The following is a 121,896-nucleotide window of genomic DNA, read 5'->3' as shown; positions in this document are numbered from 1 at the left end:
TGGGCCAGATATCCCTTTCTGTATTTACACCCATGTAACAGAGATCAACATCTGGCTACATGGCCCTTGCCTCCCTCCTTAAGAAAACCCCAAACCAACCAACCTCTGTGTATGATTATAAATACAGGGATGTGAGCAACTTCTGGTTTGTATAAAAAAAATTAGGCTTTAGAAAACAAAAAGGGGAGAAAACAAACAAACGAACCACACAGGGTCTCCCATTGTTGGGAATGTGTTTATACTAATTGGAAGGTGAGAGCATTCAGCAACTGTTTCACTGCCAAACTTAGGAGGCTTCCCTAAGTGCCCTGATAAACACCACCCTGCAGGAGGCATTAGGCTATATAGAATTTATTTCATTAACTTTAGCTGAATTAAGACTCCATCCCTTTTTGAAGACTGACAAAAGACAGAGGCTTGGTAATGTATAAAATATTTATTTATAATGCAAAATATATTTGTAAAGTTTATTCATAATAAAAAACATGTTGGTGCAAAAGGCCAGGCACCTTACACCTTTTTATACCAACAAAAGGGTACATATTCAACAGGTGGCGTTTTTCAACTGCTGCATGGCAGCAAATAATAGTCACTTCTCTAGAGTCCCTTGCATCTGCAGTCAGTGTCAATTCCCTTCTCCCTGGAGTCCGCACCTGGCGATCAGACAGGCCAGCAGTCTCTTGTGCACACCTATCACTGACTGGGCAGTCTGTTTTAGGATGCACGCTGCCTGATCACCAAGTTCCTCTGCATTACATCCTGCTCTTTGCTCTTCTCCACGATCAAATCCCCCCGTTTCTGGGGGGCTGTATGCTCTTTGGCCAGGGGAGGTCTCTTCTTCTCCTCCTCCTCCTCCTCTTGTAGCTGCTCTTCAGAGGTGAAAGGGCTGCAGACTGTCTCCACCAGGCTAATAACCACCCCGAAGAAAGCCAGCACGCTGCCCAGCATATAGATCTTGACCATCTTGCTGCTGGGCTTCTGGCTGAGCATTTCTTTGGCAAAGGGAATCAGCTCCTGCATGGTCTCCATCTGGGGCAGCAGACCTGGAAGGTCACAAAACCTGGAGAGCAAGAGAGGGAAAAAAAGAGAGATACCCATCAGCTGCTATCTAGTGCTGTTTCCTTCTGCATGCAGCAGGGCTGGTTCCAAGAGAAAGCGGAGTCTGCCTAGCGTGCACAGGCACAGGGCACACGCAGGAACGCTGCATTAACACTGTCATTGCCCAGTGTCTGTTTCAGGAAAATGCGGACACTCCGCTAGGGCGGTGATGGGCAGTACAAAAACCTCACCGCACCGTGATCCCTTCAGCCATTCTCCAGCCACAGCCACACGTTGCAAAGCGGAGTTAGAAGAACTCCCAGACATGGCTCAATGGTCATAGGGTGACCAGATGGGTGAAAAATCGGGACAGGGGGTGGGGGTAATAGGAGCCCATACAAAAAAGAAAAGAAAAAGCCCCAAATATCGGGACTGTCCCATCTGGTCACCCTAGCAGCCGCCGGTGCTTGGGTCTGAAATCCCGGGGCTCCCACTGAACTCCCCTTTCTCGGCGGGCCTGGGACCGCACCGCGCTCCCGCTGGACTTACCGCAGGGCGCGCTCTGCTCCGCAGCGAGGGATCCCGGCTCAGTTCTCCGCTGTAGCTCGGAGCTGCTTCCCCCAGCCACCCCGAGCCTTATATCGCCCCGGTGGCGGCGGCTCCTCCCCTCCCGGGGCCGGCTCCGCCTCCGCCTCGCTCAGGCCGGCGCGGGGCCAGCAGGGCTGTGCACGCCCCGGGAGCGTGCACCCAGCGGGGTTTCTATTGGGTGACCGCCCGCCCCCCTGCCCCGAGGCTGGCTGCGGGGGCTGGGGTCGCCGGCTGCAGAGCAGAGGCACCAGGGAGAGGAGAGGGGAGGGCGGGGGATCACGCCTGGATCACGCCGGCATCACTCCGCCTAACCCATCCTCGGGGCACAAGGAGCGGGAGGGGGCTTCTGGGCAGGCTGGGAGCCTGGGAGTCACGTAGCAAACGTCTCTGCCCTCTCCAGTTTCGGGCGGTCGGCCGGGGAGGAGTGGGCTGGTTGGTGCGTTTGCTTTATGGTGGGCTGCAGAATCACAAACCCCCTTCGGGGGAAGGATGTATGAAATGCACGAGATTTGGAACCTGCCCAGGTCTCTCCTAAACTGCTGCAAAAAGCGTTGTAATGTCCCTCCCGGCTCTCGGGGAAAGTCAGCAGCAGTGTGGCTTTAAAGGGGGAATTTTGCCCTTGGAAGGAAATTGATCAAGTTCAGGGAGAGACCTAGTGTTTCAGAAAAGTGTAATTTACAGCAGTGGTTCTCAAACTTTTGTATTGGTGACCCCTTTCACACAGCAAGCCTCTGAGTGTGACCCGCCTTATACATTAAAAACACTTTTTAAAATATATTTAGCACCATTATAAATGCTGGAAGCAAAGTGGGGTTTGGGGTGGAGGCTGACAGTTCACAGCCCCCCATGTAAGAACCTTGGGACCCCCGAAGCGGTCCCAGCCCCCAGTTTGAGAACCCCTGATTTACAGTATATGTAGGAGCTTGGGGAATGCATTGATCTCTCTCTTTTTGGTACCTTAGAGTTGAAATTGCACAGCCCAGGGATACAGCAAAACATGGGCAGGAAAAGAGGCAGCAAAAACTAGCAGCTGAATACTGAGCTTGTTGAATGATTACATGGATTGTCTCAGTTACAGCATGGACTAAATGCTGCGTATAACAAAATCTTCCCTCAACCTAGCTACCCTTTCTCAGAGTGGATTAACCACACAATCCCAATGGAAAAAACCTTTCTGCCCGAGTGGAAGCATCTCCACTACAGCCACTGTAGTCGGTATAGTGTAGACCAGGGGTAGGCAACCTATGGCACACGTGCCGCCTTCGGCATGTGAGCTGATTTTCAGTGGCACTCACATTGCCCAGGTCCTGGCCACTAGTCCGGGGGGCTCTGCATTTTAATTTAATTTAAAATGAAGCTTCTTAAACATTTTAAAAACCTTATTTACTTTACATACAACAATAGTTTAGTTATATATTATAGACTTATAGAAAGAGACCTTCTAAAAACGTTAAAATGTATTACTGGCACGCAAAATCTTAAATTAGAGTGAATAAATGAAGACTCAGCACACCACTTCTGAAAGGTTGCGGACCCCTGGTGTAGACATACCCTCCCTCTCTCTGCTGCATCCCACCCACCCCACTTGCTGAATGTGATTTCTTGCCTTCAGTTCCCCGATCCTGAAACCAGAAGAAAGCCAGCTGCATGCAATCTTTTCTATTGAAATGAGTGTGAAAGTAAAGTACAGTACGTTATGTTCATGGGAAGCATGACACTGTCTGTAGCACTTTGACATTTCCTCTGCTGCCTGCTCCGTAAGAGCATTGCATCATCAGCATAAAGCAGATTACATCACCCACTGGGCCAGTGAATGCTGAGCAATGTACAGAACGATTCCTTGTCTGAAAGAGCCTTACGCAGCTCGATGGACTGATGGTCTGAATACCTGCTAAAGCGGAGAGCAGGCAGCGGGAGCTATGCCTTCTGATCCCTCAGAGCTGCTTGGGAAATTTGGGCAGAATTCTCCTCTTATATCCAGAGTGTAGTGTTGAATGTGGATACAGGTAGTCTGTTCTCGCTCCTCGTGTGTAGATCTGCCAGGGAGAACAGCATATCAGAGTCAAGATCGACTGTGTGGCGCTAAGAGGGAAATTTTGTCCGGTTGATTATAGTGGAAAGAGAAGTGAAGTTCCATTGAGAAAATAGTGTAATGTACAGCTGGGTCAAAGAGATTGTTCTAGCAGAGCCACTGGGTGGGGACGTGGGTGTGGATCCCACTTTGTAAACTGTGACTCTGTGTGTGCCCAAACGCAACGGTACTGTAAAGTTGTTCTGAGCTACACTGGTTGTACGAAGCAGCCAAGAAGGCAGTGTTAGCCAGTTGGGGGCTCCTCCTCCACTCCTCAGACCTTTCGGTGTAGGGCTGGAGGGAGCATGGTCTTGGGGCTGCAGGCAGCCAGTGCAACTTGGAGTAGCCGTGAGGATCCTTGGGACAACACTGTGGGACAAGTATCAGAGGGGTAGCCGTGTTAGTCTGGTTCCACAGGATTCTTTGCTGCTTCTACTGTGGGACAAAGAGTGATTGGGGGGGAAGGGCATAAAGGTGGCTTGTCCCCCTACCTACACCCCTGACCTGCATGAGGCACTAAATAGCCAGTCTCAAGGGTCTGGGTCATGGTGTAAATATACAGCGGTTAACATGTGCAGATACTTGTTACTGAAATCTGGGACCTTATTCTGGCCCAGAGTTTCATACAGTATGTGAGTGAGGGCTAGTCAGTGAGTCACTCACATGCTTTCTCCGCACATCCTGCACGTAGCAGAAGCACTATAGTTTCTTCACCATTGTAACACTCTCCTCCCCTTTCCAAGGGCTGCTGGTGCTGCTTGCTGGGAACAGGCTACGGTCAGTCAGGGAAAGGACCCTTGAACGATTATGATATTGAAACTGCTCTGTTATTTTATGCACAGATTCCCCAAGTGCATTTGAAACTGAATTGCTGGATTTTTTGCAAAGGTTGCTAAAGAACCAGCTGGTTCTCTTTGGTCTCTGTGGTTGCTCTTTTTACATTCTTTACCTTTTCCTCCAACTTGGCAACAAATTTTACAGCTGGTCACTATATTTAAGGCATTTTTTTTCTCCTTCAATACATTGAAAAGTGAGCATTACAGAGAAAAATGCCGAGGAGACAGCAAATAGAGAAAGTTCAGGGGCATTGTAATTATTACCAGATTGTTTGTTAACTGCTGTACAGCCACTGTCTGACAGGACAGGACTGTACTGGCTCCTTAAGGAACAAAGTCTGAACTGAAAGGGAGACTGGTCATAGCTTTTTGTGTTAGCGCCTTGAGGAAGTGCCTGTGCCTTTTGGGGTTTGTACAGAGCCTAGCACATTGTAGGTGCAACAAGAAACTAATCAACTGTATTGGCAATCCCAAGAGTTCAAAAACTGAGAGTCAGGCTCCTCGAAACCATGAGATTTAAAAAAAAAAAAGTTTTTCCCCTTGCCTTCTGATTTTTGAGCATTTAGGGTTTGTTCCTCAGCTTTTCTCTGTAGCCACTTTAGTTTTTAAAAAGAAAGCTGAGAATGAGATTTTCACATAAAGCTTCAGCCCCTGGAGTCACAGAGTTAAGAAAAACAAATTAATATCATGAGATTCGTGATCCAATCCTGTGAGTTGGCAACAATCCCACAGTGCATCACACCCAGAAATTGCATCTATTTAACAAAATAGTTTTTTACATCACATTAGTTAAGTCAATGCAACCTCACTGTGTGGATACGTTTAAATTGGATTAAGAGTGGCTACTGTTAATTATCTTAAGGCAAAATAAGAGCAACCAAACAGGGGTTTGCAAACTGATTCAAGTTGAACTGGCGCAACTTTCCTGTGCTGAGAAGGCCTCAGTTAAACCTGTATAAATGCCTTTGGTTGGACACTCAAATAAAATTAAGAGCGGCTAAAATTAGTTTAATTTAACTTTAAGTGGGTTATTTTTCTTTAAATGAAACCTGTTGCCAATCAGCTTAAACTGGTGCAAACCTCTGTGTGGACACTCTTATTTCAGTTTAAGAGCAGCTTCTTTTGGTTTATTTTAACCGTATTTGGTTTAAATTCACACCTTAGGTGATGCCAGTACCACTTTCCTGAATGGAGAAGCCCTAAATCAGATCAGGGCATCGCTACACTACAGCTACAACAGTACTCTGGTAGTGTAGCTGTACTGTTGTAATGCTGTAGTGTAGGCTTCCTACATCAATGGAAGGTGTTTTTCCATAGCTGTAGTTCTTGAGTTAATCCACCTCTCCGAGAGGCAGTAGCTAGGTCAATGGAAGAATTCTTACGTCAGCATAGCCACCAAGGGTTAGGTCAACCTAGCTACAGTGCTCAAGATGCAACATTTTTCTCAGCCCTGAGCAATGTATCTTAGGCCAATCTAATTTCTAAGTGTAGACCAGACCTTTAGAAACCAGTTAGTTAAATTGGTGCAGTTTTGGTGTTCAGACTGGGAAGGAGACACTTGAGAAGGAGTGTCATGCAGAGGGTTAATGTCTATGATTAATGTTAATGCCTGAAGATTAAAGCTGCTGTGGGCATGAAATTTAACAGGGTGTTAATTAGGTGGCAGGGAGAACATCAAAAGGAGTGAACAGCAAGGGGAATTGGGAAGATGATTATTCTGGACATAAAGTAATAATTGGGGATATACCAATCTCCTAGAACTGGAAAGGACCTTGAAAGGTCATCAAGTCCAGCCCCCTGCCTTCACTAGCAGGACCAATTTTTGCCCCAGATCCCTAAGTGGCCCCCTCAAGGATTGAGCTCATAACCCTGGGTTTAGCAGGCCAATGCTCAAACCACTGAGCTATCCCTGCCTCCCCCTCTGAGGAGTACTTGTGGCACCTTAGAGTCTAACAAATTTCTTTGAGCATAAGCTTTCGTGGGCTACAGCCCACTTCATCAGATGCATAGGATGGAACATATAGTATCATATGCATCTGATGAAGTGGGCTGTAGCCCACAAAAGCATATGCTCAAAGAAATTGGTTAGTCTCTAAGGTGCCACAAGTACTCCTGTTCTTTTTGTGGATACAGACTAACACGGCTGCTACTCTGAAACCTGTCATTATGGACATAGGAGCAGGGTGAATTCTGAGCTCTGTAACATAGGAGGGTGACTGATCTCCCCTCTTCTGTAAAGATTTGGGAATTGCTGAGCAGCCAGTCTGAAGGGAAAGATTTGTCAAACCAAGTCTGTAGAACTGCGGAGTTCAAGGTGAGAGAAAATAAGTATAATGGAAAAGGGGGGGGGGGGGGAAATCCCAGTGCTAAGAAACCAAGCTATGAAACCAAGCTGCAAAACATAACAAGCAAAGAACAACACAGTTAACTTTCTTAACTGGGTGCCTTATTACCCTGCTGCAAATGGAGTTAAATAAATAGGAATCATGCTTTTTAATTAAATTATTTTAGAGCTAGCAATATCTGGGGGCCAGACACACTGACATCACTGTTACAGAGAATATGGATAAATCCATTTTAACTAAAGCGCAAGATGCATAATCAAAGCTAAAGGGTTTTCAAGGAAAATAAGGCTGAGAGATTGCGATAGTTCCCTAGGAAAAAGAATCCATGTACATTGGCCCCGGGAAAACAATTAATCTGAAACTAAATAAATGCAACCTGGGCCAGACTGTCTAATCCTGTTAGCAACGGGCAAGGAATGTGGGGGGTTGGAAGTTAGCTAAAATGTTGAGGATTTGTCTTAGTGGGATTGCACGTAGCAAATGTGATGACAAGCAAGTGGTGTTTTTCCATTAGACATGATCAGGTCTAGAGCAGCAACAACAACAACAAAATACTGCTGTGCTTCAGGCACAACAAAATCCAGCCTTGTGTCCCAGAGCTGCGTAGACTCTACAGTGCCAGCAGGGAAACACACGTCTTGGTCAGAAGAGTGAGCAGCTGCATCTCAAAGTTGTGCTGAATAAGAAGGGAAATGGTTTACAATTTCTGACTACCCACTCTTTTTAAAAAGGTCACACCTTTATTGTCCACAGGACAGGACAGCGCATAGTTCTGTGCAAATAAGACTGTTTTCTTATTTGGTCAGGTGTGCATAAACGCTGTGATTTGTGTACAGGATGGGAGTGCATAACAGCTAATCAGCTGGTGGCATTAGTCATTTGCTATTAAGATTTCAGTTTTCATTTCAGTCAAATAAATATTGCAATTACGAGGCCGTAGTAAGTGACAGGAAAGGATTTGTCACGTGCAGGTATTGTAGATTAACGTAGCTTGAGAGCAGAGCCAAGGAAGCTAGCAAATCTCATCATTTCCTTTCCCTTTATCTAAGTCTTGATAAAGAACACAGGCACCATAGCATCAATATCTAGGCATTTGTGCATCTGTGTACAGCACGCTCCATCGGAACATCTCAAAACCTTCCCAAACAGTAATGAATGAAAGCTCACCACCCCGATTATCCCCATTTTACAAATGTGGAAACCAAGGCTCAGAGAGGTGAAGTGACTTACCCAATGAGGGGTAACAGAAGCAGAGAGGTGAAGTGACTTGACTAAAGCTACACACCAAGTAAGTGGCAAAGCGAGGAACAGAAGCTTCAAGGTATGGCTGCACTGTGAGAAAAGATCCAGGGTACAGCTGTGATTGGCCTGGATCAGCTGACTTGGGCTTACGGGGCTCAGGCTGCTTGGCTACAAAATTGTAATGCAGATGTTCAGACTCAGGGTTCTGAAACCCCAGAGGGGGAGCGTCTCAGAGCCTGGGCTCCAGTCTGAGCCTGAACATGTGCGCTGATATTGTATAGCCCCCGCAACCCGAGCCCATGTCAGCTGCCCCAGGTGCAGATTCAGTGCTGCAGGATTTTTTTAATCACTGTGTTAGCAGAATCCCATCTCTACCTCTGCATCCTCCTTATGAGTGCACGCCTCAACCCTTCAGACCTGCTTGGATCATCTAAGCGTGCAATTTGCGCTCTCCCTACTCTTGCCAAAGCTGGACCTATCACCCTGTCACTCCGTCCCAGAGAGGAAAATGCTGGAGCCCTTATCGGGGACCTTTGCGATCAAAGACCTGTGTGGCGAGGAAAGTGTCCTTGTGTAATCTTTATTGCTGCAGTAAAGCCCACAGGTGCATTGTGTCGCTCATGCCTGCAGACACATCAGCAGGGATGGAGGTCAGGAACGTAGGTCTGGCTGCTGATCTGTTGTTTCATTAATGATCCTGAGTTGTAAAGTTATATTGACCATCAGGGCTTGTGCTGAGCTCCTTGCGTTGATCTTTAATGACCCTTTATGTTTGTAAACATTCCACAGCTTGTAGTATAGCCCTAGTGGTGTTGCTTTGGTATCATTAGCGTTCCAGCCGTCAGCGCTGTTAAAGGCACATCAATAAGTACATAGGATGTCATGTGCTTGTCTACGCCTGCAGTCACACCATATTGCCCTGTGATCCTGTCAGGGCGCTCAGGCTAGCACGGTGTCAGGCCTTGGATGGGAAACTCTCAGGGTGCTGCAGGATGTGAAGGGCAGTAGCAAATGTTGGAGTGAACTGTCAGACGGACACACCCTCAGTTTCTGCTCTGTTTAAGCACTGGCTTAATTCAAACTGTGACATTGCATCCATTTAGTTAAACAGGTGCAACTTTGCGCTGAAGGCTCTTACATCCGTGAAAGCTAACCCAACGCAAGCCAGGTTTAAACTCATGTAAGCTTGTCCGCATACAAAGATGCACCTTTTAACTAAATCGATACAGCCTGCCACCTTTAGTTAAACTGGTACAGCTTTATCAACAAGACCAGAAAGAGGCAAATCAGGCTGTCGTGTGTGTTGGAAATCCGGCCCTGCTTATTTAACAGTTGGAGGGAAATTCTCAGATACGATTCGATTAAATGCTGGTTTTGCTCAAGTATCTTGCATTTCATTTCCAAGAGAAGCCCAGCCCAGTCAGACATAGGGAAATGCCCACTTTCTGCCAGATAGCGAAATTTCCCCAAATGTTGCACAGCACTGTTTTCATCCTTGTATTGCTAAAGCAGAAGGGCCCATTGCCACATCTCCCAGTTCCACATGTCCCATATACGGGCAAGGGTCAGATGCGTTTGGACTTTGTCTCTAATAAACACGTGTTCAGGTAGGTAAATGATTTGATGGCTCCCCGCTTGGAGTAGAAGTTACATAATAAAGGCAATAGTGTCTGGAAAATGTAGTTGCTGGGACTGGTAGGGAAGCCGGGTAGCAGACTAAGGCATGTGGTCTGTGGTTCTGAGAGTGGCAATGGTTGCAAAAAGAATGAAGCAAATCACCTTTTGCATAGATGGGATCAGAAGCGTTCCACAGACAAGGCCCAGATTTCCAAAGCGGCTGCCTGACTTGCACGTGTAAAGCCCACATTTGTGTGTACAAATCAGCATTTAGAAGTGGAAAATGGGTAATTGTCAACCATACTGTTGCTCGCAATTGCAATTTCAGTTGGGCTCCTGGGCTGTTTGGCAGGAAGAACTCATCTCTGGATCTCCTCATTTGTTCTCTGTAACCCTTCCATGAAATGCTGTGTTGGGCCAGCCGTTCCTTGTGGATGGGGAAAATCCGGATGTGGTTCTCAAGTGATGTTCATTAATGCCACTCCTGAGTTATTCAGTAGTGGAACTTCTGCCTCTTGCCTTCCTCAAAGACTGATCCTCAAACTGCGGTGGATCAAAAAATACCACTTTAGTTTTCTCAGAAAACTTAGGAAAAATCAACAAACAAACCTAAAACAAACAGAAATTCAGAGAAGCTTTAAAAGAATTACATATGTACAATAAAAAAAGTAAACAAGCAAAACTAAAAATGTTAAGTTTTTGAGAAAACCTGAAAATGTTTATCAGCAATTTTAACTGAAGAATCAATCAAGAAACTGATTTTGTCAAGTATCAGAGGGGTAGCCGCGTTAGTCTGGATCTGTAAAATCAGCAAAGAATCCTGTGGCACCTTATAGACTAACAAAGACGTTTTGCAGCATGAGCTTTCGTGGGTGAATACCCACTTCGTCGGATGGAAGTAGTGGAAATTTCCAGGGGCAGGTATATATATGCAAGCAAGAAGCAAGCTAGAGAATCAGGGAGGATGAGGCCCTGTTCTAGCAGTTGAGGTGTGAAAACCAAGGGAGGAGAAACTGGTTCTGTATATTGCCATTATACAATATATACAAAATATATAAATATACAAAATATATAAATATACAAAAACCTGTAGGAGAACACTTCAACCTCCCTGGCCACACCATAGCAGATCTTAAGGTGGCCATCCTGCTGCAAAAAAACTTCAGGACCAGACTTCAAAGAGAAACTGCTGAGCTCCAGTTCATCTGCAAATTTGACACCATCAGCTCAGGACTAAACAAAGACTGTGAATGGCTTGCCAGCTACAGAACCAGTTTCTCCTCCCTTGGTTTTCACACCTCAACTGCTAGAACAGGGCCTCATCCTCCCTGATTGAACTAACCTCGTTATCTCTAGCTTGCTTCTTGCTTGCATATATATACCTGTCCCTGGAAATTTCCACTACTTGCATCCGACGAAGTGGGTATTCACCCACGAAAGCCCCTGCTGCAAAACGTCTTTGTTAGTCTATATGGTGCCACAGAATTCTTTGCTGATTTTGTCAAGAAATTGAAAAATTTCAAAGTGAAAATTTTCATTTTGGTCAAACAGCCATTTTTTGTCAAAGACAAAAATATTTCAACAGAAGAATTGCAACCAGCTCTACTCCATGCCCTTATCCATCAAATCTGACTGGCGGTATATATGTTATGCTGCTACAGGACTGCGACAAAACATTTTGAACGTAGATTATAAACTATTGACTATATACACCAGCTGTTTGGGAAAGAGGGAGAAAACTCACCTTTTTTCCTACAAAAAGTCTTTTCCCGTTTTTTGTTTTAAATTTAAAAATTTGAAAAAATCCACCCAGCTTTATTATACACACTGCAAACTAACTTGAATTTTTATTGAAAGTGACACATATTCCAGACACATTTTAATTTGTTCCTTTAGCTACATGCTAGACAAAGTGTAGTGAATAGTATTTTGCTGACTGCCTAGTTAATTTAAAATTGTTTATTAATGTTAGAGAAGGTATCAGGAACTTGGAAGGGTATGAAAATGGAAAAAAATGGGTCAAAAAAGTTACCTAAACATTTGAAATTGCTTTTAGGGGAAGGTTTGGGTGTGGACTGATCCAGAACTGGTTTAATCTGTCCCCCAAATTGAGCAGGTTAAAAAGGATATTTCACGAAAAATTTAAAAAGAAATGGAAATGTTTCATTTTGTTTAATTCTTTTTAAAAAGTTGAAAAATCTTAGTTTTTTTAAAATTGTAAAAAGTGGTTTTTATTTTAGATTTAACTAAAAATTATTTTGATTTTAGAACTTAAACTTCAATGGAAATTTTTCCAGTAGCTCTAATCCCAAGCTTGTTGTTTTCTCTCTAGGGAGGTCTAGCTGTTATAACTTACCTGCATTGCAAAAGAGTCCATTCCCAGCCATTTAGGCAATTCAGTTGCACGGATCAGTTGACTAATATCTAGTAATATGTTTTCCCATTGATCAGTTAATCAAACGGTGGTTTCTTCTGAGCCATTGCTAACTGGGAGGGGTGGATCATTTCAGAGCTTGTCTGCCCAAAGCAATAAATAAACAGGCCTGATATGCTTCCTGTTTGAGGCTATTTATCAATATCTGACTCACACTGCATTCAAATCCTAAGCAAAGGCATTGGCCTACATAACCAGGTGTGGCACAGCCCTCTGGAATGAACTCCTGGATAACGGAAAAGAGACTAAAATTAGAGCAGGTCAAACATTTTCTACCGAATCTTTTCTTTCAACGAAAAATCGATTTTATTTGACAATGTGGATATTTTAACAGAAACCATCCATTTTTGTTGAGATTTATTGGGCTTTCATTAGAAAACCAGGATCATCTGGCACTGAAAACCCAAGTAATGCCAAAGAAAATTTGACAAAAAAATGAAAATTTTGGTTTTCATAAAAATTTTTTGCAGGGGAAAAAAATATAGTTTCCTGACCAGCTCTATTTAAAATGAGAAGAGAAACAGAGGGAAGTTGGTTGGACGGGGAGGGAACATTTTTCATTTTAGTACCTCAGCTTTGATACAGTATCTGAAACTGCCGTGTCACAGCATCAAACAGGTGATATGATGATTGGGGGATTGTGTTTTACATCTGCCTAGTGCTTCAAGGAGCAGGCTGGGAGTCAAGACAGCTGGGTTCTAGTCACAGTTCTGGGAAGGAAGTGGTCTCTAGTAGTTAGAGCAGGGTAGACTGGGAATCTGGACTACTGGAATCCAGTCCCAGTTGTGTCAATGAATTGTTTTGAGGCCTTGAGAAAATCACTTAACCTCTCTGCCTCATTTTTCCAATGTGTAAAATGGTTGTAATGATGGTTGCCTATGTGGCAGGAGTTTTGTGAAGATCAATAAGCATTTGTAAATAGAGTGACCAGATGTCCTGATATTCAGGACTTTGTCTTATATAGGTGCCTATTATCCCTCACCCCCTGTCCAGATTTTCACACTTGCTATCTGGTCACCCCATTTGTAATGCACTTGGAGTTCCTCTGATGGATGATATCAAACTACAGCTTTGTTTCTTTTTGAAATGGTTTAATATAAATTCTACGTATTCATCATCCTTTCTACAGTAACAGGTTTTAGATTTTTTCAAGAGAGGCTTAAGTAGTTCCACATGCTGTTCTCCAGCTCTGTCGCCGTTTCATCTCTTGTCATTCAACTGAGTTTATCTCCCACCTGGAGCTGTGGAGAGAAACTAGACAAAAAATAATGGAAAACAATCATTCAAGACTTCCCATATTAACTTAACATCTGATCTGTATCAAAAGCTATGGACTCAGATAGTATTTCCTTACATAACTAGAGTTCTTGTCTATTCCTTTTGGGGTTATTTTATATGACTTGAAACTGCTAGTCTCTAATAATAATTTTAAGCTGAATCAGAAAGAATAAATAAATTAATTAAAACAAAGCCATTCATGGAGTAGCTTCATGCTCATGAATTTTGGCTCCCACTGACTTTAAAAAAAAAAGTCATTGCCAAGTTCATCCTTTGGGTACCATCATTGAAGTTGGTGAATTTGTACCTGGGTTTATGCTGGCTCCAGCTGTGGAGTGTGTGCGCAGAGCAGTGGTGCTGGAACAATTTGTACAGTGGGGATGCTGGGAGCCATTGAACCAAACTGTAAACCCTGTAAATGATGGAAACCACTTCAAGCCAGGGGGTCCTGCTGCACCCCCAGCACCCCTAGTTCCAGCACCTGTGGCGCAGGGCATTGGTACTCAATTGGTTTGGGAGGTAAAGATCTGGGCTTTTCCAGCTCTGCTGCCAGGGATTCTAACTTTGCCAGTAAACATCCAGGTCTATTTTTAATCACGAAATTTGGACTTGTGGCAACTACATCTGTTTCCTTTCACCTGGGCTGGGCAGGACGCAGTGATATCGTGTGGCCAGTGCGCAATGTACTGCAGAGAGTGTTAATTGGAGAAGAGCGTTGTGTGTGTCTCTTAGAAGTGTGAGTGATCCTTCCACCCCTCGCTCCATCAGTTGTCTCTGTTGGGAGGTTAGTTCCTAGGGAACGGGCTGTGGAGCATTTATGTTCAAGCCATTTTGGCCCTTTCCACATTGCGGTTGAACCCAAACTAGCAGCGTCTTTATTGGTTGTTGCTAGTGCAGGATGGATGGAGTCTTTTAAAATCTATGTCCCATTGGCAGCAACGTGAACATGGATGCTCTGTTTGTACCCAGCTGCTGCTCAGCGGGCAGCCTCTCAAGACGGAGAGCTCTTCCAGTTCCGAAGGGCTGCCTCTGCGGTGGAATATGGAAGCTGTCTGGCTTCTCGCAGCAACACTAACCCGCAGATTAGGGCAGGAAGTGGAGACTCTCCGATCCAAATGAAACTTCACTGGGAGTTTAGGGAGGCAAAACTGAAGTCCTAGGTCAGTCCAGCCAGGACAACGAGCTTAGGGGAAAAGTGCCATAAGATCGTTAGTGGCCATGAGTACTCGGTGCCTTGGGGGTTGCACCCCACAGAGGGCGCTGTCAGGAGCCTAGCACCACCCTGGGGCACCGTCTCTGTGCTGATTCAGAGGCTAGTGCACTAGCTGTCGAATCACCACAACCACTTCCTGACATGACTCATTTTTTTATTGAAGGTCAGTTACCTGGGGGTTGACTGGGCCCAATTCGGCTTAGCTTGCAGGAGCTGAAGGGACCTCAGCATGCAGGAGTGCGGCTGTAGATGTTAAAAAAAAGACACATTTAAATCTTGTCTGGTGTTGTGTCCCTCTGTGCTGCAATTCCCCAGTCTTTAATATATTTTATTAAATATATTTTATTCCCTGCTATTTAATACTATTAATACTATTTGCAGTGTTGTGGGAGGAGGGTTGGCCCCTGGATATGAGAAAGACAAGGCAGGTGAGATAGTATCTTTATATAGGACCAACTCTATTGGTGAGAGAGCCAAGATTTCGAGCTACAATGCTTGTCTCTTTCACCAACAGTGGCTAGTCCAAAAACGGGTATCACCTCACCCACCTTATCTCGCTAGTATTTAACAGGCAGGCCTGTTATTCCTCTTTTACAGATGAGGGCACAGAGAGTAAGCGACTTCTTCTACATCACACACGTCTGCAGTAGAGCGGGGAGTTGAACTCCGTTCTCCTGACTCCCAGGTTGGATCTCTCATCCCCGGACCATCCTACACCAGAGGCCTTAGTTCTCTTACTGGGGCTGTTGTTATTCTTCCTTCCTGAAATCAGGCTATTCCTCACTTTTGCTCCTGCTTCAGCCAGCAGAGCCTGACTAACCAGGTGCTTGTTTACTTCCTGTCTGTGTTCTCCTAGGGCAGAAGGTGGAGAGTGGAATAAAACATTTTGGATAGACTTTGAGCTGCTTTGTGGGTCTGTCTATGTTTCTCTGCTCCACCCCGTCTGTGCCACAGAATTGCAACACTCTGCCTTTTATGGTAGGCTGGGATTTCGCATCCCCTTATCAGGCTGTGAATCACCATGGTATGTGGCATCTAATGCTCAGGCTCCCCGGATGTAATGAGGAGAGCACGCAGGACACTTGGACCCTTTTTGAGCAGCGCTGTCCAAGCTGTCTAGTGTCCTGCTACTGAGGTGACCAATTTGGCTTTGGAAGGGGCAGTTAGAGGAAACCTCTAGAAAAAAGAGTACAAGACTTGGGGCAGGGACTGTCTTTTTGTTCTGTGTTTGTACAGTGCTTAGCACAATGGGATTCGGGTGCTATGATAACAAAAATAATAACTTCTGTCATAATTCACATGGGGTATTAAGGCCCGGATCCAGTTCCCACCAAAACAGATCAGAACAGGCCCTAAGTACTTCGCATCAGTGGTGCTCAGACATATGTGGTTCCCTGGCGTCTCAAATGTTAATGAATTTATTTTCACCTCTCTGTGGTAGACTATTAGCCCCATTCCACAGATGGAAAACTGAGGCAAAAGAAGATTCGGTGACTTGCCCCAGGTCACACAGGCAGTGTGTGGCAGAGGTAGGAGTTGAACCTACCTCTCTCAAGTACAGTGCTTTGACCACAAGAGCACCCTTTGATATATGGGCTAGGCATTCAGAATGGGGGGCATTGCAATTTTGTCACAGGCACGGGCAGCCTGATGGTCTCTTGCCTGCAGCAGGACTGGCTCCATCATGTGGTTGTCTGGGGCAGCGACAGATTTTGGGGTCAGATCAGATCCAGACTTCCTCAAGGTTTGCAGCGTTCAGCTCTAGGGTTTGGACCCATCTCTGATTTCTAAGCCTCTCTTTGGTCCGTTAGTCAGTGTTGGTCCCGAAGGATATGGTACAGCTTTTAGTTAGGTACCAATGCTCTGAAGTCCCATCTTAGCTTGGTTGTGGGGGCATTTATCACCAGGAGATACAGGGACCCAGTTGGTACTTTGCGTTGTCAGGTCATTGTTAGCTGAGGCCTGCTGAAAAGTGTTATATGAGTGCAAAGTGTTGTTATTACCATGGGTGGATTTGCTTGGGAGGGTTTAGATCTGGAGTTTGGGGGTTGCTCCCACAGCTAGGCTGCTCCACATGCAGTGTTCCACAAAGCCACCAGTGTTCAGATGCTGAGTTTACATCTGTCAGGGGACTTTTTAGTCGCTTGGTTTTGACATGCTGTGAGCTGCTGGCTCTGGGGTGAGGCTTTGCAGGATTAAGATTCCAGAGTGGAAAATGTGGTATTACACCATTATTAATCAGCCTATGAACAGCCTGTCCAATGCAGGCACGCCCAGGGCTGCTGCCTGCCCACACAGCATACTTGGCACACCTAAACCTCTGAGCTAAGGTTTCAGATGTTGTAGCCTTAGGGGACAGATTATTTTAGAACCTTCATTGTTCTCTCTACATTAAGGCCCAGATCCTCAGCCTGAGCAAATTGGCATATCCCCAGCAAAGCCAATGGAGCTACGCCAGCATACACCAGCTGAGGATCTAAAAGTCAAATTTTTTTAGCAGCCAGTTTTGTGGTGCAACAACTTTAACAGCTGGAGACCAGATATTTATTGGGGTGGCTGTTTCAGTGGGTTAAGGGCCTCATCTGGGTGCCATCAATATTCATGGGGCTTGGATCTCACCCTAAAAGGAGGGAGTGAGAACAGAGAATTGCATGGCTTTGGGGGATTGGCAAACGAACACACAGCTTTCTGCCTCTCTGCGTCTGCTTCAATGCAGTACACAGAGGCAGTGCCTGAAAGCTACTACTCTCCAAGCAGCAGACTAGCTTCTTGTGTGCAATGAGTTGGTGGGTCTCAATCCAACTCTGAGTGAATTAGTATTCGCGTAACTCTGGGCAGTTTTATCAGAGCAGCTTGGAACTAAATGAGGCCTTTGGTGCTATCATGTAAATGAGATCAGAATTGGATCCAAAACAGGGAAGGATGTGGTTGAGGGACTAGACTGGGTTTTGGGAGATCTGGGTTCTAATCCTGGCGCATTAGATACTGAGCTCCTTTGGAAATCTGGCCACTTATTTAGGTGGCTAGATGGGAACTGAGCTCCTTTGAAAACATGGCCCTTAATTTCTGTGTGCCTCAACTCCTCATCTGTAAAGCAGGGCTGATAATGAGGATAATCCCCAAACTCTTGTCAGGATATGTGCCCTCCAGGTAAACATCTGAGCTGCTCAGAATCAGTCTGGATTATAATGATCTAGATGAACATTAGCTGTGAAACTGTCTCACTGTTCTCAGATATTCCTAAAGCTGAAGTGTATATTCATAGATCCGAGTCCACTTGCTGGCTAATTGTAGGGTATTTCATGTGCATTACAGTGCAGAAGGACTTCTGTCTCAGACTGTGCATGCTGTCTGGGGAGTGTGTAATGAGTTACACAGTAAATGGGTGTGTACGTCTGAAGATTCCTGAATCACCTCCCTTTATCATTGCTGCACCCACACCACAGGAACTTCCTTCCTCAGGTGAGGCTGCATTTAAAAGCAGAGAGTGAAAGGAGACAGCCCGTCAGGACTCAGGTGAGAATTCATATCAGCGGCTCAATAACGGGGGAAGAGGAAAGAAAAGTCTAGCCCCTGAGCCAGGTATGTACAGCACTGCACAGGAGACAGGGACAAGCAGTGAGCCCTGCCAGTGCTGCATGTTACACAGGGAAAATGGCAGCCCAGGGAGGGAATTTCTTGTCGAGATTGGAGGGCTGGCAGGCGTTTCCTGCAGGCACCGAGAACATTTATGTGATTAAGTTACACAAATGGAAAGTGTTTGTATAGTGCATGTACTTTGCTGCACTTTTTAAACTTTGCAAAACCTGTAAAAGACTTTGAACCTCCAGAAGCGGGGCAAATTTTGAGCTGGAATAAAGCCTGAAAAGGAAGGGACAAAAGGTGGGACTGCAAACATAACTACACTGTAGGCAGGTGAAGAAGTGGCCTGGCTGGAGTATATTCATTTGTTAAAATGTGTCTACTTGCTGTGTATTTGGGACATGATTTTCAGAGGTGCTGTGCACAAACAACTCTCATTATAGTCCGTGAGACTGTGGGCTCTTGGCACCTCTGAAAAAGCAGGCTGTTAGGCATGAAAGCAGAATCCTAGCAGAGTAAATTATGCTGTTTATACCTATTGGTCACTTTAGAGAATAAAATAAAGATGCAAAGATACAGCCAGTTACTTCATTGAAGAGCTTTTTATCATTCATGAGCAGGTATTTAAACTAAAAGGTTAAAAACAAAAGTGGGGGCTTGTCCATTTGTTTTAAATGTGAAATATACACTCTGGACAATCCAAAGAGCTGATTCTCCTCTCTCACTTGCGCTTGTTGAACTCTGTTGAAGTCAAGGAAATTATCTTGTCGTAAAACGGGAAGGGAGGGTGATAAAAGGACGGTGATTCATGCTTTAGCTTGTTGTTTTCTGTACTGTTTCATTCATGTTGCAAATTCTGTCTCAGGTGAGTCCTCAGAGGCATGGAATCTCCCCCCCAGCCCATTGTATGGACATGCTTCATTCTCCTGGGTAAGCGTTACCATCCTCTCTGTGCCTCTAAAGGGGCCTCGAGGAGACCCCGCTTAATATCTGTCCTTCTTTAGTAGTGGTTTTGCTGTGCTTTACTGAAAGTGGCCAGGATATTTGGGTGGGGGATGAGCCACGTTGCCCTTAGCGCCTGTAAAAACTGTTGTTCAGTCCAGTTGGTTGTAAATGCTGCCTACATTTCCCGCAGAGGTAATTAGATAAAGAGTGATCCATGGGGTCCTCTGTGAGAAATGATTTTAGTCTTTCACGCGCAGCTAGAACTTGAGTGTGCTTGCCTCTGAGATTCATGAGCTGCTGCTAGGCTATGAACTATGTATTTGCTGTTATTATTTGCATTGCCGTAGCGCCTAGGAGCTCTGGTCATGGCCCAAGAATCCCAGAGTACAAAGTGTTGTACAAACACAGAACGAAAAGACGGTCTTGTCCCAAAGAGTTAGTGATAACAGGTGGATACAGCTAGAGCACAAGGAAACAGCAAGACTCCATTAGTCAGCATGGCAGGCAGTGGTCTCGGCACACCAGCTGCCTAACCGACATTAAGTTTTTTGGAGACATCTTGGCAGAGGAGAGCTCTCAGGAGGGATTGTTACTAAGGACCAATTATTTAAAACCCATTTTCCTTATGTGCAACTCAGGAAGAAAACGAATTTACTTTTCACCACTCGTTCTGAGTGTTTTCATCTTGCCTTTACACTCAGCTTGGGCTCATGTAGTTCACCCATTCTTTCCTCTCCCTTATCTCGGAGGATGCCAGTTAGCCAGACTAGTTACCGCCACCAGCCATGGTGATTTTGTGGTGTAGCATAGAACATTATTAAAGGCTTGTTCTCGTGTTGTTTTAGCATTGCCACTGCTCCTGGATGCACAGGGCTCCTGTTCCCATGGTGCCTGCTACCCACCTGCGGGAGACCTGCTAGTAGGAAGAATCCATCACTTAAAAGCCTCGTCGACATGTGGCCTTGTGAAGCCCGAGACCTACTGCACATCATATGAGGAAGTACGTTCAACTCAGATATCTCTGCCTTCACAGACATCACCTAGGGAAGCTAACTATACTCCTATTTTCCCCCCTCTGAGTACTGCTGTGTTCTGTCTGGCTTAGGTACTTACATGGTGCCTGAGCATCTCAGAATCTTTTAACGTATTTATCCTCCCAGGCAGGGAGTGCTAATATCCCTGTTTTACAGCTGGGGAGCTGAGGCACAGGGAGACTGTGAGTTGCCCAAAGTCACACAGGGAGTCTGGCAGAACTGAAAGTTGAGCACAGGTCTCCCAAGTCCAAGGCCACTGTTCTAATTCTGTCTCTAGGTGATTGCAATTGGAAAGCAGCTGACAGGAGCCGGGAAAGAGGGCCTGTCAGAGTCTACCCTCACTTGAAACTGGGCGGTTTCAAAGTGAGGACCCGCATGTATTCCCCCACCCTAAAATCCTAGGGTAGGTCTCCTTGTCGCTGCCACCACTCAATCATGAAATGTGGATTGAGACACAGTCCTTCCCCAAAATCCTAGGGGATTCCAAGAGCCCCCAAATCCATGGAGTTCTTACACCCAGGAGAAACAAACCATTCCCCCTGCTTCCTCCCCCCCCCTCCCTTTTCCTAGGAGAGATACCGGGATCCAACTACAGAGGGATACCTCCCCCTCCCCTTTCCCTGAGAATCCACCCAAGGAAAGACCAACAAGTCCTTAATAGAAAAGAATTTATTAAGAGAACAAAAAGAAAGTACAGAATCTCTATGAGCCCAAGCTGGACACTCATAGGGTATAACCTTATCAATCTCTGGAGAGAATCCCCTCTCCCCCTTTTCTCAGTAAAAGCAATATCAGCAAACAGGAATAAAGCATTTCCTTTAGCAAACACACAATTGCAAATATAGAAATCAAATCATAAGACTAATTCGCCTTTCTAATTAATACTCACTATTAATTAGTAGAAACTACTCCAGGAGAACTTGGAGACATGACTGTCCTCTGCTAGAACCAAAAACAGTTCTCACTCAGACAAAGGCTTCCCTCCACAGAGATTTGAAAAAATCTTATCTCTGATTGGTCCTCTGGTCAGGTGGTCACCAGGTACTGCATGTTAACCCTTTACAGGTAAAACAGACTTTAACCCTTAACTATCTGTTTATGACAGGGCCTTTCATAACAGGGTGAAGCACAGTGCAGCTGGCACCAAGAGGCGTCCTGAACTAGACAGTATTTTATTTCATGGGCACATTAAAAATGGTACAGAGAGGCCAGTTCCCCAGAACCCAGAACAACTCTAGCTGCTAACACTAGCTGACAGCACAGGATGTGACATTTCCCCACTATAAGCCAGAGCTGAGTCAGACCTTTCAACCATTTAAGTCTCGTCTACACACAGTCCCTGTACTGGTATAACCATTTCAGTTTGGAGTGTGATGTTTTTACTTATATGTTCTGTACACCCCCTATGATGGATGCAGCTATCCCGGTGAAAGGGTGTCTTATATGTGTATATCTTACTCCCCTTCCTGTATGGGAACTATACCAGGATAAGTACTTTTATATGGGTATAACTGTGCCCAAAATAGGGGTGTTGTGCCGAGTTGGCTATGCAGTATATTTACAGAGGTGTGTGTAGACAGGGCCTGGTACAGTGGGTTGGATTCATATAAGGTACATTTGAACTTCTGGATTTGTTAGAACCCAAAAGCTCAAAGTGAAATTCAAGATAGAAATTGTCCTAAGAAGCAACATTTTCAGCTTGAAACTATGGAAAACCATTGAGTTTCCTTGGGGTTTCACATGGAACTGAATCAGCTCAGACTTACTCAAAGATTGTCAGCTCTCTGTCCTAGGTCATCTCAAAGATATCTCCCTAGGCTCAGCTGAAACTCAACCATGATGGGCCAAGGAACTTCACTAACCTAGCCTAAGTTTTTTTTTTTTTTTTTAACAATCTCCCAAACCAAGTGAGTTATTGGTTTCTTTGTGGGGTTAATTTCCTTAGCATGTCCATTTCCTAGATCCTTGTAGTGATTTCTAATCTCAATAACTGCCACCGATGGAAGCGCAGATAGGAGTGGGTTTAGTGCCGGAGTGGAAATTAGGGTCCGTGAAAGAAGGTGTGGGTCATAAAGGAGGGATGCTTGGGAGGTAATGATGGACCTTTATTGGCCAGTATTTTGCACAGTAATTTTATGGCTCCACTGAATCAGATTTATACTAGTGTTATTTCTGGAAAATGACAGCAAATGCATGGGTGTTACTTGTTAGCAACCATGTTTGTGTGTGCAAAGATCTACACACTTCTATAAGTGTTTGAAATTATCCAACTACTTGCCATAGTTTGGACATTATAGAACCTGGATCTGAATGCCTCTTGTCTATAATCTAGCCTAATCTCTGACCTGAACACTTGTATCCAGTGCAGTATCAAAAACTTTAGACATATCTTTTTGCTGGGCTGATGGGTTTTTTGTGTGTGTCCCAGTACCTTTGCACCAAATTGCTTTGCTGCTGTGAATGAAGCAGACTTCTTTACTTAAAAAAGTAGGTTCCCTCTACTGGCTGTCACCTTGACTCTTGGACAATACAAATAGTGCATTTTTTTTTCTGGTTTTGTCCTAGACAGGGTTTATTTTTCCCAATTCCCATTAATATACAGTGGCTGCATTGTGCACCAGTCCGGGTTATTTACTATAAATGTCATGTTCTCAGCTGTGCCATTGCTGACTGCAGGCTGGTTCCACAATATTAGGGTGAAGCCCCATACAAGCCTCCTACCCCTGTGCTCTTCTCATGGCATTTGGGGGCCCAGAGGGAACAGGAAGTATCTAAAATCTTATGTGAGATCTGACAGACCCGGAAAGTCCAGAATGAGCATCTAAGCTATGGATGCTCATCTGACCAAACCCAACTTCCATTTGACAGATGCAGGTGGGTGTCTGAGGGCAGGTCTACACTGGGGCGGGGGTCGATCTAAGATACGCAACTTCAGCTACGTGAATAGCGTAGCTGAAGTCGAAGTACCTTAGATCGAATTACTTACCGTCCTCACGGCGCGGGATCGACGTCCGCGGCTCCCCATGTCGACTCCGCTACCGCCATTCGCGTTGGTGGAGTTCCGGAGTCGACAGGAGCACGTTCGGGGATCGATATAGCGCGTCTAGATGAGATGCGATATATCGAACTCCGAGAAATCGATTGCTACCCGCCGATCCGGCGGGTAGTGAAGATGTACCCTAAGGCTCATCCTGAGTGGAGGCTTCTGAAAGCTAAGCTAATTGGGCCCAAATTGGTGATCTGCATATGGTAGATATAATGGCCTTAATCTCTCACTTAAACCAGTGTAACAACATTGATTTACCTAGGGACGTGGTACATTTTCCATTGCCTGCAGTTTTTAAGCCTTTTTGAAAGATATGCTGTAGTTCAAACAGAAGTTATGGGCTTGATGCAGAGATTATTGAGTGAGATTCTTTTCAGACTAGATAATCCTAGTGGCCATCTATGAATCTATTATTTGAATCCCTACGTTCCCTCATCCCACCTGGTTTAAAAGAGAGCAGAATCAGGCCTGCTGTACAATAATAATAATAATCCAAACAATACAGTTCTCTGCTGTCTGTAACTACAGCCCAAACTGAGCCAGCCCTAGCGCCCTATTCTGTGAAGCCCTGATTGGCCTCAGCTCCTGTGAAAATGTAGAGATGCCCAGGACGCACCCAGCCCCATGCAGAATCAAGCCCTTGGTTTGGGATAACTGAGATGGAGTTACAGTTTAGAGGAGAGTCTATCTGTTTTGTGTCTGATTCTGTTTTCCTGGCATTTGCACGTGCTTGATCCTTTCCCTTACTGAACAGATAGGCTCATTGTCACCTAAAATACACTCCTGCTCCTTTTTGCCAACTGCAGTGACCAATGAGTGTTATGAATTATTCAGGTTTTGCTAGAAGGACCACTCGCCATGCACTCCTCGTTCCCTAATCTTTCCCCTCTTGAAATGCTTCTAGAGTCAGAGCATCCTGAGCTAAGATGAATCTATGCAGTGAATTCCCCCCCCAGTGCAAAAGCTTGTTTTATTTATTCCCATTTTATTCCCTTGCACGCTCTTGAGGCAACTGTGCTACGTGACTTGTTCCATGCCAAATAGCGGCAGATTTAGAGTCCATTTTGCAACCTCAGCAGTGGTCATGTAATGAAGGGTTACTCTCATTCTGTCTCCCGTGTTGCTCCCTCCCCTACGCCAGCCTTCTGGCCGGTGTGTACTGTCTGATTTTGGTGCCAGGGTGAATTGTCCCAAAGTGCGCTCTTTTGCAATCCCAGTTGGTCTCTTGATGCTGGCGTCATCGGTCCACAGTCTGCTTCCAGTGCTCTGAGTGCGATTCCCTCTAACCTTTATACTTCATACCCACTGGCTGCTAGTCAGGGCCTGAAACTCAGGCATAGAGCAAAGCCAAGGAGGGATGATGCCATATCTAGCAAAGAAGGGTGAGAGAGGAGGGAAATCTGACAAAACAAAGAGTTCGTTGGAAATACACTTAGAATTTGGGAGAGTTTAGTCAGCAGAGGAAGTAAAAGCGAGAGAGAGAAGGAATTAAAACAAATCATTGTTAAGGGAAGGTTGGTGCTGGTGAAAGGAGACCAGGGCATGATGCAGTAGCCATTGATGTCAGTGGGAAGAATCCTATTGACTTCCTTGGGATTTGGATTAGGCCCCTATATGGTTTATTTATTTAAATATCCAGCACAATATTTCACAGGGGGAAAGGGTGTGTTCTTGACTCGGGTCAGCTAACATGTGGTAACTAACATGAGGCAAAGTCCTGGTGAAGACAGCAGTTCGTATTTTAACTTGTGTCAGCAAATCGTGGTAAGGACTAAGGGAGAGCCAAGGGTTTGCCTTCAGCTGCCAACATGTCCAAACTACAAGTTGCCTTGTCTTCACTAGGAAAAAAGGTGTGGTGTTACCGTATGTCCACTAAAACAAAGTAAAATCCTAGTGGAGATAAGAGGACTCCCTCTAACACCCTCTCCCCCTTCCCAACCCCACTTAGATGTCTCCCCCCCTCACCTGGGACACCACTTCTATGAGTGATGCAGGGAGGGGAGTCTCCATGGTGCATTCATTCCTTGGCCTGTGTGCACAGAGCCAGTTCAGATTCAAACACCTGGTGGAAATGGTGGCCCTATTGAAATCCATGGGAGTTTTGTCATCAATTTCAATAGGGCCCGGATTTCACCCCTGTTGATGAGGGCCCTCATCCAGCCGTGTGGCTAAGCACATGAATAGTCCCATTGACCTCAACAGGCTTAAGAACATAAGAACATCCATACTGGGTCAGACCAAAGGGCCATCTAGCCTAGTATCCTGTCTGCCGACAGTGGCCAATGCCAGGTGCCCCAGAGGGAATGAACAGAACAGGGAATCATCAAGTGATCCATCCATCCCCTGTCACCCATTCCCAGCTTCTGGCAAACAGAGGCTAGGGATGCCATCCTTGCCCATCTTGGCTAATAGCCATTGATGGACCTGTCCTCCTTGAACTTACCTAGTTCTTTTTTTGAACCCTGTTATAGTCTTGGCCTTTACAACATCCTCTGGCAAAGAGTTCCACAGATTGACTCGGCGTTGTCACGGGGTAGTCCCCTGAGGGGCCTTTCCAGGTGTGGCAACTCACCACAACAAAGCCAAGTCTCCTTCCCCACCACTGTATTTTATTGTAGTCTTACTACAGGTGTCTCTGCTTTCAGCACCTCCTTCCTGTTTGCTTATATAGTACTAGCTGCTGGGGATGCTTCCACACAATTAGCCCCGAGTGGTATCTGCACTCAGCTAATTGGCCTTCTGCCAACTGCCTGTTGTTCAGTCAGCACCTGGTTCATGTAATCTGGGGGAAGGGGGGCGGGGATTTGAGTGACAGGGGGCTCAGTTAGCTGCTTAGTCGGCACACCCTGTTACAAGGCTTTAGATCCTTTCCCAGAGTCACGTAGTCCTGTGAAGATTGGCTGAGCAAAAATGGCTAGCTTGGCTCAACAGCATGGGTTGATGATATATTTACCCTATGTCTGCTGTGTCTTCAGTTCTCTCCTTTTCTGGCCACAGAACCTACATACCGTATTAAGTCCAAAATCTCAATCCCCCCCTGCCCCCAAAACAAAAACCAAAAACCCACCATAATATATTTGTTATTTGTATTTGGTGGCAGCAAGAGGCCTCAGTCAAATCAGGGCCCCATAGTGAGAGACAGTCCTTGCGCCAAAGAGCTTGCTGTCTAAATAAGCAGGACAGGCAAAGCGTCACATAAAGGAAGTAGTACCTGAGGCACAGAGAGATTGTGATGTGTCTCAGGTCTGTGGTCACTCAGTGAGTCAATGGCAGAGGTAGACGTTGAACTCAGATTTTTCTGACGTCCTTCCTGAGTTATAACACAAATAGCAGGTAGATACCTAATTCCCAGTGATTTTGAATGGGAGTTAGGTGCCTAGTTAGGTTTTTTTTTTTTGTCTTTGAAAATCTCCCCCTTAATCATGAGATCACCCATTCTTGAGAGTCTGGGGCAGTGCGGTGGGCACCTTGCTGCTTCCTTTGATATGAAAGCAGAGGCAAAGATGGTGGGGCACTGGGCTAGCAGTGCTCCACTTGGAATCTTTGGAACTTTCCTGCATGACTACGGAGTATGTTAGGCATAAAAGCATAGCCTGGATTTAGAAATAGCTGAGAGTTTGCTGCTCGTTCTTTGTTGCTTGGTTACTGAAGCACCCCAAGTTCCTTGCACATCTTTGCAAAAATCTTTTGAAATGCACACAAAGTCTGATAGAAACAAATTACACTTCCACATCTGTGAGGTGCTGCTCGGGGTCTCAGCTTTGCATGGTGAGGCAGTTAATCTGTGAGGATTACAGGTGACCCTGCCACCCTAACTTTCTCAAGAGGTTTATTGTATGAAAGACCTTGAATATGAAAACCTTGTTTGCATAAGGTCAAGGATAGTTCCTTCATTATCTCGCTGGGCAGTCAATGCGTAACAGCCACAAAGAGTGAGAAGACATCTTTATCGTACTGAGATACAGAGTGATAACAGGACTGTGTAATGTGGGCACGGCAGGTGAGGAGGTGTGAAGTGATAGATACCTCTAATCCCCAAAATGCAGGGCGAGGAGACTGTAATACAGGGGAGAATCCTTGAATGATAAATGAGAGCTATACACTGGCAATCTGGTGATGTGCTTCTGCACCTCGTCCATCAGTCTTTGGTTTATTCATAGAACCCATCATGTTAGTATCTAAGCACTGGAACATTTTGGCTACTGCCAAATAGACAGAAGAATATCAGTAAAAGGGAATGTACCAATGATCCCCATGCTGGTCATCTTGTTGTTACCATCTGATGGCTGCTAAAGTATGCAGGCTATCTTAATTGAGTGTAGATCTCAGTTCAATTTTGTATCACAGAAACTCCAGTTGGCCCAGGACTGAATGAATATAAAAAGTACACTCCTCTGTCTCACCCCACCAGCTCACTTCCCAGAGGCCACCAATCAGCCATCTGATGGCACTACAGTCCTTGGACAAATTAGAACCAGTAACCTCGTGGGGAAAGACTCTGCATCCCTTTCCCAGTCCCATGAGTCACCAGGCTTCTTTTCATTTGTGACCCAAGGCAGGATTAAACTCAGCTCTTCTCTGGGGAAAGGTTAGTTCTAAGGCATTGCTTTGTAACGCCTTGGACATAGAAGTGTCTATATCCATAACTGCATTCTTATTTCTGTCCTTCTGACGGTAAAAGCCTAGCCTTGTCGGATTGGTTTGCCAGAAAACGTTGATGTGGGAATTGCAGTGACTAACCTTTTCTTATTCTTCCACTGATTCACACTGTGTTTGTTTCAGTCCTACAAAGGATATATCTCAACCTGTATGGGTCACACAATGGGAAAACCCATTCCTATTGGTTTTCCCTGTTCTCTGTTTATGCTAACTTTAGCTGTGCTGAGCTGCAGAAACGCTAGCCTTTACATATGCTTCTAGACAGCACAACACCCTGCTTTATGAACAAATTACAGCAGAGTACCATACATCAGCTTAACACCCTAATAACAGACTTTTTGGTGTGTGGATAAACAGCACCGTATGGTTCCTCCAGATTGTTGTGCTAGCAGATTTTAAATCATGTCTTGCTGAGGGGACTGAACTGACTCTAAGTAAGCAAAACAGGTGCCTGCATGTTTGCTTTTCAGAAAGGCTAATGAACTGAGTGTCGCCTAATGAGACCCAGGCACTTCTATGAGATACCTACCTATGAGATACCTGTCCAGCAGGTGCCCCTGGCAGCTTGCAGGGTATTTTACCTTTGATTCCAGTCATGCAATGTCTACCTGCTGACCTCCAACAGAGAGCAGGAAAGGGGTCAGAAGTTCATTAGCAGACCTTTGGCATTGTTTAGTCAAGGATTGTCAATAGTCGCCCCACGGCAGTGAGGCAGGAAAATCAGCGGCATTTACAGATTATAGTAGAAATGAAAATTTATTGCAGTAAGAGAAGAGTAAAGAGCACCTTACTAGGGGCCTTTTTGGAGAGGTAGCATGGCCCTGTGGTTAGGGCACTAGCCTCGGACCTGAGTTCAGGTCCCTGCTCTACCACAGACTTCCTGTGAGACCTTGGGCACAACACTTAGCCTCTCTGTGCCTTTCTTCCCAGCCCTGGCCTACCTCCCAGTGGTATTGCTCAGATACTACAGGGGTGGGCCCATGTAAATGCCTAAGGTGGATAGACAGGGGCCTCTCCCTTCAATATCTGAAACTTACCGGAAAGTATGTGAGTGTTACACACCCAGATCGTGGGGTGAATATATCCTGCTACTTTAGTGTTTTGCACATGCCTTTTCAATTATATCTAGCTACTCTTTATAACCAAAGATGTGAGCCTCTAATGTTTATCCTAGTTAGTGTAACTATAGGAGCTAATCTCATTCTGATGAATAGTTACCTGTTTGTTGAAACTTTTGCCTTGTTAGCATGCAGGGGCAGAGTATTCCACAGGTTAACGTTTCATGAACAGATATCTCCTTCTGCCTGTTTTAAATGTGCTTCCCCTTTAAATGGAAATGATGCCCTGGCTTAGTTTTGATGCCTTCTTGAAGGGAAACCTCATGTGTGTTCTTACTTGATTTTCATTTATTTAATCCACTCCCCTTTCATCCTTGAAACCAATGGAAGGAATTATTTCTGGGGTAAAGTGTTATTTCCCAGGAAGAAGGGTATCAGATCTGGCCTGAGGTGGTTAGAAATGTATGCACCACATGTCTGTTCTTGCTGCGAACAGGCTTCATGCTGTCCCCAGATACCCTATGGGTGTTTGCCATTAGGCATGTTTCTTGATTAGAAATGGTTATGATAAACCTCCACTATGGAGTTGTGTGTTTACTGTGAGAAAGCAGGAAGGAAGTCATGCTAAAATATATAGAGATGATTAAGCTCCCAGGAGGAATATATAACCCATTTCCTGAAATGATTGTGCTCTTGTCCTTGAATGACATCTGGTTAAACTGACAAACTCTCAATATGACAATGAATCAGACCCCAAATGAAATAGGCTCAGAGCAGCGTAACACTCTTGTCACAGCAGCGGGAGCCACAGTCTCATTGAAATATTTATTAGGGGAAGGGCACAGTGTAATACCTTTAGACAACCCCAAGACAAGGGTGGGTCCACTGGGAACAAGCAAAGCCGATTCCTTGATTTACCTGGTACCTTGTATTGAATTACTGTCCAGCAGTGGAATCAGCTTATCCACAAACTATATGGAGCACAAGAAGCAATAGTGCACGTTTTCTGCACTATTCCAGAGAGCATGCCTCAGCTGTGAGGCTGATGGAGCAAGACTAGGAATCAGAGGGGAGTTTAGTGTCTACAGCTCATTCGGTCCCTGCCTCTGCTTTGATTGCCAACAAAGAAGAAGAGCTCTGTAAGCTCGAAAGCTTGTCTCTCTCACCAACCGAATTTGGTTCCATAAAAGATAAATTACCGGTCCCACCTTGCCAACAAAGAATCAGTCACAAGCCACCTAATGGACTTCACAGGTTACTAGACAGCAATGATTTTTGGCCAGTACTAGCTTCAGAAGACAAATTACTTAGCTCAACTCAGTAGCTCCGTATGCAATAACAAAACTGTTTTCTCTTGTTCAGGTTACTAGGGAAATTCCGTAAGTAGTGAGAGTGAGTGTTGCTTGGTTTTGGGTGTCATTACAGACACCAGAGTTCGTCAGGTTTGCTGGAAAGCTTGCCAAAACCTCAGTAAATGTAAGCCTAATTTGTAATGAGCCTGGGCAGAATTATGGCTTCAGATGGAATCATGGGGCAGGTTGGTGTTTTTGCAAGGGATTGACTAAAAGGGCAGCCTGCTATCCAATTGCCCCAAACTTTGGGGTTTGGATAAAACAGGTCCCAGATCTGATTCTTCCTTGGTTTTTGATGTCAGAGATAGGGAAAAGCTGAAATCCTTTATACATTCATAGAATCATAGAAGATTAGGGTTGGAAGAGACCTCAGGAGGTCATCTATAATCCAACCCCCTGCTCAAAGCAGGACCAACACCAACTAAATCATCCCATCCAGGGCTTTGTCAAGCCGGGCCTTAGAAACCTCTAAGGATGGAGATTCCACCACCTCCCTAGGTAACACATTCCAGTGCTTCACCACCCTCCCAGTGAACTAGTGTTTCCTAATATCCAACGTAGACCTCCCCCACTACAACTTGAGACCATTGCTCCTTGTTCTGTCATCTGTGTTCTCCATTCTGTTTGGAACCCCCTTCAGGTAGTTGAAAGCAGCTATCAAATCCCCCCTCGCTTTTCTCTTCTGCAGATTAAACAGCCTCTCCTCATAAGTCATGTCCCCCAGTCCCCTAATCATTTTTGTTGTCCTCCACTGTACTCTCTGCAATTTGTCAACATCCTTTCTGTAGTTGGGGGCCCAAACCTGGACGCAGTACTCCAGATATGACCTCACCAGTGCTGAATAGAGGGGGAATAATCACTTCCCTCAATCTGCTGACAATGCTCCTACTAATGCAGCCCAATATGCCGTTAGCCTTCTTGGCAACAAGGGCACACTGCTGACTCATATCCAGCTTCTTGTCCACTGTAATCCCCAGGTCTTTTCTGCAGAACTGCTGCTTAGCCAGTCGGTCCCCAGCCTGTAGCAGTGCCAAACCAACCTGATCTCCTTCTTTGAGAAAGTAACAGATTTTTTAGACAAGGGAAATGCAGTGGATCTAATATATCTGGATTTCAGTAAGGCGTTTGATACGGTACCGCATGAGGAATTACTGGTTAAATTGGAAAAGATGGGGATTGAAATGAAAATCCAGAGGTGGATAAGGAGCTGGTTAAAGGGGAGACTGCAGAGGGTAGTATTGAAGGGGGAACTGTCGGGTTGGAGGGGGGTTACCAGTGCAGTTCCTCAAGGTTTGGTTTTGGGTCCGATTATATTCAATCTATTTATTGCTGACCTGGGAACCAAGAGTAGGAGTGGGCTGATAAAGTTTGCGGACGACACCAAGTTGGGAGGTATTGCCAATTCGGAAAAGGATCGGGATATCCTCCAGGGAGATTTGGATGACCTTGTAAACTGGAGTATTAGTAACAGGATGAAATTCAATAGTGAGAAGTGTAAGGTTATGCATTTAGGGATGACTAACAAGAATTTTAGTTATAAGCTAGGGACGCACCAGTTGCAAGTAACGGAGGAGGAGAAGGACCTAGGAGTCCTGGTTGATCGTAGGATGACTATGAGCAGGCAATGTGATGTGGCCGTTAAAAAAGCTAATGCGGTCTTGGGATGCATTAGGCGAGGTATTTCTAGTAGGGATAAGGAGGTGCTAGTCCCGTTATATAAGGCGTTGGTGAGACCTCATCTGGAGTATTGTGTGCAGTTTTGGTCTCCCATGTTTAAGAAGGATGAATTCAAACTGGAACAGGTACAAAGAAGGGCCACTAGAATGATCCGAGGAATGGAAGGCCTGTCGTATGAAAGGAGACTTGAGGAGCTCGGTTTGTTTTCCCTAACCAAAAGAAGGATAAGAGGAGATATGATTGCACTCTTTAAATATATCAGAGGGATAAATACCAGGGAAGGAGAGGAATTATTTCAGCTCAGTGCTAATGTGGACACGAGGACAAACGGATATAAATCACTACGCACTGAGCCCGATGATCTAGCCAGCTTTCTATCCACCTTATAGTCCATTCACCCAATCCATACTTTTTTAACTTGCTGGCAAGAATACTGTGGGAAACCGTACCAAAAGCTTTGCTAAAGTCAAGATATATCACGTCCACTGCTTTCCCCAAATCCACTGAGCCAGTTATCTCGTCATAGAAGGCGATCAGGTTGGTCAGGCATTCTTCTCCCTGAATCCCTTTTCAGACCTTGGGGGCTAGATAAAATCAAACTGGGGTCTAAATCACCCATGGTTTTGCCAAACCTGACCCTCTCCTCCTTGCCTTACCTCTGGTTCTGACTTAAAATGATGTGAAATGTAACGATTTGGGTTGCGTTTCACGTTCAGCTGCCTACTTGAATCCTTGGAGCTGGAACACGGACAGCAGATCGGCCAATATTTCTTCAGTGCTTTTTGTTGAAAAGCTTAGGGTGTCTATGGTTTGATGGGGTGCTTTACGGGTGTAATGAGACTATCCAGCCTGGCATAACTTATCCGTATATTTGTTGTTAATGGGGAATTAAAATACATTAACATAATATACAGGGCCGGCTCCAGACCCCAGCGCGACAAGCACACGCGTGGGGCGGCAGTTGTCGTCAGGGGCAGCAGATTGGGCCGGCGGACCTGCCGCAGTCATGCCTGCGGGAGGTCCATCGGAGCCCCGGGACGACCGGACCTGCCGCAGGCATGACTGCGGACGGTTCGCTGGTCGCGCGGCTCGGCTGGACCTCCCGCAGGCATGACTGCGGCAGCTCAACCGGAGCCGCCGGACTAGCCAACCGTCTGCAGCTGCGGGAGGTCCAGCCGAGCCGCGCGACTAGCGGACCCTCACCAGTCAAGCCAGCGGGAGGTCCGCTGCTCCCGGGGCTCCGGGGCGTCTCCCGCGCATGACTGCTTGGGGCGGCCGAATATGTAGAGCCAGCCCTGATAATATATTACGTAACCCAGCTTTACTGGCGGCCCTTGTCCTGACATGACTTATTCTGGCTACTGCTATTGTTCCTGACAGGCCTATATGTTTAAAAAAAAAATCCCTGCGTCTCTCAGCTTCTCCCCAGATAAAGTGCAGACCAGCAATAACTGTTCCCATAATAGGCCTCATGCAAGGCCCCAAGAGGGGAAGCCGGATTTTGGCAGCCAAACTGACATTGATGCCTCTAGAAGCTGAGTCAAAAACGTGACCATAAAGTCAAGAGGAATCATGGGGTTCCATACTATGGCCAGAGGGGGCTGGCGGGGGAGGAAGTTTTCCCTTTTTGCTGAGAGATCAGTAATTCTAGCTTAGATTGGTTTCTGCACCAGGAAGTTCTATTTTTAGGGGCTGTAAGCCAGTATTACATTGGCAGCTAGAGCTATTTAAAATATTTCTGGTCGGTCTGTCAGCTTAAAATTCTCTAAGTGGTCTGATAACCTCTCCCCACCCCTCCCCCGCAGCTTGAGGATAAGCAGCAGCTGGTTTACAAGGTCACCGGAGAAGGAGACCAAAGTGGAGGTGAGCGAGGATTGCAACAGCTTAGTTTTGCCCCTGTATGAAGGAGTTACTGCTTTGAACACTCTCACAAAGCACAAAAGCATGTAAATACTTACACTCACTTAGAACATGCGCAAACCAGCCACACACACACAATCTCTGATACCCCACACAAACTCTATGTCCTCACTTGAGTGCATCCAATCTATCTACAGGTATCTAATCTCTCATCTAATGTCAGGGGCAAATTTTCCCTTGGTCTCCTTTTGTGAGCATAACTTGTGCCTACATCTGTATGCTCCCAATTCAGTTGCTGTCGTGAATCTGAGAAGCTGCCCAATTTTAGGTTAGAGGCGCAACTTCTCAAGTTCAAACCCTCGATTCAACTTGTGCCTGCATCCACAAGCCTGGTTATGTCCCAACACCACATTGTGCTTAAGGTTCCATCTGTGAAATGTGATATTATTATTCGCCTATCTGAAATTGCTTTTTGGGGAGGTTAAATTAATTAATGTTTGTAAAGGGGTTTGCATTTCTGTAGCACTCTTTAGCCCAGGATCGCGAAGGATTATTACTGTTATATAATCTAGAACCTAATTGTTATATTACAGTAGCACATGGTGGTTGTAACTAAGATTGGGGAGCCCAGTGTTAGAGACTACATGCACAAAGCAGAAGACAGTTTCTGTCACAAAGAGCTTGTGATCTGAGTAGACAGAACAGAAAGTTAGGAAGGTGAAGTGACTTGTCCAAGATCACATGGCAGGTCACTGGCAGAGCTTGGAACAGAATCATTATCTCCTTCTTCCAGTCTAATTCCCTATCCACTAGACCACATAACGTGGGAAATGCACCCTAAATGAATCTATATTGAAAGCCATGACAGTGCAGTGAAAGAGAAGTAGACAGAAAAAGAAGGATTTTTCTGGATAAACCTCCTTTTAATTAACAGTTCTATTGTGATATCTGGTAATTCCCTCTGTCCTGGGGAACTTTGAGACACATAGTTTCTGCTTTCAGCCCAAGTCTCTCTAATGGCAAAATGCTCTTGTGCAATGCAAAAGTTACCCAATTTGTCCCGAGCCAGCGAAATGTGGTTTCGCTTCCAAAGTTAATTTTAGCTTTCCAAAAAAAGTTTTTTTTAAAAAAAAAAAATGCGAGTGAGATTTCAACACTCCAGGCTGCTGCTTCATGTAACGATTATTTCAGTCTCCAAGTGCGGACGTGTTCAGTCTGGCTGAGAGGCATGGGGCACTCAGCCAAAGTGGCTTGACGTTGCTTTTGGCCAATGCCAGCCTCTGCTGGGATTGCAGCAGGCAGACCTTTCACACAGTAACAGAGCTATGTTGAGCAAAAACAGGTGTTATTTAAAGAACTTCGGGTCACTGAAGCACCAAGGGAAGGGGGGAGCCTTTGCCAGTAAATTGAAACAGAAGCTTTGCTTAGGAAACAGCTTCTCAGTGATTCCTAAGCTGAGCTTCAATGGTTTCACTCTGACCCAGACATTTTTACCATGGCTTTATGTGGAGCTGTGTTTTAAAAAACAATTAAAGCTTGATTGCCAAAACCTGGCATTGTGTTTTAGCTGCTAGGAGCTACTTGTGCCGAAGTCTGTGTGACACGGTCTTAACAAAGCTGAGTGCATAATTCCTAATGAATAATTTATCTGATGAATTTACCCTTCCTTTCCCCTCAGACTCCCTGTGGTCGCATCAGAAATTTTCTCACGTTGAATCTTGATTGGAAATTGTTCACTAATTTTTGCAGATAATCCCTGGTCTGTAGCGTCTTGGTGAGAAGTACATTATGAATAATCAGAATCTGAATTCTTTTATTGGACACATGGTATTTCTCTGTTCCCTGACTGGGTGAGCGTAACTCTTACTAACAGGGAACTCTCATGATTATGCATTTTAAGGTTGCTTTTTTCTTATTAATCATGTTGATTAGGGTAGTGCCTGAGGACCAACCAAGACTGTCCTGTACAAAAACAGAGTAGTACAGTCCCTGCTCCAAAGAGCATCTAATCCACATAGACCAGACAGAACTTCATGTGTTTCCTGATAAACCCAGGGTAAGGATTTTCCTTTGAGTTTTGGGCTTTGTTTATTCCCAAAACTGAGGGATAAGACACATCCCTCTATGGGATAGGGAGGAGAGGAAGGAAGATCCAGTAGTTATGACACTAGCCTGGAACTTGCTCTGCCACAGACCCCATCACTTAGTCTCTCTGGGCCTCATTCCCCACCGGTAAAATTGAGATAATAGCATTGACCTACCACGCGAGGATCTATATGCAAAGATTCCAGGATTGTCAGTCGGTCTGTGTGTCACTCTGAAGCCTAGGATGTTTATTGAGTCAGTGTGAAGCAATGGACCTGCTACAAGCATGGCTGAGAGCTCTCTAATGGAAGAGTCTCATTTTGCCTGCTCCCTATCAGCTGTAATACTTGCCAGCCATCGTCCCCTCCCCGCCGCCAGGCCTGTCCATGATGCCCTTTCTACACCAGTCCTCGTACCTCCGTTAATCAAGGCATTTATACCATGCGTATTACCACAGTATCTGAGCCCCATTCTGTCAACCATGTTAACATTCATCTCAGCTGGGATATCCGCCTAAAACTGTATTGCCTCCTCTGTAAAGGTTTCAGAGTAGCAGCCGTGTTAGTCTATATCCGCAAAAAGAACAGGAGTACTTGTGGCACCTTAGAGACTAACACATTTATTTCAGCATGAGCTTTCGTGAGCTACAGCTCACTTCTTCGGATGCATAGAATGGAACACACAGACAGGAGATATTTATACATACAGAGAACATGAAAAGGTGGAAGTATGCATACCAACAGGAAGAGTCTAATCAATTGAGATGAGCTATCATCAGCAGGAGAAAAAAAACTTTTGCAGTGATAATTAAGATGACCCATAGAAGGTGTGAGGAGAACGTAACATAGGGAAATAGATTCAATTAGTGTAATGACCCAACCATTCCCAGTCTCTGTTTAAGCCTGAGTTAATTGTATCTAATTTGCATATTAATTCGAGTTCAGCAGCCTGTCTTTGGAGTCTGTTTTTGAAGTTTTTTTGTTGCAAAATTGCCACCTTCAAGTCTGTCACTGAGTGGTTAGAGAGGTTGAAGTGTTCTCCCACTGGTTTTTGAATATTATGATTCCTGATGTCAGATTTGTGTCCATTTACTCCATCTATTCTCCTCTGTAAAGTATTTCCTCCTGTGCAAACCAATTTCCCCCATCAGCCCTGCTGCTGCTCTTTCAAACCTTGTTATCCTATTTCCTGGCCCCGTCGCTCCCCTCCATCAAATTCTACTGCATGGATTTCCATATACATACAGCCAAGCATAAGGGTGCTTCACCCAAAAGGCTGTCCAAAAGTAACGGCGTTAGCTTTGCCCGATCGCTCTTACCCTGGATATTTGTGGTGCCCCTTAAATCCCTGTTTCTCCCCATCTCTAGAAACCAGCCTGTAATGGATCCTTCGTACATACCCCACATTGCCTGACTGCTGTGTCACTTTGCTTCTTGAATTACACTCTCAAGGGATGAACTTTGGTCCGCTTGACTTTCCACCCAGTAACCTTTCACCCACTAAGCTGTTTGCACTCTGCTCCGCTGACAGGGAGAGGGAGCAGAAGAGGCTGGGCTAAGATGTAGCATTTTAGATAAAGGCCTTTCTGTTCGCCCTAATAAACAGCCTCACTGGATTGTGTGGAAAAGGCTCATTGACACTGAAAACTTGTGTCTAGAGCTGGTGGAATTTCTTCAACAACAAGTTTTGTAGTCAAAAAATGAGGTTTTGTTGCAAACAAGTTTTTTTGCACTAAAAAAAAGGTTTTGGCTAAAATATTTGGGATGTTTTCAAACCCCCAAAACTGGTTTTCAGTTACCAAAAAATCCCCACATTTTGTATGGGGGAAAAATACATAGTTTCCTGACAAGCTTGAGTGATATATATTCATCTAAACACCCTCTAGGCAGACACTCAGGCTAAGATTTGTGTTTGCATTTGCCACACACCAGAACCCAGAGGCATTGAGTCTTAAATGTACCGTCTCCTGGGTATAAAATGTCAAAATAAACACACTGCACGCCCCCCTTCCCCACATGCTTCAAATCTGTCAAAACAAATACAAATCATGCCAGTTACAAGGGGGGCCCAGTGGTGCTGTGTAGGCAACACGGCACCATGCAGAATAGGATTCTGGCGTTTGTATGTGCCAAGGCTCCAGAGAGGGTTGCCAGTTTTGGTTGGATGTATTCCTGGAGATTTCATCACATGACATAATCTTTAATTAGAGATTAATCTTTAATTCCTGGAGACTTCAGGACAATCCTGGAGGGTTGGCAACACTCACTCCAGAGCTTGCAGGAGCAAATAGATCCGCTACATCTGCTCACCCGCCGCTTGCTTCGTTTCAGCGATCCGTTCTGCAACATCCCCTCCACCACCCAGGCGGGTTGGTGGTTCATGTAACATGGGAAGCAGAAAGCAGGAGTATGATTAGTTGCTTTAGAGTGACCAGATGTCCCAATTTTATAGGGACAGTCTTGATATTTGGGGCCTTGTCTTATATAGGCACCTATTATACTTGCTCTGTGGTCACCCTGAGTTCCTTACTGAGAATTCTGCTTGACACACTGCATGTCCCTCAGACCATCCAGTGCGGCTGCCAGCTATGGGCATGGCCCAAAGGCGTCTATCACTGTGGAAGATCACAGACCGGCTTTGCAATCTTTTCTCTGCGCTGAGGAGCTCATTGCTAAACAGGGCTTCATTTCCTGGTGTGGTGCCGCTGCATTGCTTGGGTAGCTGGGCCCTAAATCCAGCTGAACCCCTCCAGGGAAGACTGCCTCTGTCTAAGTGGTGATTCTCTGGTGACACAGAGCGGCTGTAGGGATTTCCTATGCTACTCTCCCACCAGGTTGCAGGTGCGGCTGGAGGAAAGGAGTGGCTGGGACAGCCCAGTGCCATGCTCATGATTGGTGGCATTTTGTGTAAGTCAGAGCAGCCTTTAGGCTCAGTGCAGGGGGAGCAGCCCCCAAGGTCAGGGGAAAGGTATGTGAGCTTTAACCAACAGCCTCTCCGGGTACAAATTCCATAAAAAAGCTGGCAGGCCATGAGGCAGGCTTAGCTAAGTGTAACTCGGGCTACTCAGGTTATATACTCTTTGGGGCAGGGATTGTCGTGTGTGTCTCTGTCGGTCTGTGTGTGTGTGTCTGTCTGTATAGTGGCCAGAACTATGGTCCCTGAGTGGGGGTCTCCAGGCCCAATCACCATACAAATAAATAACTGGAAAAATTGAGTCCCTTCCCTCCTCCTGACCTCGTGGGATTTACAGTCTCATTTCTGGCTGAATTCTTGGATGCATTGCCAGAGCAAACCTCCAACACCTTTTGAAGACAGCTGACAACTGCCAGCCTTTACGGAAGCCATTGCAGTAACATGCTGCACAGTTGCTCCGAAAATCAGGCCCAAGATGCACTCCGAACAACAACAAACACACCCCAAATTAGCAGCTGCTTTTGAAAACTTTGGCCCAAATCTCACAGGTTGTTTATTAAGTGTGCGGAGAGCTGCCTTTTTGAATGTGGCCATTTATCTGAATCTTATGCACCAGTTTTCAATCTTGGGTGGTTTGTTTGAGTCTCAATGCAATAGTCTCATGGTGCAATGCTGGAAAACCCTGTGTTTTCCCTTAGTGGTTTGGTGATGGCCAGCAATCTAAGCAAAGAAATGGTGCTTATTCACTTATGTTCTCTTAGTCCCGATGTAATAGAACATATGGGTTTATCTCATGTCCTCCTGCCAGTGAGGTTATAGAAATAGCCCAGAGTGCTGCAAAATCCAGAGATTTTGCAACAGAATTTCATTTCCACTTGCTACAGAGTCTTCAGGGCCTTGCCCGTAGTCAGGATCTGATGTTTGCCACCTTTTTCCTTTCAGTGGAGGATGAAATGCTGCCGATGCGACTCCCGAGTGCCTCATACTCACAACAGTCACCGAGTGGAGAACATACTTTCCTCCAAAGGACACATGCGCTGGTGGCAGTCCCAGAATGGTAGGTACTGGATTCTCTTCCAAACTGCTAGGATCCATCCCAGAAGCTGCAGCTGCCTTTCATGGACACCTTATGGGTGTGATCACTGATATCCTGGGGAGATATAGCTAGCATTGCTTGCTTGATAAATTACAGGCAGCTTATTAGCATAATTACAAGTCTCCATTACGGATACCTTAAAAGATTTCAGGGGAGAAACCCTGGCACATGGTGTGCTGGGACCATATCTATAGCTCTCTACACAACTGGTAGGAAAGTGGGTTGGAAAACCAGCTTCAAGTCCCTGCTCCCTGCACTGGGCTATTGTCTGTTCTGGTGGGTCTCTGTGGCTCCCCACTCCTCTGAAATTCCGTCCTGCACCTGAGAAATCTTCCCAACAAAATGTTAATCCAAGCTGATACATTTCTACAAAAAGTTTCTGTTCTGACAAATTGGCATCTTCTGATTAAAAAAAAAAATCAGAAAATCCCGACCAGCTCTAATCACAACAGTGAAACTCCTCACACTCACCTTTGGTATAAAGAATCCCACTGAAATCCATGGATTTTTGTTGATTTACACCAGCTGAGGATCTGTCTGCATGAAGTTCAGCTCTGGTTGTGCATTTGGATCTGGACCTGAACATTCCCAAAGTGGTGGTTTGGCTCTGGGCTCTAGTAGGAACCCATCGCTGATACAAACAGGACAAGAGACATTTAGAAAGCACCAGCTTTTCACCAGAAGGATGCCAGTGGATTTCCAAGAGGCCCCAGTGGCTAATAATGATGGAAACAGAAGGGTGAGGGTTGTGGATTCAGCAAACAGGGTTTTGGTTTGTGCAGGTTACAAGCAAAGAGGAAAATGAATGACCTGGCTCTGATGGGTAAAGGTTTTGTTTTTCTAACCTCCCTGAGGTCTGCAGCTCTCAAAACTGCCCTTTTGTGTCTCCTCAGATGTGAACCGGGTCTCCTTGCAGCTGGATCTTGACAAAAAGTTCCAGCTCAGCAGCATCATGCTGGACTTCAGGGTACGTGAGCAGCTTGCACTTTAGTTAGTGGGTTATAAACTGTGCTGGGAGGGGCCCATGAGCCCTTGCAAGCAGAGGAGAATGTAAACCCACAGCCCCCACCAGGCTCCAGATGAGACAAACAGGCAAACAAATGTCTCCACCTGGGCACAAAGGCACCAATATATATTCTGCTCCTTCCAGAGCTCGGTTTATTATTGCTTTAAAAAGTGTGTTTGGAAATGGAGTGTGAAAACACACAGATGTGCGCACACGCGCCCCCCTCCTTCCTTCCACTGTATTTGTAAGATTGGTTTCTTGATTCATCCAGAAATAACTGGCTGTTTTCTAGAGATGACTCAGTGATCTGCAGCCTGTGCATCTCTATTGATTCCTGACCAGGTCAGCCAGCCAGCCAGGAGGGAGGCCATGAGCCCAGGGAGAGGGCTTGAGTTGGAGCAGGCTTCAGGGGAGGCTCTGGCTAGTGGCAGAGGATAGAGAGGGAGCTGTCCCAAGTGGAGAAGGCTTTGCAGAAGGAAGTAGGGCTGTGAGGGGGTGAGTTCTGTTGTGGGGAGGGAAGGGGAGATGCATGGGGAATCGGGACACCTCATGTGGGAGAGGGGTCTGAGGAATTAAAAATGGGTTTCTTGCTCTGTGTGTGCTCAGCACTTCTGCAATCTCATCCCCATCCTCCCTCCTCCAGGCACCTCTGCCTGCAGGGATGCTGATTGAGCGCTCCATCGACTTTGGCGAGACCTGGACCATCTATCAGTACCTGGCCTCTGACTGCGCCGCCGTGTTTCCATGGATCCCCGTAGGCTCCCCCCAGAGCTGGCAGGACGTGCGCTGTCAGGAACTGCGGATCCACCAGGGGCACCCTCTGCACGGGGGGAAGGTACAATGTCTGTGATACTCATTGCCTTAGGTCCACATGGAGGGCCAGGTTAGCAACCTGCCAGGACCCAGAAGGCCATAAAATAGAACAGACTGCAGCCACGCTCATCCTGAATACGAAGGAGCTTCCCATGAAGACTAGTGCTCCCAGCATGTGATGCTCTGTCTTGGTCCAAGCAACAAGCCTTTGGGAGCACCACTTACTGGGAAGTGTAGATTCTCTGGGCTGCACCTTCATATTCAACATAAGTACAGCATGGACTGATTATGGAAACCTCTGGTTGCTTATGGCCCATGGACTGGAGTTGGCTATCCCAGCACTTCATAGATCCACAGGTCAGAACGAAAGGGCCAACATGATCAGCTCGTCAGAGTGCCAGAATAGCACCGGCCATGGAATTTCACCCAGTAATTCCTGCAGTGCAGGGAATTGTTCTTCCCCGTTGGGTTAAGTGGAAAGCTGGGAGATCTGAAAAGGACAGGAGAAGCTAGGGAGGGACACAATGCCCACTGCAGGCTGTTGAACAAAGTGCAGCTCTGTGATTAACGAACCAAAATGCTCACCTCCACTCTCTATATCTTCTTCAGACATTAATAAAAAACGGAAATGTTGTTGCCCTATTTACATGCTCTGGGGAGTCTAGCCAAGTGGCCAAATATTGTTCCAACACCTAGCTTCCCCATTTTTACCTTCTCAACTCCCCAATAGCCCCCGCTCCTTCCCGGTAGCATTCTCTGCCCACACAGTCTATAGTTTGACACTGGCATCATCCAGATGCAGCGAGAAGAGAACCTTCTGCTGATGTTCTGCAGGGTGGTGAGACTGGCTAGTGAGCGTAGGGAGTGTCCCGTGGGAAGATTCATGCTCCTTCAAGCATAAAGGCACCTACTGACTTGTGGGCAGCTGGGCATTTTGGTGGAATTGTTGCTGATTCCTCAGCAATGTTAACCTGCCCTTCAGCATGGTACTCAGCAACTGCTACTCTCCAGAAGAGGCAGCTCCAGAGCAGGCATTTCATTGTTTAGATGGTTGGGAGGCGAAAAGAAAGACCCATCTTTCCCCCCCCCCTCCCCTTTAACCATCTTAATTGTTGCTTCCATGTTCTTCTCCTCAGGTCAAATTCAACCCCCTTGACCTGGCATCGGGCATCACCACATCTCGCAGCCAAAGCATCAGTAGTATGCACATTTCCTCATTTATACCTGGGGGACGGGGGGTTTCCCAGGGTTGCTTGTGCATCTTCCAGCTACAGATTTGCAAAGGAGAAGACTGTAGGCATTCAGCACCAGGTGGAGGATGCTGGACCCCGGAGATGAGTCAGCCTTTGCAAAGCTGTGCATGACGTGGCACTGCGAGGTGCTTTGTTTCCGAAGCAGCTTTTAATGCTAGTAGTAGGTGCTGTGCTGGCATCTCTAAACAATGACTCCACAGAGCAGGGACAGCCCACGCAGCAGCGGTCTCACTTCCCCTCCCTCCCCCGCAATGTCCCACAGATATGATGCAGACCTGCCATAGAGAGAGACGTACATCCCATGGGTAGGAGAATACTGCAGTCTTCTCTGCTCCTTGATCTCTGTCCTGCTGCTGCCAACAGAGGGGCCCAGCTAATGCCAATTGTGCCATGACTGGTTCTCTCTGCCTCATGCGCTTCCCCGCCGGCCTGTGACTTCATCGCTACTTCCTCCTCATTTGTCCTCTTCTCCCATACAGACCTGGGAGAATTCACCAACCTGAGAGTTAACTTCACCCAGCTACCTCGCCTCCCGCAGCAGGGCTACCGCTCACCCAGCGCCTTCTACGCTGTGACCGAAATGCAAGTGGAGGGAAGCTGCTTCTGCCATGGACACGCAGACAGCTGTACGCCCTCCAGGGCCCCGTCCAGAGACCCCAATGCCATGATGCAGGTGAGAGCACAAAGGAAAACCAGGAGACAAGTGCTTTGGTGTGTCAGTTCTCAGTACCATCCCTGAGTTCTAGATTTAACACCAGGATCCTGTCCCAGTCCTGCCCTCCACTGGGACTAGGGACTGTCAGTGCTGCTTCAGCAGCACGATCAGCCCTTAGGAGGGAGGGAGCGCTGCGCATTGCTTAACACAGGCCCCATGCCAGTTGAGGGACAATGCTGATCCATTTTGCCTGAGCTAGGAGGCTGGGGGGAATGATACAGGATCCCAGGAAAACAGAGCTCTTTTGCTTGCTCAGGGCAAAGCACACCTTGCGTAATGTTTTAATGCACAAAGAGGAAGGCAGAAATGTCTACGAAGTGGTGCTTGTTGAGTGCACGGATTCTTACTCGGGGCAAGTCTATGCTACAAAATTAAGTGGACCTAAGTTATGTTGACTTACAGCCACCACACTAATTAAACTGCTTTTGCATGTCTACACTACGCTCCTTGCATCAGCGATGCATGTCCTCACCAGGAGCACTCGCACCGATTTCACTGGCATTGTGAGATGGCTTCTGAAAGGCAAGTTGATGTAAACAACTCAGTGTCTACATTGATACTGCATTGACCTAAGCGCTCTGCCTCTCACGGAGGTGGAGATAAGTCGGGGTAGTGGGTGAGTTACATCAGCAGGGAGCAACATTTTAGTGTAGACACTTACAGAATGAGGTTGACATAAGCGCCTTACATCGACCTACCTCTGTAATGTAGACCAGGGCTCAGGCTGCACATCACAGTGGTGAAGTGAGGGTGTAACTGCACCTTTCGCCACTGCAAGTCTTCACTTTCCCTGGCTCCAGGAGACCCAGAAGCTCCTAGCTGACTCTATTTCATACCTAAATTACATTCACCAATACAGGCTTCTGCCTGCTGGTGTATGTACTAGTCTCCTGCCATTAGATACCTTGTGTAGAATCAGAGACTATCAGGGTTGGAAGGGACCTCAGGAGGTCATCTAGTCCAACCCCCTGCTCAAAGCAGGACCAATCCCCAAACAGATTTTTGCCCTAGATTCCTAAATGGCCCCCTCAAGGATTGAACTCACAACCCTGGGTTTAGCAGGCCAATGCTCAAACCATTGAGCTATCCCTCCACTCTGGGAATTCATGTTAACAGCATCAGGACATATCTACACGTATTTCCTAGAAGCAGTTTGTCCCCATGCTGCTCTAGTCCACACAGACTGACAGGAAGGAGAGATGAGTCTAACTGGGGAATGAGCAGTGGGACCAGAAGGAGTAGCTACTGCCAGCGAGGTAGGGGTGTATGTGTGTGTGTCACAGTGAGCTAACAGATTGGCTGCAAATAGGGTATGAAGTTTTGTCTCTGTTCCAGGTTCACGGACACTGTGTGTGTCAGCACAACACCGCCGGCCCACACTGCGATCGCTGTGCAGCTTTCTACAATGACCAGCCTTGGATACCCGCAGAGGACCGGAACCCCAATGAATGCCGGAGTATGTGTGTCCACCGTCCAGCCATTCTTTTCCTCTCTCCCTCTCTTACCATTGCCAAACCCATCAGACCAGTTGAAATCTGTCTGATGTAACTCTGGGGCTGTGGCTGGACAATGAACTTAATTCCCTTTATTTTATATTATTTCCCATCACCATCTAAAAATGGGTGGCTCTCACCAGTAGACCTGACCCAGAACAAATGGCTTTTTCTCCCCCCATTCTGGCTACGCTCAGCTTGGGAAAGCATGCCAAGTTCTTGTGGGGAGAACTAACTTGGACACTGAGAATTTTCTGAATCTTCTTAAGACGCTAATTGCATTGCAATAATTAGAGTGGGGCAAAAATCTGAATCCATTCATCTGAACAACTTGGGGGTTTAGAATGATAATAGACCTTGATCCAAACCATCCCATATGGCTTTTGCAAAACCAGTCCCAGAAATACCTGCTCCTGTTATTTATTTTATATTATGCTATATTAGGATTGCTGTGGTGCATAGAGGACCCAATCAGGTCCCCAATCAGCCTTAACATGCTGGACAGCCCTCCCCTAGACTTAGTCCCTGTCACAAGGAGCTTACAGCCTCAGCAACAGCCTCCCTCAAAGATACAACCTGGCAGTGCCCACTTCCAAACGCTACGATATAGTTAAAAGCTATTGTGAATGTGATGCATGAGGATCGAGTGCCATCTAGTGCTGAGCTGGAAGAACTCCAGCTGCTGGTGGTTTCTGAATGATCAGTGTTTAAAAGGGATGTTTTCGCTTTCTAGGGTGCAATTGCAACGGTCACTCGGAGACGTGCCATTTTGACCCAGCTGCGTACCAAGCCAGCGGTGGGGTGAGTGGAGGTGTGTGCGACGACTGTCAGCACAACACAGTGGGGAGGAACTGCGAACACTGCAAGGCCTACTTTTTCCGCAACCAGCGACAAGATGTCACCCATCCGGAAGCCTGTCTGCGTAAGTGGCATTCCCTGGGAGCTGGCCATCTCCTTGGGAGACCTTCCCCTTCCACTCCCAGTGACTTCTCCGTGGTCTCCTGGTCGCTGTTGTTTATGTAAGGTGTGTGTTTTTCAGCTTGCGAGTGTGACCCGGATGGCACGGTGCCTGGGTCCAGCTGTGACCCTCTGAACGGACGCTGTGTTTGCAAGGAGAATGTGCAAGGGGACCGCTGCCATCTCTGCAAGCCCGGATTCACCCAGCTCACCAATGCCAACCCCCTGGGATGCCACAGTGAGTGAAACTACCGCCACTTTCTGGAAGATGCTTTAGTCAGACACAAGGGGCTCAATATAGGGGCAACCTCTGGCCTGGGTTATGCAGGAGGCCAGACTTTCTGGCCTTGAAACAAATGAATCTAGGAAAGCAGATGCATAAAGATTGGCTTTAGGAGAAGGTGGGTTTTTAAGGTGGTGGGGGAACATGCTTGTCTGGGTAAATTCAGAGTCACCCTGAGGCCTGAGCTTTCTGCCAGTGCTTGAACCTGGAGCAGAGGCCTCTTCATGGTGCATCACGGCTGCCTGGTTCCAGGGGCATAAGAGAAAGGTGGGTCCCACCCAGCCCTTTTATGTAGCTTCCCGGAGAGCTTTGAATGGGATCTGCTTCCAGGCCAGCCTCGTTTGTGGGGCTTGCAGAACAAAACCCCGACCAGCGAAGGTTTTCGAAACCCAGCCCTGCAGTGGCTGTGTCCTGGTCTTGAGGAAGAGAACTGGTTTTCAGCTTGGCAACAAGCAGGGCCCTCTGTGACCTGATGAGAAAACCTGTTCTGCTGAGCATTGCCGGCTGGTGGTTCGGAGCGTGGGGGGTGTCATGCCCTCACATCCTTGCGTGCTCATTTGAACAGAGCCAGGACCTCCAGATCCACATTCGCCCAGGGCTAGTCATGTGCATCTCACACTGGATTCTGCTAGTGCCTCAGAAGCTGCTAAAGACAGTGCAGTGCTGCGGCGAGGCGGCGTCTGGGCTACAGCAGGTGGCAGTGTAGGCTCAGGTTCAGTCATTGGCAGGGGGAACAAGATCAGCAAATGACTGGATGGAATGATCTCCATCATGCACTAGATAGGGATGAGGAGGGGGAGAACAGAGACCCCAGGGTCATAGAGACTTTGGAGTCATAATCTCAATGTCATGGTGCATTGCCTGACTGGACACTACTGTATTAAACCAGATAAGTAGCACCAACATGACCAGGCTCTGGCACAGGGGAGGTAGTATAGTAGCTGCCTCCTTCTGTCTCTGAATATTGGGGGAAAGGCCTGCAGAGACCTTATTCCTGTGCTTCCGTCCTGTGGACCCCTGAACTAACCCCCCTCTTGCACCCTTCCTGCATGCTCATTGCCCCTTTAAAGCAGACATCCCTTCAGGAATCTGGAGCCCCAAGCAGCCCGACTAACCCCCCCGGCCTTGGAGTGGTCGTCGCCCGGTTCTAATGACGGTGCTGGCTGAACAAGCCTCCTTACCTTTCAGAATGTGCCTGCAACATCCTGGGGACACGCCAGGACGCACCCTGTGATGATGAAACAGGGAGGTGCTTCTGCCTGCCCAACGTGGTGGGAGCCAATTGCGATCAGTGCGCTGCCAATCACTGGAAGATCGCCAGCGGCCAAGGCTGTCAGCCGTGCGACTGTGACCCTCGCAACGCCTTCAGCCCCCAGTGTAACCAGGTACGGCCCCCAGATTTCATCCTAGGGAGCTAGCTTGGCTGCAGCAGTGTGGGAATCCTGGGCGTGGACAGACATTGTGCTACCAGGTCATTGTATCTCATGTCACGCTGCTGGGGAGCACTTTGTGCTCCATCTGCCCCTTCGGTGGCTTCTAAAGCCCCGTGTCAGGCGGCACCTAGACCAGTAATGACCATGGCTGTGTAGCAGCACTATTAGCTTGGTGCCGTGGGTGGGATGATGGGTCAGGATACTAGGTTAGTGCTAGAAAGACCTGGGTTCAGTTCCCTGCTGTGCCACCGATATCCTGTGTGTCCTTGGGCAAGTCACTTAGTCTCTCTGTGCTGCAGTTCTCCATAAGGATTGTAACCCTCACCGAGGTGTTGTGAGGATGAATACATTAACAATTGTGAGGCACTCCAATAGTGCAGTAATGGGGACCATACAAATTCCATAGATAGACAAGTGGAGGGCAATAATATTAATTAGAACTGGCTGAAATTTTATGAATTTCTAAATTTTGATGAACTTTCTATGGGAAAAAAAATGTAGGAAAAAAATTCAGCACATTTTTTGCAGTTTCCTCTCTTTCCTCACTGTTTTTCAGCCAATTCTAAAAAGAATCCTGTTAATGCTGCTGGCACTGCTCTTGGCTTGAATGGATCTTTCTGAGAAGGGAACTGGGCTGGCTGGTTTAGTAGAACAGCTGAGGAAGTCACAAGCAGCAGCACAAGTCAGGGCCCCTGCTGTGTGCCGTGGTGACATGGTATTGTGCCACCGAGTGATCACAGAGTTGAGGCCGCTTATTAAATGGTCTCATCTTGCTGCTTTTCTATGGAACCTGCCTCTCCCCTTTAGGAAAGGGCTGCATCATGTGTCCCTGTAGCACCCGGCAATTGTCTGTAGTCCATCATGCCCCTCATACAGCGCAGCAAGACAAACCAGTAATTACAAAGACAAGGCTAAGACATTTGAAAGGTCTGCTATTTAGCAAAAAAATCCTAATAGGAGCTCTTAAGATGTGGGAGAAGGGGGACAAATTAATCAGTGAGAGGAGAACTAGGAAAATTCAGGTTATGTATTAGGAAAAATATGCCCATTCTAACAATTGGAGATGGGTCCCAAAATCATACAACTGGGGCCAAGCTTTGTGAGGATTCAGGATTCGAACCCAGATCCAGATTTTGTGGTTGATTCCTCTATCCCACATAAAACCAAAACCTGAGGTCTGAACATCTCGAACGTGGGGCTGTTTGAAATCTGGAATCAACATTATTAGTTTATTATTTGTGTTGTAGACACACCTAGGGGCTAGCTCAGACTGGTGTCTCATTGCACTAGGAGCTGCACAGACTTGTAATAAGACACAGTCCCTGCCTGGAAGAGCTTACAGTCAAAACAGAGGATATTGACAAAGGGAGCATTATTATCCCCATTTTACAGATGGGGAACTGAGGCACAGGGAGGCTAAGTGACTTGTGCAGGGGTCACAGCAAGTCTGTGGCAGAGCAGGGATTTGAGCCCAAGTCTCTTGAGTCACAATCCAATCTCAGCCCTAGGTTGTATTTTTGCAGTAGAGCTGTCCCTGAGAATTGGGTGTCAGTTGATTCTTTTCCCCTGTAAAGGAAAGAAGGTCTTCCTCACCAAGGACTGTATATTGGAGTTTTCCTTTGGGATGGCCCATTGCAGACTGAGCCTCGCCCTTGTATGGGGCAGGATAAGGGGCAGCATGCTCCTGTAAAATCATCTGCTTTTAAAGCAGAGCAGGCAGGTATTTTGCCTGTAATTATAGTCCCTTTGTTGGGAGAGTGGAACATGCAATGAATTCAGTAACAGACATTGGCTGCAGAGGACTGCCAGCTGACACAAGCATTGGAAAGGGGCCTTGTTGGGTTGGGCATGCACAGTGGATACGGAGGGAAATGAAATTCAGTGTTCCTGCATTCCCCTGGGCAATGCAGGGGTCTGAGGTACTGAGGGTGATTCAGAGACTGAGTGGGCCCCTAGAATGGCTCAAGCTGCGGTTACCAGTCAGAGCAGTGTGGGGACACGTGTCTAAGGACTCACATCTCCCTCTTTAAAGTAAGCTGATGATCTCTCCCCAATCTCCACCCCCCCATACTGTCAATGTGAGATATCCCTGCATTTGCATTGTCTACAGTCTGTAAGGTCAGCATCTTCCGATGGCAGAAACATCAAATCCTGTGCTACATTCTTTGTTTCTCGCCCTTGGCCTAGTAAAGATTCTGAGCCGATGAGTCAGAGCAGAAGGGCTTGGATAATGGAGAGAGAGCTCTTTGGTCTCCATGGTGCAGGAGACATGGAGGGGAGGAGAACTCTCATCACAGCTAGCATGGGACTCGGGCCAACGTTTTCAAACATGGGTGATGTGGGTTGTCAAAAGTGCTCGAGCCAACAGGGGCTGAAAGGATTCAGGCCTCTTAAGGTGTCTCTGAGCTGGGAGTGTGATTCCCAACCCCAGGAGACATACTCCCACTAGCTTGATGAGACTTTCTACCCAGGGAAAGCATGGGATTGCCGTTGCTGGGGACTCTGTACACTAGTCCTGCTACCCAGGGGACATTACTAAGGGGGTGTGTGATTTGCTGGTTCAAGAACAAGCGAGGGAGAGCTTTCTCCCTGTCTCCCTACAGACATTCTTCAAAGCTGTTTCCCCACTGATGTGCCTCTCTTGGTGCAGTTCACAGGGCAGTGTCAATGCCGGGAAGGCTTTGCAGGGCGTACCTGTTCTGCTGCCCAGCTGCGGGTTTGTCCAGATGGGTCCTACGGTGATGTCAGGACAGGATGCAGAGGTCTGTACAATCGTTTTTTATCACTGTTTTTCAGCACCGGGGAATTGTTGTTGCTAAAAATATCTCCTGGCCTTTGCCCTGCCACTTCAAAACCTTGCTGCTTTTGGTAGACGAGGCCATTCCCCTCTGGAAGAGCTCCCCTGTCTCTCTCTGTTCCTCTTCCCATCCCTCTGTGTGCCTAGTTCTGCCTCCTGCTGGGTCCTTTCCCGCCACCCTCCATGCAAGAGCCTTCCCCTCTGCATCCTGGATAAGGTGTGAGATGTTGGGGCTCACCACTCTAATTCCTTTCCACAGAGGGTCCATGCAGGGGAAGTGGGATACAATGGGGATCTGATTTAGCAGCACTGCTTTGCCTGTCACAGGTTTTCACCTCCCCCTCTCCACCCAACAGAGTGCGACTGCAGTTTCCAGGGCACGGAGGGGATGGGGTGTGACAAGACCACAGGCAGCTGTCTCTGCCGCCCTGGCTTTACCGGGCCTCGCTGCGACCAGTGCCAGCGGGGTTACTGTAGCAACTACCCCCACTGCGAGACGTGCCACCCCTGCTTCGAGGCCTACGACAGCGACATTCGCCGGTTCGGCCTGCGCCAAGCCAGCCTGAGAAACTCCACTTCACGACTGCAGCTGGGAACTGGGGGTGCTGGCTTCAGCACCCACATCTTGGAAGCAGAAGGCAATGTTCAGCAGATCCAGGGGATCCTCGGCAACCCCCTAGCGACGGAGCAGGGCCTGGGTCAGGTGTCCAGCATGCTCACTGCAATCAGGTAAAAGACTCCTCCCCACTTGTACAAATGATCTGTTCACAGTGCCAAGAACCCCATATCGGCCTCTAGCACTTGAATGAAAGGAAGAACTCCCTGGGCTAGCTGTAGTAGTAGGTTCTTATCCTGTGTGGACCTGATACTGGAGAGGGACTCAACATACAGGCTTAGCATGTTACACATTTAATCGCACTAACTTTCTTGCCTGTTCTTCAGTTTAAAATAGGTCTGCTTGGCTCAGTGATCGCACAATGTGGAGGTCCTGCTATATGTGCTCATCCTGCCAACCTGTCTGTCCTCCTAATCCATAGATGGGGTAGAACCGACTGTGAGCCCCTCATTCCCATTGTTTGCACGTCCTAGTGAAGTTATCGCCCCAGATGCTTAGACAGACATATAAGGCAGAGAGGCAGTGCTGACCTTGGATTGAGGATGCATTCCTGGCTCTCCCACCAACCTCCTCTGTGATAGGGAGGAATCCCTTCTCTGCCTAAGCCTCTGTTTCCCCTCGCACCTTTTGTCTATTCGGCTGCTAAAGTTTTGGGGCAGGAACTCTCAGTTCTCTCTTGCTATGTGTGTAATATACGTGAGACAGACAGACGGTGCGGTCTAATATGGTTCATTTTATTTTCTCCTTTCTCGATTTCAGACGGCAGGTCCAGGACATAAATCCCAACCTACCCTTTGTGAATGACACCTTCTCTCTAGCCAATGATCTTGAAGCCCTGGACAAGAGCCTGCTTTTCATTAACGGGCAGTACCAGATTAAGAAGACCCAGTTTGAAGCCAGCCGCCGCACAGACCTTTCAGGTAGGCAGTTTTGGCTCAATGCAGTTGTACTCGACCATCCGTGGGGACTGCAATTCTGGCTACTTTTCCACCAGTCGGATGGGTGAGGAGCATCTCTGTGTCGATGGGCAATTCAGGATCAGCAAATAGTTATGCAGGCTAGAGGTGCTCTTTCCACCGAACTTCTAAGCTTTCATCAGCAATTTTGCACCTACAGCTGGTAGAATTTGTCTCCAAAGCTTAGGCATCAGAAAGGTCAGCCACAGGCAGTGTTGCTACTGGTATCCCAGCAGTCCAGCTGATTTCCCTCCCAGACAGCACAAACTTTCTTCTGGATGTTACAGAAGCACCTCGCCTCCTAAAACACAGCCTGAGCTTAATTAAAAATGGGAAATAAAAGCCCCTCTGAGAATCTGTCACCAGGACTGGAAGGGAGCTGAACGAATGAAGCTTTTGCACAGATGGGAGAGGTGATGGGGTAGAAGACAGAGCCAAGTGGTTGTCAGACACTGTTGGGAAGAGCTAATTAAGCCTTGTGAGGATGAAATTGGTGGGTTGCCTCCACATCCCTACTACGGCTAGTTCCCTAAAGAGTTCTTATTTTTTCTTATTGTTTTCTGCTTTCCCTCATTGACTCATTGCACATTGTGCGTCTGTTCGGATTTGCTGGCAAAGCACTGATCTGAAGCGCTGGAGAATGACCTCTGAGGCTTCTGCGCAGTTCTGTCCGCTTCTTTCTGATTGCTCCCATTGAGGGCTGGAGTGTGTGTGTCTGTTGAGCAGTAGAGAGGAAGCAGGACTCCCTTGCCATGATTCCAAAGAGGTCCTCCATTCAGCAAGCCAGCTGGGCGGATTGGTGGGATCGGATGGACAACCTGAGAATCTTAGTAGCTTCAGCAGGAAACCAAGCAAAGCCTGGCAGTTTGTAGTGAGCTTCCCGGTGTTTTGTAGTGAGTTTCCCTTTGAGATGTTGGGTTCAGCTGAAATCTAGAATCCCACCCAGAATCCTCCGCATTTTTCAACCCAAGGTTTTACCAGTGATTTGTTTTACTTTCAAGTGAGTTCACTCTTTCATTGCCCTGTAGGGGTCACCCCTCTCCTTCCATTTGTGGGTCCACATCCTTGGTCCCCCTATGGCCACTTTGCACTGCTCCACTCCAGCAAAGGAGAATAACCACAGAGGGGTATGAAGTTCCTACAGCTGCACCTGCGCCACCCCCTCCTCTGGCTCCCAGTGGAGAGTTTCTGGCTAGGGGACCATGGGAATGGCCAGGGAATCATGCTATCAGGACAGTCCCTCTTAGATGGGTGTGATATAGAGCAGCCCCCCACCCATGGAGTACTCCAGGCCCTGTCGGTCCCCAGGGTTGGCGTGGGAAAGCCGTAGACGTGCCATAACGCTGCTGCTCCTGGGCTGCACTGAGGGTGGCTGGAATGCAGCCCAGGATCGGGACCTGTCTGTATTTTGTTCTGGTTTTGTTTACAGCCATTAGCTCAAAGACAGACTTAGATACACAAGGGAGGCTGCAGTTCACAGCGAAACAATCAATAGAAGGACCGTTAATCACTATCCTTGTGACTAACCACTCTCGCCGCTTCCTCCCCCTTCCCCACCACACATTCTCCAGCAGGCTAAAATCAATCCCATGGTTTAGGTTGCACTGCTGCATTGATGAGTCATGAAGCCATTCGCGTTGCACATGGTTTTATTCCTGCAGGAGCCTTCAAGACTGTCAGCTCTGCCTACCAGAGCTCCACCAATGCCAGCTACCGCATAACGGGCACTTCCAGCCTGCTGACTCGATCCAGGGAGAACCGGAGAACGGCCGAGAGGCTGGAAAGCAGCTTTACAGCCCACACCTCCAGGCTGGAGGCCCTCCAGGGCGAGATGGCCTCCTCCCCCAACTTGACACCAACTATAAATAAGGTGAAGCAGACATGGATCCTGTCGCAGGCTGAAATGAGGTGGTCAAAGCGTCTCTGACGAAGGATACGTCTACCTGCGGCCAGAGGTGTGACGGCAGCACGTGTGTACCAAACATGGGCTAGTTTTGATCTCGCTAGCTTGAGCACCTCTAGCACTGAAGCTGTGTCAGTACCGGCTGTTCAAGCCCACCCAGGACCCTAGGTATATACTTAAGTGGCTAGCCGTGATGCCACAACTTAGTTGCTGTTGGTGTTTGAGCTCGCTAGATCAAAGCTAGCTTGAGCATGTCTACACGTGCTGTACTCGCACCTCTGCTTGCAGTGCAGAGGGTAGAGGTCCCAGTCTGCACTACTGCACCTTGACCCAAGCAGCCTAGCATGGTATGCTGGGATCTCTAGCATCCACAGAATGCATCACTGCCCCGTTTTATGTACTGGAGGGGTGTGGTCCTGGGGCTCTTCGCAGGTGCTATTCAGCTGAGCCAAGCTTGAGCATTGCTTGTGTGGTAACAGCAGATACCAAGTCACTGGATGGTCTCCCCACCAGTGAAACTTTTCCCCAGCGGTTCTCACTGCATTATGTCTCCAAGAGCTGTCTGGTTTCTGCTCAAGGCCTCCTTTTCTTTTTCCTCCCCACGCTGCTCTGCTATTGCCATGGAGACACATTTCAGCATCTCCTGATGTATGTTGCTGTGGAGACCATCACCCATTCATCTCGCTGCTTTTCACAGCATCAGAGCCATCCCCATGTGAAATATCCCTGCCTGTGACAGGAAAGGGGTAAATGCCCCAGTTCTGAACCCTCACAGCTGCTCCTCTTGGCCTCCTCACTGAATAGACCCCAGTGATAATGTTAGAAGGCGACGTGCAACCCCAAACCTTTGCTATTCATGCAGAAGTACCGCTTAGGACTTCTCAGCCTATAACCTCTATATAAGCAAACCCTGTAGGTTACAGGATATTCATGGACATCACATAGACGTGCCCTGGCCCTTTGAAGCGTTTTAGCTTATTTCTAGACACCCTTGTGTGTTGTATGAGCTTCTTCTGATAATGGGAGCACGGGACTCTATACCATTTTTTCCTTGCCACTGACAGCTGCCAAATAGTGAGTGCAAACCTGCCTCCAAAAATATATATGCCATCTAGTGTACCTAGGTATGCTCACCCTGAGTTACATACAGCTATCTGTGCATACCCTCCGCTGCTCTATATAAACTCTTCCCCACACAATGTATTTCCTCTGTATTGCAAGACATACCTTTCACTACCCTCCATGAACTGTTCTTGTGTGCATCTTCTGTTACACCCCTGCACTACGCTCATATGTAGCCACGCCTGCATGTACTCTCCTCTAAGCCCATGCTGAGTGCTACACCAGAAATAGTCCTAAAAGAATTGTGCACCCATGGATATGCAAATACACCTGTTCTCTTGTGTCTGTGTTGGAAGGTTCATCTCCACTGTGGTCTTTGTGCCATTGATGGTGAAGCACCAATACCATCAGAGCCTTCTCACCAGCATGCAGCTTCTCTCTGTGTTTAGATTTGCAGTGGTGTCAGATCCAAGTCCTGTACCCCTGGGCACTGTGATGGGGAGCTGTGTCCGCAGGACAGCACAATGGAGTGCGGAACAGGCCTCAGCTGCAGAGGGATCATTCCTCTGTCACGGGGCGCAATCAGAACTGCTGAGAAGACCACCAGAGAGCTCCAGGGCTTAAACACTCAGCTCCAGCAGACCATGCAGATGGTAGGTACAGGGAATGAGGAGCTCAGGGGTGTCTGTTTCCACAGGTAACGGCAAGGAGGGGCTGATTAGCGTACACACTGTATGTTCACCTGCTCCCATGATACATTGCAATGGAGATGTCACCTTCATTAAGCAGAGAGGGGGATGACCGGGATGTTTACCCAGGCAGGGCTAGGGAGGGCTCAAATAACTCACCTCGAACTTCACCCAAACCTGAATTTCCTGGGTGGCTTGGAAATGTCAGTAGAACTTCTTTAAAAAAATGGTCATTTTTGTGCTTGACTCGCATGTCCTGGCTCCCTCTTAGAGCGGAAGCCAAAGGTCTGAAATACCCAGGGAACAGCTCTTCTCCTGGTGTTTCTAGCACTCAGGGGAGGTCACCAGGGAGCTTGTTCTCACTGAATTTCCAGGGCAGCAATGCAAAATGGGGAGGGGGTTTGGAAAGCTTAAACTTCTCAAGCCTTTCAATGCTGCTCTTATGCTACAGTCTCTGCACCATCATTAGTTAGGATCCAGCATATACACATTAGCCACATTAGTCCCTTCCTACAGATTTTCATTTGAGTATCTCAGAGCACTTTGAACATGCTAAGGGCAGAATTTTCCAAGGAGACTAGTGACTTAGAAGCCCAAGTCCCACTGAAAGTCTGTTTTGAAAATCCCATCTTAAATCTTTGTCCCTCAAGCCTCTCCTCCCATCTGTTGACAATGGGGCAACTGAGGCACAGAGTGGTGGAGTGACTTGCCCAAGGTCACCCAGGATGTTGGTGGCAGAGCCCGGACAGGATTGGTGAGCTTTCTAGGCTGTCTTGTGCCAAGTAGAAACTGACTTTACCGGGGGCACTGTTGTTGGCAGATCAGGGCAGCAGAAACAGCTGCAAACCAAATCCAAAGCAATGCACGACGTCTCGGGGACCAAGTGAGTGTAACCAGGACCCAGATAGAAGGAGACGTCCGACGCATCCAACAATTCATCCAGCAAGTCCGCAACTTCCTGTCAGGTAAATCCAACCGTCTCCATGCATGCGAGCGCAGGACACTGAGGGGAGAGCTCTAATGGACTCTTTAAGCCCACAGCGTGCCCATGCGTGTCCCTTTGTGGATGGAAAACCTTAGCCATAAGAACAGGGAGGGGTGAGAACAGGTCAGGGAATTACTCCCTCAACCTGACTTACACCTATTCACCTGGACAAGGGCTTGTTGGCTGGTTTCACTGGATGTGCCAGTTCTGAGTACAGATAAAGAAGCCTTTGAAGAGCTGGCCTTGTATTCTCTGCTTAGTCTTTAAATCTCATGAGAGGATTTCTTGGTCTCATTGAGAAATGGAATCCTGGCAAAAAGTTACATAATCACTGGGCCATTGGGATCCCCACCAGCTCTAGCTCCCTAGATGTGTTTTCTGAAGAGCAGGGGAAATAATAAGCACGGCAGTGTGAAACCCAGGGGGTTGTCTCATGGTACAAATATTTGCTTTGGTTTTGATCCATGTACATTGAACACCTCCAAGGTTTGCTTTGTATTTAGAGCTCAAATGAAGCCCAAAACTCAGTTAAAATGGCTCAGTTTCACCTAATTCGTGTTGCAAGGGAACAATAAATTGGCCTCAGATTTACTAGAAAAAAGGCCCAGGAGCTTTCAAAAGGTTTGTAAATATTTGAATTGCAGTCTGAGTTTCAATGAGCCCTGAGAACAAGCAAGTTCTGATTGGTGTTGGGCCTTTTTGTGAACAGTTCTTAGTTCTAATAATATCTTGCAATTCCCAATATCATATTAGGAATATTACATCAGTTCACACTGCACAGGGAACCAGATCATAGTCATAGAATATCAGGGTTGGAAGGGACCTCAGGAGGTCATCTGGTCCAACCCCCTGCTCAAAGCAGGACCAATCCCCAGACAGATTTTTGCCCCAGATCCTTAAATGGCCCCCTCAGGGATTGAACTCACAACCCTGGGTTTAGCAGGCCAGTGCTCAAACCACTGTTCTTACTCTAATGCTGTTAAACTGATATAACCATTTTTAAAGGGAGTGCTGCTTTTGCTTTGCCTGAGAGTGTAAATGCCACTAATGCACCGTGAGCCCCGGGTAGCAGACTTGCATTCAAAAATGGACTAACTTTAATACAAGTTGAATGTAGCCAGCTCTGGTATTTGACTATATCTAGATAGGTTTGAGCCTTCAGCACCTGAAACTTAAATTAGTTCTTCCCCGGGGAGTAGAAGTACAGTCTGACCAGGACCAACATCTTCCGAGTCAAGCTTTGATTGTGCCATTCACACAGAACTAGATTAACTACTGGTGTTGTAACCCCGGTGACCTCCACGGAGTTACACCAGGGACAGATTTAGCCCATTGCCTTAATGGCCTCCAAATGCCATCTGTGAAGTTACCGTAAGTGGCTGTAGGGAGGGCAGAAATTGCTAGGCCTCAGCTTTCTGTACTGTAGAACTTAATGAGAAATCTGGCCATGCTTCCTGCAGCTGTTCAGGAATCACTCTCCTTTTCCAAGGTGGAAAAAAAAAACCAGTCCAAAACAAATCAACTGAATTTAGCAGAGGTGAAAAGTGCTGGATTGGCAGCTCCAGGGCACCAAGCACTCCATCTGCAGAGTAGTTACAGTAGAGTGGCAGCAGGGAGACACTTCCTCACGTGCCTTCCTGCCATTGTTTCTCTATCCTGGCATCTGAGAGCAGAGTACGTTCTCCTTCGCCTCGATGCTGAGACAGCCTCTGAGGGCTCTCAATTAGCATCAGTTATGATGGTGGCTTTTGCACAGCACTCAGGCCAGACCAGCTTTCCAGCAGCACTTGCTGACTTGAAATAAACTCAAGCAAATCTTCTATAGTGCAGATTATTAACCAGGTGAAAGAATTTATTGTGCCCAACATCCAGTGGGATGACCTATAATTCATAAGCAGATTTTAATAACGGATCAACCTCATGAGAATTAGTTGAATAAGAAAATCAGGTCATTCAGCACTGTCTGGTATTACAGAGATTACCAAGCCCCAGCTAATCACTAACCCAGGGGTCAGCAACCTTTCAGGAGTGGTGTGCTGAGTCTTCATTTATTTACTCTAATTTAAGGTTTCGCGTGCCAGTCATACATTTTAACATTTTTAGATGGTCTCTTTCTATGTTTATAATGTATAACTAAACTATTGTTGTATGTAAAGTAAATAAGGTTTTTAAAATGCTTAAGAAGCTTCATTTAAAATTAAATTAGAATGCAGAGCTCCCCCGGTCCAGTGGCCAGGACCCAGGCAGTGTGAGTGCCACTGAAAATCAGCTCGCGTGCCGCCTTTGGCACACGTGCCATAGGTTGCCTACCCCTGCACTAACCTAACGTCCTTTGGGATGTGCACATCTCTTCTCTCTCAGATCTGTTATTCTCAGTGGTGATCTAGGGGCTGGTCTACACTTTGGGGCGGGGGGGTGTCAGTCTAAGATACGCAACTTCAGCTATGCTATTTGCGTAGCTGAAGTCGAAGTATCTTAGTTCGACTTACCTGGCCGTCCTCACGGCAGCAAGTCAACCGCCACGGCTCCCCCATCGACTCCGCTTACTTCTCCTGCTGAGATGGAGTATGGGCATTGATTCGGGGATTGATTTATCGCATCTAGATGGGACGCAATGAATCGATAAATTGATCCCTGATAGATCGATTACTACCCGCCGATCCGGCGGGTAGTGTAGACGTAAAAGGCTTGTCCTGGAATACATGTGCTGCTCGGTCTGTTTCTAGTGTCAGACTGCGCTCCACATTTAGCTTCACAACTTTCTTTGTCAAATCAAAGGTATTGTCTTAGTGCTCTGGCTGGAAGCTTGGCTGAAGTGTTTGGCAGTGTCCTCAGTTAAATCTCAACCAGTTCTTATTTTATTCCAGGCAATGGGTCAAGTTTATGCCTAGTGTTAGCTGGTGCAGCAATCTGCAAAGCCAAATCTGGCCCATTGTCTCTCTGCTCAACTGATCTGACTCCCCTGAGCTGAGATGGTTCAGTTGTTAAAGAATCACCTCCTGGATTTTCTCACCCAGTTGAAACCCTGCCTGCGTGGTAGGAGCCACAAAGACAGACTTACAGCTAGGACACACAGAACATCTTATCTGCGTAGCGAGTGGCTCCGGCAGGAGTACTGCCTAGGGTCCCTTAGGAGGAACTGTAAAATGGGGGATACACTAATGGACTAAGTTAGCGGTAATCTGGCTGCCTGTTGGCAGACACACACAACTCTTTGAAGGAGGAGGTAGCGGGAGCATGAATTTGTAACCCCTGAACCTGGTGTTTACAGTCACCTCCTGCATTGCCTGCCCCCTGGATTTCTGGTCCCCGGGCTGTGCTCCCAGACCTGCCCGCACTCTATTCTTGCAGCTCTTCCTGACTTTTTGTTGTTGTTCATAAACACTCTAGACCCAGCCACTGACCCTGCTACCATCCAGGAGGTCAGCGACTATGTGCTCTCACTCCGCCTCCCAACGGACACTGCTGCGGTCCTGAGAAAAATGACTGAGATCCGAAACCTGGCTGCTAAGCTGCAGTGCCCTGAGAGCATCCTCACCCAAACAGCTGGTGATATCGCTAGGGCCAAGAGGCTTCAGCAAGAGGCTGAACAGGCAAGGTAAGCTGGGCTTTAAGCTAACGGGATCAAAGTCTAGGGGCCTGACCCAGAGTCCACAGAAATGGATGGAAGTGGCCCTATATTTGCATTCCTCAAGTCCCTCCAGAAGAGAGAGAGTCCCATTTCAATCCTGCTGCTCACTGTCCATCTGGCCTTCCAGCAACTCCCACTCTCAGATTCACCTTCTTTGTGCCTGAGTCACGTTACACAGCATGGTTGGAATAATGCTGCCAGAATTACCGGAACCAAATTGCACTTGACTGCTGGCCAGATCCTTAGCTAGTGTAAATCTGCATTGACTTCAGGGGAGCTGTGCTGATTTATATCAGCTGAGATTGTAGCCAATAGCTTGTGTGTCTGTACAATATCTAGAGAAATGGGACTCCAGTCTTGACTGGTGCCTCTAGCTGATATCGCAATGCAAATAATAAATCCTGCTGCTAATAACAATAGTCTGACATCCCTTCATTATAGATACTGGGGTGGGAAGATCTTTCCCTGACCAATGGGAACCTTTTTTGCTTCTTTTGAGCACCTATCATGAGAGATGATAGAGCTGAACAGGGATTTCCAGGGACTCAGTAATGGGATCTCCATTATAATCGCACAGTTACTAAGGGAGAGGACAAGACCATTAAATGGCATATTTACTATCCTGATGAAAGTGCGGAGGCTTGTCCCTTTAAAACAACCACCACCACCAGAGCACCCTTGTAGAGCTGCAATGGGTTTGTTTTATGATGACTCCGTCGTAGCAATTTTCTGGAGAGAAGGTTAATGGGATAAGAGTGTAAACCCATTGAGAGCATCTGACCCCAGCTGAGCGTGATGAGTTAGGGGAGTCTGGCTTTGTGTGCAGACATTCCAGGGGAAAGTAAAAAGTCTCACTTCAAACTGGCAGCCGGTGTAATGGACATAAAGCTTTAAGCAACTAATTGGGCACTTTCTTCCCCCTTAAATAATTCATCTTTCCCCACTTTACCAATTATTAGAAGTAGTTGTGCTTCTAAAGGCGGCTTTAGTTTCTTTTCCCATCCTGCCTCCTCGTCCTAGTGGTGGGAAGTACAGCACTGCTTCTCTTCTTGGAAGGCAGCATGATCAAGTGGTTAAAGCACAGTGGCTTCAGGACTTCTGGCTTCTATTACAAGCTTTTCACATCTTCTCTTTGCAAGATGTTCCACTTGTCCAGCTTATTTCCCCTCTGCCATTTTTTAACTTTTGAGCCACAAAGCAATGTCTCATACTGTGCTGTCATTATAGTTACAGTGATAGATTTTTGATTTAATCATGCTTCCCTACTGCATTTCCCCAGGAACCGAGCAAACGCAGTAGAGGGCAACGTGGAAGAAGTGGTGGAGAATTTGAGACAAGCAAACACAGTGCTCCAGGAAGCCCAGGATGCTATCAGTGGCTCCAGCTATTCCCTTCAGCTCATCCAACTCCGCATTGATGAGGTGAGTGATGTACGCTGTGTTCCTAGCATTGTAACACTGCGTGGCCTGCACGCTGCTCCTTTGAAACTCTCATGGAACTCCCTGCAAAGTGCCTTGCCACTGCGGGTAGGTTACTAACAGGGGTGGCTCCAGGCTCCAGCATGCCAAGCGTGTGCTTGGGACGGCATGCCGCGGGGGGCACTCTGCCGGTCACCGGGAGGGCGGTAGGCGGCTCCGGTGGAGCTCCTGCAGGCGTGCCTGCGGATGGTCCGCTGGTCCTGCGGCTTCGGTGGAGCATCCGTAGGCATGCCTGTGGGAGGTCCACCGGAGCCGCGGGACCAGCGGACCCTCTGCAGGCACGTCTGCGGGAGATCCACCGGAGCCGCGGGACCGGCGACCGTCAGAGCGCCCCCCGTGGCGTGCCGCCGTGCTTGGGGCGGCGAAATGGCTAGAGCCGCCCCTAGTTACTAATCACATCTTTGTTCCCCGCCCATTTTCATCCTCCCCTGCTGATGCAATGATGACAAAGAGGCTGGATCCTAGCAAAATTGGCTTGCTGTAAAAGTCAGACTGTTTTTCTCTTTGTGTTCTCCTTGTGCCCTACCCCATCTGTCTGCTTGTCCACTTGTCACTCTGTGAGTTCTGTGAGATAGGAACTGTCTTTATTCTGTCGAGCTGAACAGAGTCTATCACGGTGGGACCCTGGCTGGGGGCTGTACTCACTTCTGAGTCTGTATTACAGATCAATTATAAATCATAAGAGTGCCCGTGAGGATGATATATCATTAATGATGTTCTGGGAGGAGCTTTTCTTTAAAATACCAAACACCTTTGGCTTTTAGATCCAGGCTGTCCTTGGTCCAATGGAGAAGAGTATGAGAGACATTACTGATCAGCTGGACAACTTCACAGAGAGAATCCGCCAATTGCGGCACAAGGCGGAGCAGAATCGGTTGCAGGCCACAGATGCTCAGCAGAGAGCAAAAGAAGCCAGTGAACAAGCAAGGAGCACTCAGCAGGTACAAGGGAGGTCTCGTAGGAGCCTAGGAATGACTCTGCCCATAATCTTTCACTAGCTTCTTATTCTCATGCAGGAGCAAAGCCACATAAGTGCAGAACATATTTGACTGCTGCAGGGAAAGTGAATTATTCTGTTTTTAGGAACATAGGAATTGCCAGCCTGGTTCAGACCTAGGGTCCCTCTTGTCTACTTATCTCAGCTCTGCCAATGTCCGGCACCCACTGGCTTAGAGGAAGGTGTAAGAACCCTGCAGTAGCAGAAGTAGGATAATTTGCCCCCACATTAGTTTTCATCCTAGTCTAACAATTAGTTTGACTTAAGCCCTGAAGCATGAGGTTTAATATCCTTGCCAAAAATTGTTAGCATTAACTATGGTAATTCTGTATATTCTTGTTATCCATAGAAATGTCCAATCCCTGTTTGAGTCTAGCTAATTTTGTGGCCTCGATGGCTTCCCAAGGCAATGAGTCCCACAATTTCATTACACATGAGAGAGAATTTCCTTTAATCAGTTTTGAATGTCCCCTTCTTCTTGTGTTATGAAACAGGGAGAACAGAAGTTCCTGATCTCGCTCTCTCTAAACGATTTATTAGTTGATGTGCATTTACCTTATCCCTCTTCTTTGTCACCTTTCTACAGTGAACAATGCCAATCTTTTCAACCTCTCCTTACCCAAGAGTTTTCCAGGCCCTCGGTTATTCTTATTGCTCTTCTTTGAACACTTATTTCTGCAACATTCTTTTTGAGATGGGGTAACCAGTACTCCACACATTAATCCAGATGATGCAGAATTATGGGTTTCTATAAAGACATTGGAAACCAGTATGTAAATGTATTATGGTCTTTAATATCTCTATAATAGTCGTAATGGCCATTTATAACACAATGCTCTACTACAGTGTCTAGAGGTCATTCATCACTTGGACCTCATTTATTTGCTTGAATTCACCTGCACTGCTCATTCATCCAGGGACTTGAACAGGTGAAACAAAAATATGCTGAGCTGAAGAGGCGGATGGGACAGAATTTGACACTGGGAGCGCAGGGCAGCAGGATCCAAAGTATCGACATGGAGGCAAAAGCGCTCTTTGAAGAAACCTGGGCTATGATGCTCAGGATGGAAAGTAAGTAAATTTGTGCAGGCATTGTCAGAGCATGATTCCAAGTGGAGAAGCGGAGCTGCTGCTTCTCACTGGTGAGGGAATGGGAACAGAAGACTGAGTGGGAGTGGTGCCGAATTAGATGGCTGAAGCCCTGTCTATATTAGGTTCCTCATCCCCCTCCCTCTACATTGATCCAAAGCCCTAGTGTAGGTGTAATCCACTGGTGTAAGAAGGGGCTTGTAAACCAGCAGGGTGAATCACCCCTATGTAAACCCTGTTTGGCCCCAGGAATGTAATGTAATTATGTGAGTACAATTTCCCCTAATCTAGCCAAGCCCTGAATGAGTGATTCTGCTTGTAGATACAAGAAACATCCTCCTAAGTAAAGACCTTGGAGGACAAATGTGTTAGCCACAGAAACCCAGATAACTGGTTAAACTTAGCTCTGAATACAAAGGATTCTGCTTTGTGGTTTTCACGACAAAGGGATTGATTGATGTGCCCACCATTTATCACATCACTGAACCTCACAGCATTTTGCTCCGCTCCCATCGCTGCTTCTGTTGCTCCTAGATAATTTTGCAGTGCAACATTATGGGGTTGAGTAATAGAAATCTCATGCCATGTTCATCCCTGGCCTCACCAGGATGAATTTGGACCCTGCTGTGTAATTTCAGGACCTTCCCCTCCATGCCAGCGGCGTAGGCATTTTGTGAGAGGCATGTATGGGGAACTGAGGCTGAGATGTCACCAAATCCCTTGTGGCCCATGCAGGGATCGGAACTTGCAGCTGGAGAGCAAAAGCCAATGTACCAACTCCACTGTGCCACTCAGCCCCCCCATGGGCTAGCTTCAATCACCTGCTTCTCTAGTTCACCTCTTGTACACTGATGCGCCATGCATTCATTTCCATTTCCAGCTCTCATGTCTAAGGGCCTCATTCAGTATGCTTTGGGTGCCAGCCACGGTGCAGATTAAGTGCCCTGGCCAGAAGGCTCGAGCCTTTCAAGCTGGTGGAGAATGGCACTGATCCCAAGTAGTTATCAGGCCAGAGCTTTGGCACCGCTTTCAGTGATAAAGCAGTGGCTCCAGTGAACATCATTTATCAAGGGTGCCTCTCCGTGTCAGGGATTTGATCGGATGCTGCTGCTTATTGTTGGTACCAGGCACTTAATGCTGCTTGTAGATTGCTGAACTCAGGCAGGAGTCTTGATGTTGCTAAATAGGCCTGGGTGCAATTTCCCTTCCAGAACATGGAGTGCATACAGTATGAGCTTGTTTCTGCCCAGCCATTGATGTCAGCAATGGAATTTCCATTGACTTCAATGCTCACTGTCTGGAGTAGCTTTATTGGAAGGGTGGGGGGCAGGCTTTATTGGAAAGAAACATTGACTGATGTTATATGATGCCCTGGACGTTGGAGGAGTGGCTTTATGATGCACTTATTGATTGGGTTTGGGCATGTTGTAGGCAGGGCTAGTGTGGTTGGCTGTTCTGTTGGATTCTGATAGTGCTCTCCTGACACACGTTGAGAGGGTGTAGCTTTTCAGAAGGGTGATGAAGGCCTGAGGGCATAATATCGTTTTCCTGGACTATCTTCCCCTAACTCCAACTGCCTCTCTCCTTAGCTATAGAAACGGAAATTCAGAAAAGCAACAACGCATTAATCGTCAAGTCAGCCAGCCTCGCAGGCCTGGAGGAGCAGGTGGAAAAGATCAGCAATCATATCCATGAACGCATTGCGTACTACACCAGTTGCTAATCAATGAGCTGCTGGGGCTCCATCTCGCCATATAATTGCATTGTCTGCCTTCTGTTCAAACACTGACTGGGGGACTTAGTCCCATCTCCTGGCTCGTAGAAGTTTCTTGTTCTCAAGATCTTTGTCTTTGCTAATAGAACTACTGTACCTTTAGAAAATAGCTAGCATGGAGCCAAAAAGAACAAGCTCCCCTAGGGAGAATGACTGGTATGTGGCCTGGCTGAAGCCAAAAAGAACAAGTTCCCCTAGTAGGGTGACCAGACAGCAAATGTGAAAAATTTGGACCGGGAGGGGGAGGGATGGAGGGAGGGGGAATAGGAGCCCATATAAGAAAAAGACCCCAAAATTGGGTCTGTCCCTATAAAATCAGGACATCTGGTCACCCTAGCCCTTAGAGAGAATGAATGTTATGTGGCCTTGTTAAAGCCACACTGAGTGGCTGGAGGAGAGTGGGAAGATGGATCTAATGCCAATAACTAATAACGCCTTTTGGAAGGAGTTATTTCTGCATGAGGTTTGCCAACTAGACAGGGGATGTTTATTTATTTTAGCATGTGGATTTCACCTTTTGAAACTCTGACTTTTTTTAAAAAAAAAAACCTTTTCTGGTATATTGCATTTAGTTCTTCAAAGAAAGTCATAAGAGGGGCAGGCTGAAGGCCACAGCTAAATATAAGACCATTCCCAGGAGTGGATAACTGAGGTAAACACTAAGAGCCCTATTTACACTAAGGTAAGAGCAGTGGTGCTCTAAGGTGGCGTTAAATACCACCCACATTGATTTTGTCAGCACCTGCTTATTTTCAAACAATACTTTGCAGACAGAGAGTGTAGGGAACAACTCTGCGTTGGCAGTGGGAATTTGTCTTGGGAGATTTAGGAGACCACTTCTAACCAATAGGCACTTTACAAAATAAGTCAGCTTTATTAAGCATGGTGTTTATTACACAAATACAGACTTGGAAACAGGGAATTCAGACCTCACTTTGATTACCATCAGCCACGTGAAGGATGGTCGCAGGCTCGCTCCTTGCACAGCTTAAAATGAAAACTGCACACCCAAGACAGGCCATTGATACTGGACTTCTTACATCTGAGCTCGAGCCTGTTGAAGTCCTAACAGCAAGAGGTATAGACTGTAAAACTGCTGGGATGCCTGTGATTAAACCAACACCATATGGCTTTGCTTTAAAAGAATTATACTGTGCAGCACATTTGTTACACGTTGAACAGCTACACAATATATATTAAGAATCAAGATACAGCCTTGTGCAATGATGTGTGTGTCATATACATGGAAGGTGCTAGCAGAAGCCTTGTGCCCATACACCTCCCTTCTCTCAAGCAACTGCTCCATGTTCTAGTGAGCCAGTTACTCTTCAAGGTTGTTGCTCTGAAGGATTACTTAAGAGTAAAAAGTGTGCAGCTTTCCCACAAATGGCCACTCTCCTCTGAGAAAATGGCGCTCCAGCTGCTTCTGCCAGGTTTCAATCTCCTCTCCTCTTGCTTGTGCTATTGCTGTCTGGCTGCAAAGTGTAGAAATGAGTAAATCAGCCCTTCTGGAACAGGAGAGAGAGAGTTTAAAGTCACTATTGGAATTGTTTCAGTGGACAGTTCCTCCAGCACACATTCCTTTAACAAACAGTACCAGGGCCCTCTTGGTTTCATTAATCTGTAGTTTATAAAGGATTAATAAATTGAAATAGACTCCAACAGGTTGATAACCTTCTACTGATATGCATAAAGCCACTTATAACACATATGCTCATGTCTATCATCTATTAACCCTTTATATAAAAATTGGAACCATAATATAAAGCAAGACTGACTTCTCAACATCTGCTTGGGAGGAGAACTGAGCTAACATTTTTACCTTTGTTTGGGGGATACTTTCCTTCATGCAGTGTCTAATGGTAATACTTCTTAGCGCTTACTTACAGTAGTGCAAGTGTCTGCTTAACTAATCCATAATTCATCTCATCTGTAGTTCTGAAAGCCACTTCCACACTCACATAGACATTTCTGTGCCTGGGGTATGTGATCTCTTTTAAATCAAGAGCAGAGCTTTGGGTAGCAGTGCAGGCTTCCCTATGCTGCGGGGTCACTGTGCCTCAGACCTGACTTGGGTGGATCCCAGCTAAGGATGGGAAAGTAGTTCAGGTTCCATGGCCCAATCAGTCCTGGATGTCTGCTGAGAATGCCAGAGGACCCAGTTAGTGCTGACCGTGCTAGTGGTTTGTGTGATGTAGACACTTACCTACTCTGAGCTGGACTGACTCCCTCGATCACATTTTATATAGGCCACCACAGAGCAGTCATGTGGCAACAGCTTAAGGACACTACTGACATTAGCCAAAGGCTCCTTATCCCATGTCACAGACCTGGCCAGTGTGTGGTTGCTCTGATTTAATAACTCTCAACTGTGTATAGTTCAGCATGGCAGGCCTATGTGCTACCTCTCCTCTACAGAATAGAACCTAGAGGGCCCCTATTCTCATGCAACAGGATGTGAGCAACTCCCATGGAAACCAATCTGGCCCCTGGATTCACAGAATTGGTCTAAACAGAAGTTGCTTCAATTTGTCAGACACTTGCTGCCACGACATCCATCGGCTATGATTACAACCAAAACAAATGTATTCCACTCAGAAAACTCCATAATCCAGACTTCTTGCTTCATCATTTTATAGCAATAATGATATTGATCTTGGTGCACTTACCGTTAAAGATGTGTTGGCTCAAATGGATGACTTGCCAAATCACATGACCAAACAAACACCAGTTTGCCCAGTGCCACGGTATGAATTGTTACTGGTTTTCATGGGTACGATAACCTCTGATTTGAAGTGACTGGTTTTGGGGGAGAAGGGTGGAAAGAGAAAAATGCAAAAAGTGAAGAGCAAAATCTAGGTACATTCTTCAATTGAGCAGAAATAACTATTTTTTTAAATATAAACAGTGGGCCAGCTACTCAGATGGTGTAGTTATGATTAATGCCAGCTGAGGAGCAGGACCAGTATTTTTAGCAAGTGAAAAAAAAAAAAGTCATAGGCCCTTCCAAATTATGGAAAGGCACCAGATTGAGGATGCTGGGGAGTGAAGTCCTCTGGTACATCAGTACATTGCAAGCTCTGCCATGTCACCTGGCTAATGTGTCTCAACCTGATGCCCCAGGCTCTCCTCCAAGGGAGTGGGAGGGGGTTTGGCTGGCTACACCTATAGAGCCACTGCAAATTTCCATCTGTCCTTTTCCCATCTGTCCTTTCCCCCTCCCCTCTTTCCCACCTACACCTGGTGCTTGGAACTGAATACATCCACCACGTTTCCACAAAGCCCAGTGCCACTTGGTTGCAGGGACTGTGCTGTGAAGATAAACCTGGGTCAGTATTTAGAATGGACAAAGTGGCTACCTACTGGTTTTTGGCAGCTTTTTTAAGTAGTGCTGACTCCGAACAGAAGACGGTCTTCACCTTCTCATGCCCCTCAGAGGCTGAACTGCAACCGCAAGAAGTTAGAGTTGGAGGGCTCTGATTGTCCGGCAAGATCAAGCACTTGTTGACTGGGAGTGACCCATTAACCAAGTGATCTAGTGACTTGCTCTGTGTCATCCGGGTGTTTTGGTCAAGCTGGCTGGGAGGAATTTGACATGCTAACATGGGAATTAGCATCTTCTTGTCTTGAGTGGGTGTCTCTTGGCTGGTGACCATAGGGCTGTTGAGTCTGGATACTTCTGACACTTGTATGATAGGGAGGCTCGTGTCAGCCTGTGCATGGCAGTTCATGTGGAGTTTCTTCATGTGGCGCACAACAGCTGCAGCATTGAAGGCTTGCTGAGCAAGAGGAGACAAAACAACCATGACAATCTCCCAAGCTGCAAAGCTACCTGGATGCTGCAGTGTCAATGGAGGATATCTCCTGAATAGTGATTTACTGCAGTTGCATTGCCTAGTGCCATGCTGCTCTGATGATGGGCCAAGTTCAACCCTGGCATAAACAAAGGCAGGGGAGAATTTCACCCAACCCCTTTTTGATAAGTCAGCTGTGGAATTTGCTGTTGCTTACAGACTGGTCAGAGCTGCAAGATTTAGCTCAAAACTGAACCCTATCATAGATCATCAGGGTTGGAAGGGACCTCAGGAGGTCATCTAGTCAATCCCCTGCTCAAAGCAGGACCAATCCTCAACTAAATGACTCCAGCCAGGGCTTTGTCAAGCCTGACCTTAAAAACCTCTAAGGAAGGAGATTCCACCAACTCCCTAGGGAACCCATTCCAGTGCTTCACTTCACTTTTTTCAACAAAGTAACTAAAACACCATGGAAGAGGCTGTTCTTGCAGCACTGCCAACCTCTCTGCAACCAGGAAGCAGTGCCAATCTCACACGCTTAGCTGACAGGAAGGACAGGTGTGGAGATAAGAAAAGAAACCTGGGTTCAATTCCCACAGGCAAGTCAGCTGCTTGGTGCCTCAGTTCCCCATGTGTAATATGGGACTGTAATCCTGCCTCTTCCCACCCTTTGTGTGTGGGGCTGTGTTTGTATCAAGTTCAGCACTATAGAGGGGCTCTAATTTCAGTTGAGACCTCTTGGTCCTACCATAACATAAACAATGGTCATGTAAGATGTCCAAACTGATTTCTGGGGAAGGGGTCCAATCTGTGGGTGCTTATTCATGGTGTTGAAGGTGTGCTCCTGGCTAGAGGGCAGGAACTAGTGCTCCCAATGGCAAACAACCTACCCTCCATTTGCTCTTTGCAAAGTTTTTCTGGATCTGAGCACTGACAGATGGGTATATGTCCCGATGAAGGGCTGTATTTCCATCAATCCTGCAGATGGGGAGAGAAGAAACAGGCTTGTAGGCAGATGGCATTTGAGAGGCATTCCATATTCTGGAGGCAGCTAACTGCTTTGTACCTTCAATCAAGAGTAATTAAACCCAAAGGAAAAACAGCAACAAAACATAATACAAACACACACACTTCAGAGTTGAGAAAATACCAGTGGGATTGTTTCCCTTCCATCTTAAAGGTGAACTGTGCACAAATAGCCACTTTCTTCACAAAAAAGAAAGACAGAACATTCCAAGTCAGACTGCAAAGAAAATACTAGAGAATAGTAACACATCACCATTCTGTAGGCTACAGATAGGCCTCTGGTACTAAATGCGGAGACTGGCAATGTTAGGTGCACATGCACACGGTAGGAGACCTGTTCCTCTCACCAGGGGTGCCTCAGAGCTCTGTCACAGGTGAACCTCTCATTTGGATCCTTCTCCAGTAAGTGAGAGATGAAATCCTTGGCTGTTTGTGGGAAACAGAGATAGAAACATGTTTTAGCACGTACAGGAAGTAGTCCTAAAGCTGACAGCAAATGCTGGCAGATAAAACCTGCTGCTTAAGCGTTAAATGTTCCATATCTAAACCCACAGTATTGTAACACCGTCCCAAAGGTAAAATGGACACGTGCTCCATGGAGATAACATGGCCCCTTAAGCAATGTAACTGAAGATGGGTCAAGTTTTATTGCTAAAATGTAGCGATTGTCAGAGTGGATCAGACCTGTGGCCTACCCACTGCAGTATCCCATCTCTGACCCTGGCCAGTACCAGCTGCTTCAGAGGAAGGTGCATGGAAACCCTGACTGTGGCCAGGAAGCAAAGAAAATAACTTGCTGTGGAAAATGTGAGGATGTGATTCACTTAACTCCCCTTCACTTGCACTCCCTTGTAGATTTCAGCCCATCCAGGATCAGGAGAGTTCTAGATGTTGTATGCCTAATAAAGTGCTAATAAAGTGCTTCCCAGTGGGTGAGATTTACCTGACTCCGAGATATCATCCCAAAATGGAGACTCAAACTCATAGTAGCCTTCTTTAATCTTTTCAAACAGTTTGGATTCTGTCTCTTCGTAGAAGGGAGGGTATCCACACAGCCTGGAGCAGAACAGGAAGAAGTTGATTAGCTCCTCTCTCCACACACACACACAAGCTTTTTTTTTAACTCTACCAGGATCAGCTGGTGTGGAGCCCAGGGATAAGTGAAGAATGGAGGACGATGTTGTATGTATCCTCACCACACAGCATGGTCTGGGAAAAACAATTCAGAAAAAACTTAAAAGCTTTGGTGCAGCAATGTCAGGACAAAGCCACAGCTGGCATGCAGCTAATGGGATGCAGCCGAACCTAGAAAGCACAGAGGGGATGCTGAGTGATAGTTACGGTACTGAAGGAATAGTGCACGGGGTGGGCTCTGTAGTGAATTGGCCTGCGGTCTTTATTACACTGAGTTTCACTGCCTTTCACCTTGGGAATAAATCGGGGCTCCTAAGCTGGTGGCATGTCACATCCATTTAGCACAAGCATATGTGGGGGTCACCCAAGGGGCCACACCACTGAAGAATCCTGAGCATCTGTCAAAAAAAGCAAGGGTGCTGTTGGCTTATACTCACAAGATATAGGTAATGACTCCTATAGACCAGCAATCAACAGCTTTGCTATATGGCTTCTGTGCTAGGACCTCTGGAGCTACAGGAAATCAAAAGCAAATCAAAGTTATAGGCAATATAAACCATTTCAAGATAGTGAATGACTTGACATCAAAAAATTGGCTTCTCAGACCTCGTTTGTGAGGCTTTCATACTGGAGAAGGAGTTAGTGACTGTTGTGTGTACAAACACTTCTGTGCATTTGCCACCCACCAAATCCAAGCAGCAGCAAGACGACTGACTCAGATTTTATGACCAGAAAGAATATGATGATAATCTAGTCTGACCTGCATAACAAAGGCCAGAGAACCTCACTCAGTAATGTGTGCATCAAGCCTATAACCTCTGGTTGAGCTATAGGCCCCTTCTTTTTAGAAAAGCATTGAGTGTTGATTTATAGACTTGAAGTGATTGAGAATCCACCATGTAAACTCTCAATGGTTATTACCCTCACTGTTAAAATTTTTTTACCTTATAGTCTGAATTTGTCTAGCTTCAGCTTCCAACCTTTGGATCTCAGTTCCTGTGTGTTTCAAAGAGCCAGGTTCTCTGTTTTACCTTTTATACCTGGTTGTTCGTACAGAACTTTATAGCCTCAAAATGCTGTCTGGACATTAATTAGCTCTGGCATCCCTTGTGATGTATGGTTCATTATACTAATTTGTTTATATTGTGATTTTCAATTTATGGGCTGGGGTCCAGAGCCTAGGATGGGCTCCCTACTGTGACATTTTAGACATATGAAGTAAATACGTTTTACAGTTGGGCAACATACAAAGGAAGGCTGATTGACTTGCACAAGGCCAGAGTGCAATTTGGAGATGGGTTAGAACGCTGGAATGCTGGAGCTCTCAAGCCATTAGGTCAGGCTTACTCAAGCAAAACTTCCATTGATTTCAATTTTTAAATTTTATAAAATGAATTCTTGAATAATTTCAAGATTAGAATGAAAATTTAAAAAAGTTTATTTTGCACACCTTTTCTCTTTTAAGTCTTCTGAAATTTTGCCATCCTTAAAATCATGTCCCTAATCTGATTCTTCTGCAGCCTACACAGTGTATTTATTATTAGCATGTTACTAATATGCATAAGCATGTTATTTCATTGCTTTCTTCCGGAAAGCGCCTGGGAGGCTTATGTGAGCCTGTGTCATGTAGGTCATCAGTGAGAGTCCATCCTTTCCCCCTTGCTCACCAACATATCCTGGCGTCCCACAAGCGGTGGACATGATGCCATTCTGCTCCATTTTAGACAAGCCGAAGTCTGTGATCATGATTTTGGAGTTTTCTTCCGGAGTCAGGTAAAGCAGGTTTTCAGGCTGTCGGTAAGAAATGGTCAGAATTTAAATGCTGCACCGACAATCAAAGAGGGACAGCTACAGTTGACAAATGGTAGGTTCATTTGTGTTTCTGTTCATGCACAAGTAAAAATAATGGTGGCCAGGGATATAATGGTGACTCTCTAAAACCACAGCAGTAAAATGATGAATACATCCCTAGCCTCTCCCCACCATACCTGTTTTCTGCTCTATCAACTAGTTTCCTCTTATATTGGTTTTGTTTTAGGTAGGAAGGATGCTCTAATGGGTAGGGCACTGGGCTGGGACTCGGGACCCAAGTTAATTTCCTAGCTCTGACTGCCACACAGCCTGCGTGTGACCCTGGGCAAGTCATTTCATCTAGCCTGTGTTTCACTTCCCTTTCTGTAAGGGTGGGTAATGCCTCCCTATTGCACAGGGCTGTTGAAGATAAAAACCCCTCAGTGAGAGCAAGGCATTCAGATACTGCAGAGATGAGCATCAGATAAGCACCCTTCTAGAACCTAGACTGTCAACTCCCTGGGGCCTGGGCTGTCTTGCACTACACGTGTGGGGCTCCTGGACCCTACTGTTTTACTTCAATATTGACACTCAATCCAAAGGAGTTCTGTATTTTGCTGCTGATGCTGCAGCCTTATTTGGGGAAAAACAGAGAACCTTGACTTCCGATATCATGAGCTGAAGTGACATTGTCTAAAGAATCCAGGCCAGAATAGGCCCATGTCTGTATTCTCACCAGCAATGACTCCAAGTATGGCCACCCTGTTGCATACCCATATGCTTGTATATGTAGTTCCTATCCCTGGCGCCAGGGGACACTTGTATAAACAATGGATTATGCCAGTGACCTCTCTTTAGAGGCCCCTATGTCAAGAATGCCATTGGAGTTAATTGGTTTGTAAACAGTTCACTTGCCATTTCAAGAAGCTCTTTGACTTCCAGGCCAGCAGAATGAGCAGTAAGATGACTCAGACTAAAACCTCTAGAAAGTTACTGCACAGAATACAGAGTGAGGTTCCAATTCCAGGCAATGGCTCTGGAATTCAGGAGTCAGGTTAACACTCACTGAGCACAACTTGATGGATAAGTGTGTTTGGTGCAACCTGCTACTGTTACCACCAAATGGAGTTGCCCCTGCACCTTACATAGGAGCCTTATGTGCTTTTGGTGATGAAAGTCCAAGGGGATGATCTATTGGGTGGTGATAGTGACATTAGCATGATCCTAAAAAGCTGGTGAGCATTAGTAGAATTTCACTGTGTGCTTTAGTGAACCCTGCAGTGCTGCATTGCAGACATTGTTAATATCACAGGGCAATGCTGTTCCCAAAGAGCACAGTGTCTACATACCTTTAAATCTCGGTGAACTATTCCATTCTCATGCAGATATTTCACTGCTGCTAGGACCTGTCGGATCACTACACTTGCATCTTTCTCAGTATAGACTCCTCGTTCCAAAATTCGGTCAAATAACTCCCCGCCAGACACCCTGAAGGTCGGATAGTACACACCATCAGCTAAAGAGTATGGCTATTAAAAACTAATAAAAGGCAAGAGCAGGAAATTTTACTTGATCTAGATATAAAAAAAACCCTATATCTTTATCTAGCTCACACTCATCACTATGGTACCTGGGCTTTCCTTGCTCAAGTGCCAATGGATGCATAAACACTGGTTCAGCAGGGGTTAATCCTGCTCTGTGGGCCAAGGAGGCCACACCCCCTCAGCTCTGCTGGGCATCCTCCAGCTGGACCACTGATATAAAAGGGAGGAACTCAGTTCAGGTGGGACTGACCACCAAAGGAAAGGGACATGCGCCGCAGGTTCTTGCAGAGGGAGTGCCAGCAGCACTTCAGGGCATGGAGGCCAGCCAGACTGTGATGACCCATGACCCCCAGACATCTGACACCACAGGAAGAGGAGAGGCTGTGGGAATCCCAAGACGACAAGCCATGGAGGAACAGGTAGCAAGTGACTCAGGGAAACTTAAAGGGGAATCAGTCATAAAACTAGGGCTTAGCTTGGAGTGTTCTGGCAGGATCCCTAGGTTGGGACCTGGTGGAGTGGGAAAGGCCCTGGTCTTCCTACCCTGGCTGCCATCCACCCTGAGGCAGCAGCCCACCTCTCCAACCAATCTGGCTGCTAGGCCACACAGCCCTGACAAAGAGGGCAGCTATATGGACTCTGGCCATTAGGCCACGCAGCCCAGTGTAGGAGGACCACCTTGGCAATGCCTAAACATTAGGCCATACTGCTTCAAGACTAAGAGTGGTCATTTAAGCTCATTTGTGGGGCCATAATGCTCCTTCACCCTTCCCCCAAAGGGTGACAGGGTGTACTGGCCCCATGACATGCATGTAGCAAGGTTTGGGGTAGCCCTGAAACCTATTGCCTTGATGCAGCCAATTTGGCTCTTCAATCTGAGACAAGCATTTGAAATGCGCCATAAATAATTCACTAGTATAATTCCTGTGGAGCCAATAAGTACAACTGGAAAATTTCTTAAACCCAAATTGCCTGGGTTGTGATGCTGCTACCTGGTTGTCTGAACCCCAAGGGCTTTGAAGGGTTTCCCTTCTGACTTTCAGCCTTGTGTGTTGAGCTGTCTCCAGCCTCCATCACATGACCTGATTTATTGAGAGTTAATCTGAGTAAAACAATCCTCATTAGAGGAATCCACACTTATTCCATCTGTCACAGCAGGGACACCTTCAGCTGTTCTTTACAGCTATCTGCTTTCTTTACTGCTGACACATTTGCCCATTTTTCCCCTTCACAGGACCAGTACATAGCATAGCTTTAATTAGAAACTTGCCTGTTCCTGTCCCGCTAAATGTTGAGGAGTTAGATCCTGATCTGAGTTTAGAAACATACTAATATAAAAGGCCCATGCACAATGAAGAAATGTCTAGGGTAGTTGCATCTCAAACCCCATTGTTCACAGTTCATTGATGAAAAACATGTCAGAGTGGATATTTTTGTGCATTTGACTTTCAGATTTGAGTGCCTGAATCCTGCATGGGGATGCTGAAATGGACACTCAGCACCAGGAAAATGTTATGGATGTTTCTATGAAGCATAGAAAGAGGTACTTACAGCTGCATGACCAGGTAAAAGTGGGTTGCACTTTCGTAAATGTCTTCCAGAGTCACAATGTTTTCATGTTTTATTCTGCAACCAGCAAAGACAAACAGAGGTTACAAACCTATCTGATGAGGATAATCATAGAAGTGTAGGACTGGAAGGGACCTTGATAGGTCATCTAGTCCAGTTCCCTGCACTGAAGGCAGGACTGTGTAATAACTAGACCATTCTTGACATGTGTTTGTCTAACCTGTCCTTAAAAACCTCCAACCCAGAGATTTCACAACCTCCCTAGGCAGTGCTTAACTACCCTGACAGGAAGTCCAACCTAAACCTCCTTTGCCGAAATTTAAGCCCATTGCTTCTTGCCCTATCTTTAGAGATTAACAAGAACAATATTTCACTCTCCTCCTAACAACCTTTTATGTACTTGAAAGGTTATGATGCATTATGAAGCTGAAAGTCATGCCCCTAATCTTCCTCACAGAGCCGGCTCTAGGGTTTTTGCTGCCCCAAGCAGTGTTTAAAAAAAAAAAAAAAAAAGCCACGATCACAATCTGCAGCTCTACCGCCGCCGCTTCAGTCTTCAGCGGCAATTTGGTGGCTGGTCCTTCGCTCCGAGAGGGACTGAGGGACCCGCTGCCAAATTGCTGGACATGCCGCCCCTCTCCATTGGCTGCCGCAAGCACCTGCTTGCTGGGCTAGTGCCTGGAGCCGGCCCTGCTTCCTCTTGCTTCACACCAGTTTCTCTGGGCAAAATTTCACTCACTTCCAAAAGAGTGACTCCTGACCTATGCAGGAGTGAGAGAAGAGAATCAGGGCTTGTCTGCATGAACATTAATTTGTGGCAAGCTGAGGTGTGAATTGACCCTGCACTAGCCTGCTGAAGACAAACTGACTGTCCACGTGGGCCTGACTGACATGCATTTGGCTCCTTTGTGGCTGATGCTTTCCTGCCCTGCAGTGTGTTGCCATTTACACCAGTGCAAAGTGGGTGTTAAACACCGTCAAAGCAAAATGGTAGCATTTTACACTCCTTCGGTGAGTGAAAGACAAGTCTCTATATTTTGTTATTTTTAGACAGTGTTGAAAATTTAATTTTCCTGTCACTCTTTATGCTGTTTGGTTTTAGTCTGTTTCTTTTTCTGGTTCTCCTGCAAAACTGTTGGGCTTGCCAAGGGGCATATGTAACTAAACTTTACAAATATCCCTCTTTTCAGAGAATTTAAATATTGATCTTCCTTTCATCTCATTCTTCCACCTTTAATGAGATGCAAATTTGTGCAGCAACAGTGGCAAATGGACCTTACACTTAGGGCGATCGATGGTTTTGGTTCTGAAGGTGCATGTTGTGGGAAAATAGTTTGCTCTGCTTCACATTCAAAATTACACTCACTTCTTCAGCACTGCGATTTCATTCTCCAGGCTGCTGTCCTGGATGACAGGGGACTTCTTGATGCACTTTAGAGCAAAGAGCTTCCCAGTGATCCTTTGCTTCACTAGGAAAACTTCTGAAAAAGCACCTCTATGGAGAAAACACAGATGAAGGACAAAGGTGTTTCAATAGATGGCAAAGTTGTAAGCTGGAAGCAAATACATGTGGAGAAGGAGCTGAAGTAAAAAGCAGGCAAGTAATTGAATAATGATTAAAGCTTCCACGATAAGTGGATGGCATTTGTAATTGGCCACCACATATCTAGGATACCATTATTGTGATGTATATATGGCTTCAATATTCTATTGATTTCATGTTGCCATTTGGAAATGTACAATTTAAGACTGTGCAAGGTGTCAGCAACATTTGGGAAACAAGAACCTGAGATGTATTAAAAACAAAGAAAATATTTGATTGAACCTTGTTAACCAAGCCTGTAGAGTTTCACTTCAACTTATAGTACTCTATATATTTATTATGATGTATGTAAAATGATCAGTACCTGCAGACACCTAACAATCTTTTCTGAAAGGGGCAGACAAAGATGTGCCTAATTTAGATAAGTTAAAGCTGAAAAATACAGATCTGGATGTGAATGTCTGGCAGCCCAAATCTAGGATGTGTTCTGATTTGGGATCATGGTTTGACCCAATGTATAGAGAACCCACATCAGTTCCAGAGTGTGAAGGTCCCCAGTGTAGGGTCATTCTTTGAAAAGAAGGTAGTGAGTAGAGAAAGGGCTGAATACATAGAACATCTAGCATGGAACCTTCCTGACAGATGGATAAAAGGAAGAGAGATTAGATACAAAATCACAGTAGCAACATTCAGGAGACCACCACACCAGTAAAGACAATCAAGTAGCTCCTTATGTACATGCCAGCCCATGAGACAACTCCTGTGGTGTCAGATTTAGAGTCCGTCTCGGAAAAGGCAGGTGCCATATACCACTTGACAGCACAGGCATTCAGTGATCAGTATCTGAACAGGAGGAAGGAGATAGATCCGAGGGCATTTTACTGCCTCTCAGCCTTTGCACCGTAATCTTTTGGGACCCACCGTCAGGATTTCTCCGTGCTAAATGCTAACGCAATCCCAGCTAGGAGAATATATTGGCAACTGTCTAATGAGGCACAGAGCCAAAGACCCATCTATTCATTACCGTTAAAGATCCCACAGCACTTTTTTGGGGCCAGGACAGGGGTATTCATGATATCCCAGCCAAATTCTAACATGAGTGATTTATTACCTTTTGCCTCCTCAGCATCCCTCTGCTGTTTCAATTAAGGCAGATATTCATTTTCCCAGCTCTGTATCAGTGACATTTCAGAGCTGAACTGAATGGCTGTGTCCTGCCCCAGAGGTGGCTGCATGTCAGTTCAGTGAGAGCTTTTCTTTGCCTATTTCTTGAAAAACAGTTTGGACGCTTTGTGCATTAATCCAAATTCTGCCAATCAAATATGAAATATCTGGATAAACCCACTTCACTACATAACATTTCCTATTGGCATCGGATGGCTTGGGCCCTGGCTTCTCGCACAACCAGCTTAGAACTGTATGCTCTGAATTAATGCAATGGATGAGTGTCCAACGCATCCCTCATAGCAGAGTTCAACTCATTACAATGAAGGGTGAATATTTATAACATTGCCAAAGCCTACAATCTTGTTAAAGGTTTTTGCTTAGGCAGCTAAACGTGTCAGGTGATGGTGCCACTGCACCAAGCTCCTCTCAAGTAATCCTCATCACCTGCACAGCAGATTAACTGATGGTGTTGACACAGAATTGCCAGTAGAGCTGTGAGCATTTAAGGGAGCTAGAGAAGAAAATGTAAGAGCAAAATGGTTTGAGAGGCAGCGTGATCCAGTGGGGATCCAGTGGCACTCAGGAGACCTGGGGTCTGTTCCCAGCTCTTTGACCATGAGCGAGTCTCTTCCTCTCTGTCGGTCTTGTGTATTTGGACTGTAAATTCTTCAAGGCAGGGAGTCTCTCACACCACGTGTCCATATAGTGCCCAGCACAATGGGGCCAGGTTCTCAGCTGGGACCTATAGATGCTACGGTAATGAAAATAACTAGCAAGAACAGAAAACGTGCCACTCTCATATCCCACTCAATAATGCGCCCAGCATGTTGTGCAGATCGCTTGGCACCCATCTGGCATACAGCTGGTTGATTTTGTATTCAGTTGCTAGCCAGCGGCAGCAACTCATGCACAAAAAGAAGAGCAAGACAAAAGCAGCTCCTGGCATGACTTGCCTGCAGTAGGGAGAAGATTCCCTGAGCCAAGCTACTCATAGTCCTACCCATGTATCTTAGCCTCTGACGTGTCCTTTTTGCCCTTCCCCACAGACGGGCGACTGTGCTGGCTTAGCCTGGAGAGGTGCAGATCATATAATAGGCAGCATTGGGGGAGAGCCAATTGAGTTGGAGCACAACTAGCCTGTGACTTTATTTGAATCCTGAGATGTTTTGAGGTTCAAACATTTTGGGAGGTGGGTGGGGGTGGAGAGCTTCTCCTTCCATTTCATAGTCTCTCCTGCACTGTGGGTCCAGCAGGGTATGGAGGCAGAAGGCACAAATAGTGCAAGGGCCTGATTCTCAAATCAGACCATCCCCGATCTAAGCGACCTTGGGGCTCCCTGTATTCTGGAGCTGTGCAAGGGGCCCTTTATCAGGCCCTGGAGCAGGGATGGTCCAAGAGAATTTCCAGTCACTCTGGAAGCAGAAATCAGGGAAAAGTTTGAAGCAGCAAGTCTAGGGAGTTAAAAGTTAAGGATACAACCTTTGTAGAGTTTCACACTGAATCAACTGAGGATTAACTGGCACTAAGGTGTGAGCATCTTGCACTGAAGAGAGTCCTCTCATAACTTAGTGAGCTGTTAGGGGGGAAGGAGACGTTTTCTCTGGATATCATAACCATCACAATGCTGTTCTCAGTTTGCGCTCCCTGGACATCCCTTCCAGAAGGGAGCAATCTGAGGCAGAAAACTCTCCAAAGCCACATGCCCAATCCAGACTGACATCAAACAGAAGGCTTCCAAGGGAAAAACAGTTCACCCTCAAGACCAAATCCAGCATTATTGATTCCAGCAGGTGAGAGCCCATTGACTTCAACTGGTGCTGTGCCCAGGCTCAGTTTGGTCCCCCCCAGCCCTTTCTGCAACTCTATAGAACAAATCATTATTGCTCAACCATGTCTTGCCCTCATCTCCCTGTGTTCCTGATTCCCAATCTTTAATTCATTGAACACCCTCATAGACATAAGGCCAGATTTTCAAATGCTCAGCACCTGGACTAGGAGCCCCATTTTTCCAAGAGGGCTCCACTTCCATTTACAGGCACCTAACCAAGGACCAGATTTTCCAGAGTTCTCAGCACCCAGCATCTCCCACTGGGACACTTTTAGGCTCAGTATCCACCATGCTCTCTATTTCATACTCATCTTCATACATGCACAGACAAACTGGTCCCTCATACTCACATCTGTCCATCCTGCCTGTCCCCCTAGCAGGATGTCACATTGAGAATGAAATCCTGACAAACTGGATTTGCAATGACATTTTTTCCATGAATAATTTTAAATAAGTGATCACAAAACAGGTGGGTTTTTTGGAACCCACTCTGCCTGATAGGACGATCTCCCTTGGAAAGCCACTCAAATGGCTTAAGCTACTTCTTTCGTTTTCTATTGCACTTAGAATCCTTGGAACTTCCTAGGGTACTGGTACCTCCATTTATTTCAGGTTTTTTTTTACCGATATCTCCATTTATTTTACTCAATTCTCTTCAGTGCTAATTAATGCTGCCCTACTGAAACACCCACTGCATGTGGCACAGATCCTCGTTTCTAATACCATCTTGGTTTGTAATGCAATGGTAGGAAATGAACAACCTACAGATCAGATGCTAGAGCATCTGTTCCACATTTCATTCCTAAACAAATAATTACACCCCCATATTAGAAATTTATGGATCAACAAATTGGCTAGAAGGGAACAAAGCTTTCCTTGAGCCTCACTCCCCTCCAGGACAGTGCTGCTGGATAATTTAACTCAGAGGCTCTCAATCTTTCCAGATGACTGTACCCCATTCAGGAGTCCCATTGGTCTTGCATATCCCCCCCCAAGTTTCACCTCACTTAAACTACCTGCTTACAAAAAAACAAAAGTGTCTCAGCCTATTACTGAAAAATTGCTGATTTCCTCATTTTTGCCATATAATTATAAAATAAATCAATTGGCATATAAATATGGTACTTACATTTCAGTGTATAAAGTAGTATGAACAAGTCACTGTTCATATGAAATTTTAGTTTGTAGTGACTTCGCTAGTGCTTTGTATGCAGCCTGTTGTAAAACTAGGCAAATCTAGATGAGTTGATGCACCCCCTTGTCGCAGGGCCAGTTCACCCCCATCACCATGGGGTGGGGCAAGGGTAGGGTAGCCCCATGGTTAAGTCAATATGGCTGCATTCAGCCTCAAGGCTGCATGGCCAAGAGGCCACAGGGCTCCCCTCAGCAGCAGCAGGGAAGCACAGCCCAGTGGCCCTATGCGAGGGGTTTGGTAGGCTGCCCCCCAAAGGGTACCCAGACCTTACGCCACTGGATCCCAGCCCAGGGCCCTGGTAGTGGCAACAGGGTTCACCACAAAGCCACCAGAGAAGCCACCCACAACACACCAACTGCTACAGGGACACTGGCTAGTCCCTTCCTGGGCTGCTTCCTACCATGACTCGTGTAGTTGAAGTCAGGGTGTCTTCAGAGTCTTAGGGCATCTCAGGTGGCAACTGCAATTTCCCTAGGGCATCCACAGGTGCCTGGGTGCCCACCTGGGCCTCAGCATCTCCTGCTTCCTCGGTCCAGGTTCCTAGCTGCTTCTCAGCTGTCAGCCCAGACTGGGCTAGGCTGCTCCCTTTTATACTGCAGCAGCGGTTGGCACGTGCCCAGCAGGGTCCAGGGGCTTAACTCTGGAGACAATGCTGAATTTCACGGAGGCTCCACTGCAGGTTCTTAGGTCACAGGAAAGCTTCATTTTATAGAATTCCCTGCTCTGAAAAGCAGCTCTATTCGCACTCCACTGCCTTAAAGTTTTACCAGCTTTGTACACACACGGGAACTAGTCAAGCTGTTAACTTCCAAAGATGTCACATTCAGCATGGAACAGGTCAGTGGTAAAATAGATGGAATATGGTGGGGAGAGGAGAGGGAAAAAAAGCAAATTTCCAAGCAACTAAAAAAAAAAAAAATGAGAATCATACGTATTTGAGGTCTGCTTGGAAGCCTCTGTTGTGAATGGAAAATGCATCTAAGTGCTTCTGAGCTCCGGGAAATTTTCATTTAAACTCCTAATTCAATAAAACTCTTCCCATGTTGTTACTGTATTATAGCATCGAAGGGGTCCAGTCGAGGAATTAGGGCTGTATTGCACTGGGCTGTCTTTTAAAGAAGTGCTTGTATGGTGCCTGTGTCGCAGAGAATGTACAAACCAGGTTACAACAGGCGAACAAGACAACCTAATGTGACAGGAAGGATAAGGGAAGAGGTAAAACGGCATATTTTCTGCTCAGTGAGTATTACTCATGAGCACTGGCCATATCAGTGCTTAGTAGAACTAGAGGTTGGATCTGAGCTTTCCCCATTAATCAGTGGGGGCGGGGGCTCAGATCCAGGTGGGTGTTTAGAATCAGGGACAGTCACATTTGGATCTGGACCTATTGCTGGGGCCAGGTTCCGCTGTCAGCTCCAGAGGATTTTCAGGGGAACCAGGCCCTCAGATTTTAAACCATTACAGTGCGAATGATAAGCTGCACTTATTTATTTTAGTATTTCCAGAGAGCAGCCTGAGGGGCCTTAATGAAGTGCTTTGCATTCCTTGCAGCCCTTCTCATTCCTCCTAACATTGCCCTGTAGTAACATGGTGGTGTCTGCAGACTGGAACATAAACCGAGCGAATATTCTCTGTGTCTGGGTCATTCTCCTCATTAAGCATGTGGTAAAACTGAGCAGTGGGCTTCCTTATTCTCTCTGCATCCCGCCTGGGCCATTGGCAGGCTGTCTATGGCTAAAGACATGTCATTTCGCCACCTCTCCTGATCCCCCCCTCCCCTTATCTCCCCCCAGCGTATGATTCCAGAAGATTTGTATGTTCAGGGTAGCAGCAGATGGATGGTTAAAGCAGAGGTCATCCAAATGCAGAGGTGGAATTATTTGTTATGGGGCTTGCTTAGGGTGACCAGATGTCCCGATTTTATAGGGACAGTCCAGATATTTGGGGCTTTTTCTTACATAGGTGCCTATTGCCCCCCACTCCTCTGTCCCAGTTTTTCACACTTGCTATCTGGTCACCCTAGACTTGCTGCTTCTGTTTATACTGCACAGTGCAATGCAGCCAGAGTCTGGGGACCTGAGCTACATGTTTGCTGTTTACATTCTTCCAGGGTCCTCCCCACTCTTCACCCGGGGCATTGAAAGAGCAGAGTGATCAGACGGGGAAGAAGAATATGTGGGGAATCCTGTAATATTGCAATTCAGGGTTGAACTGGGGTGCATGCTCCCTGCAGTGATACATTGTAGGAATGAGCTGGGAAGCAGAGGACAGGTGAAAAACAGGAATCGAGTAATGCAGGTGCAGAGTTCTGAGCCCAGAAAGGAGACAGGAAAATAGGGGAGCACCCAAGACTAATTTAGGATATTCTAGAAATCTCCAGAGAATCTGTTTTCCCAATACTTTCAGATACCCAAAAGGGAACGACGGCACTGTATATAGAAGCTAGTGCAGACAGGACCAAATTGCTTTTAGTATCATTTCCAAAGCCATGGGCGAGCCTCTGAGAGTGTGAGGCATCTCATCTGTGGCTGGCTGAGAATGTGGAGGTCAGCGTGAGCAAACTTAAGTGGCAGATTTGTAAATTTAAGAGAAAGTGACTAAGCAGTTATGTCATTACAGCTGCTTGTCTCCCAAACAACCCATTACTCACAGAGCCAGTCCAGCTTTGGAGGGATAACTGGGGAGCGAGGCAACATCCTGATTGGACTGGAGGTAGGGGAAGGGACAGTCACTGTGCGATGCTGGAGTCTCAGACATTGAGAGAGAATTAAATAGGATGAAGCATGTGAAGGAGAAATCTTTTGCTCACTCAGCCTTGTAATCATAATCAAGCAACTGATGCTGAAGCCAAGCAGGTTCAGGGGCTCTTGAAAAACAAAGTGCTTTTGTTTGTTAAATAGAATGAAAGAATCATAAGGGGGCGGTTAGGAAAAGAGATCCCATTTTCTCGGTGTAATTCAGCAGCTTGTGGTGGCTTTTCTGAAGTGTGAGCACGATGAAACAATTTTCATCAAAGCGATTTAAGTTTCCATGCACCTCACTGGGTATTTAACCAGTTCCTTATGGAGGTGGGCAAGTGGTGTCACCCCCCTTTTAAAGATGCAGGAACCAGGGCACAGAGAGGTGAAGCAACTTGCCCAGAATCACACAAAGAGTCAGAAGCAGAATCAAGAAAGGAACCCAGGTTTTCTGATTCCTGCTCCCGAACAATGGGCATTCTGCGTCTCTAAATGAAAAGCCCATGCTGGAGAGCAGTGTAGACTCTAACCACATTCATGGCTGGGGATCTGGGCCAGTGGCTCTCAACCTTTCCTGACTACGATGCCCCTTTCAGGAGTCTGATTTGTCTTGCGTACCCCAAGTTTCACCTCACTTAAAAAATGACTTGCTTACAGGGCTCTCCCACCTCCCAGGGATTGCCCCTCCCCGCCCACCTTACCCCCCACACCTCCACCCTACCCTCCTCTAGAGGTGAGAGACCCATGTCTGAGACCCCTCCTTTTCTCAGGAAGACAAGGGCTCCCGCGAAGGAGGGGGGACCTAAACAGGAGTCTGCCACCTCCCTGGTCACCTGGGAGATGGGATTTCCCATTCAAACCCCTTCTAAAGGGGCAGAGGGAGGATCCAAACCTGGAAGTCCAAGGATCTCCCACTTCCTAAGCAAGCACCCCACTGCTGGACTATAGCATGATCCTAGCCTGTTGCCTGCCCCAATTCCTAGTTAAGTAAAGGGGAACAGCACCAACAGGCAAGCTGGATAGTGCTCCCTGTTCAAATGAAACACCTTTGCTGCTACACTAGGGATTTAGACCAAGCAGGCCAACATCCTAGGTAAGTGCTGTGACCACTGCGCCACAGAGAGCTTCTTAGGCTTACCTCTTGCTTTGGCCCAATTAACAGATAATTAAACAAGCATCAACAAGAAAGCTTCATGGTTGTCACTGTTCAGATTGCTTCTCATACAGCCCAGGGAAAAATTGAACCAGGGTCTTTAACCCTTGCAGCGTGTTTACCCTGCCCACTATGCTACCACGGGCTTCTGGGACTTAACTCTTGCTTTGGCCCAATTAATAGTTAATTAAAGTGGAAGCGCTTCAACTTGAAAGGCAGCTAGAATTCCCTGGTCAAAGCCTTTCGTCCTAGCAGCCAGGAGCCTTGATTCAGGGTATCTAACATCCCAGCGGAGTACCCTAGCCACTGCTGTATAGGGGGCTTCCTACATTTGACTCTTGCTTTGGCCAATTAACAGATAATTAAAGTGGAACATCTTCAACATAAAACCCCCCAGAGTTGTCACTGTTGAGAGCCCTTCTCATGAGGCCCAGGTAAGAATTGAATCAAGGTTTCTAATCACCCAAAAGAGTACTCTTGCCACTGTACTACAGAGCAGGGGTTCTCAACCTTTCCAGCCTACTGTACCCCTTTCCGGATCTGATTTGTCTTGCATGCTCCAAGTCTCACCTCACTTAAAACCTCCTGGCTTACAAAATCAGACATAAAAACGCAAGAGTCACAGCACACTACTCCTGACAAATTGCTGACTCGCTCATTTTTACCATAGAATTATAAAATAAGTTGATTGGCGTATAAATATTGTCCTTATATTTCAATGTGATACTTGAGCCTGTTTTTCATTTGTGAGCCTTGTGTGAAGCCCAGACCCAGAGCTGAAGCATGTAACTTAGCTTTGCGTGGCCTGGTAGGGGACCCTGGACAATTGCCCTCCTCACCACCCCTGAATGCCAGCCCTGCATTTGCAACCCCTCCAAACCAGTCCTGAGACTCCCATGGGGGCTGCAACCCCCAGGTTGAGAAACACTGATCTAGATGAGTTGATGTGCTCCCTGGAAGACCTCTGAGTACCCGCAAGGGTACACGTACCCCTGGTTGAGAACCACTACTCTAGGACATCAATACCACCACTCTATTCATAGTCCCAGGAAATTGGTAAAACCCTTTGGAGACGACAGGCCCACATAAACTGCCTCCTTACATTGGCACAGCAAAGCAATGCCAGGAGCAGGCCCCAGCAGTCTTGTCTCCCATTCCCTTGCTCTAACTATTGGATAACAATCCCTTCTCAAGGCCAGGACCAGAACCCAAGTGTCCTGACTCCCAGCCTCCTGTTTTAAGCATTAGAAAACACTACCTCTCTCTAGCAGACTGAGAGTTGTGAATGAAGCGGGTACTCTCGTGTGAATCTAGAGGAAAGGTCCAGAACGAACAACGCAGCAATCACAGGCTTCAAACCCTTCAATGGCTCATACGATGCCAAGATGCTGCAGTTCACAGGTTATTATAGCATGTTGGCCTTAAAGGGGCACAGGCATACAAAACAGAAGTGTGCAGAAAGATGTCTCCCAGCACCACATAGGAATGCGCAGGCAGGATTTTGTACAGATAATTTCCTAGCCCTAGCTGAGGATAGGGTGACCAGACAGCAAGTGTGAAAAATCAGGACAGGGGGTGGAGGGGTAATAGGAGCCTAAATAAGAAAAAGACCCAAAAATCAGGCCTGTCCCTATAAAATCGGGACATCTGGTCACCCCAGCTGAGGCTGAGTTGCCATGCCTCCAGGCAGCTTCCATATTGTCTTTCACTCAAACGGAGCTTGGAAGTGACACTTGTGCGTTTGAGGCATCTTTGGAGGCGCATTCCTGAGCAAGCCTGCTCCAGGGAGATATAGATCACACGTTGCCTAAACCCAGGAGTCTTGTATACACGGGGTTTGCACCAGTGCTAGAGCAGTGGGGATTGTTTTCAGAGGAAAGCTTCGTGCTGATACAGCCATTCAGTAACTGGCTTGGGCACCTGCTTTTTTTCTTACATGCAATTGGAAATGGGATTGCTCTTTGCAATGCAAGCAAAGCATCGACTGCAGATATACTGAACTTTGAGTACTTTAATCTGTGCATGTCAAGTACAGTCTGCACTGAAATCCATGTGCCATGCAGAAGCACAGCAGATCTGAGTATGTTTAGCTAAGAAAGACATCCATTTTTTAATGGCAGATTAGGACCAAGGTTTCAACATGGTTTTAAGCAAGGCTCCATGTCTGCATGAGCAAACTGGACTGACATCTTACTCTTCTGTTTTGCCTGGGTAAATGTGGGGGAACTTGCAAATGTAAAGGCTGCCTTTCAGAATTTGATCCTTATGGGCAAGAAGGTGCTGGCAGCAAGAGAGCTGTATGTGTGAGCAGGTATGGAGGCAGGAGGTCTCACACACAGCCACACACAACAATGACAATAGCCCCCTAGCAATATAATCAAATAACTATAAATAAAGATTCTTGCACATCTCCAGCACCTTTCATCAAAGTAGTTCAAAGCATTTTACAAACATAAATGAATGAAAATAGCATGAAACGCTTTGGGGTTGTACAACTGCCAGTGATTATTTGCCCTATTACCAAATGTTCTCACCCAGGATCAAGAGGGCACAGCCTCCCTTCATCTCCCAGGAAAACAGGTGGAGAGATTAAGGGACTCATTCTACACCAGAGAGGTCATTCCTGTCAAGGCTTGGATTAGAATTCAGGAGGTCCTGACTCTGAGACCAGTCTTCAGCTTTTGATGTCTCTCATGTGGTCCTATGACTACATTGTGGTCATAAGACTATAGCTGGCAGATATAGAAATTAATGGGAGATGGAGTGACAGTGAAGCCTTGGAAAGGGAAAAGGAATCTCTTTGAGATGGAGTTGAGAGGCAGGGATAGAAAAGGCGTAAATAAATTTCAAATGTTTGGAGGAAATTGCCACACCCATCCTAGTGTCATGTAAAGATGTTATTTCCCAAAGATTGTCCGAACCTTCCCTTACTAAATAAACAGTTTTATTCTTCACTTTATTTAAAGTGCATCTCTTTCTTGCTTAAGTAACATGTGCATTACTCCTTCTAGTTCTACCACAAGTTCTAGCTAGTAAAAGCCTTGCTTCCAATTTGGGGGAGGCCAGAGATTAGCCATGATACTCAGGTACTCACGATCCTAGTGCCTCCATGAAGATAAATGTTTTTCGGATGTTGTTGGTCGGTTTCTTCCAGGAACGGGTGTCATCCACTTCCTTGCGGCCCATTTTCTCCAGAGCTGAAGCGGGGAATTCTGCCAGAAGGAGGGGAAGAGCATTGGTTGAGTGGTCAGGTGTTCACAGTATCAAGAGCAGGAGCTAGTGGTGTGTAAAACTTAAACCTCTGCATAGCATCCTGCAACGTACCCATTTGCTTGGATTCTCCTTTGGAGGTTTTTGAACATTTCCTTTTGGTTCTGTCAAAGCCAAGACGCAAGGACGTCAATTTTGCATCCACAAAATAAACTGTAGGTGCAAATCATGTGACTATCAGGTAGAATGATGAAATAATTTTACCCACAATTGCCAGTACAAAAATGCAAGTACAAATTGTACCCCTTTAAAAAGAAAATTGTTTTTCTGAGAATTTGACACAAAATAATCACTCTCCTTGAAAATTACCAGTACACTCCCCTCAGCCACTACCAAGATGAGACTTCAAGTTCTATTGGATCTTACATATTAAATTGCATCAGATTCCAAATGTGCATTACAACTAATATTAGACATCTTGGCTAAGAATCTAGCACTCATATGTTGGGACTTGTTATTTGGGGATAGTCATTTAATGACAAATGTGAGAGATTGGCAATTACAAATGTTTATATTTTGCTGAATATATAATGGCTAAACTGTGATTATGCTGCTGAGTGGCTGCTCGTGCTAACCTATTAAAGCACCCTTGATATAATGGATTAAAGTTAGATGCAACTGAAGATGCAGGCAGGTTATATTAGAGCGGCTTAATTGCTTGAATATTAAAATAGGTTAAAGAGCTGGTGTTGACTCAAAGAAAATTTACTAAAGATTTGCTGATCTAGCTAGTATGCGCTGTGTCTCTTTTCTTTCATTACGTGCGATATTTGCCTGGAAACTGGATTGTTTCTTAGGAATCTCCACCTTTCCTTACTGCTTATTCCTTATGTGGAGTCACAAGCTTGTGACATCACAATGGTGGCTGTAGAGAGAATTGTGATGTCACAAACAGGTGGGGTTTGGTTTTGGTCTTAATTTTGCTTCTGATGGAAGATGTCAGGTTGACAGTACAGTAGGCTGGTAGCCTGGTACTTATCCACAACCAGGCACAGCATGGGCAGCAGCTGTCATAGAGCTCAGTCTATTCCCATTCCACACAACCAGCACAGCAAACAAGCTCTCCTTAAATGTAACATCGACCCCTCGCTGGCTCCCTTTGCTTTCTGTCCATGCTCCTTGGTGAATCAGCAGCTGCCTTAGGACTCACCACACAGAGGACTTCCATTCCATTGTTTCCAGCTCCATCTCAACTCATGACAACAGTCACATGGGATCTCTTCATTATGGTGGCTGCCTGCACATTTGCATGCAAAGTGCAAGGCCTGGGAATGTGAGTACATGAGTTTAGAGGACAATTAGAGCAGTGATTCTCAACCTATTTACCATTGTGGGCTACTTATGCAGCTCTCTGTATTATGTGGGCCGCATCCACAGAATATGTATAGTACCTGTATGGCCCTGAGGATGTCACATGGACCACAGCTGTGTGCTGATTGGGCCGCAAGCAGCCGATGGGCTGTGAGTTGAGAACCACAGGTTTAGAGGGACGACAGAGCTGCAGCACCTCATCTTGGTTCTACTCATCTTATTTAATGAACAGCAAAAGGGATCCAACTCGTTACAGGGAAAGTTAGTTAGGTCTCTGTGATGATACCCTCTTCCCTTCTGTTGTTACTGTGCAGTGTGTCAGGAAGGCAGCATTCTCTAATAGTCAGAACACAGATTTAGGAGTCAGCAGCTCTTGGGTTCTAATCCCAGTTCTACCATGTAACTTGCAAGATGGCCGTCAAGCAGTCACTTATACCATCACTTTTACACTTAGGTACCTAGATTTAGGCTAGTTAGCAAAGACTTCAGTGGGAGGTGTGGGCACTCTGCACACAAGATGGCCGTCAAGCAGTCACTTATACCATCACTTTTACACTTAGGTACCTAGATTTAGGCTAGTTAGCAAAGACTTCAGTGGGAGGTGTGGGCACTCAGCACATCGGAAAATCAGGCCACTTATTTAGGTGGCACCCTGAAAATTTGGCCTGAGCCCATCCCACTCTTCTCTGTCTTGATTTCCCCAACTCACAGAACTGGGACTCAGTAAACCTAGTTCTTATCAGCCACTTGCTGGGCAAGTCACTTCTCCCTGTGCCTCTGTTTTGCCTCCCACCCTTTATCTGCCCTTCTCTATTTAGACAGTAAGATCTTCAGGGCAGAGACTTTGTATAGCACTGCCATAATACAAATAAATAATATCACTACTCACTGGAGCTTACTGGCGTGCTTTGAGAATTAGTTAATGTTTGTGAAAGGTCTGGAAGGTGTGAAGTGCAGTATAAACTCTACCATGAGTAGAGTTTGCAGAAAAGGATCTGGGGATTACAGTGGACGAGAAGCTGGATATGAGTCAGCAGTGTGCCCTTGTTGCCAAGAAGGCCAATGGCATATTGGGCTGCATTAGTAGGAGCATTGCCAGCAGATCAAATGAAGTGGTTATTTCCCTCTATTTGGCACTGGTGAGACCACACCTGGAGTATTGCGTCCAGTTTTGGTCCCCCCCACTACAGAAGGGATGTGGACAAATTGGAGAGAGTCCAGCGGAGGGCAACAAAAATGATTAGGGGGCTGGGGCCCATGGTTTACGAGGAGAGGCTGAGGAAACTGGAGTTATTTCGTCTGCAGAAGAGAAGAGTGAGGGGGGATTTGATAGCAGCCTTCAGCTACCTCCAGGGGTTGGGGCTCCAAAGAGGATGGAGCTTGGTTGTTCTCAGTGGTGGCAGATGACAGAACAAGAAGCAATGGTCTCAAGTTGCAGTGGGGGAGGTCTAGGCTGGATATTAGGAAACACTATTTCACTAGGAGGGTGGTGAAGCCCTGGAATGTGTTACCTAAGGAGGTGGTGGAATCTCCATCCTCAGAGGTTTTTAAGGCTCGGCTTGACAAAGCCCCGGCTGGGATGATTTAGTTGATGTTGATCCTGCTTTGAGCAGGGGATTGGACTAGATGATCTCCTGAAGTCTCTTCCAACCCTAATATTCTATGATTCTATGAGTATTCTTAATAAGATCAAATCTAACAGTCCAGAGAGGGAAATATATTAGAAAATGATCCATGAGGCTCCCAGCTGCGTTGAGAAGAGATCTTTGGAACCAACATTGATCTTGGATACTGGAGGAGATTCCCCCATGTCAAGTGTGCTAAGGAAATGAATTGAAAATTCTCTGTTTAGCAGAATCAGATTGCATGCTGAAAGCACTGCCTTTAAGACACTCCATTTCTCACTACGCATGATCAATCACATCATTCCATAAAATACTTTAAGACATGGCTGAATCTTTGGCAGACAAAATGGAGTCTTTTGTTAAAGAAAAAAATAAGTGTTCAGAAGAGACAGAGAGCACCAAAGCAAACGAAGAAGCTGGAAGCTAATGTCTCATGACAGTTAGCTTAGATTTTTTATTCCCGCCAAGCTGATTTTGTTACCTTAATTAACAGAGCTACAATGATTCTCAGATCCCTAACATGAGATTTCAAAGGTTAATTCAACTTTGTTGAAAGAGAAATTGACTCAGCTGCAAAAGAATGACAGCTTCAGTCTATAAACTCTTTAAAGGCCAAATCAGACTTAGTTTTTAACCACTTTATAGATTCTGATGTGCACATGACAATTCAATGCAAGTCCTTTGGACAACAGCCCTATTTTGTTGTTTATTTAATTAGTGCTGATGAGTTCTTAGCAGCATGGAGCAATTAATGCAGAACATTGTCTGCATATATTTGTTTGAATTCGTAAGCAGGTTTTAATTCAAGACCATTCTTTCAACACTTTCACCTTTGCTCTCTGAAAAATCACTCGCAGAAATGAATTTTAAGCACGAATGCTTAAGGATTGACTGAAAGTGAGTTTCATCTGATGTATACAAATGTAAAAGTTGCAAAGCTTGAATGAATCTGAACGATGGAGATCATTGCTTTGTATCTGGGGGGGAGGAAATTGGTCAAAATAATGATTGGTTATGAATTATTGGCCCAGTTCTAGCACTTAGATTAGCCACCAGCAGCACAGGCTTCCTTGAGACCTTACCCTCCTGATATGCCTCCTCTCCTCCCCAAAGGGATGCATCCCAATCCCATCCAATCATTGTGCTGCACAGGTGCCATTTGGTTCCAGCTATAACGGTGATTTATGTGATGTCGTCACCTGTCCACCAGGAAATGGACCAACAGCCATTAATTCATTTTCTCACAGGCCACTGCACAGCTGTCATCAGAGCAGCAAGGGAGTTGTAGGTACCACTGGAACAGAACTACGCATGCCCCATTACATGTGAGGAATGACATACTGACCAGCCAGTGTGTGGAAAGCTCCCAGCCAAGCAGTCCCATGACATGCAGCAACCAGCCAACTCACATGGGCCCCAGCAGGAAGCTAAGCTCCTGAGAGATGGTTGGACTAGGCCATGAAATGGAACATCTGAGAAGCAGCAAGGAAGCCGCTGGCCAGCAGTTCAGGCTTGCTTATATTCAGCTTGTGAAAAAACTGGGAGACAGTTTCCAGACGTGAGTGAGGCAGTGAACTGTGAAACAAAAAGGGAGCCCCTTCCCTGGGACATTTGAGACCCAGCTGTGTGCAACACTAAAGAACAAATGAGACAGTCCCCAGGCCAGAAACAAAGGAGATCGAACATGTGACATTCAAAAGAGCACTTGGGCTCAGTGTGATCCCCGGCTGAGTACTTATCTGAAACCTACCAGGCAATTGCAAAATTATGACACGTGAAACCACCTCTGAGCTCATACCCTGCCCCTCTCCAGCATTACCTAGTCTCCCTGCTAACAGATCAAGTCAATATCTGTGTGCACAATGTACTCTCTCTATTGCTTATACCCATTAGAATACTAGTGTTGTGTTGCCTGATGTTTGCTCATTCAGACTAGATCTCTGGCCGGGGTGGGGGAAGGGGGGTATACATAATTCTATTTGCAACAGGTTTTTTTTAACAGATACTGTTTTTAAATAAGGAATCATGTGTTTGCATATTCCTTTATCAGTCATCTGATCATCTGATTAGCTTCCCCTTCTACCTCCTCTATTTTATGGGGGCAGTTACTTTTTGCCTGTCTGTGCCTGTGGAAAGGAAGGATGATCTTGTGCTTTAGGGATGGGCTGGGACAGGGACTCAGGAGATCCGGGTTCCATTTCATGCTTTGCCACAGGCCACCTTGTGTGACTGAGCAAGTCACTTCCCATCCCAGGTCTCCTACCTGCCCCAGAGGGGGAGAGCAGTGACATAGGAGGCATTACTGTGAGGTAAAGACACTGAAGGTTTATGAGGTGCCAAGATATGGGGGCTGTGTAAGTACTTGACAAAGTGGCCATCTGCCTCGTCTCATGGCAGAACATAGAGACTTTCAAAATCCTCCACCCCCCCCCCCGCCAGACATTTACTAAGAACTAGTCACACAACACAGAAGCCTTGCAAAAATCCCTGGGCTACTCTGACCTGCGGCTGGCGATTTATGCAATTCACCCATCTTTACTCTTACCTTGTCCTCCACCCTTCCCTCACTGGTCTGTTTATGCACCTCTTGCAATTTGCCCTAATCATAGAAAGTGGTGTGGTGTGGGACAGAGACTGTCTTTGTTTTACTTAGTTCATTCAGTGCTTAGCGCAAACCCTGACCTTTCCTGAGACCACTACCACAATACAAATAAATATTTACTAATTCTACCCACTTGTTTGTGTTAGTTTTATTTTTCTATGGAGAAGTAAAAGATCACGGTAAAAGTTGGGCAAGCAGATTTTGTGCTTGGCCTGGCGTATTTTTCTAACAATTTTGCATACATGTGTTATATCTATATACTTAACATACACTTATCTTCCTTCTGTCAATCTCTTCTTGACACTCTATTAGTATGTGTGTTATCCTTTTCTTTCCTGTGTATCTTCTATTTGCACCAATGGAAAACACACAGGGAAAGATTGAACAGGAGCAAAATAGACTCAATATGTGCTTGGAAAATACATTCTTATAGAATCCTAGATGTCAGAGTGAGAAAAGGCTTCTCTGTTCATCTTTTCCATACCCCCTTGGCAATGCAAGAACAATAGGCTTTCTTTTCATTTTCAGTATATTGAGTTTGCATAATAAAATGGAAATACTCATAAAGTAGTTACTGCTTGTAAAGCCTTTTGAAATGCTAAGTATTATTTTAATGTATTTAGCCACCACACAACAATGAATTAATTAACCATGCAGGACTGTATAATATCGATCCCTTCTGCTACTCCAGGCTGACAAGTGTCTGTGTTGTAAATGACAAGTAATTTCAATTGTCACGTCTAACCTTTTTGCTCTTTCAGAGACTAGAGCAATAAACGGGACTGCTGCTTTGTTCAGTCTGATCCAGGGAATGACGCATCACTGCTTAGAATTTAATGTGTTGTTAGGATCTTGCTTAAATATTTCCCTGAGAAATTGGTTCAGCTTTCGTATCAGACAGCAGCAGATCCATCTGCAGACATTCTTCTTCTGAATTTCCTTAGCAAAAGTGCCGTAACACTTGATTCATAATCTTGCGACAACAATGCATGAGAGGGGGAAAATGAAAAGGTGGTTTTATCTTTAGAACAAGAAGTACATACAAAAGAGGATAGGGTGGGAATACAGGGTCAAAGGGATTTCCTTTGTAAAATGCAACAAAATGAATGTTCTGCATGTAAATGAATGAACAGACACAGACAGTGTTAGACATGTTTAGGGGACAGCATAATGAGGAAGTGAACAGCAGAGAGACCCAGCTGTTATGCATTAAAATCAAACCTACATTAAACATCTTATATTCATCCAACTACGCTACTGATACAAAAGCAGTGGATGAATTTGGAGTCAGGGATGAACTTCTGCTGAATCACATTTTCCAGGTAAACATATTAGGTTAGTTTAAATAGTTTAAAAGTAAAACTGTACCACTCATATTATATGAGATCACATGTGTAACATATGAAAGCTGAGAAATATTAACCACCTCTGCAAAGCTGTACTCCACTCCTTTGGTATAACATAATAAAAGTGATCTTAAAACAGAAAATACTGTACAGAACCTAAAGTCTTATGCACAGAACAGGCAAGGAAGGCAAATGGTTATTAAGAAAATATGTTTTGCTTACCCAAATGATCACAGAGGAAGCAGCTCCTGTTCTGACTCCTGTTCCACTCCTACAGGTCTGCGGGGATTAGAGACTGGTCTGGTGCTAGCAATAAACTCAGATTAAAGGGGAGGAATGCAGGAGATTTCTTTCATGAGATGGTAACCAGGCAGCACTTAAAGGGGAGTAAATTGACTATCGGGATATGCTTGTCTGTGGGTGTGCACCTCTTTCCCCCCTCCCCCCCCGGCAATAACAGTAATACCTGCCACCTTTCATCTGAGGATCCCAAAGCACTTTATAGACAAGGCTTTACCAAGTTTCACCCCCACCTGTGAGCTAGGGATTGGTTTTGATAACAGCAACAATACCCTTTCTCAAGGAAAGCCCTTCATATCAAAACATTTTTGCATCAAATGCAAAGTAATTTGATTTTCTCAAATACTCGACTTCTCGGTATACAAAATTGCCAGACTTTCTTTTGCATTACATTGGAAGTGTTCAGAGAGAGGCAGTGAGACCTAGTAGACAGAGCACTGCACTGGGAATCAGGGGACCTCTGTTCTGTTGCTGGCTCTGCCACTGATCTGCTGGGTGAATTTGGACAAGCCTCTCTGCGCCTCAGTTTCCCCATCTGTAAAACTGGGATAGTGATGCTTACCTCCTTTATAGTGCACTGAGGTCTCTGGCCGTAAGTGCTATCAGAGGAGCTAGGTATTATTATTGTCAGGGATTCTGAGCTCCTTTAAACCATCCAATGTTTTTTGTCTAGTTTTCAACAGTACTGTGTGTTTAACTTCCATACAATAACAAATAGGAAATAATAGCTGCTGTTTGCGTGTTTAAATATAGTTTAGAATTTTCTGAGATGGCTATAAAAATAGTATTGACTGAAATACCAGCGGAGTTATACCCTCATATAAGATAATGGGCTTGCATGAACAAACAGGGTATGAATCAGTGCAGAATTTGATCTGATATCAGGAATAAAGCAACACTTAGTCAATACATGCGAAGACTAACGCACACTTCTTCCAGCGTCAGAAGAGGTCAGTTCCGTTCATTGTGTCATACACAGAATACAGGATAATCACATTATTTCCCTTGCTTTACTATTAATTGTTTAGGTCAAAGGTGAACAGGGAGACCTCAGTTTAGTATTCTGCATTTCACCTGCAATGACTATTGGTATTCCAGTAGCATCTGTATGCTCTACACAGAATCAAGGCTCCATTGTGCTGCGTGCTGCTCAAACACATATTAAGTTACAGACCCTGCCCTAAAAAGTTTAACAATCTTCCCTTTACTTGATCATGCACTCGCCTGTCTGTTGCTTTTCCTGCCCCCACAACATGAGTGTCACACTTGTTTTGCACATGCACAAACACACATGCACTAGCATTCAGTGTGTGTGTAAGTTATACTATCCTGCCTCCATTTACACCACCATTTGCTCTGCCACTCAGTCTGGGAGGAGAAACAGAGGCCTAGACAGATTTGTCCAGGGTGATGTGGCAGGTCAGTGGGCAGAGCTGGAAATGGAAGCCAAGTCCTCTGGCTCCCATTCCCAATTCATGCGAAGACTAACGCACACTTCTTCCAGCGTCAGAAGAGGTCAGTTCCGTTCACTGTGTCATACACAGACTACTGAGCGCCAATTCTTCAATGAGACCATGAATTCTATTCCTCTGGAAGCACATTTCAACATTTTTTCCTCACACCACAGAGCAAATATTTCATCAGCAGAAATGTTAATGTTAAAAAAATATGCTGTATTTATAAGAAAATGTCCTTCCTAGCTCCTAGCTCTGGACTATATAAATGCCAGAGGATTCTCATTGGGCAGGACTCTGTCTCAGAAATTTGCATTCCACTCTAAAACAAATGGCACTTCAGCCTATAACTTTGCCTCACAGTGATAATAAAGAAAGGTGGATTTCATAACACAAATCTCCAGCCTGCCAGGGCACAAAGAGGCTGTCTACATTAGCTCTCTAAATGTGTAAGTATATGCTGCCCTCTAGTGGCAGATATTGGCCATGTTCCGATCATATACATCTTCAGTTAAAACCCAAGCAAGCACCAGACCTCTCAGTTGGTTTAAATTGGCCTAGATTCATTTATTCCACGAACATCTGGCCCAAATGTACAGTCTTTGCTCATGCAAAACTCCCACTGAAACAAAGAACTGCCAATTTTCATATTCTGTTCCTATCCTTCATCTTAGTATTAAGGAAAAAAATCAATTGCATTTTTTCATCATTATTAATGGTCATTTATCTCTGTTGCATTCACTGCTCAGCTCTTTACCATAATTCCCAGTCTGGTCTCATTATAAATCTGTTCATGCATTTAGTAGTTTAAAATTCATTTCCGAAAAGAAAAATAACAAAGCAGAGCTTACCTAGAAGTTTGATAGCAGCAAAGGAATTACAGTTTTCTAGTTAAGACACTGGATTGGGATTCAAGAAATGTGGATTAAGTTCCCATCTTTGCTACAGACTTCCTTTGTGCCCTTGGGCAAATCACTTATGTCTGGGCCTCAGTTGCCCACCTGTAAAATACTTTCTTTTTCTTGTTTGTTTAGATCACAGGTTCTTTGAGGCAGAGACTGTCTCTTATTAGGTGTATGTACAGTGCCTTGTACAATGGGATACCAGTCTTGGCTAGGGCCTCAAAGAGCTAGTAGCATATAAACAATTAATAATAAGCTTGCAGTGTACATCAGATTTGCACGAAAGAGGAGCATAGTCGAGCATAGGGGCAAGTGTTCATGGTTCAGTTTAATGTCTCTGCCCTGGAAACATTGCAGTCAGTTAATCTGGGCACCTCACTTTAATTGTACTGCATTTTTCCTGCACAGATGGATAAAAAAATACATTCTGCATGACACTGCTCAGTGCTTTAGCCCCAGTCCCACATCAGCCCACAAAATGCCCCATTCTTGTAAGCCAAGACCCTGATTAAGTAGGGGGCATCCTGGGCAAAAGGGAATGCTTAACCATAGCTAAACTTGAATAAGACACTCAGATATCACAGTGATGAGCACCATACAAAATGCCTTAAGGAAGCTGCTGGGGCAGCTCAGAAGAAACTGGACAAAGCAGCAAGGTCTTTTATTAGAAGCAATTCTTTATAACCGTAATTCAAAGCAAGCTACCATACACCACAGGAAACATACCTCCCCAGCTTGGGTTTCAGCTCCCCTCCTCTCCCTGGCTTGGAGGAGCAGCTGCTTCCCCTCTTTTTTCACTGGGGTGATAAGAGTTCCTCCTCTTGACTGAATCTATAACCACTCCCCTTGCTTGCTCGGGAATTGGTATTGATTCTACCCTGGCACAGACTGATGGCTGGAGCGCCTTGTGCCTGGGCATTAAGGCAGCCAGCATTTGGTAAATTTCATGACAATGAAATATGAGTTAATTTTTTAAAAAGTTTACTGCTCAGAATGACTTGAGTGCCTTATGAACATGGTTTAAAAGTAAGCAACGTGAAAAAAAAAATCAAAACTTCCTGCACTGCGATCTTTGGCTTTTGTGTGGTATTTACTGTGTTCAGAATGGGAAATGATGCACAGACCATGATAGCAGCTTTAGAAGGAGTATGAATATACTGAGGGAGTGTTAGAAACAGCCATCGAAGAAAGTTGATCAAGCAAAGAAACAAGCAGAATGGCTCTATTTAGACTCGGTAGACAAGAGCCCTCTAGTTTCCCCACACCAGCTGTATTCAGCATTTGGCCTTCAGAGAAGTATTGAGAACAACATCAATAATCCAGTGGAGGCAACAGGAATAAAAGTTTCCCCACGTGCTTTATTGTGAAATAAATGTATCAAGATTGTGCCTCTTAACCCTGCACCTTAGAATTCTGGGAAAATAGGCCAGGGCTGCTCACTGAGTGGTAAATGGATTTGAATAAAACTAACAGTTGTTAAAAGAAAAGCCAGTGCTTCTGCAGAGGCATAATTTAGAACATGAGTGGCCATACTGGGTCAGACCAGTGATCCATCTACTCCAGTATCCTGTCTTCTGACAGTGGCCAATGCCAGATGCTTCAAAGGGGATGAACAAAACAGGGCAATTTATCAAGTGATCCATCCCCTGTCATCTAGTCCCAGTTTCTGGCAGTCTGAAGTTTAGGAATACCCAGAGTATGAAATTGAATCCCTGACCATCTTGGCTAATAACCATTGATGGACCTATCTTACATGAACTTGTCTAATTCTTTTTTGAACCCTGTTATGCTTTCAGCCTTTGCAACATCCCCTGGCAATGAGTTCCACAGGTTGACTGTGCGTTGTGTGAAGAAGTTCTTCCTTATGTTTGTTTTAAACCTGCTGCCTATTCATTTCATTGGATGACCCCCTAGTTCTTGTGTTATGTGAAGGAGTAAATAACATTTCTCTAGTCACTTTCTGCACACTATTCATGATTTTATAGACCTCTATTATAGCCCGCCTTGCTCATCTCTTTTCTTAGCTGAACAGTCACAATCTTTTTAACCTCTCATCGTATGGAAGCTGTTCCAGATCCCTAGTAATTTTTGTTGCCTTTCTCTGTACTTTTCTCAATTCTAATATATCTATTTTGAAATGCGGTGACCAATACTGCATGCAGTATTCAAAGTGAGATTGCACCATGGATTTATATAGAAGCATTATGATATTTTCTAATTATCTCTTCCTTTCCTAATAGTATCTGACATTCTATTCACTTTTTTGACTGCTACTGACATTGAGCAGATGTTTTCAGAGAACTTTTCACAATGACTCCAAGGTCTCTTTCTTGAGGGGTACCAGCTAATTTAGACTTCATCATTTTGTATGTACAGTTGGGATTATGTTTTCTAGAGTGCATCACTTTACACTTATCAACATTGAATTTCATCTGGCATTTTGTTGCCCAGTCACCCAGTTCTGTGAGATCCCTTTGTAACTCTTCGCAGACAGCTTTGGACTAATCTATCTTGAGTGATTTTGTATCATCTGCAAACTTTGCCACCTCACTGTTTACCACTTTTTCCAGATCGTGTATGAAATTAGAGCAGTCTGATTGGAGAAGGGTTGTATCCTTCAGCATATTCCTCAGCAAACATCAGGAAGAAAAATAAACCATTATGGATGGGTAAGAACATACAGGGGAGATTGGGAAGAGAAGCAGTCTGGTTATACTCTCAGATCCCGATCCTGAGAAGGGTCAACTCCAATGCCCTGCAGTCAGAAGCTGCTCCTAATATCCAGCACTTATTGGACTAACACCAGCTAGTCCAATAACACCAGCTGAGGAGTTCCCTATACTTCGGCTAAGAACAGGGGGCAGCCCCTGCAAAGACAACAGAGCGGTGCTGATTTACACCAGCTGAGGATCTGCCAGGAAACATTTCTGTGGATCTTGAGAGGAGGAAAGAAAACAGAGAAACACCTTCTAAATGTTGCTAGGGAGACGGGCAATAGGGGAACAAGATTTTTTTGTCTCAGGGTGCAAAAGAAAAGAATTGAAATGAAACTAGACTTCTCCAGAGCACAATGGAAGGACCATTATCCCTTAGTTGCTTTAACACAAGCTAAACTCAGTTTCCAGGGTTCAGGAAAATAAGTGATTCAGGCCAACACCTCAGCAGTTGCTAAGCACCTGCATCTACCATTGAAGCCAGGGAGACGTTCAGGAGGTTGGCATCTCTTAGGAATTGACCCAGTAATTATAATGCTTTGCACTTCTACAGTCCTTGTGTTAGTGGACCTCAGAGTGCTTTACTATCACCAGTTCATTGACCCTGATGAAGTATTTTATTTCTACTGCACTATTATTTCTGTGGCATCACGGGAACCACAAAGGGCAAACATATCAGGGGAGAACACAAGAAATTCATCACAAACTCAGTTTTTATACATGCTAATTTATAGTGGGCTCAGAAGTTGTGTGCACACGTGGAATCACAACTACTGCATGCTCAAATGAAGAATTAGACACAGGTGGTAATTTTACATGCACTCTGCCCACAGCTGCAAGCCCAAATGATGATATTTGTGCTGCAAATGAGACACACAATTGTGAGCACAGTTTTATGGATGCATTTGCACGCCTAAACTTTTGCATATCAGGTCGAGACCCTAACAGAAAATCTGCACTATTACTCATTTCAAGTGATTAAGTGTTAATTTAAGTGCCCCAAAGCAGAATTTGTGTGTCATATTGAATTCCCAAGTTGGAACACTGAATCCCCATCAACAGGGCACTCCAGTAATGAGACTGCAGGAAACAAGGTTTTATAGATTGCTGTGAGAATCATCCATCAACCATATTTAAAGCATTGCAATTTTGCAACAAAAGAGACACCACTCCAAAATTGTGTTTTCTTACAGCTGACTGATTTTCTAATCATCAGAATACAGAATTGTTTTTAATTAGTCTGATAATTAGGCCAAAGCCCCTCACAGCTTTGGTTATTATCAATATGTATGATGAATGCAGTCATTCGCTAGTGAGGAACCTCAGTGGAATTCTTATTTTGTTGTTGTTGTCAGTTTCTCCTGGAAGCCAATATGAATTTGAATTAGCAAAATATCTAATTGGATGCCAGCATCAGTTAGCAAGAAATATCACCACCGATAAAGCAACTGCTCTGTTTATCAAAAGGATTTCTACTAGGAACAGTCAAAGCCATATGGAAAACAACTAGAACCCCGAACCCACACTGGTGAGTCTTTGCCAGAACTTGAATGAAGAACAAATTCCCATAGGAACTAAGGACCATGCCAACCTCTTCATCCCCTGCTCCCAGTGCCAGGTACATGTCTTTGACCTGTGTTCTCTTATATAAACACAGAGTAGTGTGGACATTAAAAAAAAAAATCAAACCCTACACTGCTCACACAGTCCTCCCCGCCCTGGGAGAGGCTGAAAGAATGCACCGCACTGACAGGTGTGAGTCACGTTGTTCACTGCACGACTGGAAGATACGCAGATACCACACTGAGGAGAAGAACCTATAGAGACTAGGATCAACCCCCAAAACTTTGAGGTTCACAAGAATCTAGATAAACATCTAATTTTCTCTAACTTCAGCCCCTCTGTATTTTTTACACTTGTGGGTTGTGGATGGAAGTAGAAATACTGAAGGAAACACACAATCCTCTGCTCCACTGTACACAACTTGTGTGGCTTTATGCGTAATAGGAAAAAACATTTCTTACCACACGCCAGGATCTATACAACACTCTGAAATCAGGAGAAATTCAGGGCTGGGTCTGAATGCTGTAGCTGGGTCCCATCTTTAAGGGCAATGCTTTAGGCTTAGGCAGACAGTATGTACACGTGATCTCAAGCAAGCAGCAGGAAACATGGAGGCATTACAGGCACAGACTGTAAAGAGCAATGAAGCCCAGCATGACATGCAGGATGAAGATGTGATTTGGAAAGAAGACAGTGTACAGTGATAGGCAGCTGAGGATTCCTGTTCCAATCACAGGTCCCGGACGCTAATAACAGGACTCTCGGAATCTTGCACATTAGGGGAAAATATTGTCATCTCAATCATCATCTTGAAATTGGGTACTGGTATAAATTACTTTCCTGGCCCTATAGGCCCCGCTCCCCCGAGCAATTTTTATTCCTGTACTCCCAGCATGATGGCAGCTTACCCTAAACAATCCCTGTGTTCAGTTGTGTCTGTCTCTCTGTGTGGGTGCTTTCCTTAATTAAAATGGCTGATGAAAGTTACTGGTTTGATACCCTTGAAGACTACAGGCCTTTGTTTATTCACAGCACCGAGTCCAATCCCTCCACATGCTGACCCTTGCCAGCAAACGTGACCTGGAGGGGTATGTGCAGAGGTTTGTCTCTAAGGGTTTATCTGCATTACAGAGTTACATGGCTGCAAGCTGCCACACTCATGTGACTTACCCTGACTTCAAAATGGGTAAGTCACTTCAGTGCAGCACATTACACTGGTATTACACATTGCACATCCATGTAGTGATACAGTTGCAAAAATCTCTAATGTCGAAAAATCCTAAGTTATTTCAGTATTCAGAGCCCAATAGAAATAGCAGCCAGGGTACAAGACAGCAGGTCAGAGGAGTTTCTGGGGGATTGTTGACCTGGAGGGTATTTTAAAGCAGGAAAACTGTAGGTAGGCATTTTGGAATCTTGGATGTGCCATGGGATATTTAGAAGCCACCAGAAACCAGGACCAGAGTTTTACATTTCAGCTGAGAAATGTTTACTGTTAGGAGGAAGACCAACAAAATTATATTAAAGTATATGTAGCAAAGAATGCCACTATACCAGGGGTCGGCAACCTTTCGGAAGTGGTGTGCCGAGTCTTTATTTATTCACTCTAATTTAAGGTTTTGTGTGGCAGTAATACATTTTAATGTTTTTAGAAGGTCTCTTTCTACAAGTCTATAATATATAACTAAACTATTGTTGTATGTAAAGTAAATAAGGTTTTTAAAATGTTTAAGAAGCTTCATTTAAAATTAAATTAAAATGAAGAGCCCCGCAAGCCAGGACCTGGGCAGTGTGAGTGCCAATGAAAATCAGTTTGCATGCCGCCTTTGGCACGCGTGCCGCCTTTGGCACGCGTGCCATAGGTTGCCTATCCCTGCGCTGTACAATCAGTGATCAGATGGTGCTGTGGTAAAATTGCCAGTGACAGACATAGAGTGACCATCCATCCAGACTGTCTTAAGGACCTAGCTACATATCAATCTCCTGGGACATGCTCCATCTGCAAGGAGGCTACATCGCTTTGGGATTTGCCCTGACGCTGCTGCTGCTGCAGCTGATAAACAGCACCCCCAACAACAAGAGAATGGCCTCTACCTGCTAAGACGAAGGCACCTTGAATCAGATAAAGAGTGTGGACAGAAGTGCCCTTAACATCAGACTGGGAGGTTGCTTTAGTGCTAACCCAGACAGAAGAATCACCAACATTGTTGCCAACCCTGATTTTTTTCCAAGTGATACAATATTTGGAGTTGCGCTGTCTGTGAATCTCCACTGTCATAGAAACAGAGGACGTTTCTTGCCCTTCTGCTAGCAGCGAAAAGCTTGAATGTGTGGCCACCCAAATGCTTAAAAAAACGGAAGGGAAATAAAAACCCCCCACAAATGTATTCTTTTTAAAAAGCTCAGCACTTTTGGGAGCCTGACTCTGAAACAAGTAATAACCCTTCCTGCAGTACTCTACTGTATCTACACATCTGACTACCAACCAGCACACCCTGCTGGGCTGGTGAGAGTTGGTGGGATCAAGGCACAAGTGTGGGCTGCAAGTCATTATCGTTATTTAGCTGTAATATTACAGAAACTCCCAGCATGGTGCCAGCAGAGAGCAGTGCAGTACAGCCAATGAAAGGATCATTTTGATTGAGGCAAAACATTTTTTTTTTGGTAAATATGGACCTTTAAAAGCAGCACATATGGGATTTCTAAGGAGTTGGCAGAGGGATTTAAATGTTTGGATCAATTCCGCTGAGCTAAATTTAATTTAATTATGTGCTCCTTGCAGAATAAAATTTTGTAAGTGTTTTTTATTTTCCTTAGTGGTCGGCTTTTTCTAATAATGAAACGTACATAGCAAATATACGTATCTCCTTATTCTCAGAGATCATTCAAATTGTTTATAATAACTAGGAATGTGTCCAGTAACTAGCCATGCTTTAGAGCAGGTGTCGGCAACCTTTCAGGAGTGCTGTGCCGAGTCTTCATTTATTCACCCTAATTTAAGGTTTCATGTGCCAGTAGTACATTTTAACATTTTTAGACGGTCTCTTTCTATAAGTTTATAATGCATAACTAAACTATTGTTGTATGTAAAGTAAATAAGGTTTTTAAAATGTTTAAGAAGCTTAATTTAAAACTACATTAAAATGCAGAGCTCCCTGGACCAGTGGCCGGGACCCGGGCAGCGTGAGTGCCACTGAAAATCAGCTTGCATGCCGCCTTCGGCACACGTGCCATAGGTTGCCTACTCCTACTTTAGAGGGACTAAAAAGCTTCATTTATATACATAGAAGCATCTATAGACTACAATATGTGATCAGATCCTCAAATGGTGTGTATCCACACTGATTTTTTCAAGCTTAATATCTGTCCCTGTAATTTTCAAGGTGCTGTTAAGCAGTTAATCCTTCCCGCAGAACTAAGAGGCAGGGCGGTAGGTATTACTGTACCCATTTTACACATAGGGAAATTGAAGTAAAGAGCTGCAAATGCAAAATGTTAGGGTCAGGTTGAGTTCCTGTTCAAATTCAAGCCCCCCAGAATGCATCTATCAGCAATAACAACACTGCAAAAGATCTTAAAAGAAGAGAGGAATCCATATATGGAAAACTGCAGGAGGAATTGAGAGGCAGAATGTAACATCCAGAGGTAGACGTCAGCTAAGGCACATTGGATATCGCCATGACAGTTGTGAAAAGTGCTTTGAGATCATGTATTTGTTACGGGTGGTAAAAGCCCTTAGATGTTACACTGCTTGTGAAAGACCACACTTCCCATTGCAGCAGAGGGCCCCCTAAGCAGTATGGACACCATAATACTTCATTGGGGTCCATCCTGCTGATGGAGTCATCTACACCCATCTCGTGTTGCAGCAGAGTTTTCCCTTTAAAGTCAGACATGCATCAGAGGGTGATATTGATAAAGACACCATGTGCTTCTGAGAATTGTATTTGGATGTATTATAAGCAGCAGGATATCTACTTCAGTGCCCAGTGGATACACATATGAAATCTTCTGGGAAATCTGATCCCTGCAAGGTTCAATCACATTTGCAAATCCTTTGCAGAGTGTGAAATACAGCAGAGTCCCCCCAGGAGCCCAAAGCTAACTGTGAGTGATAATGTAAAAGTAAAATATATACTCGTGATGTTTATGAATTAATTACTATTGCTAGAAAATTGTTAGTTCTCTAGGATCAAGGGGAAACAAAGGAGGGAACTGTTCCTCCCAGAGGTATCTCTGTAGTCTGCTATATCTATATCTGCTACAGCACAGGAACAAATCTACACAGATACACCCCCAGAGCCCCAACCAGAGGTATTCTATCTGCTACCCAAGATCCATAAACCTGGAAACCCTGGGCACCCCATCATCATCTCAGGCATTGGCACTCTTACAACAGGACTATCTCACTATTTGGACTCTCTCCTCAGACCTTATGCTACCAGCACTCCCAGCTATCTTCGAGACACCACTGACTTCCTGAGGAAACTACAGTGCATTGGTGATCTTCCTGAAAACACCATCCTGGCCACCATGGATGTAGAAATTCTTTACACCAATATTCCACATGAGGATGGACTACAAGCTGTCAGGAACAGTATCCCTGAGGAGGCCATGGCGCGCCTGGTGGCTGAACTTTGTGACTTTGTCCTCACCCACAACCATTTCAGATTTGGGGATAACTGATACCTTCAAGTCTTCGGCACTGCTATGGATGCCCGGATGGCCACAGTATACCAACATTTTTATGGCTGACTTAGAACAACACTTCCTCAGCTCTCATCCCCTAGCACACCTCCTCTACTTGCGCTATATTGATGACATCTTCATCATATGGACCCACGGGAAGGAGGCCCTTGAAGAATTCCACCTGGATTTCAACAACTTCCACCCCACCATCATCCTTAGCCTGGACCAGTCCACACAAGAGATCCATTTCCTGGACACTACAGTGAAAATAAGTGATGGTCACATAAACACCACCCTATGCCAGAAACCTACTGACCGCTATACTTACCCACATGCCTCCAGCTTCCATCCAGGACACACCACACGGTCCATTGTCTACAGCCAAGCCCTAAGATACAACCGCATTTGCTCTAATCCCTCAGACAAAGAGACAAACACCTACAAGATCTTTATCAAGTCTTCTTAAAACTACAATACCCACCTGGGAAAGTGAGGAAACAGATTGACAGAGTGACCTACTACAGGACAGGCCCAACAAGAAAAATAACAGAATGCCACTGGCCATCACATACAGCCCCCAGCTAAAACCTCTCCAGCACATCATCAATGATCTACAACCTATCCCAGAAAATGATCCCTCACTTTCACAGACCTTGGAAGGCAGGCCAGTCCTCACTTAGACAGCCCCCCAACCTGAAGCAAATGCTCACCAGCTACTACACACCACACCACAGAAACACTAACCCAGGAACCAATGCCTATAACAAACTCCATTGCCTACTCTGTCCCCATATCTACTCGAGTGACATCAGAGGACCCAATCACATGAGCCGCACCATCAGGGACTCATTCACCTGCACATCTACTAATGTGATATATGTCATCATGTGCCAGCAATGCCCCACTGCCATGTACATTGGCCAAACTGGACAGTCTCTATGTAAAAGAATAAATGGACACAAATTGGGCATCAGGAAAGGCAACATACAAAAGCAGGAGGAAAACACTTCAATCTCCCTGGACATTCTATAACAGATTTAAAAGTAGCCATCCTTCAACAAAAAAACCTTCAAAAACAGACTTCAAAGAGAAACTGCAGAGCTACAATTCATTTGCAAATTTAACACCATTAATTTGGGCTTGAATAGGGACTGGGAGTGGCTGGCTCATTACAAAAGCAATTTTCCCTCTCTTGGTATTGACACCTCCTCATCGATTATTGGGAGTGGACCACATCCACCCTGATTGAACTGGTCCTGTCAACACTGTTTCTCCATTCGTAAGGTAACGCCCTTCTTTTCATGTGTCAGTATATTTATGCCTGCATCTGTAATTTTCACTCCACGCATCTGAAGAAGTGGGTTTTTTACTCATGCTCAAATTTATGCCCAAATAAATCTGTTAATCTTTAAGGTGCCACTGGACTCCTCATTGTTTTTGTGAATACAGACTAACACAGCTACCCCTCTGATACGTGGAGTCACACTGCCTTCCAGGCTGCCCCTGGAACAGCACAGCTCATGTTCCATTCAGTGCTCAGGGCTATGCCTAAAAGAACAATTTAGTCTTAGTAGAGAGACAAGGTGGGTGAGGTAATATCTTTTATTGGACCAACTTCTGTTGGTGAGACAGACAAGCTTTTGAGCTTACACTGAGCATTTCTTCAGGTCTGGGAAAAGTCCTGAGCCTCACAGCTAAATACAAGGTGGAACAGATTGTTTAGCATAAGTAGTTATGTAAGTCATGTTGTAAGAGACCATTCAAGGTGAAGTGGCCTGTTTACATCTCTGCAATCATAGGACAGCAAAGGGAGGGTTAATGGGTTACAGATTATTGTAATAAGCCATAAATCCAATGTCATTATTAAGATCATGATTTTTAGTGTTTAACAAAATTAAGAATTTAAGCTCCCAGGCTCATCATTTGAAACTGTTGTGCAGGTTTCCTTTGAGGATGAGGACTGATAAATCAGCCACAGAGTGATCATTATGTGAAAAGCTTTTGCCCTTGGGTGGAGATGGTGCTTTTGTCTTTTATTAATTTCCTGTGTGAGTTCATTAGAGAGCATAGTGGTTGTCTGGTTTCACCTGCGTTGTCATTATTGGGCCATTTAGTGCACTGGATGAGGTACACCACATGTTGGATCTTGAAAGGCATGTGTGTGTAATTGATCATCATAGCAGTGGAGATGTAGCTGCAGGTTTTGCATCTGTTGTTCTGGTAGGGTCTGGCACCTCTTTGAGTAGGAGGGTCCTGATCTGTGGGGAGTTCGCTTCTGGAGTTGAGCTTGGTGAGGCTGGGGTGTAATTTGAAGGCCAGAAAAGGGGGTTCGGAAGAGATTTCTTTCAGGCTATTGACCCCATCCAATATGAGAAAAGCAAGGACAATACTCTAGGCACTCACTGTGATCAATGCTACTTTGCCCATAACACTTCTCACTAGTTCTCTCTCAGCTCAGTCTGCTATCCTCCAGTTCTCGGCTGGGGTTGTGACTGGGTTCAGCTAGGACCCACCGGAAAAACTGAGTTGGATGAACCTTCAGTGAAAATCCTTCTACACTGCAAAACGTGCTGTTCATCTTACATGCCTCAGATACTGATGAGTTCAAACGAGGATTGTTCCTGTGAGATGCATGTAGGGGAAAGGAAGGCAATTTTCACCATAACAGGCTATCCTTCCAATTTCTAAAACCCAAAGCAACTTCAGAGAGGCCCATAACAGGTATGCAATCTATTAGTATCTGATTTGTAATGATCTATTAAGAAAATAGTCATTAAATTATATTTTTAAATCTTTCATAACTCCCTGACCTACACATTCAACTCAGTTCCCTTCTGGAATTGTTCCCACGTGAACCATTAATCTTTTCTAATGAACTTTATCAATTCCAGGTCTTTGAATATTTATACACTTGGCAGACAAGGAGCAGAAGATGTATTGTGTCTCTCTGATTTAACAGTTGGTCTTGCTTGGCTGTCTATGCTTAAAAAGCCTGCCTTATTAGTAAGTGAGATACCAGACCTAGTGAAATGCAGCCAGTATGTGAGGCTGCTTAGGAACAGTTTAAGTTCTGGATCCAGCCATCAATTTCTACAGATTTATGAATATGCCATAGACAGAAAATTTCTCAAATGTCACTGTTTATTTTCTAAAGTTTGATCCAACTCCTACAAATTATTTTCTAGCCATATAAATAAAACCTACCTGAAATAATCTTCTCTGACAGATTTTGGAATGCAAGATTTGTACAATAAACTTTTTTCATATAAGTGGCACTTCTACGCAAGCTATTTTATGATGGCCTTTCCCTAGGGGATTTTAGATTTCACCTTTAAAATATAGGACATGCAAATAGGGCTCTGTTCTTGCTGTAGAACAATAGTATACGAGCAGATGATCCTACAGAATATGCCTTAGAGTAGGGGGAATGGTGTTTATTCTTGGCCATAACCCTGAACGGAATGGTGTAGGAGTTACTGCACCGCAAGGTGGCAAGAAACTCCATTTTTCAAAGTTTAAATTAGCACCTTCATTTGATCAATGAGCATGATCAGGACAAATATAAAGAGACACTATTAGCAGCCTTCAAATACTGCCCTATTAAATTAATGAGGGAGGTTAGTAATGATCATAGTGGCACTGAGATGCAAGGCAATTAGTCACAGCTACTCAGAAGAATTGTGTAGATGTGTGTGTGTCTGTCTATCATCAGGAAGGTGAGAGGAGCTTAAATCTTTTGTACTGAATGTAAGTGGTATTTGGTAACAGAAGAACAGACAAGGGGGTTATTTATTAAATTTTAATAGAACAGAATCTTTCCCCCGATGGAAATTCAAATAATTTTATGTGATGTCTGATTTGATCCACAAGTGCAATGATCTTCAGTATCAAGCATGGACAGCATTGTTAACAACCACATCCGCTTGAAAAGATTCCTGTCTTGGTGATTCAAGCAAATGGAAAACAGTGGCATTTTTTCAGAAAGCGTTGTCATTTTATTTTTCAGAATGATTTTTTATAACATTTAAACTAGCACCAACTTCTTGCACAAATTTGAAATAACTTTGAAACATACTATGTTAACAAGCTACTGGACCAATCCATTACAGCTCAGTATTAGGTGGTGAAATTGCATCATTATTAGTGGTGTCTCAACCAGTCATCTTTAAGCTAACTAGTTCACTTGCATTCTGCAGGCCTATTGGTTAACATGCTGTAAAAGTTGCTGGGGAATTTTCACACATTTTAAATAGGCATATGTCATAGTTATGTTACAGTTTTGACATTCAGCCTGCCAAAGACTGATCTGCATTGTGTTGAGAATCCACATATCCATCTGTACTCAATGAGATCTGCAGATATTCAGCACTTCTGAAACCAAGGCCACAGAATCATGGGATAAAAATCTAGTTTTTACTATCTGAAAATGAGATTTGTGTTGTAAACATTAAATATCGCAATGCTGTATATGTTCAAAAAGTTTACCACTGGTTTTGGCGCTGATGTGGCTTTCATCTTTTGTTTGATAGACATCAAAATACATAAGTGACATATATTAAATATAAATATGCCTATTAAGCTTGTGACACCTTCTCCGGGGTTTAGACATGTAATACGAAGATAAAATGCACATTTACAAAGCATCAAGGAACAATCTAATAAGTCTGGAAGTTATTTTACAACAAAGTTATTGTCATGCATCACTTTCCAATTTTACTATTTCAGAAAATGTACTTCTGTTTTCAGGGATATTTACTGAAACTTTGGTACTTATTTAGATGGGAGGAAACTAATTTCTTTCTCTACTCACACGGGAAGTCTATGGCTAAAGTGGGACTCAAACCAGGTTTCCCGAGTCGTGCTTTAATCACAAGGCCGTCCTTCCTCTCTTGTTATTACCTGGGTGTACAGTCAAATACAGATTTTTGTACCCTGTGTTTTCACTCTGTCTCATGGAGAATTTACTTTTGTTGTTTTTTGTTTTGTTGGTCTGAGATACTTGAAGTATGAATTGCTGTGTGTGTATGTGTGTGTGTGTGTGTGTAAGCAACAATTGTAATATTAAAAACAAAGCTGAATAAGCCTTAAGCCTGAAAGTTGCTACCTGGTCCCTTTGTTTCTTATTGGATATACTGTGAGATGCTGTCTGCACCTGGTAACGGTCTCCTCTTGGTTGAACATTTCAAACCTGTCTGTACCTTCTTGTTGGTCAGGATAATCAGCAGTGGGCTGATGGCCGAGTAGCAGGAATCAAGGAACATCCGGGCATCAATGAGGCTCAGTGAGACAGGGTACATACAGAGAGTATAGACCCGGAAGAGGCTATCCAGCCCAAAACAGAGAAGGTACATGATTAACAGGGCCACCACGGCTTTGGCTGCCTGGATCTCCATGTGCTTTGTGTGCAGCCCCAACAGATGTTTTGCCTGCTTCCCGTGCTGATAAAACATGGAGAGAAGGTAGCAGCTGGAAAGAGTCATGATTCCCAGGAAGAACAAGTCCCGAGTGACAGACACCGCCCCGTTTCCTAAGTACAAAAGGCGGCTGGGGAAAACCACGCAGCAGAAGTTGTACACCACTGTGTAGCTTTTGATGATCGAGGAGTTTGCAGCAGCCTGGGAGGAGGAATAAGCCAGGTGGGTACTGCACACAAAAAGGTTGAAGCACCAAAAGGAAATCATAACTGAGGAGAGATTTTTCAGCAGGTTCTCTCTCAAGCGCAACCATTTGCAAGGAGATGGGACAATGAGGATACACTGGAAACAGCCCAGCAGGGAAGTGATGCAAATGGTCATGGCTCTGCCCATGCAGTAAATATGGAGGGTAATTTTGCAGACCAGGTCATTGTATGTGTTCTGAAGCCTAAAGGTTTTGAGGGTGATGGGGATCCCTTGGGTCAGGATAACCAGGAGGTTGGAGAGCGCAAGGTTGCTCAGTATAATTTCAGAGGGCGTGACTTTTCTGTGGCATATTAACATGTGGGTGAAGGCATAGAGGATGATTAGGTTCCCTGGGATCCCCACCATGTCCAATAAAATGAAGCCAACCATGTCAAAGATGAACCAGGCTTCCATAACTGATCCTGCAAATGGTTGAGGGTAACTGGATCTGTATATTCTGCAAAGCAAAGACGTGCATTAAAAATGGTATGTACATTAAAAACCGGGGAGTTTCAAGTCATATAATACACTTGCAAAGTGTGTGTCTTTAATGCCTTCTAACATTTGGTCCAATCTAAGAAAACAACCTACTAATGCTACCAGTTAGTGAAATTACTCCTTTAGCTCAGCTGTTAAAAGCTTGTGTTGTGGTACTGAAGGTTCTGGATTTAAACCCGGATTCTGATTTTCAGAAGTGTCATTACTTACTGATTGCTAGGATATATTTTGACCTTCTTAAAGATCCTCATCAAATAAATGGGCTCATGTATCACTAGCCTTGTCCAAGTTGTGAGGGAAAGAGCACCAAGGACCATCCTGAAAAAGCAAATGTACCAAGCTCAGTCACAAGCTTGTACTCCATATGCTCCTTTGATGGCTGTTCAACAGCCTATATGAAAAGGGTTGGTGGTCTGAGGCTTTTTCTTAGTGAACAGGTGTTAGAATTAATTTTTATTGGTCACAATACCAACTGGCAAAATTAATTAATGCTATCTATATGTAGGTCTTTACAGAGTGCCAATCAGTACAGTGTTTATGCACTGAATTCGTTTATAAACGCTACTTATTATTGATAAGTAAATATAGCACTTTACAAGCTAAATTCACATAATACCCCCAAAAGAGGCAGGTAAATATTATTGTCCTTATTTTACATATGGGGAAATGAAGCAGAGGGCTGAAATGACTTGTCCATAGCTATAAAGTGAGTCTGGGATAGAGGCAGGAAAACCTTCCATCTCCTACATCTTCACTCATTCCTCCAGACCATGCTGAATCATACCGATAGGAATTTCTGCACAAAGGAGTGTTTTCATTCAAGCCGATAGCAAGTTTGTTTGCACAGCTGCCAAAGATTTTGCATCCATGTAAGCCCTCTCTCCATAATGAAACATTTTCAGAAGTGGGTGATCAATTAGATTCTGTAAGATCTGAAAACTTGTAAGACACTGTCTGAAATTGATCGTATTTATGGATTAAGATGCAGTGTCTGATGAGTAAGGTAAAGAGTTCCAAAGCAGATATGAGAAGAATGCACTCTCTGTAAAATCATCGCAATGAAAGCCTGCTTTCTGTTCACAGTTTCACTGAGACATAAAAACTGTCATCAGAAAAAACAAACAAACAAATCCCCAGATTATTCCAATGCTCCTAGTCCAGTTTCAGCATGAAATGCACAATTTTAATACATCTGCCTGTGTTCCTAGCTCCAGCAATGTCAATTTAGAAAAGGTTAATTCCGGAGATGGAGCAACTACAGCAGAGATAGCACACAAGCTGCTGAGGGTGTTCAGATCCCCAGGGGCAATAGGTTTTGTAACAGTGATTTTCAGTTAATTCAACAGATTGCAAAAAAGTAAAACACAGAACTTGCGAAAAAATGGCATTTGAAAAATACTTCAAAAGTTTGCATACACACATACCTTGTGTGTTTGGGTCATTGGCCATTTAGAAGCAGGTACCTTGCAGCACACTGATGAGTATACTGAGCATCTCATAAAAACCATATGCCAGGGGTGGTGTTCTTTATGTCCAGGAATACTGTACTTCTAATGATTCTTGTTTCTCAATAAAGAAGATATATTTAGGACCTTCTTATTTGGAGACTCCCACAACATTAACAAAGTACCGTATTGTCCTGAGTATAGGCCGCACTTTTTTCCCCTAATTTAAGTCTTTAAATTAGGGGTGCGGCCTATAATCAGGAACTTGAAAAAAAAAACAATAAAAATACTTCAAATCCCAGCCGCGGCCAGGAATCAGAGCGCTCTGGGCTGCCCGCCGCGGCGGGGAGCCCAGAGCGCTTTCAATCCCAGCCGCGGCGGGGAATCAGAGCGCTCTGGGCTGCCCGCTGCGGCGGGGAGCCCAGAGCGCTTTCAATCCCAGCGCGGCGGGGAATCAGAGCGCTCTGGGCTGCCCGCCACGGCGGGGAGCCCAGAGCGCTTTCAATCCCAGCCGCGGCCGGGAATCAGAGCGCTCTAGGCTGCCCCAGCAGTGTCCCCGCCTCCCCCACCACCCGGCCCCGGCCCCGCGTACTCGCCTCCACCGGCCCTGGCCTCGCGCCGCCCGGCTCCAGCCCCGGGCGCGTCCCCGCCCCGCTCCGGCCCCAGGCCCACGTACCTGCCTCCGCCGGCCACATCCCCGCCTCCCCTGCCGCCCGGCTCCACCCCGGCTGCGTCCCCGCCTCCCCTGCCGCCCGGCTCCACCCCGGCTGCGTCCCCGCCTCCCCCGCTGCCCGGCTCCAGCCCCGTGTACCCGCCTCCGCGGGCCCCGGCCTCAGGGCCGCGGGGGGGGGGGGGGAGCAAAGGGGGCAATTTGCCCCCGGGGCCCAGCAGGGGCCCCCACGAGAGTTTTTCGGGGGCCCCGGAGCGGTGTCCTTCACTCGTTCCGGGGGGCCCGGAAAACTCTTGCGGGGCCGGGCGCAGGAGCTGCTTCTGCTCCTGGTCTTCGCCTGCGGGGGGGGTGGGGTCCTTCCACTCCGGGGCGGAAGGACCCCCCACTGGCGAGTTACCGCCCAAGGAGGACCCGCTGCCGAAGTTCAGCCCGGTCTTCGGCGGTAATTTGGCGGCGGGGGGCCCTTCCATTCCAGGACCCGCCACCGAAGTGCCCAGAAGACCCGCGGCGGGGCCTCTCGCCGCCGAATTACCGCCGAAGACCGCGCTGCACTTCAGTGGCGGGTCCCGCTTCGGCAGTAATTCGGCGGCGGGGGCGCCCCGCGGCAGGTCTTCGGGACACTTCGGCGGCAGGTCCCAGAATGGAAGCCCCCCCTCCCCCGCCGAAGACCCCGGGCCCCCGGAATTCTCTGGGCAGCCCTGCCTGGCCTCGCACCACCCGGCGCCGGCCCTGGCCGCGCGTCCCCCACCGCCCGGCGCCGCATCGCCCATCCCCCGCCGCCTGGCTCCGGCCCCGGCCCCGCATCCCTTCCCGGCTGCCCTACTCTGGCCGGCCAGCTACCTGGCTCTGGCCGTCCGGCTCCCGCCACATATTTTAAGTTAAAAAAAGTTAAAAATTTAATTTTTTTAAAATAGCACCAAACTTTAAGGGTGCGGCTTATAATCAGGAGCGGCCTATACTCGGAACAATACGGTAATATTTTATTATTACAAGAGGGCATTGCTTTACCTACACAGCCAAGGTTCCTTTCCATCAAAGTGCATTTTACAGATTATTGGTAAAGAAATAATGAGACAAAAGCAGTTATTTTACCATTATTGGAAAGATGAATACACGTCTGTTTTTGAACTTCCAAGAAGTACAGACCTGGTTTGCCTCTCTTTGGTGAAAGGCGTTATTACCCTCCCACAAGAAAGTGGATATACATTTTTCCTTATCTTAGGTCTGCTTTTAAAGGCCCAATCAAAAAGTGCTTGAATTTCCTCACCTTGTGTTAAAGTCAGTGAGAACTGAGAGTACTTACCACCCAAGCATGACCAGGCCCTAATTTTTATAAGAATAAGCCAATAAAATATTTCCTATGTAAAAACATTATTCAAAATGGTCAATGCCCTTTAAATTAAAATAGACTACTAAGGGGAAATAGACACTGAAAACAAAGCCGGGGCAACAGTTACCAGTCAAACAGCATGTTCAATGAAAAAGGCAATATTTAAAATTATTCTACAATACCTGTGTCTGCAGGAAACGATTCAAGACTTCTTGTTGCAATCTTGTCCCTTCTTTCTCATGAGTTCCAGCAGTGAGACTGAAGCTGGAACCAGACAGATTTCTCTTTATACTTCCCCTCGCTGCTGGTGTGTAATTCAGCTGGGAGTTATGTGCTTGAGATTAATCCCATAGATTCCCTAGTAGACATGCATGGGCTGTGGGATGGCCAGAATGGGAATGCAGAAGTCTGCTCTTCTTGAAACAACATGATACAGTTGGACAGTCTAAATTAGAATATGAAAACATCGAAAGTCGCATGTAAATCTTCAGCGTACTGGCAAAAGCCCAGGCATAGAGATGCAGTGTTTGTGAGTTATAGCAATAGAGCTATAGGTCTCTTAGTCTTTACATAGCTACTTTTAATTCCATGCCTTTGTGCTTTTGCTTATACAGATCACAATTCTGTGCACCAGCATAGACTGGCATGGTGAGAATCAGAGGCATGGACATTTCAAGATTCCCCCTCATGTACTGAGTGAAACCATAGAACAAAGCCCAGAAAAGGGAGCAGGGCTGGCTCTACCATTTTTGCCGCCCCAAGAAAAAGCTGCCCGGACTGTGCCGCCCCAAGAATGGACAGAATGCCGCCCCTTAGCATGTGCGGCACCAGGCACATGCTTCCTCCACTGGTGCATGGAGCCGGCCCTGACAGGGAGGAGACTGACTGACACCATGTTCTCCAGCAGGAACACAAAAGGAGATTCTGCAAGCCATCATGGGCATGGAAGTCTTGTTTAAACTGCAGGGGCGGCTCTAGGCATTTTGCCGCCCCAAGCACGGCAGGCAGGCTGCCTTCGGCAGCTTGCCTGTGGAGGGTCCGCTGGTCCCGCAGCTTTGGCGGACATCCCGAAAGACAGCCTGCCTGCCTCCCTCGCGGCGACCAGCAGAGGTTCCCCCCCCTCTCCCCCGCGGCTTGCCGCCCCAAGCACGCGCTTGGCTTGCTGGGGCCTGGAGCCGCCCCTGCTGCTAATAGATGTTAGTCAAAGGACTAGCAGGAGAAGTGGTGTCAGAATTAGAAGAGACAGCACCTGAAAAACAATCTTCCTGTAATCCTTTCAACAGGTGGCTTTTGATGTTACACAAAAATAATTCAAACTAGCCTGAGACTTAGTCCAGACTCTTAGGTTCCACTTTAGGTATAAAAACAGACTATGCTTTGGAAGAATTAATAGGAAAATTAGGCATTACTTTCATCCTTAATCATAGCTGTTCCTACCCATAGTGTCTCAGCATTAATTCACCGTGATATCTTATGGGAGATCCGTGTTTAAACCTTCTGATGTGGCCTTTGGATTCCTAGGCGAGACGATGCTGAGGCACAAAGACTTTATTCTTCAGTGTGCAGACTCAAAATGGTGAAAGCCAGGAGAAAATTACTTTATCTGAATTGGTTTGTCCATTGCTTCCATATGCTATGAATTGGAGGACATTTTTCCTTTCTGGGGACACCTCTGTGTCTATGTGGGATGCAACTGTGAATTTCTGTTGGATAAGCAGCTCTTTCCAGGTCCCTGTTTGTAGAATGAAAGTAACAGTAAATGATTAACTCTATTAGCAAAAGGACTCTACAGCAGATTTTGCATGTTCTCCTTAACCTTGGTCAATTAGATTCTGTGGACTAAGTGGCAATCATTAATTTTAAAAAATGCTTAGGGATTATGTAATTAGCTCCTAATAAACATACTGCTAATTAAGCTGTTCAATGGTACATTTACTCTAGAGCTTAATTAGGTCTCTAAATAAATCTAGACAGAGTCTCTTCTGATGCAACTCTGTTTTCACAGAGAGGCCCATCTTCCTGGAGCATGCCCTTACACGTAAGAGAGACACTTGTCTGTAAAGAACAGTAAAAGCTTGCACAGTTGTTTGTCTGGTTTTTGCAAGATACCTTTGTAATATGAATCAGTGCATTTAAGTTTCACTGAAGCTTGAGTAAAGTCTCCAAGATGTTCAATGAGAATATTTCATATAGAATTATTCAAAATTATCCTTGCTGGAGAAATTCTAACATTCATTTAAGTGTTCAAACTCTTGCGCAATATGCCAAAATAGTTTTCAGTGTATGTGTTTGCATCCATCAGAAATCCATACCATAGTCTGCCCTGAAACAGTAGGGATACTGAATATGGGAAAGTTTGTTTTTCCTCTAGTACCTTTAAAGCTCCAGGCATCTCAAAGTGCTTTATAAAGTAGGGTGTTAAAGGCATGTGGCATAGAGATTATGTAGCCAATCTGGTAGTGTTGTTCTCTACAGTCACAGGAAATGTCAGTTAGGTCTCAGGATTTTTGAGTATTTTTAAAAGAAGTGCCATAAGGAACCATTAATTTTCATCTGGTCAACAAAGACAGGACAGTACAGGAAGGAAATACACATTAGTGCCAATTTTGAATTAAAAAATTATTTTTAAACTTGTCAATTATCGTTGCATCTTCTCTTATTCATTGGTATAACTGGAAAGCCAAAGGCTGTCTGTCCTCAGATAGCTGCATGTCCAAAGATAACTATTAGAGCTGAGCAAAAAACTTTCCCTCCCCCAGTTTGGTCAACCTTTTTGCAGTAAAAATGTTGATGCCTCTCAGTTTCTTACAAAAAACATTTTTTTTGCAGGATATTTTTTTTTTTTAAAAAACCCAAACACTCAAGATTTCCTATGGATGGGAATTGGTAGTTGACCCATACGAGAGATGGTTGACTTCTCTGAGGCTAGTAGATGGGAAACTTGGCAAGACAAGACGGAGGCTTGATGGTCAGTATGGCCTCTCAGTGCCTCACTGCATTGGTATATATAGGTTTATGGGTCTGCCCCTACCTCTGGTCCTGGTCCTTTATCTCAAATGGGAAAGGCTCATGATATTACATCTGGAGTCCCCACCTATGGGCCTAACCAAGGATGTCATTAAAAATGGCACTGGCATGATACAAATACCTGCCACATGGAGCTTACAGTACTCAGATAGTGCCCTGCACCCTGAACACAGCCTGTTTGGGTTTGTCCCTAGACTGTTCCAACTCGAGCAACACTTGGCAGCAGATTTAGTTTACATTCCGCAGCTGCAACGTGGGTGAAACGTATTTGGCCAGCGGTCCAAGACACCCTCCCATCCCACTTCTGTGTTGATAAGCTGCTCACGTCCCCAATCACTGCATTACTCCTGTGAAAATAACTTATTTCCCAAGTTGGTAATTCATGCTCAAAGTGAATGCTAATAGGAGGTAGCAGCCAATTAGGAACCTAAAAGGGCCTTTCATTAGCTTTAGAGAAATTAAGTACTAATTATGGAGGTTTAAGTAGATGCCTTCTCCAGGGGCTAATTATGGCTCCATAATAAAGCAGAACTTGATGTTGTGCATCTGGGGAGGGAGAAGCTCATGAAATCTGAATGTTGTCTGCACTAGGGTAAGAAGTGAAGAATGAGGAGCTTAAAAAATTAGTTCTTTAACTTTCTTCATGGAAGCTCCCCCACTGCCTTGGAGAGCAGCAGAGCTGGGGAAGCATCTCAGTGGCCAGGAAGATGTAAATGATGTCAACCCACAGGCAAGGACAATTCAGGTCAGTCAATGCTGTATTCCTAACAGAGGATCACGTGAGCTACTTGAAACATGGCTCTTGGCAGCACTTTCACTAGTCCCAGCAGGAGGGCCAGAGAGAGGAACTGTTGTATGAGCTCCATAAAGCCAGCAAGGGGCAGAATCCAAAACATTTTGGGGTAGATTGTACCTTTAGGCACAACCCTGAGCAAATGGTGGTCTATGAGTTGCACCATCCCAGCAGTAGCCGGAGAAGGCACCGTGCCACCAACGCTGCTCTGAGGTACACGTCCCTCCACCGCGCTCTTCCTGCTCTTGGAGAGGAGGTTGAGTGTTGGGGTTAAGATGCCACAGCCTTTGAAAGGATGCAGCTTACTGTCTTCACC

At 45.7% G+C, this 121,896-nt stretch overlaps 4 protein-coding genes and 2 long non-coding RNA genes across 15 annotated transcripts; 2 read left to right on the top strand and 4 right to left on the bottom strand.

Moving 5' to 3' along the window:
* Positions 1–421: 421 nt before the first annotated feature.
* G0S2 (G0/G1 switch 2) lies at positions 422–1,737 on the bottom strand. Its single transcript, XM_045014285.1, has 2 exons — positions 1,588–1,737; positions 422–1,060 (listed from the first exon to the last, which is right to left on the bottom strand). The coding sequence occupies exon 2, from the start codon at positions 1,027–1,029 to the stop codon at positions 715–717; it is 315 nt and encodes a 104-aa protein (XP_044870220.1). The 5' UTR covers positions 1,030–1,060; positions 1,588–1,737; the 3' UTR covers positions 422–714.
* A 1,377-nt stretch (positions 1,738–3,114) lies between these two features.
* On the bottom strand, positions 3,115–15,566 carry LOC123368975. 3 transcript variants are annotated; one of them, XR_006578948.1, is made up of 5 exons: positions 15,211–15,566; positions 14,835–14,905; positions 12,094–13,425; positions 8,109–10,280; positions 3,115–3,662 (listed from the first exon to the last, which is right to left on the bottom strand). It is a non-coding gene; the product is annotated as an uncharacterized LOC123368975 (long non-coding RNA). The 3 variants fall into 3 exon arrangements; XR_006578947.1 differs by lacking the exon at positions 3,115–3,662 and adding an exon at positions 13,757–13,861 and having other exon boundaries at positions 7,008–10,280; XR_006578946.1 differs by lacking the exon at positions 3,115–3,662 and having other exon boundaries at positions 7,008–10,280.
* A 2,411-nt stretch (positions 15,567–17,977) lies between these two features.
* LAMB3 (laminin subunit beta 3) lies at positions 17,978–66,346 on the top strand. 6 transcript variants are annotated; one of them, XM_045014269.1, is made up of 23 exons: positions 17,978–18,124; positions 19,110–19,174; positions 20,035–20,189; positions 39,816–39,930; positions 40,863–40,936; positions 41,619–41,810; positions 42,925–42,988; positions 43,521–43,714; positions 45,092–45,212; positions 45,983–46,171; positions 46,289–46,444; positions 47,678–47,874; positions 50,573–50,684; positions 51,076–51,448; positions 52,095–52,255; positions 53,953–54,161; positions 55,706–55,909; positions 56,766–56,910; positions 60,321–60,528; positions 61,841–61,982; positions 62,804–62,980; positions 63,954–64,107; positions 65,715–66,346. In XM_045014269.1, the coding sequence occupies exons 2-23, from the start codon at positions 19,126–19,128 to the stop codon at positions 65,846–65,848; spliced, it is 3,525 nt and encodes a 1,174-aa protein (XP_044870204.1). In that variant the 5' UTR covers positions 17,978–18,124; positions 19,110–19,125; the 3' UTR covers positions 65,849–66,346. The 6 variants fall into 6 exon arrangements, with proteins under 6 accessions (XP_044870204.1, XP_044870202.1, XP_044870205.1 ...); XM_045014267.1 differs by having other exon boundaries at positions 18,084–18,178; XM_045014270.1 differs by having other exon boundaries at positions 18,115–18,244.
* A 91-nt stretch (positions 66,347–66,437) lies between these two features.
* On the bottom strand, positions 66,438–96,839 carry CAMK1G (calcium/calmodulin dependent protein kinase IG). 3 transcript variants are annotated; one of them, XM_045014276.1, is made up of 13 exons: positions 96,758–96,839; positions 89,476–89,593; positions 78,124–78,252; positions 76,740–76,814; positions 74,994–75,132; positions 73,521–73,644; positions 72,291–72,366; positions 71,663–71,775; positions 71,067–71,145; positions 70,584–70,671; positions 69,263–69,678; positions 68,569–68,698; positions 66,438–67,407 (listed from the first exon to the last, which is right to left on the bottom strand). In XM_045014276.1, exons 2-12 carry the CDS (start codon positions 89,565–89,567, stop codon positions 68,608–68,610), a joined length of 1,422 nt encoding a protein of 473 aa, XP_044870211.1. In that variant the 5' UTR covers positions 89,568–89,593; positions 96,758–96,839; the 3' UTR covers positions 66,438–67,407; positions 68,569–68,607. The 3 variants fall into 3 exon arrangements, with proteins under 3 accessions (XP_044870211.1, XP_044870212.1, XP_044870213.1); XM_045014277.1 differs by lacking the exon at positions 96,758–96,839 and adding an exon at positions 90,802–90,839; XM_045014278.1 differs by lacking the exon at positions 89,476–89,593 and having other exon boundaries at positions 96,758–96,798.
* LOC123368976 lies at positions 75,453–78,495 on the top strand. The gene is made up of 3 exons (XR_006578949.1): positions 75,453–75,607; positions 76,641–76,753; positions 77,950–78,495. It is a non-coding gene; the product is annotated as an uncharacterized LOC123368976 (long non-coding RNA).
* A 16,349-nt stretch (positions 96,840–113,188) lies between the features above and the next one.
* Positions 113,189–118,081, bottom strand: LOC123368622 (olfactory receptor class A-like protein 1). The gene is made up of 2 exons (XM_045013557.1): positions 117,943–118,081; positions 113,189–114,274 (listed from the first exon to the last, which is right to left on the bottom strand). The coding sequence occupies exon 2, from the start codon at positions 114,229–114,231 to the stop codon at positions 113,278–113,280; it is 954 nt and encodes a 317-aa protein (XP_044869492.1). The 5' UTR covers positions 114,232–114,274; positions 117,943–118,081; the 3' UTR covers positions 113,189–113,277.
* Positions 118,082–121,896: the final 3,815 nt, after the last annotated feature.

This window comes from Mauremys mutica, chromosome 4 (genome assembly GCF_020497125.1).
Source record: "Mauremys mutica isolate MM-2020 ecotype Southern chromosome 4, ASM2049712v1, whole genome shotgun sequence".
Lineage (NCBI taxonomy): Eukaryota > Metazoa > Chordata > Testudines > Geoemydidae > Mauremys > Mauremys mutica.
The sequence above is the reverse complement of the archived record's forward strand: the minus strand, read 5'-3'. Positions and strand labels throughout refer to the sequence as shown.

Coding starts and splice junctions, on each gene's coding strand:
- G0S2 (XM_045014285.1), bottom strand. CDS start 1,029: ATGGAGACCATGCAGGAGCTGATTCCCTTTGCCAAAGAAATGCTCAGC.
- CAMK1G (XM_045014276.1), bottom strand. CDS start 89,567: ATGGGCCGCAAGGAAGTGGATGACACCCGTTCCTGGAAGAAACCGACC. Junction 75,133..76,739: donor TTTTACCTGGTCATGCAGCT/GTAAGTACCTCT, acceptor TCCGACCTTCAG/GGTGTCTGGCGGGGAGTTAT. Junction 72,367..73,520: donor TGGGACGCCAGGATATGTTG/GTGAGCAAGGGG, acceptor GATTTCCTGTAG/CTCCAGAGGTCCTAGCACAG.
- LOC123368622 (XM_045013557.1), bottom strand. CDS start 114,231: ATGGAAGCCTGGTTCATCTTTGACATGGTTGGCTTCATTTTATTGGAC.
- LAMB3 (XM_045014269.1), top strand. CDS start 19,126: ATGGAATCTCCCCCCCAGCCCATTGTATGGACATGCTTCATTCTCCTG. Junction 45,213..45,982: donor GAACCCCAATGAATGCCGGA/GTATGTGTGTCC, acceptor TTCGCTTTCTAG/GGTGCAATTGCAACGGTCAC. Junction 51,449..52,094: donor AGCATGCTCACTGCAATCAG/GTAAAAGACTCC, acceptor TCTCGATTTCAG/ACGGCAGGTCCAGGACATAA.